Below are 144,179 nucleotides of genomic sequence, written 5' to 3' on the forward strand. Positions count from 1 at the left end.
TGAAGACTGTTGATTGAGATGGCCTAGATTAATTACACGCAGTAGTCATCATCAGTATGTATAAAAATAAGTGTTTTTTTAAGTAAGTGATTATAGCAAATACAGAATGTCACTGGTTGAAATCATGAGTCAGTTGAAGCTAGACTACCATGAAAAACCTGGAACTACTGGACGGCCGTTTCATCTCATTATGGGACTGCCCAACAGTGAACATCCATGATCTCTCTCGCTGAACTCGAACCCGGGACTTTCGATCTCATGTGAAAACGCTTAACCTCTAGACCACTAAACCGGTATCCAACGGTGTTAATGTCTAACTTCAACCAATCCACGAAATAGCGCAACCGTCCACCGTTAGGTACTGGCCTAGTGATCTACAGGTTTAGCGTTTACGTGCGTAAATAGAAGGTCCTGGGTTCGAGTCCTGTGAGCGAGATCGTAGATGTGAACTGCTGAGGAGTTTCCCACTGGGATGAAACGGCCATCGAATTCTTTCAGGTTTTCCATGGTGGTCTAGCTTTAATCGACTAATGAATTTAACTACTAAAATACAGAATTAGTAAATATGTTTTATGAATCAATAGATTTGATGAGGATATATTCACTCGAAGTTTGAGTAAGATCTTATGACCTTTAAATCAATGAGTATTAGTTTTGTCAACTAATTTATCAACCGATTAGGTTATTTTTATGCGTAGACTCAAAAATTCCTAAATATACTGCTCATATTTGCTTCTATTGTTAGCCTCAGTGAGTCACTATGAAAGAAAAGAATGTAAATTTAACACCTAACATCCGAAAATGGTTGGTATTTGTTTCATATCCGCAATATATATAATTCTTCAAAAGATCTACAACATCACTTCGATTAACTGTAAGAAGTGAGGAGATTGCGCCTACAGGCTACTTTGTTAATTTAAGTTACTCATCAACCCTATACTAGCAAGTTGCAATAACATTACTGTAATGAGGCCAAAAGCTTGCTTATTTATTACCAACTTGAAACCCGGTAAGACACGCTTATCGACTGAACAAACAGTAAATATATCATACAGCACTCTACCCTGATACTTTACGATTGTCAGATATCGTCAGTAAGGAAATACATTGTATTAATTACAGTGATTTAGTCATTAAAGCACTGATCATTAGTAATGATGAAACTCCGTTTCAACCAATGAAGTTATAATTTCCAGATATAAAGACTTAATGGTGCGAATGAATGAATTATTGGTCATTTAAACAATTCACATTCAATGACTAGTCACTTCAAATGTTTTGTCCTTACACAGTTTAGCTGGAAATATTTGTATTTCTTCTTAATGATATTAAATATGGTGTAATCAATGCTTACTGTTGTATTCAGTTCACTTGCCTGGATAACTCTAGACGTTCTATACATGTAGTTGTTATCCTATGTAAAATATCCAAATAGTAATGCAGAAGAAAAGAAATTATTTAAATTCACTTGGTATTGTTTACTTGAATCGTCCTATTGATGTTTAGGACTACAATTGATCAGTCTCTTATTGGAATGTGTATATATTGTACGGATTGCTTCGATAATGCCTTAATTAGCAAATATTATAAGCAAAGATGGATGGTGGTTAGCAGTGGAATCCAGGACGCGCGTTTCGTCCTATTTGAGACTCGTCAGCTGGATGTACCTGTATCCCAGAGTGGGTTTTCACTTGAGGATAACTCGATGGTACTTTTAGCGAACGGTACTGGGTTCGAGTTCCGGAGTGAACATCAACTTTAGGATGCTGGTACATCCAGCTAACGAGTCCAAAATAGGATGAGGCGCACGTCCCGGATTCCGTTGCTAGCCACTATCTATCTTTGCTTATAAAGAAATTATTTCTTAACAAACACATATAACATCTTGAAAAAGATTTATGTGTCCCTTTGAATGAATTTAAACCTAATATAATTAATTTCCTACATAAAATACTACCACATCATTACAGTGATTGATACTAAATTATTTTGGAGCCATAACAATTACTAGCTAAATCTAGTGTTTTATAACGGACAATAAAAACTTCTGATGATTAACACTACGTTTCTATGCGAATGTGTCAACAGTAACATTACTGGCAATCAATCTTTTGAAGATTCTTACGTAAGTACCTGTAATTTTCACCTACATCATAATGACATTTAATAAAAATATTTATCCTTGCACTTACAACTGGTCAATCACTGAGTAGTGACTAATATGACGCATATCAAGTCCCTCTTTGTACTGATCGAAATCTATGGATTCAGTTGCAGTGCTAGGACTTGTTAAAGTGACTCAACATCATGTGCACTGTCTGGAGATGTGAAGCTGGGTGAATTCGTCAGAAAGCATCTGTTCCCTCAAGATAACAGAGTATCTAGTTGAAGAATGTCAAATATAACAAAACTCGAATCCAGTGTTTCCTATCGACCACATCCAACCACCATCTTAAATCATAATAGTAAGTGATAAGTTATCTAATTACTCTGAAATCTTGAATATATACATAACAAATGAAACTGATTTTATTTAGTGTCTCAGATAGGATTTTATATAGTTTGAGGTGAATTTCACCATCACTTAGCAAATTGATCCAAACAAGATATAACTGAACAAATGTCCTCTCCTACTGTTTCACTATAGTGATACAGATACTTAACTTCAGTTAGTTTGTGATATAATGTTATCTTTTCAATATATAACTATTTCGACGAATTAACCAACATCAAATATCACCTGAATAAAAATCCTTCAACCCTCAGGGCAAAGTTTAAATGGTTTAAATTGTTTATTCTAGTTAACGTTTTTTAGCAAGGTCGTTTTCTACGGGATGTGATTGCTGACCCCATACCCAATTTTCCTCTTTTACCAGGGGCTTGGGACTGGCAGTAACCATACAAGAGCTACATATGGAGGTGGATCGGACATAAATGACGGAAATCACCAAACTGCATCACAATGTAAGAGCTAACTTGAAATCCTGAAGGGAAACAACAAAGAGGAAGACCAAACAGTATACTGAGTCGAGAATTAGAAGCAGACATAAAAAGGATGAATAGCATTTGGAAACAACTGGAAAGGATTACTCAGAACAAAGTTCGATAAAGAATCTCGGTGAACGGTCTATGCTACTTCATGAAGGATAATAGGCATAAGTAATTCAGTAAGTAAATATCAACTATTTCCGCTAAAATGTCAAAAAATCTATAAAACTAACCATAGACGGATACAGTGATTACTAATAGTTTTCAATTCAGTGATTTTGTGTAGATTCTGTGTTATTTTCAAGTAATAAATATACTAGGATAAGTTAAATTTAACTAATATTAAATTCACTTGGTAACGTTTACTTCAATCTTCCCATTGATGTTTAGGACTGTAATTGATCAATCTCTTATTGGCATATATGCATCCTATGCTCATTGCCCCAATATTGCCTTAAATCACAAGCATTATAAACAAAGACAGAGGGTGGATAACAATAGAATCCAGAACACGCATTTCATCCTACTTGAAACTCATCAGCTGGATGTGCCCACATCTCAGATTTGTTATTCACACCAAGTGATGAGTATCAAATTAAGACGAAACACACGTCCTGAATTCCACTATTAGTCACTATCCATCTTTGCTTAGTAACCAAAATTAATTTTCTTTTTCTTTTTATAAAATATATTTATTTCTTTAAACGAAATGAAAGATAAATCAAAATGAAAATGAATTAAATAACACATGAATCATTCATTAGAAAGTGAATAAAATATTTTTCTTTTCATTTTGTTCATTCATTAAAACAAAACAAACCAAAATATTAACCATGAAAACAATTGTTGAATACATTATTTAAATTGTATTTATACCGTCTTATTATTTCTTATTATGTTGATCACGTCACTATTTGTAGTACAGATATTCATACTAGTACTAGTGCTACTACTACTACTACTATTATTATTATTATTATGAGTAGTAGTAGTAGTAATAGTATTCATGTCATTTATAGGAATAATATTAGCTGTTGTATAAATCAATCTAGTCGAATGATTATCATTGAATTTTGTACCGGTTTCATCTTTTTTAATTGGATGGTTTGAACGTTTATGATTTTCTAATGAACGTGATTGACAAAAGCCTCGATGACATATTGAACATGAAAATGGTTTTGATGTTAAATGAGTGTAGCTAAATAATAATAATTTAAAAAAAACAATGACAAAAAGTAAAATAAAATAAAATAATTTTTCATTATGAGGTTGTGGAGATTAATTATGTTTTTTTTTTAAATTGAAATCATGAACCGAATAGTGTTAGATCACCATTGAACACCTAAAAGCACAAGACGGCGGTTTCGTCCTATTGTGGGACTCCTCACCAGTGTGCATCCATGATCCCACCTCGTGGAATTCGAACCCAAGGCCTTCAGCCTTGCACTCGAGCACTTAACTACTAGACCATTGAGTCGGCATCCAACAGTGTTAATGTCTAACCTTAACCAATCCGCGAAGTTGCGCGTCCATCTCACGTTGTGACTAGTAACTAGTGTCTAGCTTCGGGAGGGAATTCTCGGAGTTCCAGTGAAAAGCCGTGATCAGTGGAGCTAATCCTTGTGGGGTAGAGACAGGTATCTACCTCAGTACAATAAAAGATGGTCGCACAAATTCGTGGGTTGATTGAAGTTAGACATTAACACCGTTGGATGCCTGCTCACTGGTCTGAGGTTTAAGCATTCGTGCGCGAGACTGGAGGCCCTATGTTTGAATCCCGCGAGCTGGATCTTGGATATGCAGTTCTGAGGAGCCCCACAACAGAACGAAACGGCCATCCAGTGCTTTCAGATTTTCAGTGATGGTCTCACATCAATCGGTTCACGATCTCAATCAAAAATTATTTTTTTAAAAAGAATTACAATAACTGACATTAAAACGACTATGATTCTTATTCTCTACCTCAAATGATAAATTTCAAGGGTATAATAATAATTACTTGAAAAGAATAGTGACTATTTTAAGTGCTATCCGAATGTGCTCTCAATTTGTCTAGATATAAGTAGTCTTTCGCTAAAAACAAAATTATCTCCAGCCAAAATCATGTACAAACTTGGCTCTAAACTAATAGTACCAAGGTTACTTAAGTTCATTGTTATTAAAGAACATATTATAGACTTTAATATGTACCTTAAAACACTAACAATAATAGCGATAATAATAATAATAATAATCAAGAGAATAGTTTGGGCTCAAAATGGAAGAGTGTAGAGAATTCCTCATTGATAAGGGGGCTAGGTGTGAACGATAACTTTAAAGCACAAACGTTTTGATGTTAGCTTGAATGAAAGTACATTTGTTCTGATCAAAACATGAAAACAATTGTCATTTATTTCACTTGGTATAGTTTGGCTTGTATCTTCCCATTGAGGTTTAAGACCGCAGTTGATCAATCTGTTATTGGCATATGAGCATACTGTGCGTATGCCTCGATATTGTCTTAATTCACAAGCTTTTCGTAAGCAATTATGGATAGTGGCCAGCAGTGGAATCCAGGATGCTCGTTTCGTCCAGTTTGGGACTCGTCAGCTGGATGTGCTTGCATCTCAGAGTTGATATTCACTCTAAGATGCAGGCACATCCAGCTGACGAGTCCCAAATCGCACGAAACGAGCATCCTGGATTCCACTGCTGGCTAATATCCATCATTGATTACAAAAATTGTCATTTATGTTTGTTAAAATAGAGCAAGTATATAGCTCAGACATTCTTTTTTATATGTTAATTGTCGTTTTTTCAAAATTCGCTAATTATATTCAATAATAATCCATTGAGTAACCAGTATCGAGTACTTATACCTGTTACTCCTCGTGGAAGAGCATAGGCCACCCACCAGCGCTCTTCATCCAACCCTGTTCTGGGCAATCCTTCCTAGTTGAATCGATTACTATTCAGTTAAATTCTATTCATTAACTAATAACCAATATTATATCGGTTAAACCTAAAAAATTCTGTGTATTACGACAGTTTTGATGGATTACCGTTGGGAATTAAGATCTCTATACCTGTTGTCTTTTTCTTCACTATTTCCATTGAATCACATAAGTCTATGGTTATTTCTATGATGAAAAGAGATAGTGTTACGATTTGTACAGTGGAAACCTAGTACCACATACGGTCGTAGTATAATAACAGTAGAAATAAATAAGATAACAGTTTACTTGTTGGCCTATTTGTAGATAACATGCCCATAAATATTTTGCCAGATTTTATGAGAAGTATATCATGTAAATATCTTTGACAGTTTTATACTACGGAATATTAACTTGGCCACTTTTGACATTACAGAAAAGTCACTTGACTTCTGTCAAGACACTAAGGCCCTAGGTTTGAATCCCGCGAGCGGAACCATGAATGCTCACTGCTGAGGAGTCCCACAGTAGGACGAAATGGCCGTCCAATGCTTCCAGATTTTCAATGGTGGTCTGACATCAATCGGTTCATGATCTCAATCAAAAACATAGTAATCTCCACAACCTCATGCGGATAATTTAAAATCTAAATTAAACATGAATAATTCATCTACTAAATAAAAACTATCCACCATGTTTTATATTCATGTTTGTATTGACTTATTTTTATATAGATTGGAGTGTTATCATAGAAACCCACTTGAAAATAAGGCGATCAGTATGTCATTATTATTTATGGTTTATTCTTAACAATTTCACAGCTCTATCAGCTATTCATTTCGTAAAATGATCCTCATAGAATAGAAAGGAAGAAATCAGAAAACTTACATGTAGTCAATCTACACAACTATTAAACATATAAGATAACTGACTATACCTTTAACACTGTTCAAAACAATTATTTTAGCATAGTGAACCATTTCTACAATCATAACTATGATAAGACTTGCAGTTAACTTAAAGATTTGGAGCGATCAACAGGTTGAAAGTATACACTGTTGCATAATATTCAATGTCAAGGATGTATTCTACCAGTCGAGTAGAAAATGTAGTCATTAGGCCTTACTGTTGTACCATACTGGTATTGAAGAAAAAGTGTGACGAATCTCTGGACTTATTTTTTTTTATGTCTCTTGACTATCATCTTTACTTTTTGTACATAATGTTGATGAACGAGTTGTCTAGTGAACAATGTAAGACTATGTCAGTAAGAAATTATACATGTTTACTAAGTGGTTAGGAACAAGTTATATGATTTAATCCAGTATCCGACATTTGGTCAAACTACTACTATTCTTTATGGTACTAGTTATTACAGGAAGAATTGATATAGTTCTTGACTATGATATTAAGTTATATGACCACTTCTATTGAATTTCTATATGCCTCTTTTTTAATGTGGTTCAGTAGATGAAAAATATAGACTTACTGGTGGATCCTATGATTTATTCTTTGAAGAAGTTCAGCTTCCTACTCAATAGAATAAAACAAATGTATTTTTTATTTTCGAGATTACCGACCATTGATTCAATGCTTAGTTTATTTCAGTGCTTGAAGTCACTAACTTCTAGTCTTAGCCATGTTGGTAGATGCATACTACTTGGTTGGAGACTCTGATTGACATGGCCCAGAGTCGATCACAATGGCGTCGGTGTATACACTACCTATCTTCCTTTAAACTATGTGATTAAAATCGCTTCATGTCTTTCTTTCTACGAACTAATTCTTTCTTCCTGTACTATATCCTTATATGCAATCTTTCTTTTATACATTACTACCATTTAAGTGACTACTTCTATGAACTTGGTGTTCATCTTGTTGTGCTAATGAGGTATGGCAACTTGGACCGCTTCATATATATGCCTGGTCCTACGCTGTAACTCACTGAGTTATTTTAGACTATTAATTCAAAGCTTGATAGTTATATATACATAAACTGATGAGTGACTATAATCAGTCGTTCTAAAAAAACACGTACGCAAGAATTCATGCATATTCAAAATAAGTTCTTATCCAAGCTAGAGATTTGACAGACCAATATTTTAACATGACTCTAATAACTATCATTTCCAGAATAAAAGTATATGAATTATTCAATTACCTGTGATCTCTTAAATGATCTTTTCGTCTGAATCGTCTTGAACAAACATCACAACCGAATGGACGTTCATCTGTATGAGTACGTTCATGTATTGTTCTATTATATGCTTTACTGAATCCTCGACCACAATGTGAACATTTATAAATTGATTTTTTAATATTCATTGATAATGTTGTTGATATGGGTTCAGTTTTCGATCTAAAATAACAACATGTAATTCCTTTTTTAAGCAGAAAAATTTTGTTTAAACAGAAGTTAGACATTAATACCGTTGAGTACCAGCTCAGTAGTCTAGAGGTTAAGCGTTCGCGTGAGAGACCGATTGATCCTAGGTTCGAGTCCCGTGAGCGGGACTATACTACAGAGATTATAAACATTTAGTATGGTTAATGAAAGTGTTATGCTTATGTACAGATATCTTCATCTAAAGCCTAACAAAACGATATATGAACTAGTCCAAATGACTACATAGTACGGAAAGTTAGAAACATTAAAAGTGCTTTAACCAAGCCCACATTCCCTTCATGTTGTCTATATATAATCCTGACAATTGGTCAACTAAATGTATCTTGAGAATGACAGTTTGATGATTACATCCAAAGCCGAAAAAAGCTTTCTATGCATTAATCATCCATGTGTCAAGATATTCCAGGTATAACAGTTCTCTTCATCATGGATGTAAGTGTCTACTTTTTATAGTGATATGTCCCAAATATCAATGATCTATTATGGTTATAAAGCACATCACTTACAAACTCCTTTTTAACATTTTCATCACTTAGCGTAATTGAGTCAGTCAGTCAGTCAGCTACAACGTAGGACCAGGCACATATATGCATCGGTCAAAGTTGCCATACCTCATTAACACAACAAGATGGACACCGGATTCATATAAGTGGTTAATTCAGAGGTGGTAATATATAAAAGAAAGATTGCAATAAGGATATAGTACAGGAAGAAAGAATTAGTTCGTAGAAAGAAAGACATGAAGCGATTTTAATCTCTTAGTTTAGGAGAAGACAGAGAGTGTATATACTGACGCCACTGTGACCGATTCTGAGCCATGTCACCAAGAGTCTCCAACCATTGGTTACGATAGTCACGCGGACCCCAACCAAGTAGTCTGCATCTACCAACATGGCTCAGACTAGAAGTTAATAACTTCAAGCACTGATGCCAGGTTTTGGTTTGGCCGCCCCTAACCCTCTTCCAACCATCTCCAACACCGGTTAGCATAATTGAACGATGAAACCATTCTGGCAAGTTTGAAAAACAAATCACTTACCAATTTTAATAGCTGGGATCATGAGTCAATTGAAGCTAGATCACCATGGAAAACCTAGAGGCACTGGATGGCCATTTCGTCCTACCGTGGGACTCCTCAACAGTTCGTATCCACGATACCGCTTAGCAAGATTCGAACCTAGGTTATTTCGGTCTCGCACGTGAACGCTTAACCATTAAACCACAGAGCCGGCATCCAACAGTGTTAATGTCTAACTTCAACTAATCAACGAAATTGAGCGACACATCCACCATTGTCATCAGTGAATTATTATCTCACAACAGACCCGGTTGAACTCCACTGGAAAAATGTTTCAACCTTCTTTTCTTTTTTTACTTACCTTGTGAAAATATTCTTGTTTTCATTGATCATTTCATATGCTTGAACTGAACTTTTTATTCTATGTGATTGCGTAATTAACACTTTTTGAGTATTGCTAAAATGTAGTCCATTCGGTGAATGATTAATAGGAGTATTAATAGTAGATGTAGTAGTAGTAGTAGTAGTATTAGTAGTATTAATAGTCACACTTGTAGTAGAGATAGTAGTGTTATAGTCTGATGAATTCAATTTCATAGCAAGATTTAATGGTGTTGTTTGAATTGATGTAACATTTTGATCGGGTACATATGAGAAATCCATTAAATGATCCCAATTACATAAATATACTGAATTGAAATTATTCACATTATTTACTGGTATTGTCATAGGAGTATGAGTTGATAAAAAGTAAGGTAAAGAAAACATTGATGTAGCATCATCATCAAACTGTTTATGACCATTTTCATTTAACATTAAATATCTTAAAAGAGTTCTCCATAGACGCCAATTAATAGTTGCCTGATTAAAATTTGTCATTTGAGATGGATTGATCAATGAAGCTGAAGAGGAAGTATAAAAACTATTTGAAGATAGACAATAAGTGATATTCAAACAGTATCTACTATACGTCTTTTATAATAAAAAGAATCATTGAAAAGCAATGAAAACGATGTGACTGTTTGAAGTAGTTGTGAATCTACCATCAATTTTTTTTAGATTAAAAGTAAGAGTTTTGAATAATATCAAGTTTCCATCAAAGTTATAATCTATTCAGTGAGTGTATTCGACTTCCATATGTTAAACTGTTACCACAAAACCTGAAGGTCCTGGGCCTAGTACCCAGAAAATACTCATTACTGAGTTGTCTTAAACTAAAACAAAGCAGTAATTCAGTGCTTCTCGATTTTTACACTGATTACCCAACTAATTAAGGTTAGTCCATGATGTAGACTATGTCAATTCAACAATCTCCACAAGCCCTTCATACAAATTATATAAGAACTAAACAGTTGGGTACTCTTCACAATACTATTTACTGAACCAAGTCACTAAACAGAAAATGGTATATATTGTTAATTGTTTTGTTTGGTTAAAAGTTTTATAATTATGTTTATAGTGATGATGGATAAGTGATTCGACTAAATGCCAGGAAAAGCAAAGAAGACAGATGAAGATCTGTCATACGCTTAAAACAAATTAAAATAATGATCCAGAATACTTGTATTGATACGGTGTATTTAAATTGTTGAGTGGTCAGATATTGTATAAATTCAATCGAGCAGCACATTACAGTGATTAATCCATAACTGATTGTATGAAAATTGTAAGATATTAGTATGATCTCTCTCTCTTAACACATTCCTCATTTTAGATTCAATATAGATAAATAATTTGTCCACGGTAAATCACCTTGAGTAGCAGCCATCCTTCTTTATAACATTAATATTTTAAGAAAGTTTATAAGTTATGTTCATATACAGATAGAGTGTGAGGATCGAAACGGGAAGCAAAACCTGACTCACACATCCACGTCGTGCCTACTAGATAGTGGGATGGATGACCCATGAACTAACGTGAGCAGTGATACGGGTGGTAGAGATCGGGCTAATTACCCACTCGACCGATACCATCAAACCGATTACAAAATCCACAAAGGATCACAGCACAATAAATCTTGGATGGAAAAACGACAAAAAGATTATTGACAAAAGTGGTGATGTAATGTACGGGGTTGCTCCTTACGAAGCAAACTCCAACTGGTTGCAAAAACAGCTATTTCAGCCCGTGTCGTGTTTCGATGTGGCCTGTTTCTCTTCAAAATGGCCTACTAGGCTTTACCAACTTGTTTGGCTGGAAAGGGGTGGATCGAAACACTGTCTTTTTTCTGAAGAACGGTGAGCCTATTGAAACTTTTCTATGAACCAAACAAAAGCATATAAAAACCTCCAGTTTTTCTTTTGAAGCTAAAAGAGATGGAATGAATCTACAAAATTATTCAAATACTGAGATCTCATATAATTACATTATAACTTGAGAATACCCAATATTTCAGAAGATATGATATATCCTTATATTTCTTATCTTACAGAGTGACGTATTTTTCAGGACGAAACAAAACGTTGTCAAGTTCAGAACCAACTACTTGTCAGATGACTACCAACTTTTTTCATTCAATTATCAACATCTGAAATTATATATTTCTACTCGTATATCCAGAACTTAAACAAACCGACAACCATTATGTTTAACAGACTGAACTCAATTTATTCATTATAGATTTATGTTTCACATTAAATAATCGTTTAAGTGGGACAACATGGTTGTTGTTTTCATTTAGGATTCTTATCACACTCTATCAGTTTCATAATCAATTAGACTTGTATAGCGAATGAAGACTTGTTTTAAAAAATACTGATCAAACTCAATACAATGTTATACAATTCAATAAATAAACATTCATTTCAAACTGATGTCCATTGAACAGTTATTAGGTACTTGATGACATTGCGTACAAATTGCTTAGGATTACATATATTTGATTTCAGTCTGAATAAAACATACAACATTTAACTTTATTATGCAGACTGAATACTGTTCAACAGTTCTACTGAATGGGGCGGAAACGTGGAGAACTACAAAAGCCATCATCAAGAAAATATAGTGTTTATTATCAATTGTCTACGCAAAATACTTCGGATCCGTTGGTCAGGCACTATCAGCAACAACCTACTTTGGGAGAGAACAAACCAGATTCTAGTGGTGGAAGAAATCAGGAAGAAGTGCTGGAAGTCGATAGGACACATATTGAGGAAAGTACCCAACTGCGTCACAAGGCGAGTCCTCATTTGGAATCCTCAAGGCCAAAGGAAAAAATGAAGACCAAAGAACACATTACACCGAGAAATGTAGACAAACATGAGAATGAACAAAAATTAGATAGAACTAGAAAGGAAGGCTCAGAACAGAGTGAGCTGGAGAATGTTGGTCGGCGACCTATGTTCCATTGAGAGTAACAGGCATACATAATGGAACATAAACAGAATTTCTCATTTGAAAAAAAGCAAAACAAGCTAAAACCCTTAATAAAGTCTATATTAGTCAATCACAAAAATTGTTTTTTGTTTATCATAACTTACATGAATACATATTAAAAATATTATTTAAATATGGTAGCCAGAATAATGAAATATCTGATGAATTGAAATTGTTAAAAAAATAATCTTCTATTATTGAATTTTGATTAGTGGTTTTTGTTAAGTGTACAGTTGATGTTGTTGTTGTGGCTACTTCTGTCTTTGACGATGATGATGACGATGACAAAACTTGGCCGATTTCATCTTGTAAATTGATTTGAGGATAGATGACGTTTTCATTAGGGAAGTTACTAAGTTTATCAATGAAATGCGTTGTTGATGTATTTGTTTCGCTTTCAGTAATATTATTATTATTAGTAGTAATAGTATGGGTAGTAATAGTAGTACTAGTAGCGGTATTAGAAATAATCGAATCATCTGAACTAGATTGGAATGAATTCAATGAAGGTTTATTTAAAATTTCATCAATATCATATTTGTTTATAATAGGAGAGGTAGATGAAGAATATGTTGGTCTAATAGAGAAATCATCCGTTCTATTCAAATGAAAATTGATCGGTGTAGATGTATATTGGCTTGCAGTTGATAACGCTATATCATGAGTTAATGGGGTACTAAATTTTTGAAGAAAGGTGAAGAGTAAAAAGGTTCCATTACAATCAGATTGAGTTATTTTAAGACTCATATTAAAATATTCCCTTTAACTGATTGATTATTTAGGTTCCAGACCGTTGTTGCTACCTTGACGTGGTGGTCGGGCTTGCCTATTGTGATGAACCAATCGAGCTATACTGACTGGAGCAACCATTCCTCAACGTTCTACCATGCCAGGCAGGTCGGTCTAAGAGCGGTAAAACTAAAAGCAACAAACCTAAGGTCTGAGGGCGAAGTCACACCACTGATTGTACAGAGGTGTCACAGAAGTAAGGTGTTTCCTTCAGACAACCAGCATAACAGCGATACTGCCTTCCCACAAGGAGGGGTGGGGTTAGAAAAGGTCGACCCTAAAAATGCACACCTCGCTTTATCCCACGGATATCCGTCTCCGGCGGTTAGGTCTCAACAAGTACGGAGGTAATACGAAGACTACTGACAAAAATGTCATGTGTGATCGACCTCACACAGTTGTCCCTTGGGCACTGCGGTCACGCTCTCAGGTTACTAAGACCACCTCTTACCCAGTTTCCTTTTCAGGTACCTCCAGAAGAAGCCTTCCACAGTGTGGGCAACCGGGAAGTGATAATCGACCTCATTACTCTAACATCACTCAATACCACTGTATTCATAATCAACCTCCTTGCACAAATATTGTCATTAGATGTAAGAATTAAGAATCTATAACGTTTAAAGCAAGCAATGAATATGGAATTATTACCAAAGACTTCTAACAAGCATCATTTACAGGTTTCTATTTTATGGGTCAACTTATAAATCTAATAGTTTATATGCAGAATCAATACTTAAATCTTTAAAATAATAATCAATAATCAATGAATTAGTGATTATAACTGATCGTTATTGTAATACATATAATTGAATTTATAGTAAATTTCATTGTATTGCTTGGTTAAATAAATAGAAGAATTTCAGGAATCTTGTGTAAACTCTTCATTATCACATAATTTATCTATCTCTGAACTTCACTCAATTATTACATCACCCATTCCTCATGTAGTTTTGATTCTAACAATAAATGACCTCCGACCTGTTCTTGAATATACATAACCTTTGCCATTTCAATTCCTTTGATTCAATCATGTCAATTGTTTGACATTATATCTTACCTCAATGTAAACTTTCAATACATATTTAGTTGTTTGCAGCTAATGAGAAACCACGAAATATAATGAATTCATATTTGTTTTGGCTTTATTTAAATAGAAACATTTGGAGTAGGGTTAGAATCGTCATTTCACTATTTAAAGACTGATTGTACTCTAACATAACATTTATTCTAATAAAACATTGGGGATAACCTTATTCAAAACAGTTAGTAAACATTCAACTGACTTACATACTGATGAATATTTAGAAACATCCTGTAAACTATCTGTATCCATTTTGTGTTGAAGAAAAGATGTATAAAATACAACAGAGTTAATACTTAACCAACTTTAATCTTAACTTAATTGTTGACTACAAATATTATTATTATCATTATGAGCAAAGATGGATAGTGGCTATCAGTGGAATCCAGGACGTGCGTTTCGTCCTATTTGGGACTTGTCAGCTGGATACAAAATAAATTTCAACTTCACCTCATAAGCTAGTGGCTATCTGAACTCAGTAGCCAGGTGGATAACTTGATGGCATTTAGACTGAATGGTAATGGGTTCGAGTCCGGAAGTGAACATCAACTCTGGGATATAGGTACACCCATCTGACGAGTCTCAAATAAGATAAGACACATGTCCTGGATTCCACAGCTAGCCACTATCCATCGTTGTTCATACTTGTGAATTAAGGCAATATCAAGGTAATCCGCACACGACCCACATATACCAACAAAAGACTGATCGATTGTAGTCCTGAACATCAATGGGAAGATTCACGTAAACAATCTCAAGTGAAATATTATTATTAATTGAAAATCAAATTTGAAATAAACTTTTACTACTTCTACCACTATAGTATTTGAATCGAAAATTGTATATCTGTGCTAATGCGGCATGGCAACTTGAACTGACGTACGTACGTATCATGTTCTACGTTATTGCTGACTGATGGTTGAATTTGAACAATAGGCTAACTAATGTATAAATAGCTGTACAATGTTATATATATATATACAATGAGTTGTACAAGAATTCACAATAATCTCTAATTAACTTACCTATTTTGGTCTGAAAAACTTTTTAGTTGTGGATTGAAACAATATGAGTTATAATTTAGTGTACTATTATTAATATTATCACGAATAGTATTATTATTCTGAGTGTTAAACGTTGATTGAAATAACATTGTCTCAAGTAAATATTGAAAAGATAAATGCAACTGAAAATTCTCCACCGGTTACACCATCTCCTTATATATATATGTACTCCTCTTCATATAAACAGTTCAAGTTACTATGGTTCCCTTATTCACTCACTGACTTGTTGATAGTGACCATCATGGGATATGAACTTATATATGCAAATACTTCTTTTTTGTTGTTGTTGTTGTTGTTGTTCCCCCACTTCTTTCAACAGTGTAGAAATGATCATATATGCATTTATATGCAATTGTTTAATACTACACTTTGATTGTATCTAATTATTCAGGTTCCAATTCACATTCATCCCATCCCTATAATCATTTTTTGTCTCTTCACCATTATTTACATGATTATACTGTCGAATAAAACCCCAAAAACTCGTTAATAAATATTCTACTATGCTATCCACTAGATGATTGTCATTCTTCAAAATTCTAGCAATCTTTGAATATGTATACATTCAAGAATAAGAACCCATTCAATAATATTCACCCCCTCTCTATTCGAATTGCACTTTAAAACATTCAATAGATTTGGATAAAGAAAACAAAAATGGTGATCACTCTCCTCTATTCTATTCAATGCTAATAACTTACTCTATCTGTTACCCATATTAATTGTTTCATACTTATACTGAAAGTAATCAATTTGGTCTTTGTTAACAAATAAATTGTAGAATAGTTCATTATTATGCATATATAAGCGTGTGATTGTGTGTATGTGTATGTGTTTGTGTACAGATTGCATCACCGCATAAAGGAACTGAAAACCCAGCTGAGGAGTAAAATACCAACAACAAAAAAATGACAACATAGGATAATGACAGTGATAATAAAAAGAAAAAACATTGGATTAAGGATACTGTATTTTCAGTAAAATTACACTAATGTGACAAGGTTCATGTGATGAATAGTTAGTTCATAAATTTATTCATGTCAGAAGGGTTTTTAAGGATATTATAGTAATTTCAATGGTTGACATCATGAGTCAATTGAAGTTAGACCACCATGGAAAACCTGGAAGCACTGAACGGCTGTTTCGTCCTGTTGTGGAACTCTTCAGCATTATACAAACTGACTTACCGTTGGGTGACGTCTCAGTGGTCTAGAGATTAAGCGCTCGCGCGCGAGACCGATATGTCCTGGGTTTGAATCTCGCGAGATAGGATCATGGATGCGCACTGTTGAAGAGTTTCATATCACAACAAAACGACCTTCTAGTGCTTCCAGGTTTTCCATAGTGGTTTAACTTCAATTGACTCATGATTTCAACCATTGAAATTACCATAAATTTATTGTAAAAACGATAGGAATAAAGTGGAAAAAAGGCTGTTTACTTTCAATACTGTATTATCTTTCATTCAAAGATAAGAGGATAGTCTTCAGATGGAAATCTTTCTTCATCAACCTCCCCCCCCCATCTATATAAAAACATCATTTGCATTATCATACTTAAGGTCAATCCATTTATTATACAAACCAAAGAACTAAATGGATCTTAATGATTAATAGTTTTATGTATAAACTGAATATATTTAGGTGATTATCAAACTTTTAATTCATAATAATAAATGAGTATTTCATTTCAAATTCTTTGATTGTTTTCATGTACTGAAAGTTAACGGATTTAGTAAATCTTTTGATTAGTTCAACTAAATTATATTTCCAAAAAACGAGAAAAAAAATTAGAATTGTAAATTGGGAAATATGAGGTTACATAACTCTGATATGAAATGAAATAAATATTATTGTAATTTCAATAGTTACGATCATGAATCAATTGAAACCAGATTACCACTATGGAAAACCTAAAAGCACTGGATGGTCGTTTCGTCCTATTGTGGGACTTCTCAGCAGTTCGCATCCACGACTCTTCCTCGTGAGATTCGAACCCAGGACCTATCAGTCTCACGTGCGAGCGCTCATTGTAATGCGTTCTATTGATGTTAATAGATATAAGTGGTATGTATCGTCATTCGAAAGTGAAATATCTAGTGGTAGAAAGCTAAGAAGATCGAGGAAAAAAGAACAAGAACAGAAGATGATTTGGTGCGGAAACGAAGGAACAATGAAGTCTGAGACAATTGATTAACATTTTGCAAATGAAGTATTTACTATATGTTTCTCAGATTTTACTAATGTATTCTGTAATTTTGTGTTTAAATACTTCCGGTTGTCCCCACTTGTGTTCTCGTTCACTACATTATCTTTAATTTAAGGATAACGTGTTGGATGGTATTTTTATGGATAAAACACCTCTGGTTCAAAAAGGGATAAAAATTGAAGTTATCCGAAGAAGACTTATATGGAGAAGAAGTAGATAAATAGTTCACTGATGTCTATACTTTGGCGGCATACTTGAATATCTAGGCTACCTGTTTCTGACGTCAACATATATCAACAAGTTAACTATTTTTTGTTTGCTTTAATACATCACTATGACCTTTATTTACATAACCTATTTAGTCGTGTTTATGAAAAGTTTACAATCTTTCATCGTACAACATACCAAAAAGTACAATCAGAGACATTGTGTTGGATGTCAATATGCATTGAAAAGAATGACCATTGTTCAGATTTCGATTCCTTAACTGCTAGCATCTAAGTGGTGAGAGGAAACTTAATGAAATACTTTGTGCTGGGAATTTTATATTGTGCCAAAAATATGATAAAGTCAGTATTAATAATAATAATAATGTATAAAAGCCCAACTTATCCCGTATTCACTCAAGGCGTTTAACACATTACTTTACAATAAAGACTGACTTTAATGTACTTAAGGAACGCAAAAACTAAGGATCGTTTGCCTTTATGAATTATATAAAATAAAATTCTGTTTCACACACAAATTCGGGTCATAATAATGTGTCACATAGTTCGTCAGTTCAAGACTGGGTAAAGGGATTTGTAATTTACTCTGTCTCCCATTATCACACCTGAGGGTTAGTGACCCTACTTATATCCTTGATACATACTTTATGTGATTCGAATCTCCAACTTTGTGACATAAAGTTGAGTGTTTAAACCACTAGATTTTCAATCTACAAGTAGTCCAGGTGATTTTCCAAATACAGACTTAGATATCATGCATCGCACACTTTGTGACAAAGATATGGGGATACTAATGAATTATCCGAACCGAATTCAGTCGAGTGAGCTTAGAATAAAGTTGTTTCATGATAATCAGAGCCTGACAAACAGTGTAACAATTAAAAAAACGACCATAAATCCAACAACCTAACAAAGTGATGATACTGCCACTTACTGTAATTACAAAACAAAGACTGTTATTGCTCGACGCAAGTAGTAAAAACTAAGTGTTTTATTATACGTGAACCATAAATCCACAACTAATCACAATGACATCAGAAAATTACAACGCGATAGGTGATTTTGAATATCCAGCCGTTAGATAGATTTGAATACTTCGAACCAGTAGTAAGTGATATTAATTAATCAACGAGTTGGTAATGTCTACTTATCAATATCAATAAATTAAGCGCCCAAACTGAGAAATGTAACTCAATACTGAATGACATATTTGTTTTCTTATTAACGGTAGGATTGAATGGCTGTTTTTTCAAACCAGTTCTTTTCATTCACAGAATTGTTTGACGGTCTATAGACCCAAAGTGACATCCTGAAAGCGATTAATGATAACCGTTTAGTTTATTTCATTGTAGAATTAAGACTATGGAAGAAGAGGTTGTATCAATCTATTTTGCACACACAATTCTGGTTTTTCCAAATGTATGGCTATTGCTAGGGCAATGCAAAGATGATGCAATTTGTCCTTGAAAGACACCTACTTACCTTGTAGATGACTTTGAACGCAGAGTCAGTCTTGATTGAGTGAACTGTGTTCATAAGGTTTTCGATTATTGAACTTCTTATTGAGCCGTTTCCTCCTCATTTTAGCCACGTCATTTCATTCTGTTTATCCTCTTCTCATCTCATCCATTATTTATGTATCGCTTTATACTACTTATCAATATTCAGTAACCAGTTCTATATCTAATAATTTCTGAACGTATGGTGCAACATTCTTTTATTACCACTTAGTATTTTGAAGTATTTATATGAACTAATAGCATTTCCTGTATTTATCATTTTAATCAACATCCCTCAACCTTTGTAGCAGTTATATCCATTTTTTAATTCCTTAAATCTATACTTAAATGCGACCTCATCCATATTAGTCGTTGATCAGTTGTTGTTAACATTAGACATAGTTATCAGTTGTCATCTACGTTAACATGTTATGATTACTCTTTGTATCAACATTACAAGAAGATTTCATCTTTCCAGACATGCAGTCACCCTGTTTGTCACAAATAACTTACGAGTTAAGATTTGTAACAAATTTATGTATATTCCTTAATAATAGAACTGTTCTTTAGACAAATCGTTATTTTTTGAACTTTGTTTTCATGCGTATCTTAGTCATGCAGTTGGAAGCTTCGATAGATCGACCATTATTATTTCTCCTTACATTAATTGCTTACTCTTGTTACGTTGGTAGAGGAGTATAAGCCGCCTATTAGGATTCTACAACCACGATACTCCAATTAAATCGCGAGCAACCCTTTCTAGTTTTTCCCAATTGATATTCATTCTTTTGATGTCTGCCTTCAATTTTTGACACAAAGTGTTTTTTTTGGGTTTTATCCTCTCCTTTTACCTTCAAAATTCCCACCTCATGATCTACTTTGATGACTTTCGCAAATTATGTCCTACCTACCACCGGTGTCTTCGCCTAGTTTCTACTCCAGATGTAAGTTAGTTTGTTCTCTGCACCAATAGGTTGTTATATCAGTTTTTCAAGTTTCAGCTCCATATTGCAGAATTATTTATAAGTATGTATAAAATTCACTAGGGTGAGTATGAAACGAGCTATAACAATACTACTTGATAGGATTTTAAATCTTTTACATCTATGTATTCACTATATGCAAGGATGGATGAGTCTCAAACAGAGCAAAACGCGCGTCAAACTGGATTCCACTGCTAGCCACTATCCATCCTACCTCATAATGCTTGTGAATTAAGACAATATCAAGTCAATCAGCACACGATGCACGTATGCCAATGGGAGACTAATCAATTACAGTTCTAAATAACAATGAAAAGATACAAGCAAACAATACCAAGTGGATTTATACTACTGTTTCTATATTGTAAACATCTAAGGAAATAGATGAATCCATGTTATTCTGTTACTACTTTTATTCTATCTTTATTCAAACTTGAAAAATTGTTTAGAAATGATCTAAAAAATAGAAAATTTATGTTGACCTAATTTAATTGTGAATACAATTGTTAGTAAACATCCGAGTATGTTAAACATATTCAGTTCTTATATTTTTCCTCAAAAAGTAGCCATAAATTCGAAGTGCTTATTTCTAATGGTATTTAGTTTTGAAAAATCAGATGAGGGTGGCTTATGAAAAATTAGTTTTAAACTATGCTCACAAGGCAAGCCCTCACATGGAATCCTCGAGGCCAAAGGAAAAGAGGAAGATTAAAGAACACATTACACCGAAAAATGGAGACAAACATGAGAAGGATGAACAACAATTGAGTAGAACTAGAAAAGAAGAACAGGGTGTGTTGGAAAATGCTGATCGGCGGCCTATGCTCCACTGGAAGTAACAGGCGTAAGTAAGTAATTTGAATCGAACAATTAAGACTTTATATACAGGACCAATTGGTAATACTCAGTGATCAGTCAATACAATTAGTTTACACCTACATAAAACCAGTCAATAGTTGATTAGCACAAAACGTAAGCTCAAGTTTCTTATTGCTTAAATTCAACTAAATATCATTCAAACATAATGTATGGAATACCCAGCCGATTAGACTATTGGTCATACTTCAAAATGGTTGATAAAATTTAGTCGGTACAACGAACTAATTACGAATCGATGATTAACCAATGCAAATATCAAGTACTACCTGGTTTCTAATAGTTATCTAGTCTATGTCAATCCGTGATAAAAATTCCTTTCAAACAAATCTACTCAAAGCACTTATCGAAACAACTTAGATGTTTTATTACATAACTATCTGGGAAAAAGTCAAATTGATATAAGTTTCTATCAAATATAATAACAAACAGTTGATCATTATCAATTCACTCTAATACACATTAAAATTGTACATTTTAGAACATTATACATAAATCTTTAAATGTTAGATGATTTATTCAATCGTAATCAGATAAACTTCCGAATTACTCTGCATTAATAAGTAGGTCAAAATTAATTTCTTCGTATTAGCACAGACAGACAACTTTAGTCTAAAAGTATGTTAAATCATATGATCAGTACCATTCTATTTTTATTTATTTATTTTAACACATAGATATTGGTACAAGGAGGCACCAAATACATATGCGTCACACAGGTCTCATTTGATTTGTGAGAGGGCTGTGATACTGTCTAGGTACCCAAACCGAAAAGAGTAGTTTTCTTAGGAGGCCACACCCGAGGCCTTCGACATGAAGGGCTGATCCACAAGGCAGTGAAGCATCGTAAGGAGATGCAGTCCCAATGAAGCCGATCACCAACGATTGGTTCATACGCCATTTGTTCCTTCAGGGTATTGTAGCCCATGTGCACCATTGGTTTGGAATCAAGGTTTCCCAACTCCCCTAGGTGGACTCTCTGTGTCCACCAATCCGGTTAAAGCGCCGGACATTCGCTTTTCGTCCTCTCATTTTCGTAGACAACACCCCCGCCACGAGAAGGCAGTGAGTAGGATTTCTCTGGCAGTGGCTGTATACGCGTGACCATGTGGGAGCATTTCGAGAGGAAGAGCGGACTCTGCCCACTCTCGGCCGTAACAGGGAATTCGGCAGCTCAGTACCATTCAGACTGCAATTTCTTGAATTAACACATTTTCAAAAGAATAATTTTGATCAGAGAAGAATTTTGTGGAGATTTAACAATTGAACTCATGAGTCAATTAAAGCTAGACTACCATGGAAAAGTTGGAAGCACTGGACGGCCGTTATGTCCTAGTATGGAACTCCACAACAGTGCGCATCCACGCTCCCGCCTCATGAGATTCAGACCCACGACCTATCAGTTTCGCACGAGAACGCTTAACCTCTAGACCATTGAGCCGGCCGACATCCAACGGTATTAATGTCTAACTTTAACCAATCCACGAAATCGTGCCACCGTCCACTATTGTCTTCAGTGAGTTACTATCTCACAACAGACCCAATTGAAATCCACTGGTCACTGCTTCTTACTAGAACTTCAGGAAATAACTCTTGGAGACAGTCACTAGTGAGCATATGATGATTATCATCAGAGAGAAGTTTTGTGGAGATAATTGAGATCATGAGTCAATTAAAGCTATACTACTAGTACTTTCAAGTTTTTCATGATAGTCTAGCTTCAATTATTTCATGAATTCAAGAATAATCTTGATTTAGACTTATTGATCATTACAACTATATAGTCATGTTCTTGTTTTATTATTTCTCATCGATGAAAAGACAAGAAAACCATATATAATAATAACAACCATATTAACAATACAATTACGCATATGGATAATACAGTTTGTTTTGTTGAAAAGAAAACCTAAATTGAACTAATCAAACGTATAATCCAAAATAAATAAAAAACAAACAAACAAACCAACAAAAAACAACAACAACAACATTCAAACAAAACTGATTGACAGACATAATAAACAAATAAACTTCCATTAATTTTTGTTTAAACCATTTGAATTGAATATGAATAAACAAATAAATGCATTACCATTAGAGCTCGAGTTCAAAGATGAATTTTTTTATTCTTTTTGAAAGACAAATATATAAAAAAAATCCATTAAAAAAGAAAAGAAAAGAAAAGAGAACAATACTGTCAAATAACCATGAACTGATCTTGAATTCAGCAATACCAATATAATTAGATTAAATCATTAATTATTAAAACAACATAAAAAGGAAACTAAAGAAACAATAGAATATTGATCAATTTAAATTGTACCGCTCTTTTTGGTTTGTTTGAAAATTGAACATTCTGACATGATGCTCCGATAGTTACATAAATTATAACATAAATGATTGAAGAAGAAGAAAAAAGAAAATGATTTGAACAAAAACTATATTAATACTAATTGATTAAAAGGAAAGAATTGAGAACCCTGTCATATGAACTAAAGAAAAAAAAAAGAAATACCAAAACAGAAACTATGGCAACAATTATATATAAATATATATTGATTAAATTTTGAAAAAAATAAGAATACAACTATTATGAATTATGTAATAAATGAGTAAACGATAATATGTAAAAACAGATTTATTGAACAAATTCAATGGAAACAAGTTTATTTACTTGTTATGAATATATGTAAAGCTCTTGTTCTTCTTTTCTTTTAGAAAATATCTAAAATACAATTTATAATTCTATTTGTTTTCTTACTAGAGAAAAACAAAACAAAACAACTGAAGGTTAACAATCGTCATGTATATGTATTATGTGTGCATATGCGTTTTTCTGTTTAAACAAATATTCGATAGTAAATGGTAAAAAAATAAACAAACAATTGACGAGACTATAATTTATGAACGAACCAATAAGGTATAACAATAAAAAGTTTTAGATTTTGGCATGAAAACTGTAAATCGAATCCCAAACCTTAACCATCAAATGTAAATCATAATTCTAATTCTACACATTGAATTATAGCCATCATTTGGTCCTAGTTATTAGGGGAACACTCTCTCAAAGTCACTTTAGCATTACTCCAGCGTTGTCCATCAATCATAGTCTCATTATCAAACAATTAAAACTTTCATTCCTTTTTTATATTTGAATAATTTTCTTCGTGTATTTCTTTTTGTTGTTGTTATTGTCAAAATGTAGAAAAAAATGTATATCATGTATGAAATGGTAGATCTACACAATACAACAATACAATCAAACAATATTGTAAAGAAGAAAATACGAGAGAGAGAAAAAAAAGGGAAAAGAAAAGTGAAAAATAAACCATCAATTTATATCAATTAAATTTTGAGCTAAATTGTGCCAATTAATACAAAACCAATTAGAATCAATGAAAAAAATCACTATGAATCTGTGAATTACTTTCCTGAGAATAAGTTTCTATGAAAGATAAAACAAATTTACTTTTCTTTTTCAATAATCATTTTTATCTATTTTGATAGATATGATCAAATGCAATAGATTGAGATCGTTTTATAGATTTACAAGTGTTATCAATATGATTTAATGATAATGATGGTAATGAAATACCATGAGATGATATTATTTATTTGTCAATAAATCATCAGAAAATTGATGATTTATACAATGATTTGTATTCATATTCAATGTATTATTTGTCATAGTAACAGAAGGATTTATTTTTTTATTGTATTCATCATTAGAATTAGATTTATTGAATGTTTTATATTGTGTTAAATATAAATATAAATGATAATCTATTTGTGTTTTTTCATTCAATGGAATATCAATTAATGAATATGTATCAGATTTTATAGAATTTATGAAATGATGAGGATGATGATTTTGTTCACGTTTATGTATATTTCCTTTATGTAAACGATGTACACAATTTTGTAATCGTTCTATAGTACTAATTCTTCGGATATTAGGCAATGAAGTAGTCTGTATATTTAAATGATTTGATTGTTCTATACATTCTATATCATTGTCATATTTTTCGACTTTATTTATATGATTATTAATCTATTCGAAGTAAAAATACAATAGAGAAATACAAATTGGCTCATGATTTCAACTTGTGAAATTTCTAAAAATCTCCACAAAACCCATTCTGATAATAATAATAATAATAATCACCTGCTCACTGGTGACTGACTTCAGGAGACACTCCTGGAGTCCTAGTGAGAAGTCGTTACCAGTGGAGTTCAACCAGGTCTGTTGTGAGATAGGAACTCACTGAAGACAATGGTGTACGGTGGCGCAACTTCGTGGATTGGTTGAAGTTAGACATTAACACCGTTGGATGCCGGCCGGCTCAGTGGTCTAGTTGTTAAGTGCTCACGCGCGAAGCCAGTAGGTCCTGGGTTCGAATCCCGCGGGGGCGGGTTTGTGGATGCGCACTGCTGAGGAGTCCCGTACTAGGACGAAACGGCCGTCCAGTGCTTCCAGGTTTTCCATGGTGGTCTAGCTTCAATTGGCTCATGATTTCTACTTGTGAAATACAAATAAATTAAATTTAATAAGTTTGAGTAATTCCTATGTAGATCGATGGTCACATGAGAAGTAGGTACACAGAAAAGCTCGGCAGAAAAATTAATGTATTCGAGATATATATATATATATATATATATATATATACCTGGTTTCCATTCACCATGTATCGATTTGACAAACATAATTACAAATAAGTCACACACATTATAAGCAAAGACGGATGTTGGTTTAGCAGTGGAATCCAAAACGCGCGTTTTCACCTATCTTAGGACTTGTCTACCAAGTGTACCTGTATTCGAGTTTATGTTCACTACGGGACTCGAACCCAGTATCGTTCGCTAAACACGCCATCGCATTATTCTGGAATGAACATCAACTTTGGAATGTAAGTGCATCTGATTGATGAGTCATAAAGTAAGACGAAACGTACGTCCTGGATTCCACTGCTAGCCACTATTCATCTTTGCTTATAATGCTTGTGACTTAAGGCAATATCGAGGCAATCTGCACAGTATGCACATATTCCAATAAGAGACTGATCAATTGCAGTCCCAAACATCAATGGGAAGATTCAAACAAATAATACAAACTAATTACAAAGAAACTCGAATCCTACTTATTAATACAACAATGTAAGAAACACATTGTTTTATAAAGGAAGACTTAAAGAATAATTTAGTGAAGAAACTCTTCGTTTTGATGCTGTTGTTTACTTGAGCTGTACAATCACATTTATAGTTAACTAAAAAGAAAACAACAACAACATAGTACTCTATGATAAAATAGAAGTCTATTGAGTCATTCAAAACGGTTACCATGATTAAAATATTATAGTATCATAAGTTGTTTAAAATGTCAAATGGAAGTTATGTAAAGAATATGTTTGAATAAAAGTTTATAGACGAGAATGATAGTTGTCCACTGTTACGTCCTTGATCTGTCTACTCACTTTTGGTGCTGAAGATAACTTGTCTAATCTACATTAAAACCTTGACGCGATAGGCTAACCGGCTTAACGTTGAAGCTAGTATGCATGAGTTCGAAGTGGGGTAGAGAGAAAAAACTATTCGATCACCTGGTTGGCTGACAAGCACGCAACTGAGAGAAGACAAATCAACTGGAACACTACTCGATTCATTCTCAATTCTGATCTGGTTCCCGATTTCGGATTATTGTAAAAAGGTACATAAATAAATAGATGACTAACCCGACCACAACGTACAATAATTAGGAAAATACAATTATGTCCAAAGCTGGGAATTAGATTAGAAAATAGAGTACAAAATATTATGTTTAGATTACAATAGCTTTGGAACAGAAAAGGGCTGCAGCAGTGAATCATACATCGAACGAAAACTTATGATATGTAGAATAGACTTGGGACAAAAATAAATGTTACTGTTTTACAACCTTTGAATGAAACGAAACAACGTCCCGAAAAATAGCTTCCGTAATTTGTCAAAGCTTCTTGTTTCTCTGTCCACATCATCCACTAAATGAATATGACGGACAGAATGATCATAAAGGTTGTAATAGCAATTAACTAATAGTTGTTAAAAAAAGTTTTGGAAAGAAGTAAAAAGAAAACTATCGATTATTCAGAATAAAAGATAGACATTGTATTCGTGTATTGATGATAATAATTTACAACGGTTGTTTTGATTAGCTCAGATTTCTTGTTGAACATAGACATAGGATCTTTTATTTGACAAATTAAGCTTTTAAACTGGATTTTGGTTATTTTTGCAATACCTCTTATTCTGGATAATTTTAAACTGAGTAACATCTATTTGATTTACAGACTACTATATTTCATATGTAAATCTTTTGACCACTTTTTATAACTCTATTATAAGTATAAGGTTGTGGATATTGTTGAGATTCATAGAAATTATGAACTAATCAATTTTAAACTAACACTGAAAACCTGGAAGCACTAGACATCCATTTCATCTTAGTATGGAACTTCTCAGAAGTGTGCAAGAAACTGAAAATCGTGAGTTTGATCCTCGTGAGCAGAGTCGTGGATACCCACATCTGGGGAGTCCCATACTTGTAAGAAATACCCGTCTAGCGCTTTCAGGTTTTCACTATTGATCCAACATTGATCGGTTCAGAAATTCAATGAAAACCATCTCTATATTTAATTATAGATTGCTATTTTTTTTCAGAAAAATTAGCTAAATATACGATTGTACAGCAAAAGTAAATAACATTGCCGAAGAGAACATTTCCTTTGTTGAACTGTCTTTCATTTTTTTCCAACAGTATACTTTTGACTTGGCTTACATGTTTCACGTGATCAAATAGTTGAAAAAATGGTACCATGAATACTACTATAATAAAATGTGAAACGATTAATGATACAAAATTTCGCTTGTCATTCAAATCTTGACTATGTTAAGACTTAATTATGAAACACAATTAAGAGAAAATTATGAATTGGATTTTTGCATGCTTTATGTTATTATCCATACCACAAACAATTGTCAAGCAAATATTCCAATTAAATTTCCTAATAGTATGATCAAACGGAAAAGAACACATTGCATTGAGAATTAGAAGTAGACATGAAAAGGATGAATAGCAGCTGGAGACAATTGGAAAGGATTGCACAGGATAGAGTTGGATGTAGAAAGCTAGTGGGCAGCCTATGCTCCTTCATGAGGGGTAACAGGAGTAAGTAAGTAAGTAAGTAAATAATGATAAAACTGTTTCTGAAGAAACGATCTAGCTCAATACCAAAACGTTTGTAATGAAACACAGATAAAATAGGTGATAGGATATCAGTATGATAATCTGTTTGTAAATAATTTTGAATTAAATTTTCTTCCAACTTGAATTATTACTTATATGTAAGCTAAACAATGTTGAATAATGATATGAATTGACAATTAAATAAATGAAATTTTACCTGTTGATGTGGTTTCAACCATTCAACTGGTAGTGTACGTTCAATAAATGGAAGTTTGGAACCAATTGTAGCCAATCGATTTATCCATTTAGGCAAAGATCGACCACAAAGTAACTGAAGAAAGCAAATATCAAGGTATTTATTCAGTATATAAAAAAAAATTATTAACCCAGATAGGTTTAATAATATTATTCATACGTTTCATAATTTCATTTAATTAGTACGATTCTATTGTTTAAATCGACATGCTAACTTCCTTTTGTAAATACATATGCTACACTGATTATTGTTCAATATAATACATGTGATACTCATCGCACTCAGAGTTCTCTGTCTCACAATGGTCATTAATAAACCAGATTCTGACAAAACTGTTCATACGTATTTATTATTAGCAGTATTATTGGCTTTATTCAATGTTATATTTTTGGTACAACATGGAATACCTAGCACGAAGTATTTCAAAAAGTTACTTTTACAAAAAAAGCAAACAAACTGAGCTCATGTGCACCATTGGTTTGGAATCAAGGTTTTCCAACTTCTCTAGTTGGACCCTTTGTGTCCACCAACCCGGTTAAAGCGCTGGACATTCGCTTTTCGCACTCTCAATTTCGTAGACAAAATCCCCGCCTCCAAAAGGCAGTGAGTAGGACTTCTCTGGCAGTGACTGCATACGCGTGCCGATGTGAGAACATTTCAAGAGGGAGAGCAGACTCTCCCCACCCTCGACTGTACCAGGGCACTTAAAGGGTTACATATATTCCCACACCATTAATAAAAACGAAGTCTAAATGATCATTCAAACGAGTGAGAAAATTTACTACATTTTGGTGATCTAGTGAGGAAAGAAAGCTACAGTCACACGAGTAACATCACCATATACAATTGAAAGTGAACCATTGAAGGGGGTAATAGCAAATCCAGTGAATTAATCAACGAAAACAGATAGTGCAGATGATATGCAGTCTGAAGTCACGTAGATGTTGTTAACATAAACATAATTGATGTGTTTTAGACATCTTAAAGTTGAACAGTTGACAAAGTCGTTTGTAAACTTAAGACATGCAAAATCAAATCGACACCAGTTCACATTTACAAATGTGGCTACACCGTCACTACACTCTTTTATTGCATGATCGATCATGATGATAAAAACTGAAACCTTATAGTGATACTAAACAATCGTCTTGTAAGTCATCTAACCAGGATTTTTGGGTTGTGATTATCCCATAATTACGATATATGTTTAGACTTAGCAAGAAATGAAGATAGTCCGCCTTGCTAATTAGTGATCGGCAGTTAGAAGTTAGCATTTGAGAAATCGACATGTGATTAATGTTCATTCTTTTCAACGCATATATATTATCAACCACCACGATATCTCTGATTGTACATTTTTATACCTTGTATAGTGATAGGTCGTAAACTTTTCATATACGCACTTGCATAGGTTATGCGATTAATAGACGTAGTAATGTGTTAAAACAAACGAAAATGTAACGTGCTGAAATATCTAAATGGTAGGCACAGGAAGCCTTGATATTCAAACAACCCACATTCGTTAGTAGTAGCTGCTCTCAGTATTTCTCGGGCTGACTCTTCATTGTAATATCTGTATATTTATATAAACTTACTCCCTTACTTACGCCTGTTACCCCATCTGGAGGAGCATAGGCCATCCACCAACACTCTCCATCCAACCCTGTCCTGGGTAATCCTTTTCAGTTGCTATCCATCCGTCTCATGTCTGCTTCCAATTCCCGATGTAGTGTGTTCTTCGACCTTCCTCTTTCTGTTTCCCTTCAGCATTACAAGTTAGAACTTGCAGTTTAGTGATTTCTGTAATGTATATCCTATCCACTTCCAACGTCTTCTAATTTCCTCTTCATCTGGAAGCCGCTTTGTTCTATCCCATAGTAAGTTGTTGCTGATAGTACACGACCAACGGACATCCAGTATCTTGCGTAGACAACTGTTTATAAATACTTGTACATTTTTAATGGTTGTAGCAGTTCTCTACGTTTCAGCTCCGTACAGTAGGACTGCCTTGACGTTCGTATCGAAGATTTTGACTTTGATATTGGTTGACAGTTGTCTTGAGTTCCATATGTTCTTTAATTGTAGGAATGCGGACCTTGCTTTGTCAACCCTTGCCTTTACGTCTGCATCGGGTCCTCCTTGTTCATCGATGATGATGCACATGTACTTGAAAGATTCCACCTGTTCCTGAACTTCTCCGTCAAGCGTGATTTGGTTGGTGTTCTCTATGTTGTATTTGAGGGTCTTGCTTTTTCCCTCCTGTATGTTGAGGCCTATTGATGCAGAGACTGCTGCTACACTAGTCGTCTTCATCCGCATTTGTTGGTGTGCATGGAATAAAAGAGCTAGGTCATCTATAAAGTTCAAATCGTCTAGCTGCATCCACACTGTCCATTGTATTCTGTGCTTTCCCTCAGATGTGGAATTCTTCATAATCCAGTCAATCACCAGAAGAAAGAGAAAGGGGAGTAAGCAGACTTATCTGACACCGCTCCTCATTTGGAATGCATGTCTCCTGTCCTCCACTCACGACTTCGCAGTGTAATCTGTCGCATGAATTCCGTATGATGTAGACAACCTTCTCAAGTACATCATAGTGTTGAAGAAGGTTCCATAAGGTCCTTCTTTCAACTGTGTTAGGAATAATAATTGCCCCACACATAAAATTGTCAAATTATCTTGAATTCACTCGCATAAAAGGACATTTATTACTTGTGAGCAACCAACTTTGTAATAGTTCTTCATTTCTTTTCTACATTGTTTATTGACTGTTAATATTCATTTACATAAATGCTTCTCATAAGTTTTGTAATAAATTCAAAGACTTGTACTTTTGACCCACCACTAATTGAATGTAGAAATATTCGACAACCAGATTATATTCTTTATATATAAATTCAATACATTCACACAAGCTGATCACTGATGAACTTAATTATATGTATTTGAAAACCAGTGCAATGTAAGGCGGTATATACTAAGCCAAAAAATACTCCAAAGCAATCATACGTCCTAGGTATCCTAAAATAAGCAAAATATTTCTCCATTTGATATTATATTAGTAAACAGAAGTCTTCGAATAGTCACTGTTATACTGGTTTGTTGATGATGAATTAAATATCCTCGAAGTTTGCACATATAACACATGATATTAGAAAACAAGAAGTAGAAAATGTTTTCTTAATGAACAAAATAAATCAATAACATAGAAATACAATGTAAAACCAACCTGAACAAATGTATCAGAGAAATGATTACAGTTTTTATTCAATAAATGATATTGATCACCACGATAATCTGTTGTTATACTCTCCAGTAATAAAAGAACGTCGGAAGCTGTAAAATCTGTATATCCCATGGACAATGTGACTCTAAGAAAGATATAACATGAAAGTTAACAATGATTTTCGATAATAATTTCATTTAGTGTATCTTTATACATTAATTCTAACAGCGAAACAGTTGTAACTAGGAAAATTTGGCTCCCTCGGCACAATTGTAACTGGCTAGCCAACTGTTGTATATAGAAAGTCGTAGCTGTTATGTACGTATCGATTCTGTTGAGTCTTTAAACTTACTGCTTATATTGGGAAACGGGAACCCATACAATTCCCATGGCGCAAAGTAAAAACACGAAAGACTGGTGCGATGAAATTTTATTGACTCTCCAAAAACACGTCTCTACACAATTCCCAAAATTACATCATCTTTAGACCATAATTCAATCATTTACATACTGAATTTCATACACGATAATATCACATTGGAGGGAAGTATACAGAGTTACAGTAGAAAAAATAAATATAGTTCAGCTGAATCAATACAGGGAACGAGAGTTCAAACTTGTCATATAGAAAAAAGTTTATACCAAATTGATACAAGAAAATATGGACTTTAAGACGTCAGTGAACAAAGTTTACACCTATCACCATGGCCGAAATTTATAATGAATTTATGCAGAAAATATTAACATAAATAATGTCATCTTATCTCGTCATATCAGAAACATTACTAGACATGATAAAACTAACATAGTAAAACTCAATCTGAATTCGAACCTGTTATAAATTCTTTTATTAAGACCCAGCTATTCTTAATGCTTAGTCATCTTGGACATTACTTCACTAGACAAGTCACCGAATCAGAAAACGGTTGAACAGGAACGTAATTATCCTCCGAATAAACAAATTTGGACGGAAGTGGCAATCACAATAAGAAAAACGTTAGTATATTTATCATCTTTACATAAGAGGATTCTAAAGTCTTTTCCAAGCACCCGTTAGTGCTGATTGATTAAAAATAGCTAATCGGCGTGCCCTAACACAATTCTGCACGGAATATGTTTTAATCCAATCTATATCTCGCTAACAGAACCCATTCCCAAATACTTTTATATAAACAACGGGAAGATTAGTTTTTATAAAAAGTGTGACCAAAAGCTGAGTGAAGAAATCTATACTTGTGAAATGAGTAATATTAAGTGGAATTCAACACATGGACAACAATTAGTTTTCTGGAGTAATTTACAACACCCTCAAGGCAGCGACGTTATATCAATTCAGACATATGTAGAGATATTTGCAGGATAAACTTAATTTGGTGCTCTTAAATAGTTTCAATGACTCTCCAGAAGAAAATACGCAAATGAGATTAGTGGCAATATTTGAAAATACGTTTTACTATTACTAACGAAAAAATATCTATTTACGTCTAAAACTTTATCAAATTGATTTCTTTGAAAAACATAGCTGGTCATCAGTTATAAGCAACGTAGAACCTGATATGTGCGCATCCGTTCAAGTTACCACATCGCCTACTCCTATTTCTATACAAAACAACTTCGCTCGCCAAGGTAGGCGGTGGTAGGGCATGCGTAACATATACTGCAAACACTCCAACTAACAATTCACTACCTCATGAATCGACATGCCAAACAACACTTTCTCCACACCAGACTTTTCTTCCAGAAAATAGACAACAAATATATGTCAGATAAATAAATTATGTGTAGACTTGGACAAATCTAAAAACATAAGATAAGATGGAGAAAGTTTCTTCACGAAATGACAGCCACAGAATTATAGAAATCCGGAGAGCATTAGACACGTAATCCGTATAACGGGTGAATTGTATCACAACGGGTATGTCGAGGCAGTTTATTATTTAGTTGAACACATAAATATTGGTACAAAGGGGCACCGAATGCAAGTGTACCACACAAGTCACTTGCTTTGTGTGTGGGTCGTGATACTGAGCAGGTGCCAAACCGAACCAGGTGGTTTCCTTAAAAGGCCACATCCGTACCCTTTGACCTAAGGGTCTAATCCACAAGTCAGTGGAGCAACTTCGGGAGATGCAGTCCCATGGTAGCCGGTTACCAGTATTTGGTTCATACGCCACTTGTTCCCTCAGGATCCTGGAGCCCATGTGCACCATTGGTTTGGAACCAGGGTTTCCCAACTGCCCTAAGTGAATCCTCCATAATGGTACTCATTCACCAGGTATTTATGTACAAACCATATTTTAAGTGTGAGAGCTAATGATACTACCTAAATATCCAAGAGAAAGTAGACGGAGCGGGGTTCGAACATGAGACCTGATAGATAAACATACAACGCCCTAACCACTAACCCACCGGTTTCACTGTTCTTGCATACTTCTATCTCTAGTGTTATCTTTAGGCACTATAAGATATGTCAACCCGTATTGAAAGACTTGTATCATAGTGTAGTGAACGAGAACAACGAAATGGATCTTAATACATTACAGAATGTCTTGGTAAAATCTGAGAACCGTACAGTAAATACTTCATTTGCAAAATATACATCAATTGTCTCAGACCTTGTTGTTTCTTCGTTCTTATACCAATTAATCTCTCTTCTCGTTCTCTTCTCTTCGATTTCCTCAACGTTCTGCCGCCAGGAATTCCACCTTCGATTGGTGATACATGCTACTTATTTCTGTCGACATCAATAGCATATACCACAATAGTACGTAAATACTGAGTTTCATAAACCACGAATAGTAAGGGTTTAAGTTATCCCGTTGTTGATATTCATGATTAGACTTTGATCGGTGTTTGTTGGGATACGTGTATTACATGCAAAGTGCCTCGATATAGCCGTCATGTCAAAATTGAGAACAAATCGATAACGTATTAAATGTTTGAAGACAAATGTACAGGATTCAATATAAACTGGACCAAACAATAAAAATGATTTTCTAAAGAAATACATGAATGTGCAAGAAGGACAGGTAGTAATTATTAGTTACAAAGGTTCATTCATGAAGTGTTGTTAAAACTGAGATTTGAATCTAAGCAATGTCCTTTCGAAAATGGATATACTTTGAACGTATGCTTTGATGTTGTATAACAGTGAAATTCAGGAGGCGCAATTAGTTGTGTCTGAGACTTATAAATTGCACATACCAGTAATTAATCTGGTGTTAATCTCCACACTGAGACTTGAAACTAGTATCTACTACCTTAAATATCAGTTATTCACTGGAACAGTGAACACCTAATAACTTGGTTAAAGGATATGATATTTAATATTAATTGTACAGATTTGTATTTTTCTCTTGTTGATATTCGGGAGTGAATTTGATCATTTTCTAATTGGTAAATGGACTTTGAAAAACTTTACAATAAATAATTAATATCATGCTTGTTAAACGAATCAGCAGTCTAGTGAATAACACTTCGGTAAGCTTTGAGCGGTAGGACGTCAGTTCCAGCCTTAACATGAATATTGTTGAGTGCCGCCCTCAAGTCTCTTCAGAGGCTCAGGAAAATTTAAGAATACTTCATCCACTTAAGATTCAACGGGAACTTCCCAAATAGTTCTGGAGAAGCGGTAATTTACGTACCACATTGTAGATGAATAATTAATTTTGTTACTAAACTTATACTAGTTTCCAAAAAAATCCTAGAGTATCAAGTCCACGAATAAACCTATAAATATTTTCGTAAAACTTTCTAGGTTACCAGCTTTTTGTCTCCTGTTAAGGATTCAAGTGTAAGAGATTTCTGAGGTACTAAACAGTGATTAGAAATCAGGGTTAAGGATTCAAGTACCAAACTTAACAAATATCAACACAAGGACCAAACACGCGTTACAGATTTCAATGATAATCATCATAAAATATATGAACAAGAGTGCCATGTATTCATTACTTGATTTAAACAAAATTCAGCCTTAGCGTAAATATTCTTCTATGATGATTAATTAGATCGCCTGGATGTTAATGAAGACGGATAAGATGTACAGAGTGTTCCTTGATTTTCAAAATGGTTGTCTTTCCAGATGATAACTTTAAACTACATGAATATGACTAATTTTTAAATAATCACTCTCTGTAATGGTGGAGAAGATTTATAACTCAAGTGGATTATTTTGAACAAAACTCCACCAAAATCATTGTCATAGACACTGTGAGTACAAAATGCAAAGTGCATATGATCATATGTAAATAATGAAACAAATATTCTGAATAAATCAACATTTAGAGACAAAGAGAAATAATACTAACTTGTACGAATAATTTTCGCCTAAATAAGCAGAATCTCTTGGTAACATAGAGAATACTCCAGAGTTGGTTAATGGATGTCCACCATATGAATATTCTATGATGACAAAATAATAATAAAGTACATTTAGCGATAGTGTAATTCTAATCAATAATACTACTGAAATTGCCAACATAACTAATTTGCAATTTTGCACCCAAGAAATTTCATTTACAAAACAATGGCTCTCTAAACACGAATTCTTCATTAAATTTAAACAAACTACAGCTGAATGGGTGATAAACAATTATAATACATTATAACCTCGAAGTAGAACGAACTACTGTAAATAGGCGTTTCACAGGATAGGAAAAAATAGGTTTATTTTCCCCTGGTTACGATAATGAAATAATAATTTGGTTAGATTATCTATCATCAGTTTTACATGACACTAATAATCTAATTTTTTAATCAACGATTGACTAATATCTATATCTATTATAAGGTCGTGTTTTAATCATATCTTAATACTGGAAATGACATTTTTAATTAAAAGCCAGTCTTCTCAAATCATCCATAGCTATCAATTGGACTACTGAATCGTAATGGTTACATTTAGTACGAACACTTGTTAAGAAATACTACAGCTCATCTTTTATCATTCAATCAGTCATTATCAACAAACAGTCTAGTGACAGATGTGGATTGGCAGAAACTGTTATATCATATCAGCACAATGAGATGAGATTAACAAAATGAGTGGTAAAAGCAGTTTAAAAAGAGATAGATAGTGGATAGCAGTGGAATCCAGGACACGCGATTCGTCATACTTTGACTGGTTTGTTGAATGTACCTGCATCCCACAACTTATGTTCAATCCCGGACTCGAACCATGTACCATTCCCTTCAAAGCCATCATGTTATCCAATTAGCTACCAAGTCCAGATAATCACTGGCTTCTGTAGTGGGGTGAATTTGAGGCGTACGTTACTGTGTTAGAGTCCTGCGGTGAACATCAACTTTGGGATGCAGGTACTTTCAACTGGAGAGCCCCAAATGGGACGAAATGCGCGTCTTCGATCCCAGTAATAAGCACCATCCATATTGCTTAAAATACTTGTGACTTAACTGCAATATCGAGGACATCCAAACAGAATCCAAATATGTCAAAAGAGACCGAACGATTATACTCCTAAACATCAATAGGATGATCCAAACAACCAATATATATATATACGAATAGCAAAAGTGATAGAAAATAATGTCTCAGAAATGATAGTGAGAAGGAACAAGCACTGGGAATCTTGTTTAAAAAGATATGGTTTATAGGTATGTATGACGGAATGCTGAGATTCCATATTGAGGAAATAAAGTGTGAATGCATCTACGCCATTGTCTGAGCCATGTCATCCAAAATCTTCAGCGATCGATTACAATTATCACGCGAACCCCAACCAGGTGATCGGCATGCACCTACATAGCTCAGGACAAGAGTCAGTGACTTCATGGACTGAGTTCATATTTTAATTTAGCCACCTCTAACTTTCATTCAACTTACCTCTACACCAAAAAATGTCGTTCGTCGAAGTAGACAGCGGTTATGCATGGATAACACATGTCCTGACCACTTGTACCAATGAATATGTACAAGCTCATCAAGCGATTTTGCGTCTCACCCAGAAAATATTCCACCCCTAACCTCAATGTTGCTCACTCAGTCGAGGTTAACTACAAGGTACTAGGAAAAGATATCAAACCAGTCGACTAAGTTATAAATGTTCATAAAACTAGGTGGTTAAGACATGTGTTAAGTATGTGTAACCACCTGTCGCTATGCGAGCACTGAGTCAGAAATTCAGGAACTAAGTCCTCTTTCGCATGGAATGCTTTATTTTACGATTTTAAAGGTTTAGAAAGGGTTAAATTTTAAAATCACATAGATGCAAGAACATGTTTCCATAACGAGCATAATGGTATGCAGGAAAAAAAATATAAAAGTGTTTAAATGAGATATACTGACTATGTTGAATTATACAATGGAAAAGCATTGAAATTTCACAGGTCATTTAAATTCAGATTTAGTATTCTTAGATCATTTCTCTCACAAATATAAATGTCTTTAATTATCGCTTGTATGACTAAGAAATGTGGTAGTTTCAGTGGTTTTATTTTGTTTTTTTGATCACATCCTCAGTTGTATTTACTAGTTTATTTCAGTTTATATAATCCTACAAATATGAACTGAATAAACATTGCAAATTATAAGTAAATGGAAAACAAAGATGTTAACACTTACCAATTCCATGAACTACAACTCCTGTATGATAAACTCCAATACCAAGAGAACTGACGTAATCATTTATCCACAACTATAAATTAAATATGATTATAAAGCATTTATTAAACAACAAATCAATATCCATTAGGGGAGAAGAACAAAAAGTTATGTAACAGTCTACAATTGGTTATGTAACCTAATCACAAAACAATCAGTAAAAAAAAACTTAAAAAACGATAGAAGATAAGGCCTTGATATAAGTGATAATGATAACCCGAAAATAGAATAGGGTTTATTTCACTGAAGGATAACATGCTTACAGTATATACTGAAGAGCATAAAACTTATAGTCCTTACAAATTATCCTGGAGATATGCTGAATATGTCGAGTAAATGACTCATTATAAACTATGCAAAGTCCAGATTCGACTATGAAAAATATATATGTAACTCAATTAAGTACTATGACAGACAAGAAAACAAATTTTAAGAATAAATAACATAACAATTTAATGTCTATCAAAAAATAATTGGAACGAATCAAGATATTTAGTATCAATTTATTATAGGAAGGAGGGTTTTATCGAGATTGTAGTAATTTCAATAGTTGAATTCATGAGTTAATTAAAGCTAAACCAACATAGAGAACTTGGAAGCACTGGATGATCGTTTCGTCTAGTATGGGACTTTTCAGCAGTGCACATCTACGATTCTAGGTTTTCAATGATGGTCTAGCTTCAATTGACTCATGAATTTAATTATTAAATTACTAAAATCTCTACAATATACCCTCTTCTGATAATAATCATCATCTGATCACTAGTGACTGGCTTCAAAAGGTATTTCTCGGAGTTCTCAGTCAGTCAGCTACAAAGTAGGACCAGGTACATATGTGCATCGGTTCAAGTTGCCATAACCTTATTAGCACAACAAGATGAACACCGGATCCATAGAAATAGTTAATTCAACAGTGGTAATATATAAAAGAAAGATTGCATATAAGGAAGAAAGTAGCTGGTAGAAAGAAAAATATGAAGCGAATTTAATCTCATATTTTAGAGGAACACAAAGAGTGTATACACCTACACTATTGTGATCAATTCTGAGCCATGTCAATCAGTCTCCAACCAGTGGTGACGATAGTCTGCATCTATCAACATGGCTCAGACCAGAAGTTAGTGACTTCAAGCACTGATGTCACGTTTTGGTTTGGCCGCCCCTAGCTTTCTTCCAACCACTCCCAACACTGGTCAGCATTGCGCGTCGTGGTAATCAGTATTCAGGCATACGTAACACGTGACCCAACCATTTCAGTCTATGAAGATTCACAACCTCATCACCTGATTTACCATCATTCCCTAATAACCTGCGTCTAACCTCACTATTACTTACCCGATGATCCCGGCAAATGCGAGCAATATTTCTAAAGCATCTGTGGTCAAATACTAGTAATTTTCGAATATCTTCTACTCTTAATAGCCACGTTTCGCAGCCGTAAAGTAGAACAGAACGAACTGCCGCACAGTATACTCATCCCTTTATTCATAGACGGATATCTCACCTTCGCCATAGGTGACGTAAGTTGACAAAAGCCAAGCGAGCTTTTCGAATCCGTGCTGAGATTTCTTCAGACACCAACTTATTAGGGCTGACCAGACTTCCAAGATAAGTGAAGTTGTCAACGCGTCCCGGAATCCTAGTAAGTCATGACCAGTTGAGTTCAATAAGGTCTGTAGTGAGACAGTAACTAACTGAAGACAATGATGGAAGGTGGCGCGATCTTGCGGATTGATTGAAGCTGAACATTAACACCGTTGGATGCCTGCTCAGTGGTCTAGAGGTTAAGCGTTCACAAGAGAGACCGGTAGGTCCTGGGTTCGAATCCCGCGGACAGGATCGTGAATGCGCACTGCTGAAGAGTCCCATACTAGGACAAAACGGTCATTCAGTGCTTCCATGTTGGTCTGACTTTAATTGAATCATAAATTCAACCAATTTATTTATTGAAACTTTAAATTTCAAGACAAATGATTCAATTCATTTACTGAATATGAAATAACATACACGATCAAAATGAAATTGATCATCATTGTTCAATTAGTAAACTTAAATGATCAACCCACGGTAGATAAATCGAATTATATCAAGGTTTAAAATGTCACAAAACATATAAAAAGATAAACAATAAAGAAATTAGATCAATTAAGTTTGATTATAAAAGTAAATAGGATGAAACAATAGTCTACTGTAAAGTCATTTTAGTTGTGTTTACTTCATTGCTTCTAATGTAAACTAGAAAAGAATAGGCATTATACACACCCTTAATTTCTCGCAAGTTGACGATCGATTCGATATAAGTGACATGATATAGTGAATTTTTCATTTTAAAAAAATCGAGAAACACACTGAACAGATGCTTCTTTTAAGTTAAAGAATCTTTAATAGTGAAGATCTACCGAAGTAAACTCAGAATTTATGAAGTATAATATTATCTAATGTTAGGTTAATGAATTGAAATTCGATAGTTTATTTTAAATGAGGAATTGTGCTAATATTACAGATTAACTGATGTAGGAAAACAAAACATATATCAGGTTCAATGAAACATGATGACCCAAGAGTAGGTGGAGTATGCATTATGAAAAGGATCTAAGCTAAGATAAAACAATCATTCAACTGATAGGTCCTGGATTCGAATCCCGCGGACAGGATCGTGGATGCGCACTGCTGAGGATTCCCACAATAGGACGAAACGGTCATTCAGTGCTTCCAGGTTTTCCATGGCGGTCTAGCTTCAATTAACTCATGATCTCAACTATTGGAATTATTACAATCTCCACAAAACCCCATCGGATACTTATCATTTAAATGCTTGATTCTTGTTTTTTTTAATTACTCCCCTTCAAGTGGTGCTAGTTGATAATAAAAACTAATTGAAAACTATTTATAATTATTGAAAAAACCCTCACTTAACCTGAATAGATTGATTTTAATTTGCTTCAATAATCTAAATAATATAAACTAACTGTCATAAATTTCATATACAAGTGGGGTTGTTTTGTTCATTATACGGAAATAGAAGTGTACAAGCTATCTTTTCCAAAGATTATCTATAAAAATTGATGACTAGGCTAAGATATACAGAAGGAAACAAACGGAAGCATGAGGGTAATATATATATATATATATATATATATATATATATATAAAGAAAGTCACAATATTTTGCTTAATTTCAAGAAAACACTGATATCGTCATTAAGATGATGAACAGTGTGACCTCCACATTTAATGATTGAAAGTTACACGAATATTACTATGTAAATAAACCTAGTTATCATTGTTTTTATTATCATTATTATTATTATTATTATTATCATTATCATTATTGCCTGACCCATGGTAGAAGAATTAAACGATACAAAATATGAATCATTTAATTTACACCGTTACTATTGTCACAGAGTTGAAAGGGTATGGTAAGAAAAGCCAAAAGCAGTTACTTTGTTTTTAAAAACCAACTAAAATACAAATACTGGGTTGTAGGTTGACTCGGTATTATTTAATTGAATCTTTCCATCAATATTTAGGACTGCGATTGATCAGTATCTTATTGGAATATGTGCATCCTGTGCGGATTGCTTTAATTCACAAGTACTATAAGCAAAGATGGACAGTGGCTAGCAGTGGAATCCAGGACGCGCGTCTCGTCTTATTTGGAATTCGTCAGCTGGATGTACTTGCATGGGAAAATTCAATTACACAATACCAAGTAAATTTCAACTTCACCCCATTACCCAAGCAGGAGGCTATCAGGACTCAGTAGCTAAGTGGATAACGCGATGGCGTTTGAAGCGAACGGCACTGGGTTTGAGTTCCGGAGTGAACGCCAGCTCTGGGATGCAGGTACATCCAGCTGACGAGTTCCAAATAGGACGAGACGCGCGTCCTGGATTCCGCTACTAGCCATTATGCATCTTTGCTTACTGGATTGTGGTCCCTAACTCCGTTCCATCTAATTCAGCTTGAACAGCCAAATAATACAATCGAGCCTATAAACGCGGTGTTACTTTAAGCCTGGTACATCAGAAACTGTACTTAATTATTTCAAGTTACTTAATAAAAGAAACTAGAAAATTCATGTGATAATAACTATAATATGAGACAACTTTACGTGTTACGTGCTTAAAAATGCCATATTGTAGAAACTTTCGTTATTTATTAAATTCAGACTAAAATCATTCTACTATACTATTCAAGTAATAACTGAACCAAACATTCAATATAGAATGATGTATATAATCAATGACAAAAACCCGTCCCTACACTAGGTGTATACAAATTACGGACCTATCAATGTCCAACTAGATCTGCGAATCAAATAAGATGACTTCTAGTTGATAGTCTGACTAGTGTTGAAATGTCTTGACCTTGTCCGAGTACAATAAACACAAACTCTGAGGTTGCAGTTTGATCCTAACCAACAAGACAAAACGATAGTCGTCAACCAAAAGCATAGCTTCTGTTACACAGTTAAGTGGTTTTTGTCTACATACGTAACACCACTCATATTTTCAGATTAAGATAAACACTTGCTGTAAGCGAATGTGATTTTTCTGACAAGCGAAAAATGGGATTGAATGATGGTATTTGATACACATTACATGTTGGCATTTTAATGAACTAAAGAGGTCATATATAAAATGTTCAGACTACTTGATTGACTGATTTAAATCTTCTCTAACATACCATTGATGAAACCACATCTAGTGTATTAAAGCAGTTTGTTACAGTTTCAAATTATTTTTAACAAGGCTGTATGAAGCTAATGACAGATATGCACAACATCTTACGGGTAGATTAGGTTGTTTCAGTGTAGATATAGACATCCTGGTTACAATGCTAAAATTAATCATAATATGTGGACACATTGAGCACAGAATGTTTCTTATCTTTCTCTTAATTTTAAGCTTAGTATTATCCACTTTTTATAATATTTAGCTTCCCACTATAATTAATATGATTCCAGCTTACTTGTTTCCGATCATGTTAAGTTGATCGATTTGCTGAATTAGATGTGCCAACTTTAAACAGATAGACTAGTGTTAGGTCCTACATTATCAATACTAAACTGATAGACATCTGACTACCAAAGTAAATCAGTAGTATTGTCAAGGCTTGTTATATATACTCACAATATGATTAGTGTTGGTAATTTAAGAAAATAAACCAATATGATCAACCTTTGATTTTTATTATCATTATTTTAATATCGAAAGTAACACGTTAGGTAACTTCAGGTACATTTATGTACAGTTAAGAGTTGTGTAATATACAATATCAAAGTGAAATAATCTGTTATTAACGATATCAATACATGTTATTTTATATATACTCGAAAATCTGTACTGATGTAATTCAATGAATAGACGCACTATGAGGATGTATTCAAGAGCAAGCATTACATACATCATGTATTCCGTGTTGAATGGGTTTGATGTAGTAAAGTTTAAAAACACAGTAGAATTAGACAATAAAAGCTTTGTAACCAAGGTACTTAACATGATCAAAATAATCAGTTTACTAGACAAAAGAGCGATGCTGAGTTATTTATTTAGTGATCCTTAAAATTCAACTGATAGTTTGTACCCATATTATTCGCATCAGTGATTTCCATCAAGCTAACTCTTTGAACAGGTTCCCGTATTTCCGTATATGACAATACAACATTTATGGATGACTTGTTAATATTTAATCTCCGACTCTAATTTTTCCATTATAAATGTCTTGATGCCAAGTTTTGCATCAACAACACACGTAGACAAATAGAAATAATTCAGTTTTGCATAATTATTTTCAGTCAAAAACTGTATGAGTTAAAAACTACAAGCTTGACTAGGATGAATTAACTTCCCATTTTTTTAAGTATTAACTGTAAACATTTTGTATATTACTGACTGATTCTATAGGCTTCAAAGGCTAATCATATTTCATGTAAGACTAAATTAATTGGACATAACTGTTTGTTTAAAATTAAACAGGTCATTCCAACTAAATGTGTTTTAAATGAGACAATTAAACCGCTTACATTTAAGCGGATTCTGAAGTTAATTATACCAGGAAATTATCAAGACACACCCACTTAATTAACCTATGAGGAGATAAGCTAAGGGCGAGTTTGTGAGCATAAGATGAAGAATTTATACATCAACTGAAAAAATAATCTTTAAAATTCGAATGCCCAATTAAAAATGTGTGCAGAATATAACAGTGAATTCTCAAATGCACTCTTAAAAATAAAGAACAGAAAAACTTGGATCTAGTACACAACTCTACTGTATATAATCAAAGAGGGATTTTGTGGATGTTACAATAATTTAATAGTTGAATTCATGAGCTAATTGAAGCTAGACCACTATGGATCGTCAACGCGCACTGCTGAAGAGTTTCATACTAGGACAAAACGATCATCCACTGCTTCGAGGTTTTCCATAGTGGTTTAGCTTTAATTGACTCATGAATTCAACGATTAGATTTCTAAAATACTTGCGCTTGCATTTAGAAAAGTCACTAGTCTCAATTCCCTTGGGAATCTATATTGATTTTCAACTATTACATAAACTAATCCTTTTTACTAAATAATTGTGTTTGGAATGATTATCAATAAATTGGCATATTGATTTTATTTGGATTTCATTGATTAATTTTCAATGAATTTTCATTGATATTGATTTAATTAATATGAGATGTGTCATTTGATTCGAATATTTTTCTAATACACTGTAATTTCGTGTTCAACTAATGATTGCTTATTTAGATAAATTTCATAACTCGTATTAATTAAACACTAACAACCTACGAATATTAAGAACAGTAGATATTAGTGTGCCCCCAAATGCCCTGGTACGGGCGAGAGTGAAGACAGTCCGCTCTCCCTCTCGAAATGCTCTCACATGGCCACGTGAATACAACCACTGCCAGGAAAGTTCTACTCACTGCCTTCTCGCGGCATTACTATTGTTTACGAAATTGGGAGGACGCTTTAACCGAGTTGATGGACACAGAGAGTCCACCTAAGTTAGTTGGAAAACCCTGATTCTGAACCAGTGGTGCACATGAACTTCAATATATCGAGGGAACAAATGGTATATGAACCAATCGTTGGTCATCGGTTACCATGGGACTGCATCTCCTTACGTTGCTCCATTGCCTTGTGGATCAGACCTTTAGGTCCAAGGCTCCGGATGTGGCCCCCTAAGAAAGCCACCCGCTTTGGTTTGGGCACCCAGGCAGTATCATAGCCCTCATACAAATCAAATGAGATTTGAGTGGCGCATATGTATCTGGCTCCCTCCTTGCCAGTATTGGTGTTCAAATAAATAAATAAGATCATAGATGATTTCAAAGCTAATGGGAAAGGTTAAAAATAATTTGGGATAGCCAAAAAAAGGTGTAGCATCATTTTGTGAAATTGTTGCCTGTTGGTCTGAGCCACATAGGTAAGTTCAAACGACTTAGTTGGTGTCCAGATGATTATTGTAACCAAAAGTTGCAGATGTTAGACGATGTGGATTACAATCATTTGTAGTGGCGCAGACAGATTCATTCTGCATTTTATCTTAGATCCTGTGTCCTGAAAATCCCCTTTAAGTTGTTGTTCTTTTTTTATACCTAATCTTTTCTAATGTTACTGAGAATTTCACTACTTTTACCATCCCAGAATGTGACCTGATAATTTCACTTCTCTGTGCTAACGTTATGTGGTAACTTGGATTAATAAACACGTAATATGTTCTACACTGCATAAGACTGACTGAATCATTGAATAATAGAAATATAATTGAATTAGGTTGAATGTAAATCGATTCTAGTCTTTATTAGAAAAAGCGTGTGGTATATATGTATCTGGTGCCCTTCTGTACTAATGTTTATATGCTCAAACAAATAAATATTAAAGAAAGCTCCTAGAAAAACCTGGACATTTTTACTCTAGTTAGCAGCAAGGAGACGATAGAAGCTATCTGGTCCATCGTACTGAAGTTGGAGTTGAAAATAGTTAGCTCGGTGCACAGAAGTACTACAATGATTCCATAACTAACTTTTATTATGCGACAATCAACTTAATTTTAATGCATTTTGATTCTGAAACCGTATGTGTACTCTTAATGTGTCTGAAAACCAAGAGATGGTTCAAAATTTTAAAAGTACTTAACTTACGATTACTAAGCCGCAGATTTGAAACTGAATCGACATTTTCTCATCCGAGCAATCAACAAACCTTAATAAAACAATCTTTAAGAGTTAAATGTGCAAACCAGTATTTGGCTAACGAATGGCACTAAACTTTTAAGAATTTTTTTGTATAAAGTTACGTGCTTTTCTACTGATTTTCTGAATAGAGATACACCAACTGTATCTCATAAGACGTAAGAAACGTTTCTTTTGCTTTGACATGATATTAAACACTTGCAGCTAGGGAAATAAAACTGAAGACGGAAGCATACTTAGTTTTAAAATCGAAAGAAGCTCTATTTCTCTAGCAAGATGGTGGAACATCGGCAAAACCTATTACTGTATACTATTTGTCTTCGAAGAGATAACCTGTTTCTTAAACAAGGGTGGATGAACTTGAGCAACCAATGGTATAAGAGATCAAATACAGGCAGTGTTGATGATTTCTCGGCCAGTATGTGGTCTGATTAGTGTAGTTTTAAGTCAAACTGGCGATAAGAATATTTATCTTACGGCGATTTCAAAAAATTAACTAGGCAGCGGAATAGATTTTGTAGCAGATTATATCGGACAAAACCCATAAAAAGAGGTCTGAGATCATTTAATCAAAGATTCGGAATGGTTTCTTGAAATACATTAATTACAATTTTCGGATGTCTAAAATCTATTGATTATCATTTACTAAAATATGAGTATATCCACTTATTGAAGTAAAATGTTTGTATAAAAACTGTCTCCTTTCATGACTTCTGGAAACATAAATCTATCGTCTTCTTTACTAAATAAACATTACACATTTGTATCTGTCACAAAATAATATTATGACTTTGTCAGTTGACTGTACACTTAAGTAATACAACCACAAAACTACCAATGAAGGGATAATAAATATGGGAATCAACAGATATATTTCTCTTACCATATCATAGACATTCACGGTCACTGGCGTTGCAACGGAATTATTTGTCGAATGAGTTGCAGTACAGTTAGGTGTAGTTGTGTTGGTTTCTGTTTTATGATTCTCTGATGTTGATGTTTGAGTTGATGAAACACGATCTAATTTCATCCGCAATTTCTCCCAGAATCCCATCACTGGATTCATTTTTTCCACTTATTCATCTTTTTGGAAAACTATCCAAACAGTAAAACCTAAAATGATTTCGTATCAACCAATGCATATCACTAAAGAACACTTTCTCCGTAATAAATAATAAATCTGAAGGTTCCTGAAGTCCTTACTAATTCTATAGTTCAGAAATCAGAAACTCTGATTAATGTGAAAAAAGCGATCTTACTAGGGTCAAACTTGCTACCGATTTTATACACAATTTTATCAGTAGAGATGTGTGACGAAAACAGATTTTGACAAATATGATAAAGGTGCTATTTAACATTTAAAGCATTACAACCTCCTTTGAAAAGCATTATCTGAACGAATGGGTTCATTGGTTCCAATGCACATTGTCTAAAACGTAAACTCCGCTAGGCAGAACTAGCGAATTATTTGTTTCTTGAGATCTGCCGCTGGGTAACGAGCGCATTCTTGGCTACAAAAATGTATAATTCTTGCTATATTCTTTCTAGAAACTGAGGGACAAAACAACCCAATTAATAATAGTGATTGAGGAGCAACACTTGAAGTAATCATCCTTAGCATTTATGGAACTAAACTAATCGTCAGTCCTCCATTTGAAAGATTAGGTAGAGAGTGATATCACTATAGCTTCAATCAATGATCCGAACCGCGAAAATTTAGGATGATAGGTCTATCGAACAAAACTGTCACCAAAGTGGACGGATGGTTAAGATATTTTTGCGGTTTTACAAGGCAATTATTCAATTGTGACCCACTAACCAAGTAGAGAGCAGGCTTATGAGAACCACTGAACCTATTGTAAAAAAGTTTTGTCTTAATGATGGTACAACTGTCACACGCATATGGCGATGATCTTGACATTAATGTTTTTTCTCCTTTTCACTCGAGAATAATCATTTGAGGGGATATTCTAAGAAAGCTTAAAAACCGAGATCAAATAGTTTACACCTAGAGTTCCGTTTCTCGAACTAAATAGGGAATGACCGGAATTCTCTACCACAACACGTAATATCAGCATCCTCTGTGGACACGCTCAAAGCAAGGCCCGATCTTGACAGTACTACAGGCTGAAAAGATTAATACGGATCGACTGACCTATCCTGACAAGTAGAGATTGAAGTATTAGCTAATTAGCACATATAATGTTAGAGTAAGACCTGCATGTCCCTTTGATATTCCCAGATAAGCAAAGTTTTCGAACCCAAAACGACTTAGGAAAAATAAACAGAAGATCCCATGCGTGGAAAAAGATCTGCACCATAATCATGAGAAAAGCAACACAAAAAGCTATAGACGCGGATATCCGTCAGTTTCCAGTAGTCTACACAATCTTTAATGTTTACAGTATGTGAAAACTGCTTTTTGATACCATTTTTACTGATCAGAGAGATGTAAATGTTAAGGAAAAATGGGAATAATAGGACAATATAAAAATTATGTGATGCTGCCCAAGCTGCCAGCTTTGGGGAAATTTTTGCGTAGTCATGACTACGCTCTTTACTAGTTTCAGTGTCACAGGCCTTCAGTTGTACACCATCATTTTTGTCATTTTCGTTAATAAACACTTTTTTCCCATTTGATTGTGGAAAATCATAAGATTCTTAATATTAAGTAATGTGCACATTGGCATACAATGAGATATTTTCCAGAGCACTAACTAAAGTAGCTATTTACCGGAACCTGTTTTTCAAGAGTTTCTTTGAGAATTTGAAGTCTACTTACACACTAATTGGCTGCTTCGACGAAGTCGAGAAATATTTTATTTACTGGACGGAATCTTGTTCCATCCTCAAGGTCATCGGGGATTCAAATGTCGCGCAGAATCTGGAGTGTTACGGCAACTCAAATCTGTCAAATGGTTGTGGACGGAATAGAACCAGCTTTCGCTTTATGGGGGCTTCCGTGTCTAGTGACAGTGGATCACCAATACCTCCAACCAGGAACCTACGTATATTAACGACAATAGGGGGAAAAGATATTGGTAAATCATAATAAGATATCATTAAACCTTAAAAATAGGTCAAGTTTCCTCTTAAATAACTCCCGAGAAGTTGCTTGGACTAGTTCAGTCGACAGCAAATTCCAGCATTTGGCAACTCTTAAGGCGAAGAAACTGTATCTACAGTCCGTTCTGCTGTGTTGTATCGCCAATTTCTGGATGTTACCCCTTGGGTTAGTGTTGGAGCTAAGCATAGATAGGTTTTTAAAGGGATGTCCAGAAATGTTAAGGATGCTGTAAGCTATTAGAAGGTCACCTGTAAGACGCCTGTACTTTAATGTGTAATGGTTAAGTGATTGGGGGCGCTCTTCATAAGGTTTGAATTCGAGTCCCCGAAATGATTTCGTGGCTTGCCGTTGGATACGTTCCAGAGTGTTATTATCCCTTTGGAGTGAGGGAGGAAATACTATGTTTCCGTACTCTAGGTGGGGACGAAAATGACTGTTGAAGGGTATGTGGAAAGTTCTTCCGTCAAACTGGCCAAAAATGCGCCTAAACTTTACCAGGGCAAGGTTTGCTAGAAAGGCATTTTTGTCACGTGAGACTTAAAAGCGTAGGCTGCCAGCACTCCTATATCTTTTTCAACTTGAAACACTTCTATAGAGAAGTCGCCTAGGTTGTAGCTGTAGTCTGCAGCATGTCTCAGATGGACTACTTTACACTTTGAAATGTTAAAGGTAAGTTCGTTATCGTCTGCCCAACTTTGAAGTCGAATCAAATCCAGCCAGTATACCCTTTTGGTTGCGTATCTCTCTCAAAAGTTTCACATCATTAGCAAAGAGTAATGCCATACGATACCTGTTGTGGAAGACATTCCATAGATCCAGTGGTCCTCTTTCAAAGTTAATCAAAGAACTTAAGCAGAGCATTTATAAAATGTGAACGGGCTATCACACATTAAGTGTGTTTATGACGAGATAGTTTAGACCGAATGATTTCTCTGGCCATTGATCTCAATATTACCGAAGTGCACTATCCTCAACTAATTCGACAGTTGTTTGTGGAACAGCAGTATTCACGTTACCAGGTAGGGAATGGTTCAATTGCATTACGGATATTGTAAAATTCAAGATGTGGGGTAGATTCGAGGGACTGAATGACAAAGAAAAGTTAGTAATTTAATTAGACAACAAAATAAGTAAACAAATGTGCAAGGACGAAGAAACAACGAAAATTCGAAACTGGTGAAAGGGATAGGATAGATAGATAATAATAATAGTGCCAGGAATAATAATAATATTTTGTTGCGATGGTCAAGCTAGATAAGTTATAAGACATGCAGCAAGTTTAAGAACAAGTTCCAAATCGTTTTTCTATGTTACAGGATTCAACTAGCAGCTGTTTCACTGGTAAGATGGTGAATAGGGAGTGAGTAACTGATGATGGAGCTGTCTTTTAAAAACACTAACCGATGGGGCGATAGACACGTTAGCAGAGAGAGTAAATAAGATAGGACAGACACATGATAAGGAAGAGTTGGAATTCACCCAGGTGGTTGCTGTTTGATGTGCAGCTCATAGCCAGTGGCTTCGTGGCGCATAGTGGTAGGCGTCAAGTAATGACCTGGGGTGCCCTAATTTGTGTACTTCTCAGGTGGCTTGCTTTTCTTATATATTCTAGCTACAATAGTTTCAAGTGGTGGTCACTCCTGGTATTATCCATCGCTTGACCTGATCACGTTTTTTATTGAGATCATGAACCTATTGATGTCAGACCACTGTTGGAAACCTGGAAGCACTAGGACTCCTCAGAAATGCGAATCCACGTCCCCGCTCTCGAGGTTCAAACCCAGGAACTTCAATCTCGCGCGTGAACGCTTAACCCGGTGGACCACAAAGCCGGCATGTCAGATTTGATGGAAAACAAAAAGTATGAGGTAATGATATACAAGGAGGTACCTCGGAGTACTCTTGCTCTCAACCTTTCAAGCTTTTTAGCGATTCAGTTCATCAAGTTCCGTATCCCCCTGTTTGAGTCATTACGTCGTGTCGTTTACAAGTGAGACAATTTCAGTATATCGTACATACAAGCGTCACCTCAAATGACCACATATATTCATCCTATAAATAAAATATATATCGTCTATTGACACCAGTTTGTTCGCAACTATCTGGTTCAGAAACGAGAAATAATGTGTACGTCAATCAGTTCATATAAGCTGCGGTGCATACACTTAATACTGCTTTCAGCTTTAAAGCAGTGAAGTCTAGGACCCACTTTCGTCCTTTCAGAAGCTCATCATCTGGAAGCACATGCGTCCAGAGTTGATATTCATTCTAGGAGGGGTTCATCCAGCCGACGAGTCTCAAATAGGATGAAGTGTGCGTCCTGGATTTTATTAATAGCCATCTCTGATTTAAATGCTCATGACTTGCCGTAAATATCGAGGTGATACACAGAGGATGCACATATGTCAAAAACAGACTGATTAGTTGGAGTCGTAAAAATCCATTAAAACATCCAACCAACCAATATATTTGAATTAAAGTGAAAACCAAGAGATTTTCTGCCGCGGTCTTTACTAACAGGAAGACCGATTTCCGTGTCATCTACCAAGTGATTATTTTCATCATAAATTTAACTAGTCAAACCATCTAGATAATATAAGGCGAATCCACTAGACACTGATATAAAGGCCCACATGCTTCTTCTTCTTATATAGCTCATTAAGTTAGGATTAAAGTCGGCAAATTATATGGTACGAACTGGTACAACAATTATACGATTAGTTTAGCTGCATTTAAGAGAAATGTGACAACATTTGATACACCTGTAGTGGCATTGGACAATAGCCACACAATCCACAAAGCTGTGAACACGAGACTACTCAGAAAATAGATATTCAATATTTAACGCGGAGAAATACCTAACAATGAAGAAGGCGCGAACAATGAATTGAATGGACTGGAGTTGATCGAGTGGCATGGCTCGGCCATGCAGGCGTGGTCTCTGCTGAATGTTACCTTATATCTTCTATTCATATTAAATATATTGTTCTTTCTCTAGCCTAACCTTGTTCTACATCATGTATTGGTAATTGATACGATACAGTGAGTTGGTGTAGTCGATGGTGTGACTTCCACGTAAGATCTTATAGATTAGGCAGTTATATCATGACAAATCTACAAATTTAGGATTAGGTCTATTATTAGAGCAGTACTAATATCATAGTAGACCATAATTCTACACACCTTCAATCGTAGGTGACTTGTAGTGAACAAGAACACAAGTGGGGACAATCGAACATGTTTTAATACGACATTACAGAATATCTCAGTAAAATCTGAGAACCATACAATAAAGACTTCATTTGCAAAGTGTTCATTAGTTGTCTCAGACTTCATCGTTCCCGCATTTCCATACCGATTGTTTTCTGTTCTCGTTCTTTCCCTTTCGATCTTCTCGACCTTCTGCTGCTGGACATTTTATTCCTGACCAGTGCTATATACTACTTATGTCGATATAAGTGGCACATACCGCAGATTATTTGCTACGGTCTATCAAGGATGTCACGTTTCTTTTCAATATATAGAAGACAAATGCAAAGCCGGATAACCCCACATCCTCTTTTGTAGACTTGAGAATAAACCTGAAATTAGGTAGTTATATCCGAGCGAAGATTAAATCACGAGTAACTTCTGAGACATATTAATTGACTAATATTATCTATACATTTTTATGGTATAACTATTCAATAATTAGATTATGTATATTTATATTCCTTTTATCATAAGCTTTATTTTTACTTATAATTTATTATTGCATGATTTACTGTTCTTAAGCTATGTTCAGTTTATTGACTACTGCCTCCCACGTTCACAGTCACTTTTTGGCTTTATTGTGTACAAATCTTATTTCCTATTTTATGGTGCGTTGAGGTCTGTTTGGATGATATATAAACCCAGTATGTCTGAAATAAATGATTCTATTCGATTCGCATATTGGGAGCTGGTATTGTTGTTCTGGACTCAAATGGACGGGCTAGGCGGACATAAGACCAATAAGGACGTTAGACTGCTCATACCGGTCGAACGTCATTGGTTTGGCACAGTGCAAAGATTGTGTAAGTCGTATTTGATTGGTGGATAAATCATGTGATAAAAAGCTGGACATAAAGTCACAAGAGATATGAGGTCACGTTAGGGAGTTGTGAAACCACGTAACTCGGTCGTTCATACTTTGAAGAATTCTAATGAAAACAGAACTTGAAATAAGTCGTGAGATTCAACCCTGAGACAAAAGTAAATAAATTTCCTCATAAAATTAAGCTACTGTCAGAACTTTAAGCTGATAATGTCAAAATTCAGAGAATCTAGTGTAGATACTCACACCATAAGTTAAGCTTAAGTAATCTGAGTCCTGACTCACAGAGGATCTGTTGAAACTGGTGAGACACGACCTTAAACCGTGACTCGCTTGTGTTTGTTTGTGACTTATGACTTTAAATGTCAATAAGAGCTTAGATGAACATTTAACGATTTGAAAACATCTAATGTATCGTCTATTTTTCTTCCAACTATGGTAGAATTACTCAGGGGACTCAAAGTACTAGCCTCTGTGACTTCTCACCTAGAAATCTACTCTTGGAACCAATTTGTTCATAAAGTCAACAAATTTAGTTTGCAGCAGATAAAACACCTGTGAAAACTTACTGCAAAATGATTGACACAGCCTTCCATCTTCGGCTTGTAGGCCTTTATCCGAGTGGAAATTTCATCTTACAAAGAAATCCGCCCCCGATTGTCCCTTTAGAACAAAACCTCAAGCTTGTAACCTCAGAGAGATTGGTTATCAGTTCAAATTATACAAGGGATACAGCCAAGGTGAACGTAACTCTCCACTTTCGCGAAGGCCGTCCCAAGAACAGTCCGATTTTATTAGAAGGGGTAAGATCTCTTCCGGAACGACAACCGCTCATACACTTTCTACCGATTCGATTCTCCGAACAAACTTTGCCCTCTGATTGGTTGTCATACTTTTTTAGTTTACTAAATCGCTACATGCTCGGTCGTATTTTGCTACTATAGTAACGACTTTTGTACCAATGTCGTTTGAGCTACTTTTCCATCAAGTTACCTGCAATTCTGTCTTCTTGTCTTAGCCGTTAAGGTTTGATATATTGAGCATATTTGACTCTTGTCAGTTAAGAAAAGAACCAATCATGTTAGAGAAGCTCAGTTGTTTTCGGTCACAATTCCGCATTATCGGAGGCCGTACTGAACTCCAATAAGATGACACAACAACTTTATGCGAGGACAACGTGGAGCAACCGCCCTAATATTGCTCATTACAGTGTTTGTAACGCATGTACGGCCAGTACTTGAAGTGCATAGTCGTTGCACCCCGTATCTTCAAAAGTGATATAAATCTCTTAGCCTGAGTACAGAGACGGGAAATCGAGTGGATGATGGGTCTAAAGCATAAATCTCACGAGGACAGGCTCTAACACCTGGAATTATTTCTGTCGAGCTACAGTTGAATAAGATGTGACGTGATGATGTCGTACAGCTTATTAAGTACATATAATATTTGCATTATTTGAATTGTGGTATGAACTAGGAATCCCAGAAATAACGCAGTTGAATTAAGAAGTAAGACACAAGCACGAACGAATGTATTGTATTTGGAATTCGAAATCGAGCATTCAGCAAGTACATAGGTATCATTGGTTAATTCAAACACCACAGTACACCAAACCACCAAAACCTGGGTATATTACTAGAACACCATCACCATGTAACTAACGCAGCCTCTGAATGATTGCGCACTTAAGAGCAAAGACAGAGTTACTCTATTGATTTTTCTTACTAGGATTTGCCCCGATATAGAATGCCTCCCAGCCGAAGTGAGCACAGGCCTGCCAGTGCATAGCTTTAAGAGATTTGACCAACACGTACTCACCGAGAAGCACCGTCCCTCTCTTGGACCGTCTGTGTCTGATTCATGTCCCATAAGTCACAGTAGCTGTCACTAATGCATAACCAATGACTACGTCACACTTCTCTTTACTATGCTCTCCGCTCCGTTGTCCTTCCAATACGTCATCTTATGCATTACTAATCGAGTTAATGGCCTATTTATCCGGGAAACAATCTTCTCTCGGGATTCGAACCATCACTATATCATTTTTCATACTGCAACCGACCAATATCCTGTCTCATGATGTGGTAGCGACTGGCGTCCAGTTTTAGAGCGTGTTATTCCTCTTGTATGTAGACGACCTTCCTCATCTCCTATCATAATCGATTTTGCTATATGCTGACGATGTTAAGATATGGGGAGTGACAAAACGTAAGGGTGATATCTTGGAGCTTGGAAATGACCTACAGAAATTATTTGGTTAGTCTCAAACTTGGCAGTTACCGATAATTACTTTCATGTGCATTGTGATGCATACTGGTCATCAAGGTGCAGATACATACACGATTAATAGCATTGAGCTACCTGTTGTTCAGACACACAATGACTCATTAATCATCGTTAGTCAAGACTCACAAACTACTGCATACCGTCATGCAATAACCGCCAAAGGCTTTAGAACTATATGAATAATACGTAGGGCCTTTAGCCATGTCGACGCTAAATTTTTGTGGCTTTGTGTACAGTATTCAGTCACTCTAAACTAGAGTTCTGCATTCAATCAGTTAGCTCTTGCTTAAAAAAGACAGTGAGCTTTTGGAGGAGGCTCAGAGAACAATAACTAAGCTGATCCATAGAACAGAGAAGCTCCCGTGTGATGCTCGACTGGTTAAACTAAACAATTCCCATTGTCACATTGAAGAACCAGAAGTGACTTAATTACAGTTTTCAAACAACTTAGTGATAAGTTTGCTTCTGATACGCCCTCAATTTTCTTGTCTTCCGAAACAGAGAATTTACGAGGACACTCCAAAAAGTTCACAACCACAGAACAAAATTTCAGCTGACTGTCGACTTTCCTATCGATTCATTAACGGGCGTAATTAATCACCTCAACATGTGATTGAAGTTCCATCTGTCGACTCTTTCAAAAGAAAGTTGGATCAACTGAGAGACCATAATTGCCTAGGCTAACACAAGCCATTCAGTCTGCTATCCTTTAAAACTGAAACTAGAAGGTTTAAAAATGAGGTTGACCTTGAGCTTGTGGAGACTATTTCCCAGTCGGGTTTATTTAGTGCCAGTGAGTTTCCCCCTGCAATTATCTACACGCGCTTTAGATTTGATTTCATATATATACCAATGCAAATAAATGGATACTTCAATCTTACTATTTTGGGGGAACTTTGGGGAATTTTAGCTAAATCTTGAGGCTTTAGCCCCAAGGAAATTTTACTTAAAGTCGTGAAAAGTTTAGTAGTTTTCCCAAATGTTTCCCCAAAATTCGGGGAAAAAATCAGCGTTATAAGATTCTGGTGAAATATTGGAGTAAACCCGAGATTTCTACAAACATTTCGGAGATTTCTCCAAAACATTGGGATATTTTCCCAGATCTAGGGAGATTTTGGGTTTTTGGTGCTATTTACCCCAACTTTTCTATCGCGGCTTCCCTAAGACAGGTCAGATTTTCCCCAAAATTGGGAGATTGGGCCAACAATAAATTCTTGCTTAAAATATTACAGGCATACATCTGTTTCAGTTTTCACTAGTATGTATGGGTTACAAATATTTTATACTGGTTTGGATAGTCACAAGTGCCATCTAGAAGTGCTTCTTTGAGGCCTAAAATGGTCTTAATGTTTGTCGACTGACGGAGATATTTCGAACCTATCATAGTTTTATGTATATTTTTCGGTCTATATAGAAGTTCTAAGTTCAAGACACCTATTGGGCTCTTATTTTATTTTAAAAATGTCGTATGAACTCTTCCTTATACTTCAGCACGGCAACATTCTGATTGTTTGCGAGCTAACAAAGATTAGGCGCTAAATTGACTGATGAGGAACTAATCTCATGAATTAAAGCCTTTTATGTCAAACAGAAAGTTAGAGTCACAACTTCACTGTCTTCAGGGGTATCGTAAATAACACACTATATACTCCTTTAATTTATTAAAAACCACATCTATTTCTTTTTTGGGTTCAATGTTTTATAATCATGCTAAACAAACTTGAAGTCGCGAGTTAGATTCCATCACTAACGGACTGTTCCTATAGATTTTTATAGTTTTAAATACTCTCAAAACTTGGAGACAGGTGATAGAGTTCTGTGATAAAAACTGCCATCTTTTTGTCTTTACAGAATATTTGTAAGATATTATAATTTCCTTGAATACTTATATGCTAGGATGTTGGAAAGTTGATTTGTGTATTTGAAGCATGGACTTTAATTGTACGTGGTGTTAGAAACTCATCATTGCTTTTTATTCAACGGGTGTAAATGTAAAATAATAAATTTAACCTGTTTTTGCGTAGTTATGTGGCCTTGTGGCGAATATCATACCTGTTAGAATTTATAAAACAATAGTACACGGAGACTAGTGACTGATGTCGTTTTACCAGTTTGTATGTAACAAGTTACGGCTACCGGATGGAGTTGATATCAAACTCTTTCATTGCATTTGCCACAACCTCAAGTAAACAGTAATTTGATTTAAAGTAATACGGTCCTCAACTTTCCATTTTCAGTCTTTTGGAATACATGGGAATATCAGAACTTTGTCTAGTACTACTAATGTGATTACAAATGCTAATTTGGATGCTCCCGCTGGATCAAAGCACTTTTTAGGCCTAGGGTTTCATAAAGAACTCCCAAAGGCTTGTTATGGCGGCCGCCATACTGTTGCAATGCTTCTCGGGGATGGTGTAGGACCCGAACTTCTATCATACGTCAAAGAAGTTTTCCAAGTTATTGGAGCTCCAATAGATTTTGAGGAAGTTGCCGTAAATCAAGAATCTGAAGATGTTACATTTACTGATGCTCTACTTGCTATGAAACGCAATGGTGTTGGAATCAAAGGAAATTTTGCCACAGAACCAGGTATTACAAAGTTTTGTATGTAGATCTTTCCATATCATTGTTTTAAAAAAGATTCGTTTACTAATCAGTCTGTTGATCACCAACTGCTTTGTTTGGTGGATTTTACTTTGATAATACTCCATTTCAAGTTACTGTTCATCTTTAGTTACACGGATAAAATCAGAGTACATTTTATGGGTCGCTAAACGGGCTTATCAACGGATTAAGACCTGGAGGCTAATTCTAAGAATAAAATAATGCTAAGAAATGTTGGTTTTGAGAGGTAATCTTTGTTCTGTAGAGAAGTAATTTGTGAAAAGCAGAATAAGCACTTAATAACTTAAAATCAGAAATCGGACTAAATTTTTTTACTTGGTAAGATTCCAACTGAAGAATGTCAATAGATGTAAACGTTTCAACATACTTAAGGACCAGAAAACAAGGTTTTATGTTAAAGTAAACTTATTATGAGTCCACAAACTCAACAGTTTATCCCACTCTCTTTTATATTATAATATAAAAAGTAGATTAGTGGTCCTGAATCTCTCACATGGTTACACTTATTGGAAGACTCAATCGGTACGATGCAATAAAACCGACGAAAGTATAGTATCATCTGTAGGACAGCTAATTTTCTGTTTCTCTAGAACATGATCATTGAGGATCAGTTTCATCTTCACTTTGTAATTAAGGGAATTCATCGTTTTAGTCTTATCTATTTATTTAGTTTTGTTTCGTTTCCTACGGATAATCATGGAGGATAAGCTGGTTTACATTTTCTCTGTTTTACAATAGTTACTGATTTGGGCTAACTAGATTCATATATCATAGTTGCAAACTATTAGGTATAGTGTTCCGAAAGAGTATGGTTATTTTCTTTCTTGAGTGTATGTTAGATTACAGATTGGATTAAAGCAGGTTCCGTGCAGGATTGTGTTGGGGCCATTTCTTACCCAATCAGCGCTACTGGATACTTGGATAAAACTCTAGAATCTTATCATATAAAAACTATAAATATACTAACGTTTTTCTTATTGCGATTGCTACTCCCATCTACCCTTGTTATTTGGATTATAATTTCGTTCCTGTTCAACGTGTTATGATTTGGTGACTTGCCTAGTGAAGTAATGTCCAAGATTACTAAGCAATAGGAGTAGCTGGGTCGTAATAAGAGAAATTATAACGACGTAACACTTGTTTAATATAGATAAGCAGTTTCTTAACATGCGTGCTACTATCAAAATTAACAGTAACATAAACCTTTGACGTTTTATATGATTACCAGTGATAAAATACATCCCATCAACTCCGTTATTCAGAAATAAAAGTTTAGGGACATTCCAATCATTTCATCATTACAAGAAATCATTCAAAATATAAAGTCTGCACGTGGTTATTAAATTGTGCTTCACTTTATTCTTACAAAAAATTTGTATAGATAATACCGTCGTTCTTAGGAGCATGGTCTTACTTGTGACTAGAATTTAAAATACAAGAATATACTGATTTTTAGTGCAAAAAGTAATCTAAAACGAGATATGTTAGTGTGGACTTATATGATATTCAAAGTAGTGATAAAGTATGGATGAGATGTATATACACTGCTCCCTACGATTTGGAGCCACATTACTAGAAAGTATAGTCCTTTACATCCTACAAATCCATAGACAACAAAACTAAGCTTTTATTCAAAATTTAACTTTTCCAGGTCAATCGTCAAGAAATGTAGCTCTCCGTTTAAACTTGAATTTATATGCCTTTGTCCAACGATGTCGAAACTTTCCAGGTGTGGTTACACGTCATCAAAATGTCGATATCGTTATAATACGTGAGAATACAGAGGGTGAATATAGTCGGGTAAATAAATAAATGTACTATTTTTAATGACTTTGTTCATGTTATTTTCTGCAGCTGTCTGACCAGCTACAGATATATATGCCTCCCATACTCAATCTCAAACTGGTACCGGATTTAGAATTCCAAGAATAAATAGGAAGCTGTAATCGCTGACCAAAAATAATGTACATATATCACTGGTATATATGTAGGTATGTGATCTACAGGACCTGGGACCCCCAGGACCTTGACAAAGGAGATAATCATAGTGTGCTTTATCTAATCGTCTCTTGACTTTGAGATGCATGTGAAATATCTGATTTCACCCAGCCTATCACTGCTGTATGTAGGATATAGTCGAGTAATTATAACTTAGCTGTTCTTGTATCAGTGCTATTTTACATTTGGTTTTACCAAGAATTGAAAATATGAGACGGTGTCAAAACTTTCCTTCCAATTAAAGTATGTCACAATTGTAGTCCCTGATTGATTCTTGTATTTGAAACGAGGATCTTCAGATGTACTTACAATCACATTACTTTTAGATAATCATAAAAATCAAGTTATTACAGTAAACAAACCACACAAAATAGCTGTGTGCTTTGACCCAAATTCTGCTTCCTTTAGTAACCAACTTTGTTAAACTCAGATTTCCATACAGTTTACATTCTTTCATCTAATGTTCCATTCTCTACATATTCCTGACTTTAATTGGGTTTTCATATACACTTCTTGTTTTGATATCGCCTTCATTTAAATTAGTTGGAGCACGAAAATGTTCCTGGAGTGGTAGAATCTTTGAAGATTATAACTAGAGAAAAATCCACTAGGTTAGTGTCTTTATGCTTAAAAATATTTAATGTCATTTTAATATCAGATTTGAATTTACGTTGATTTCAGTTGCTGAGTTTTAACGGCTCCTGACATATCTGAAAGTGAAGAGTAAGGGTAATCATAAGATGAGCTTATTTATAAAAAGAATCAGGATAATGTAATACTAATGATATTGACAGTGGACATTATTGGATGTTGTTAAGTTCGCGATAAACAGTGAGAACCAGAAAGAACTGCACAACCGTTTTATCGTAGTTTGGGACTTTCCAACAGTGCTCATTTCTGAACCTTCTGGAGATCAAGCTGGGGACATCTGGTCTCACATAGAGCTGGTGTGATAATAATGACAATAATTATTTTCCTTATTCAGTATTATATTTTCGGCGAAATGTATAGAATTCGCAGCACAAAGTATTTGCCAAAGTTCCCGTTTGTCATTTCTTGGTCGATCCTGACGATAAAAATTGGGTGATCGCCAGTTAGATGTTAGCAGTTCACGAGTCGACATCTGGATGATGTTCATTCTTTTCAATGCATAATACCAGCCACCACGATGTCTCTGATTATACTTTTTTGCAACTTCTATAGCGAAAGGTTGTGTACTTTTCATAAACCCGTCCGAATAAGTTATTCGTTTAATGGATATTATGATGTGTTAAAAAAACATAGTTTGTTGAAATATCTAGATGACAAGAACAGGTAGCCCAGATATTCTCTCAGGCCGCCTGTTAAATAATGTCTAGACAGACTAAAGGTTCTAAGTCCAATCCCCCAGTGGGGCTTTGGATGCACATTTCTGAGTAGTTTCGTATTAGGACAGAACAGATATCCATTACTTCAAGGTTTTCGGTGATTATCTTACTAAGTCGGTTCGTGATTTCTATGATAAGATATTAGTCTTACGAATGATTATCCTGACTTTCAAAATGCATATTCTTCATGAGAACTTCCATAGAAACTTGGATTTACAATATTACTGAGTACACAGTATTGTTTAAGTTGAGTACTTTGTTTATGATTGCTACTAAGGACACACTACATACCACTAATTTGTAAAATACTGATATTTACACTAGTTCAGACTTCTCCATTTTTGTTGCTTTTATGCTTCAAGTTTCTAAGCATTAGTGAAACAACGTCACCAACTACTTATTGAGGCTCTTTGCTTGCCGAAAAATGGGTCCATTAGTAAGACATAGTATTTCATATTATCAATGTGTCTATGCATAGTAAGTCGGATGACATTCTTACTTGTTAGTGAGAAAGTTAAAGCTTTCTTTCATTTATTCTATAGTCATCGGTTCAGTTATGGTGTTATTTTTGTGTTGGCTGTGAATCATTCTTTAGGTTTGTACCATATATTCATTACTGACAATCAATAATTTTCTCCTCTCTTCTCGCATAGACTTCCTTAAGATCTTCTGTTTTGTCATAAATAAAATAATGCGAGTTTATTGTTCTCCTTTATGTTATTAAAAAAAAATAGAATTGCCCAATTTGCATTTGATTATGCCGTTCGACATAACCGAAAAAAAGTCACAGCAGTACACAAAGCCAATATCATGAAATTGGGCGATGGTCTATTTTTAGAAGTATGCTCTTCAATGGCCAAAAATTATCCACAGGTTAGTGGTAACCTCCAATAACTTCATTAATATGCAATTTTTCTTATTATACAAATCAAGTATTGTTTTCAGTGAGCGTATAACGTTACGATAAAAGCTGTGACTCAGTGGTTCGGATACAATCAGGTGCAAATCCCACCTTAATTTGTTTGTGGCACCCTCCGATCACTAACACTTGCAAAAATAGTCTTAGTTATAGCGCAGCACATAAAAACCTCTATTTGGTAATCAAGTTACACTAGGAAAAGGCAAGTGTTATAACGCCAAAAATGAATTGAACAAAAACTTGCGGTTATTTTCATTCTAACAAGTGAGAAAACACAAAGAAATTAAACAACTATGTAAATTTCGTTGTTTGAATCACGAGATGATCCTAGTTAGACCATCATTGGGAACATGAAAGTAATGGAGGGCTGTTTCGTCCTAGTATGGAACTCCTCAACAGTGCACATTAACGACCTGGATTCCAGAAATCGACCCCGGAACCTTTCATCTCACGTACAAACTTTAGACTAATAGGCAGGTATTCAGTAGTGTTAATGTTTAACTTCAATTAGTTTGTGATATTGTGAAAGTCTCGTACATTGCCTGTTTCACACGTAAAATGGATGAAACCAACTGATCATGGCTTTTCGCTAGAACTTCAGAAGTTACATTTTGAAGCTAATCACCAGCCTGTACATTATTCTTATTAGTATCGGGGGATTTGTGAAACGTAGAATTTCCATAGTGGTCCAGCTAAGATCAGTTTGTAACTTGAACTACTGGAAATTCTACAATTTTTACAAATCCTATCAGACTAATGATTAACGATAATCGTTAATTATATTTGACAAATGTTCAGAGAAAGTTAATAAATGCTCCTTATGATTATTATTCCGTAACTGTTGGGTCTATTAACGATTCCGAGATTATCGTATATATATTCTTGTGCAAATAAATTATTTGTTTAATTTATTCATTAATTCTAGACAGTTTTACGATTACGAGATGGTGGAAGTGAGCGGATTTGTTGGAGTTTCGTTTTATGAACTGGGTGGTTAGATTGTGGAGCCTTCATTGTTCTCTTGAACAACATCATCAGCAAAAATTTGAAATAGAGGTGAAATACTCGAATTCCTCTAAATATGACTAATAGCATCTCCTGTATACCTCAATCCTGGCTAATCATTGTTGATGTTTAAGTTGTCGAGGTGTGTTAGTATTGTTCAGAACAATGAAAACTCCATACTCAAACCATTCGAGTTAGAAAATCAAACTTCATTAAATTTTCAGGATTTACAAGTTTTATTATGAACACCTAATTGTCATATCAATCTTAGTAATTCTTTTCTTTTCTTTATAATCTTATTGTGGAAGCATAGATTGAATTCAATCATATGATTATTGATAATACATGTATGCAGTTAGTTAGTAAACCGCAACAATTCGATGTGATTGTTTTACCAAATTTATACGGAAATATAGTCGGTAATGTGGCAGCTGGTTTAGTCGGTGGAGCTGGTCTAACAACAGGTATAAATTTAGGCCCACAAAATGCCTTGTTTGAAATGGGCACACGGAATTCTGGACGTTCCTTAGCTGGGAAAAATATTGCTAATCCATGTGGTATGTTATTGACATCAGCAGATATGTTAGAATATTTAGGTAAGTTAATTAATTTTCTTCTAAATTTTGACAATCTATTACTGAATCATATTTAACAAGTAATTAGTTAGGGATTATTTCATATTACTGTTTTCAACTTACAATACTAGTCTCCAAGTGAATGTATTGAATTCGCTGAAGACATTTAAGAAAAATTGGACTTGTAAAAACTTATATATTAAATAAGCCAAGAAAGGTTCTGAAAACACTGAGAAGTATCTTATCCAATCAGCGTTCAGTAGAAGCTTTGCCAGAAACATCTAGAAATTGAAAAGTCACATTCCGAGTTTCTGATTGTATGATTACTATAGTGCTACTAGGTTTAGTAGCATTCCAGTATTTTCGGGAAACCCAGGTACATTTAAAACACTATAAAAATCCTATATTTTCTGTACATAAATGAACATTTGGAGTAAAGTGTTTCCTACGTATTTCGGGACTTTTCTCTTGTGTTCAAGTCACTGTGCAGTTCTAGCATGACGGCGGGGGTTACTAGAAGAGCTTAGGAAATAAATCTAGTGTTTAATAAGCAAGACTTATCAGTATATATTATAGATTATCATTTTCAATCATAAATCTGTTAAATTTATTATGATGGTTTTCTCTACTTTTTCAAGGTCATATCAAAGAAGCTAAACTTATTCGTGATTCAGTTGTGAATGTTGTTGGAGAACAAAAAATACGTACAGCTGATTTGGGTGGTAGTTATAAAACTAGTAAAGTGATTGAAGCAGTCTTGAAAAGTTTAAGAAGTCAACTTGCATCGTGGTGATAGTGAAAGGAATGACGAAATTGGGAACTATTGTGTTTGCACTTAGCATATATATTTAAAGTATCCGTATAGCTTTCAGCACTATTCGTTGTAATTTGGTCTTGGCTTCTGCCCTATCTTCAGGTTAACACATTTAGTGAAACAACAGATTCATACCCACGTTATCGTATACGTTTGCTATGAAATATGTAAAATATGCTTTAAATATATATTTCAAGAATAGTAGAGTGCACCTCTCTTCTAGTCGATGAATGTTGTAAGCTGATAACTGATTATAAACCACGTTGCCTACCACTTATACAAGTAAAAAACCCACATTCTCCACTTCTCTCAAATCGACTCAGTTTGTGAATTGGCGGGATATATACAACCAACCACCTTGATGCTGCCTTCATAACAGCGCTTTTTTTAGCTACTACTGTAAATTACTTAGGATTGTGATTGGTCATCTTTCTAAGAGAAGTAATCACCACAAACCACTTAACAGAGCAATAATCGTCAGTATAGGGGTTGTGGAGATTATTAAGTTTTTGATTGAGATCATGAACCGATTGATGTTAGACCACCGTTGGAAACCTGGAAGCACTGGACGGCCGTTTCGTCCAAATGTGGAGCTAATCCGTGTCGGGTAGAGACAGGTATCTACCTCAGTAAAATGGAAGATGGTCACGCAATTTCGTGGATTGGTTGATGTTAGACACTAACACCATTGGATGCCGGCTCAGTGGTCCAGTAGGTTAAACGTTCGCGCGCGAGACTGGGGGCCTTGGGTTCGAATTCCACGAACGGGGTCGTGGGTGCGCATCGCCTAGAAATCTCACAATAGAACGAGACGGCCGTCCGATGCTTCCAGGTTTTATTGTGGCCTAACATCAATCGGTTCATGATCTCAGTCAAAAAGAGCAAGAATCACATTTTTCTCATCAATGATAATAATAAATACACGGGTAGAAATTCTATAAATACTAGAAGTAGAGTTGATTGAAAAAAATAAAAGTTAACTTTAAAGTCGGTGTTAAAAAATTCACATCCAGAGTAAACCACTAAGAAACAAATGTGAACTACGTCATCATATTTAGGTAGCTAAATGTGACATGTGAATTTCTAATGTATTATACAGATCAAAGAGTTGGTGGGAAAAAGTCCAATTTATTGTTTAATTTAAAACAACAGGGTTCTTTTAGTAAAAAGTGAAAACCGTACATTAAATACTTTATTTGTAAATCTTCCATCACTTGTCCTTTACATCCTGTATGACTTTTCCGATTCTTTATTTCAATCTTCTCAACGTTCCTTTGACAAGCATTCCACTCCAAATTGATGTTACATACTACTTATTTCGTTCGACATAAGTAGCATACACCACAATGTGCTCAGATTCGTACATCATACACCTGTTTTTTCAGCGATAGTAAATACAACATACTCATCGGTGGAGTTTTTTTTAATTTGGACTAAACAACCCTGTTCAAACTAATATTATTCGGTAAGATAAATACTACTTACTGTCCTACGTTAGGACAACTTTTGTTTGCCAATAATAAAAGTTGTTTCTTCACAAATATTGCTTAAGAATAGAAATTTCATGTGATCATAAAGATCAAGGATATTGGTAATATGGTACTTATACTTGTAGCCTTAAGCAAAGTTAAAAATGAGATTGAAATCTCAGTGTTTTTTTGTCAACAAAGAGTCTTTCGCCAAAACAACTTAATGAGAAAATAATATGAATCTTCATTATCATAAATATCAATGTCTGAGCTTCAAAAATGTATTCATTTTTATGGTTTTTAAAATTTGAATTGATATTAATAGCTTTATTCATTACTATACACTTTGTTACAGTAAGGAATTCTTAGCATCATTTGTACAACACTATTACAAATCTTTATTACGTAGCTTATCTTCGATGACGAAGGTTTACCATCAATTCGAGAGACATAACCATTTTTCTGAATCATCAGATATCGACTACATAAATTCCAAATATACCCGTCTGTTTATCTTTAAGGGTTAGATAAGAAAGAGAATATTTCAACAAATGCAGTGCCCCTTGTTAGATATTTTCGATATTTATCATTATGGTAGGTTGTAAACCTTTCATAATCCCTTGTGAGGATACACAGTTGGAAAATAAGTAGCCCAAGCGTTTGAGCAGACGTCAGCGTTTTTGAATTTCGTACAAAAAACTATATGACATATTGTAACTTAATCCTAAATAGATTAGGAGTAAAATGTAATTCTGTTAGTATGTTTATTGTAATTCTAGAAGAATCTCTAAAAATAAAACCCCCCTTTATTTCCTAATCAAAATTACTGTATTTGTATTAACAAAAAAAAAACAAAGGAGATAAACATCAGAGAAATAAATTATCTCGAAATAACATACAAAATTAGTTAAGGAATAGCGTATTTAATCATTATCATTGATAAGAGGGATGATTTATACAATATGTATATAAAGCGGGATAAAAAGATAGAAAATTCTAATTATTTCTTTTAATCATATTTACAACGATGACCACAACCAGTTGGACATTCTGATCTTTTCATAAGCCAAGCCTAGAATTGTAGATGATATAATAGATGGACAGAGAGAGAGAAAAGTGATTCGAATGTTTACTAAAAATTCTCATGAAATTACATAACAATAATGTGTAGAAGATGAATGGATGTATGTAATTCAACTGATGATTGTCAAGGTTTGTTTTATTCGAAATGGAAGTGAACAACTTATACACAACGGAGGATATTACCATCCATTAGTATAAGTCTAACCTTTGTGTAAAAAAAGACAGTTTGTTTAGACCCTCATTCTTCCATGACTACCCTAACCTCCCTTTCTATCTTCCATAATCTATCGTTTTTATTTATCTTAACATTTCTACTCCTTTCCAATTATTTTCACCATATTAATTAGGAACTACTAATAATTCTATTCTTAAGAGCTATCAAATGGACAAATATTTCAATTTACCACTGTTTCACTAGCCGATTATATTCAATAACTTCCTTTCAAGTATTCACAACATGCCACTCTTAATTAATTAGCACCTTTCTATTATACTATAGAACACTATTTTAGCAAATAGAACTGGCTATTAAATGTAATTGTACAGCCAAAGTAAATGAAATCGTCTAAAAAAATTTCCCTTCGCTGCATTGCCTATCTTACTCATCAAGTGACATGAATTGAAGATAGTTGATATGACAGACTAGATTTGGATTCTAATATAACAGTTTAAAGGTAATGTGGTTGCTTCAAAACTTGAACGTTTTAAGATCAACTTTTGGGTTTATACTGTTGAAACAACTGTCTAGTGCTACCTAGTTTCCAATAGTTTTTTACCTAAAGTATGTCTCAGTAGCGTAAACAATTACTGCAAAGTCCCCAATCCTAGTAATTAGAAAAGTTTATGCGACTTAAGTCAGACTCCAGAACAAGTTGAATCATACATTGAGAAATGTCACATTTAATAACAACAAAATGTCTTGGTGATTATATCTACTTAAAAAGACTGGAATTGAATTAGGTAAAAAGTGATAGTATACAGTAGATGCAACTACAGTATAACGATGTAGTGATTCTGCGGATGTCTAAAAATCATTACCATTCTAAATAAAATCTTAATACCAAGTGTTATAAGAGTGGTCATCAACTCTGCGATACATTTACATCCAGTTGAGGAGGCCCGAATAAGCGTCTTGGGTTTCACTGTGAGCCGCCATCCATCTCCGCTTATAACGCTTGTGATTTAAGGTAATAAAGCAATCCACACAGGATGCATATATTCCAACAAGAGACTGACCAATTACGGTCCTAAACAGTAATCGAAAGATTGAAACAACCAGTACAAATGAATTAAGAAATAATTTATGTTGCTTAAATATTGGATATTGAGCTGACAGACACTGCTACTTAAATTTGCTTCAAAAGAAATAGTAACCAAGTCTCTATAATCTGAAAATTTGTAGTGTATATGACCATTCAACAGAATGATTTTAAGATGTGATTAAAATGAACACTTGTTTTAGAGTATTTCGAGGAGTAAATAAACTATTGGTATATGAGTCATTCAGTTATACTACAAGAGACGGAAATTTACACTACATAGAAGTATCCATCTTACCTGCATATGATCCAAATGACCACCATGACTACAACCTCTACAACAAACAAATAAACCACGAACAACTAGATGACATAATGCACAAGTTATGGTAGCTGGATCAAATGATGTTGCATGACGTGAACAAGCCCAACCAGAATGTCCAGTTAATTGTTGAGTTGTTTCACTGGCACACAATGGTTTTGTGCATAAACCACATCGTATTGATAATGTTGTTGAAGCTTGATTTAAGGCTGCTACACCCGGTGCTAATGCCAAAGACATGTTATTTAAACGTGAAACAAATGGATTGTCAATACATGTTAAACCACCACTTTTCCAACGAGTTCGTGTATTTACATCCGATCGAGTATCCCCAGTATTTCCAGAAGTTTTTGATTCACATTCTATGGGAAATTTGAACAAGTGAAAAAAATGTAGACAGATAAAAGTGAATTAGCGTTAGTATAATTATTTACTACCACAAACACTACAGTTTGACGAAAATGTAACTTAATGGTCAGTGGACAATATCTTAAAAATTATGTAGTGCTTGAATCTTTTCTATCTGATGATACAGTATATAAAATGTAATTAACTATTTGGAACACAATTCTTTAAGCAATCACACATTGAGTTATATTTTTTAAATGCATAGAAATTATCATTTCTGAAATGGTGGAGAAAATTTGTAGCTCAGGTGGATGATTTTGGTGGAGTTTTGTTCTCTGAGCTGGATGATTTGGTCAACCAAACTAGAGAACAAAAACCCCACCAAAATAATCATTTATATTCAAACCATAGAATGACAATTTTGACAAGTTATCATCGATAGTCATATTATTATTGATAATAATAATCTAAAATACAACTTGTAGTTAGTTTTGAATTTCCTACCAACCTGTTTATCATCGGTGCATTCGCAGTTATGTGGAGCACATAGTATAATGACCTAAAACGATGAATGTCCACAGTTTCATCAGGTGATTCATTACTCCTACCTGGTTATCTATCCCTAATTTAAGTACCAATTACTCCGTAATTCTGTTGTACGTGGATGATGCTTCGAAAACCTATGATCGAATCTTATCAAGAAATGCATGTCACTAACGTACAAAAACTATACTACAGTATTTAAATAGCAATAGGATTGAATTACCATTTACAAATGATCGATAATCACAGCTTATTGTGTTTTCGTATACCTTGCTGTGTCATGAACCCAATAGAACTAACTAAAAGAAGCTATCTACTGAACCGTTCAGTTACAGATCAATCTTTTTTTCGTAACAAGAATTAACCGTCACTAATGGGTTGTATTAAGTTTCTAAACTTAACATACAGAGACTAACAGGTTAATATTCACTGACTAACTGTATTAACAGATGCCTGGTTGAGGAATAATAGAGAGTGGTTGTTAACTAACAAACATGGTTGTTTACATTCACAAAGACAGTGATGTCAGAAAAAGTAACCTTGTTATTACCTGGTTGTTTCATGACAATCAGTCTGAAAACATAGTGGTGATTAATACTTCTAAGACGTTCCCGTAAATATAATTGATTATCGGCACCAGCAAAAGGATTACCGCATTGCTTTATGATACGTGCACACACAGTCCATAATCGGAAACGAGATAATAATTCTATGTGGTGGGAAAACGAAATTTGGAACTGATTAAGTTTTAGAAGAAATACATCGTTGACTTTTAATTCAATTATATAGAAATTAGAAAAGTAAATAAAAAGTCTTCGGCATCGACTAAATGAGTCACCAAACCACCTCCAACCTTAACGAGCGATGGTGGACAGTGTATATTGGCAAGAAGCTAGTCCAAACTATGACGTAGCATCAGTTCGTGATATCACTGACAGCTGGACTGAGCCAAGTAAGTAGATGCAGACTGTCTGGTTGTGGTTCGTGCGATTATCCTTATCAATGGTTAGAGACTTTAGATGACACAGCTCAGAATTATTTCTAATGGAGTAAGTGTATTTACTCTTAGTCTGCCCTTAGATCCTGAGTTTCGAAATGTTCTTTCCCCTGGTTTTCTTCTTTTCTATACCTAATGTCTCATTCAAATGCATATCTAAATTATATTTATTGTATTTCGAATGAATATTTTTAACATGAAAATGAACAATAAACAGACAATAACAGTTAAATTATTCAATAACTTATTCTTATTATAAAACGATAAAGCATCTGATTGCGATTACCTTGTGATATTACTCTTTAGTCTTGAATAATCTATCTGTTTTCTTCGTAGTTGGATTCATGGGTTGTTTTATCCTAGCGCTTCCAGAATTACAATGGTGGTCTAACTTAGATCAACTCATGAATTCAACTGTGAAAATACTACAATCTCCACAAATCCTGTTAGCGGGACATAGACTGGATTAAAGCATGCTCAATGCACGATTGCTTTGATGCACGCTGATTAGCTCATTCTTATCCAATCGGCGTTAGCCAATACTTAGTAAACACTAGAAATCTTCTCATGTGAAAAACTATAAATATACTAGCGTTTTCCCTATTGCACTACATACTTGCTTCTTGCTTCCATCTAACCTTGTTATTTGGAATATAATCTCTTTCCTGTTCAACCGTGTTTTGATTTGAGGTCTTGTCGAGTGAATCGGTGTCCGAGAATACTAAGCAATAGGAATAGCTGGGTCATATCGTAGGAAAGAGATTATAACAAATCCCCAAACTGATAATCTATTTGTGTGATTAGATAAGTAGCTCTTTTATTTATAATATCTTACATAAATGTTTGATATAAAAATAACAGTTAGTTGACAAGGTATTCTATGTTTTTAAACTACAATTATAGGTTCTGTGAGTAATTGATTTATTTAGCTGCAACAGTTATTCCAGGAATTACAAGGCACAGATTTACGAAGTCGTCTATTTTTTTGCCAAACTGTGACAGCTAGTGATATTCTTCATCTACGCACACACACACACACACACACACAAGGTGAAATCGATTTTGAATCCGTAATCTACTTGTGGTCGGAAGTTACCATTCCCATGTATCAATCAATTTTCACTTCATATAAACTATTTGAGTAAAATACACACATTAGATACAATACAACAAAATAAAGTAAATTTACCTAAATATGAGATAAACCAATGTTCTAAAATAGACTCGCTAATCCATTCGCTTAGACGTAAACGTTCCGGACCCAAAGCCAATAATGCTGTACATACAGTTTGAACATGCCCAGATTCAACCTAAACAACAAGTGAACATTATGAATTCAACTATCACTTAAGCGATGCACAATAGACAATTCGATTATTTATGTGACTATATTGTTTAAAGCATTAAATGAATATAATCATAATCTAGTTCCATCATCTGGCCAAAAAACACCCCAAAAAGGTTTAAACATTTCACCAAAATCAAACACAATTAACGTCGTGATTTTAGATACAAAGTATAGTGCTAAAAAATGAACGCTTCTCACGTTGCGAACAGGAGATTAAACACAGTCAGTTATTGGTTGAGAACAACCAAAGAAAGTGGAGAATGAGTTCTTAAATACATGAAATTCTTTTTGATTAGTTATACAATTTTAAGGTCGTAGGAACAAATGTACCAAGGCATTGCAGGATACTGAAAATTTACTAGTATAACAAATAGTGGAAATGCTTAATTTCACCATACTATGAAATACTTCGATAGCTTACAGACATGTTCAATTCACAGGAATTGAAAGGCACTAAATATAATTTGAAAAACATATCTACAGTTATCGAGAAAATTACAGAAAAAAACATTAACAACCAAACAATGAACTCTTTGGATAACAATTAGTTGTTTTTTAATGCTTCTTTAATAAAGACTACGGATTATGCATGTGAATTGTTTATTCAGAACATAAAATAAAGATAGATCTACCATTAAAAATCCTACATGAGCTACTTTGATGTACAATGAATATACACTTTTTGTTAAACGAAAAAATCTACCATCAAATAGAAATTCCAGTGAACTCTCCATTGGGGCACTTCTTGATTGATATGTATATAGAAACGGTTCATTGCATAACATAATAAATAAGTCGGTTTCTATTATAGAAAGACGGATGACATAGGCTTCAGTCTGTTTATTTCTTTGAAACGTTTAACACTCTATATCCATGAATAGAATTCGCTTGTTAACTAGAAAAGGGTGGATTTATTTTATTGTTTAGTGTTTTACTGTCAAAAAGAACAGAGTGAAGTTTCAGGACTACAATTTTCCATAAAATATCATGGGCTTACTAGCATACTTGTTTTCGCTCTTTTGTTCCATCCTTTAAAGGAATCTCATCATCAGTTTAATATTTTCAGCCAGAAACATTTGCATTGAACATGCTGTCTTTGAGGGGCGGTGTTAAACTTGTTTTACATTGTTCTTACTCGCTTCTCTTCCACTCTTTTGCGTATTGTTTTATACTACTTATTTACATTCAGTTAATAAGTGTATACCTAGCAATTTTTAAACTTATGTTGTAACGCAAGTTGTCTTGTAATATTCCGAAATATAAAATTTATTGTATTTATCGTTATGATTACTTTACCTCAATCACTGTAGCAGCTATCTACAGTTTTGTGCATTTGTTTAAACGCAACAGTTTCTATATTGTTTTGCTTTTGGTTCTGGTTTTGCTTGTTAATAAACTGTTACCAAGTTTAGGCACAGCTATCAGCTGTCTTTTGCTCTATCGTGTGTTGTAATTATTCTTTAAGTAACTGTTACAGGGAGCCTTTTTTTAATCCATGCAAAAATACGCGTTAAACGCTACAGACACTTTACTAGTTGCGGTTTGTAACTAATTTTTGTGTATTATTGAATATAAAAAACGATATTTTAGACAAATTGTTGTTTTGCAAACTTCGGTTTTGCGAGTATATCACTTAGGTGACATGGACGCTTCGATAGACTTAACACTATTTCTATATTTAGAAGTAAAAAATAATTACTCAGTCATTTTAACTTCGATCATGATATTGCGTTAGTGACAAGAGTCAGTCAGTCAGCTACAACGTAGGACCAGGCACATATATGCATCGGTCCAAGTTGCCATATAGTGACAAGAACAACTAACATGAAAACATATTGGTGAGTAACGAAGGATTTACGAAGTACAAGTTCGGCAACTACAACACAGATTCAAATTAATGTTTGAAAATATCTATAACTGCAATTCACTAGCAATCTGAACGTTTATGCACTACGCTATAAGCAACAGCGTTTGTTTAAGGAATAGTTTTACTTTACTGCTATCCAAACAGGATGTGATAAAATGACGCTTGAAAATGAACCTCTTTGATTGAAAATAAAATGACTTAAACATTGAGCCCTTGATCTATAGCAAAACATTTGTAGCTCAAAAAGAGTAATCCGAAACGTTTTTCAAACTAGTTATACGGGTCAAAACTAAAATGTTAAACATTCATATTATGTAAGATTATTATCTTAGTTACAAAGAAGTTATAAGTCCACTTACCAACTTTATAAGCCATTTACAAATTATAGAATTGATATCTCCAGATATTGGAGACAAAGAGCCAACAGAATTCACAGTATACCCATTTAATAACATTGATGATTCTCTACTGAAACCAGATAATGATTTACTATGATGTGGTGGGGCTAAGAGTTGAACAGATTTTTTACAAGTCCCGAGCAATTTTTGTTTTGCTAAGGACGAGGTATTTGACTGTGACGGTGAAGATGATAATAAGGATTGAGAGATAAGAGGACAATTATATTCGTCATGTTCATCATCACCATCATTCTTTACCAAGGTTTCATCAGAACACTTTTTTATTTCTTGGTTAATAGCATCATTTGAATGAAATGATGGAATGAGAGGTGTACTATAAGAAAATAATAAAAGAGCAAGATAAAAAAGTAAGAAGCTAGTGCATATCGTAACACAGTAAAGTGAGATGACAAAAACCAACGTCTGATAATGACCTATTAGAATAATGTAAAACAAATAGAAAATAAACATGAGAATAACCTAAATAATCTTAGCACATAATTAATGTATCAATAGTAATAGACTATATGTATGTTCATTTACTTACTTACGACTGTTACTCCCAATGAAGCATAGTTCGCCGATTAGCATTCTCCAACGCACTCCGTCCTGGGCCTCCCTTTCTAGTTCTATCCAATTTTTGTTCATATTTATCATGTCTCTCTCCATTTCTCGACGTAATGTGTTCTTTGGTCTTCCTCTTTTCCCTTGGCCTTGAGGATCCCAGGTGAGGGCTTGCCTTGTGACGCAGTTGGGTGCTTCCCTCAATATGTGTCCTATCGACTTCCAGCACTTCTTCCTGATTTCTTCCACCACTAGAATCTGGTTTGTTCTCTCCCAAAGTAGGTTGTTGCTGATAGTGCCTGACCAACGGATCCGAAGTATTTTGCGCCGACAATTGTTAATAAATACTATATTTTCTTGATGATGGCTTTTGTAGTTCTCCACGTTTCCACCCCATACAGTAGAACTGACTTGAAATTTGTATTGAAAATCCTGACCTTGGTGTTGGTTGACAGTTGCTTAGACTTACAGATGACCTTCAGTTGCCTTGCGAATTCGCGCTTTCACATCTGCATCAGATCAGCCGTCTTCATCAATGATGCTGCCCATATATGTAAAGGTTTTTACATCTTCCAAAGCTTCTCCTTCAAGTGTGATTTGATTGGTGCATGCTGTGTTGTGTAGGAGAATCTTGCTTTTTGTTTTGTGTGCATTGAAACCTATTTCTGCTACACTGGTCGTCTTCTCCTGCATGTACGATAGAAGAGACAGATCATCTGCGAAATCTAGATCGTCCAGCTGCATCCTAGTTTTTCACTGTATCCCGTGCTCCCCCCCCCTAGATGGTGACGTTTTCATACTCCAGTTCGTAAGAACTAATAAACGAAAAAGTATAATGTGGTTTGATTTTGTCCTCTACGTTCAACGTAGAACCTTGAACATACGCGCATCAGCCTTAGTTCCCATATCATATCATGTTAGCACAGTGAGACAAAATTATTAAAATAAATCTAATAGTAGTAGAAGTGGTAACATCATCAGTAGAAGTAGAAAAAATTAGATATAGAAATGAGAAAAAAGTTACAGCATTTTGCAGATCAGAATTTGAAGGGAGATGATTTCACAGACTGATTCCATATGGTGGTTACGCCCCCTAACCGTTTTCAGCCTAATCCTTACGCCAAACTACAGTTGAAGATAGAAGATGCAAATAGTAATTTACAAGACAATAGATAACGTACGATACAATATGTAAACATTTTTTATATTATTTCGTGAATACCTACTACATTAATTTTTACTACTGTTATTATTCTAAGGATCGCGTTTCGACAAACAGCTTTAAGGTAAGATATCATGAAATGCTGTCGAATCTGTAGTTTAGTTTTAGATAAAGAAGATAAAGTTAAATTCTGTTTTCTCTTATGATATACGTTGAGTCAAAAACAGTTGAAGTGTTTTAATTGTACAGTAGTAGCAGTGGTATAACATTCAAGTCTCTACATACTGAAGATTGAATATTTCAACACATTAACCTAATTAGATTATGCTACTTAATACCTGATGTCTCTTAGACTATTGCTATTATGACTCAGTGAATTTTAGGTTAGATTTTTCGTAACACGTAGGTCAGTACATTGAACAGACACCAAAATGTAACAACTTAATATTGATCGAAATCTCTTAGAAGTCGATTTACTCACCAAACAACATTATTTAATGGGACAGTTGTAGCAATAGTGCTAGAAGCAGTATATAAACCAGGAAAACTTGATGCTGATAAAATTTGGCTGTTTTGCCGGTCAATTAATGATAAATCATGACAATTAGAAGCTAATAATTTACTACAATCCATTGATTTTCGTTGAAGTTTTGAAGATGAATGATTTTTTCTAGATACTGGTATATCAACACAACATGATACAACTTTACAATTATCATTAGCATTAGTTGTAATTGAAGTCGATTGCCGCTGATCATTTTTTGTACTACATTCAACTGTATTTTGTTTCATTAATTGACGTTTTTGATTATGAATTAAACATGATTCTTTTTGTTTATACTGTAATTGGTTAGAATTTTGAAAAATTTCGGGAGTAATATTGACAGCCGTCGTAGTATTCGTATTAGTGACAAATGCTTCATCGGGTAGATAATCTGTTTCCATGATTACAGGATCGTCATGTGAACCGATCACTAAACAAATAAACACACTTAGAACATTAGAAGAAAACAAATAAACTATAAACATATCATTTAGCGATAATACCAAGAGTGAAAAAAAGGAACTAAGTTACTGAAACTAGTTCTAAATAACAACTCAGTGCCACAGATAAGTTACTGCTACGTTTTCAAAATAAAATTACAATAATAAGACGTTTATTAAGTGAGTTCTGAGGATCTAGCATCCCAAAAATACTAATTTTTCTTAAGCAGTTCGATTTCGTCTCTTATAAGTGATCGAGGCTATAGAGATTCAAGCTGACAATTCAAGTCTTTGTATTCACAAGAAATTTTCAACACCTTTATATCTTCCTTGGTCGAATTAGCTCTAATAAACGATTTTATTTATTGTTATTTTCTATACTATTTGTTTGCTTATTTTTCTACATCCCACTTCGGACTGCATCTCTCCCAATGTTTGATCCACTGCCTTGTGAACTAGACCTCTTGTCAAAGGCTTGGGGAGTGACCTTCTATGAAAACCACTTGCTTCGGTTTGGGCAACTGGGGAGTATCCAAACCCATACATAAATTCAATGATTTGTGTAGCTCATACATATTTTGGTGCGCCTTTCGTACAAAAGTTTATGTTTTTAAATAATTTAACTAATTAACTCTACTCATAAGTTAACGAAATAAAATTATAAAAATGGGACGTCTATCAAGTGACGTCTGGGGATCTAACATCCTCAACATTTACAGTCAGTATATCCCAGTAGTAACGTTTGTAACGATAACTATGGGTTGGAACCATAAATGGTAGCAACAGTATCCTCAAGAATGCAAGTATTTAATTTTGATGTGTGATAACAATTACAAAGTCTACGTTCAAAACAATCTATTATATGCATAGTGAGTAAAAAATTAAAATGTATTTGCGTGATTTTTTGTGAAAACTAAAGCAGTGATCTACGAAATCTAGGTATCGATGCGTTTCATAATCGAAGATAGATAGAGAAATAATACAAAAAGAAGACTGACTACAAATGTTAAGTATAAAAAACATTTAACTTTACAAATGCACAATCTACAATACCGATTTAATTAAGGTTAATTTAAAACACTTATAAAGTATAATATAAAATTATTACACATTTATTATTATAATAGTTACCTTCAATAAGATCTAATTGATGATCTGGCCTTCTGGAAAAAAAAACAATAAAAAAAAGTAGTAATGTCACTGATAAAATGTACAGAGAGACATATAACAAATGGTTAAGAAGGATGTGAAATTTGCTCAGACTGTAAACATCATCCCAAAACCCCGTACAATTTAGTAAGTAACTACTTACTATACAACCATTGGTGATAATAATGAATTATTTTAATTTATTCATAGACACTTCGTAATTTATGTGTGCTTTGCTCGCTAATAGGTGTATGCAGTAAGCGGTTCCTATATATAATATTGATTAGGACCCTAAGGAAAAACGTTTATGTCAACTGTTATATTCTTTTAGTTTTGAAGATTTTCTCACGATACGCATTCGATATTTTAATACGACCGAAGATAATTTTTCCTTATTAATTGGTTACCATTTCACAGTATATCTAATTTCAACTTAAGACAAAAGAGTACTATTGCTCCCAAATGCCGAGGGTGTGGAGGGTTGGTCTCCCTCTCGAAATGCTCTCACATGACCACACGTATACAGCCACTGCTAGGGATGTCCTACTCACTGCCTCTTAGAGACGGGGTTGTTGTTTACAAAATTCAGAGAATGAAAAGTGAATGTCCGACGCCTTAAACGTGTTGGTGGATACGGAGGGCCCACCAAGGGGAGTTGGAAAACCCTGATTCTAAACCAGTGGTGCACATGGGCCCCAGCATCCTAAAGAAACAAGTGGCGTATGAACCAATTATTGGTCGCCGGCTACCATGGGACTGCATCTCCTGACGTTTCTCCACTGCCTTGTGGATCAGACCTTTAGGTCGAAGGCTCCGAGTGTGGTCCCCTAAGGAAATCACCTGTTTCAGTTTGGGCACCCGGGCAGTATCACAACCCACACACAAATCAAGTGACTTGTGTGGTGCATATGCATTCGATGCCCAATTGTACTAATATTTGTGTTCAAATAAATAAATAATAGATAAAACTATCGTTTTGTTAAAATCGATGTTAATTTATTTAATAAATCTTCTAAGAAAAATTTATGAATATGTAAAACAAATAGAATAATTAAAAATCAACTGTATACCTTTTAACTGGATCATTTTCAATGAAAGGACTAGGCTCTAACGGTTCCTGAGGACTTGTAGTATGAAATAAATAGTCAATATCTTCATGATAACCATGAAATAGTAATCCATTATTTAAGATATCATCTTCAAGGCTTTTTAAAATAAACTGTGAAGGTTGACTAATTGGCGGCGATGCTGATGATGATAAGGATGGAATTAATTGATCATTGTCAATTACCAATGGTTTATGTAGGCTATCATAATTCATATTTAAAGATATTGGTTTAGTTGAACGAAATAATAAATCATTTGTCAATGTGGAACAGTCATTGTTGTATGGATTAGCTATAGATGGTATGTTAGAGAATACGCAATCAGTTGGATCATTGTTTGCTGAACTAGAACATGACAGAAACTTTTGTACAGGTGGAAGAGTATCGATAAATTGTTTAGAAGCACCATGGTGTTGAACTCGAACATTACCGGATGAATGCCTTCCTAGAGAAAAAAAACACCCAGCAGATAGTGTAATGTTAAAATATATTGTCGGTCATATTCTAACAAAGAACTTAGCACATGTGTATCAGGTCAATTTGCTAAACGATATGAAGAACAAAAATATTCATATACACAACTTAAAAATAATTACAATAAATAACATTCTGATCAATAAAATTTCTAACCTTAGATGTAAGAAACTAAGCACTTACAAACACAAATCAAACTTACGTTAAATAGGCATTAATGAAAAATACTATTCTTATTGCTACAGTGTATAGAGCGAATAATTGGAAGTCTTTTATAGCACAAGAAAATACTATTTTCTTAAGCCCAGTGAATATGATTACTATCTGAGTTAAAGAAGAACTTTCTTATAATCAAAACGTTAAGTCAGAGATGTTTAGGTTATCTAAACTAGATAGATTGTGGCAAACAGAAAAATCCAGGATGGCCGTTTCGTTCGATTCAGAATTCGTCAGCCAAACGTACGTCCACCCCAGTATTGACCTTCGAAACTATCAATCATATGCAAAACAGGACCTGGAACATTTGTGCATCAGTTTGAATTTTCACATCAGGTTAGTATAGTGAGACGAAATTATTAAAACGAATCTCACAGTAGTAGAAGTGGTAACATTATCAGTAGAAGTAGAAAAGATTAAGTAGAAAAAGGAGAAAAAATTAATAATATTTCGAAACTCAGTATTTAGAAGATCAAAAATGAATGCATCTGTAACATTGTGAACGATCCAAAGCCAAGTCTCATGGAGTATTTAGTCGTTAGTAACGATGATCATAAGGACTCGAATAAAATTGTGTGCACCGACCTGTTCGAGTCAGTTTACCTTCAAGAACTTGATAGACTGATGCCACATTTTAATAAGTATTTTTACAGGGAAAGAAAGAAGAGTTACCATAATCTCCGGGTGTTAAGACCAGAGATAGAGTAAACTGCAAGGTAGGATTCATGTTGATGAAAAAGCTATTAGATAGTATCTTAATATATATCAAAAAGTTATTCAGTCAACACGTTCGATGGATAGAAGTTTTAATTTTAGAACAGTGTTTACGCATAATATCTCCAGACATTAGATTGTAAAAGTTCAAGTTTGTTGAATAATTTATGTTTTCTTGTGGAAAACTAAGTTGAGTAAGATAAGTTGATAAGATCAGCTACAAATGTCAAGTGAATGTATAGTCTGGGATGGTAATTGGAAAAAGACATGACTATATGAGATGACGTAGAATGTTAAAAGTATATTATCAATTAGTAGTTCTTAATATATTTCGCAATATCCCAGAAACTGCGAAAACACATGTATTATTGAGTAAATAAGTTGAAAGGATTAAATATTAGTTAAACTTACTATAATCCATATTCACATTAGTTTTCGTCTTTTCAGTTAATTGTGCAGATTCTCGACTTCGAATACCTAACGATTCTAAAATCCTTGATAATTTAATGCCAGTAGTGTCATTTGTTTCCGTGTCACGTTTTTTACGTCTTAATGCACCAGAATTACGGAAACATTTCAAAGTTTTATTCTCCGGAATATGAACACGTGATGAATCAGTAGGCGGAACAAACTTCTCATTAATCAGTGACGATTGAATATGTTTGGAATATTGATTGTCTAAATCTGAAAAATTATGTAATTGCTGATGTTGATGCGATGGTGTTGATGGTTGAGTCTGCGTTGCATGTTGTTGAGATGATGTACGTTTGTGTGAATCAGAACTAAGACTACCATAAATTGAACGTAACAATAGCCAGAATCGTACTAACTAAATAAAAATCAATAACGTAGTGACCACAAGATAAACAATGACCAATGGTTTTATGTTCTTAAATGTAAATTATTAAATTGTAGTCATTTTACTCACTACAGAACCATATATAATTGAATATTTTCAGACTTTAAGGCTGTTTTCGACTTGATTAAAACTACGGTAGTTTTATCCAGGATAAATTGATGATCTCTTCATTCGAGATCTCCACACTACAGCTTCTAAATACTTTCAGTGTCTGGTTTTGTTCAATTAAAGTGGCTCGTGACTCTACGTAATGATCCGCTTTAAACTTAAGAACATGTTCCCACGATTAAGACAGTGGAAAAGTATCATAACTTATATAGTATGAACAATTTATAAACCAGCGCGTGATCTACGTCCAGATACATTAAAACAGCTTGATTATTTAAGAATTGTGTAACACCACGATTTATAAATAAATACTACACAAATAAACACCCTAAAATACTTTGTTAAATGAACCGGGTTCTATTATTGAATACATAATATTACACCCAAATGAATCGATGTATCAAATTATAAGCAAACATGGATGGTGGGCAGCAGTGGAATTCAGGATGCGCGTCTCGTCCTATTTGGGACTTGTTTGCTGGATGTACGTGAATCCGAGTTGATGTCCACTCCGGGAATCAGACCCAGTACTGTTCGTTTCAAACGTCATCGTGTTAACCACTTATATACTGAGTTCAAATAGCCACTAGCTTGTGTAATGGGATACAATGGCGTTTGAAGCGAACGGTACTGGGTTTGAATCCCGGAGTGAACATCAATTCCCGGATGTAAGTACATCCAGTTGACAAGTCGCAAATTGGAAGAACTGCACATTTTAGATTCTACTGCCAATCACCATCCATTTCTGCTTTCAAAACTTGTGACTCGAGGCAATCCGCACAGGATAAACATATACCGAAAAGAGACTGATCAATTAGTCTTAAACATCAATGGGAAGATTCAAACAAACAACGCAAGAATGATATATTATACATTTTTACCTAATAACTTCAAGTACATAAACAACATTGTTCTGTTTAATGAAATCAGAAAATGAGTGAGGTTTAGTTCTTTAAAACTTGTCTGGATCAGTGGTTAGTTTGAACACGGGAAGCAAACCTTAACGCATTGAAAACTTCGGATATTATATCGAATCCATCATTTTGAAGGCTTAGAAAAACTAAGTATGGATATAAAAAAGTTTGTTAGACTTCTTTTACTTTGCCTTACTTGTGATATAAGGGTTATGTATGCTACATAGACTAGCATGAGAACACGTTTAGAAAAAGACTAATAGCAGCCGTACATGAAGTAACTCAATGATATTATTAACTATATGTTTAAGGAATTTAGGTACGTGCAGACTACCTTGTTGTGCTCATCGAGACAATAATAATTTGGCGTTGAAGACCATACGTAATATAGCTTAAAGTATGTTAGCAATTATCCCGATGAATTATTTATGAACCAATCTCCGAATTTTCAGTTTTGTTTTATCATAGACTTTTCATCACGCATTCTAACAAACTTTCTATTGGATTATATTTCGTACACTTACTTTCCCACCACTACTGACATTAATTTGACTCTATGGTTTCATTATTTCTCAATTATGTTGCTATTAGTGAAATGTTGGAAGTTGCACCAATAAACATTTGTCCCAGATCTGGTTAATGTATCTATTGTTTCTCATTGATATAGTAATATCTTTCACTATACTACATATTAATAACCTGTGAAAAGATTGTTTTATACATCTAGTTCATAGTACTACAAAAAATGAGTAGAAACAAAGAATTTATTTTTGAAAAACAACAGACTTACAAACGGTTGACCAAATCGTAAACAGACACTGGCATTATATTCACAAATCATATCCACATTAGTTCCAATAAACTTATAATTTTTGGCCAATAAAATAATTAGATCAGGTAGTAGAGCATTGGTGAAATCAAAATAGTTAGGTTGGAAAATTGTCTAAAATAATTGGAAATATGTGGTATATATACTGTAATAAAAGGATTTGGGGAGATAGTAGAATTTTCGGGTTTAAACCATGAACTGATCTTAGCTAGGTCACGAGTGAAAACCTGGAAGCAATAGATGACCCTATCGTCCTATCGCCATCACATTCACCAACAGAACCGAGAAGTTTTCATTTGGCGCGCGAACACCTTCAGACCATTGAGCTGGCATGCAATAGTATATTTATTTAACTTCAATCAACTCAAGTTATTGAGCGACTATTTTCGATTACCTGTAGTGGATAACTATCTCATATTTGACATAGTGGAACTCCATTGGTCATGACTCTCTAGAACTGAAGCAGTTATATCTTGAAGCTAGTTGCCAATGAGAACATGATTATAAGTGTTATGGGGGATTTGTGGGGATTGTCGTGGACGGGCAATGCTGAGGAGTTACATGCTAGGGTGAAAAGGTTATCCAGTAACTTCAGGTTATTAACGGTGGTCAAGCTATGATCAGTTCGTGATTTGAACTAAAAAAACATTTCATAATCTTTAATAATAAACCTATCACTAATTTTACCACATAGAGTATAAGTTATACGAGTACGGAAGTCACTATGAAAGCAATAATTCAGTGAAAATATATGTATAACAGACACAAAATTCGGTATATTAAGACATAGAAAACATGCAACACAACGAAAAGTAATAACGCAACGTAGACAAACAAATGAGCGAAAGGTTGCACACAGACGAACATACCATTGAGGAACTTTATATGATGTCGTTATGCGATAAGAGCAACCCTTGATAGACAATGAGTATCGAACATACAATTACCAGACATATCCCGATCAGGGAGACTAAGTTTTGTTTATTAATTTAAACACATAAACATTGGTACAATGGGGCACCAAACACATATGCACCACATAAATCATTTGATTTGGGTGAGGGCTGTGATACTTCCCGGATGTCCAAACCGAACCAGGTGGTTTCCTTCAAAGGCCACATCCGTACCCTTTGACCTAGGGGTCTAATCCACAAGTCAGTAGAGCAACTTCGGGAGATGCAGTCCCGTGGTAGCCGTTGTCCAACAATAGGTTCATACGCTAATTGTTTCCTCAGGATCCTAGAGCCCATGTGCACCATTGGTTTGGAATCAGAGTTTTCCGACTTCCCTAAGTGGATCCACTGTATACACCGATCCGGTTAAAGCGTCGGTCATTCACTTTTCATCCTCTGAATTTTGTAAACAACAACCCCTCCGCGAGAAGGCAGTGAGTATAACTTCCCTGACAGTAGTTGTGTTCATGTGTTCATATGGGAGAATTTTGAAAGGGAGAGCTGACTCTCCCCACTCTCGGCCATACCAGGGCGTTTGAGACAGTTTTAGAAGCTTACATCATAACAACCTTTATTAGCACACAGCATATGCGACATTTTGTAAACAAATTAACGTCACAACGGTGGCAAAGGTGGTTTCGATTGGTACTACCACCTCTGACTTCTCCATATAACAATTTATCTCATTTACCAAACTACAACGGGCACTCAGCTATCCATATAGCTTAGTAAACAAAAAGCTTGCGGCCAAATGTTTAATCGTTGACTAAACACTATCAATATGAAAACTACAGCAACATCACCGTATTTAATAAGAAGCTAAATAAATTTTCAACCTCAATATTTTATACCGTCTAAGCAGTAAAGCTGAGCACTGCTGATGTATCATCACAGTCATAGTTAATAAACAACGCGGTATATTTGTTAAGTCACATTTGCTAAGTCATATCAATATCGGGGGGGGGGGGCAACAAGATAAATAGTAAAGGAGCTGAAATTATAATAGCAATATTAAATGCATTACGAAAAACCAAAACAGTGAAGAAAATCGACCATAAATAAGGTGTAAATTGGAGAATAAAAAGTCTGAAATAATATTAAAGCTCAGAAGGGTGAATTTATCTGCGCTACTGTGATTGTTTCTCAGCCATATTACTCAACTTTTCTAACCACTTGTTGCGGTTATCGTAAGAAATTCAACTAAGTATCCTGAGCCTAGCAACATGGGCCAGTTCAATGGTAAATGACTTCATGGATTGATGCCACGTCTCGGTTAAAGCCCCCTTAGTTTTCTTTCACACAATTCATACTCCAAAGAAGATCTTTCAAAAACCAATAAAACCTATTCACTTTTGGACATTATCATTTATAATACAAACAGATATAACACACAACAATTCGTCATTGGAAATCACCGTACTCGAACACAATACACAGTAGTAGCTGTGAATCTTCGTGAGTATTTAACTTACGTGTTTGATTAGTTGAAAAAGAAGTAGTTATGCTACAATAAGCAGCAGTAATAGTAAATGTAACTCTTTCGTTAGAAAAATCAACATCATATTCGTGCCGTATGATGATATAGAAAATTCGTGATTACAACCATTAGTAAGTTATCAGTATATGGTTGTTGATATTGTTGGGTTTCTATTGAGATCGTGAACCATTCAATGTTAAACTATCATTGAAGACTTCGAAGCCCTGAATGGCTATTCCGTCCTAGTATGAAACTCGTCAGCAGTACTCGTCCACGATTCTGTACACAGGAATCGGACCATTCGATTTCCATTGCATGCCGGCTCAGTAATCTAGAGGTTAAAAGTTTGAGCGAGATCGAAGACCCTCGGTTCGAATCTTTCGTGCGAGATCTCTGATGAGGAGTCTCATACTAGCGAGAAACGACAGTCTAGTGCTTTCAGGTTTTTAACGACAGTCTTACACTGATCGGTTCATGATGTCAATAGGTAAATTGATAAACGAAATAAATAAAGATGATTAAAATACATACAAAAATAATGTAAGGGATCCAACAAACTGCGGCTAGACATGAATCCACTTAATACTATAAAATATAGTATTGTTTTAGGATATTGGCAGTTAAAAAGAAACGATCGTCGAATAGTAATGTAAAGCAAAGCTAGAAAAGGTACAGGGTTCAACTCCTGGAGAGATCGTTGGTGTATACTGCTGAGGAGCCCAACACTAAAAACAAATCAGTTGTCCAGTAATCCTTAATTTCTAACAGTTGTCTAATTAAAACCAATCCATAATATGAAACATCGAAGAAAGAAATGATCGCATAAAATAAGACAATTTTGCTACTACTTTTCATATTAATCATAATAAAAACAGAAAACAGAAAATTTTTCATACCTCTAAACAAGGTTTATAATGAAATAAAAGACTATGAGCTTGTGATACGAATAATTGTGCTGACTTTAAAGATCCCATTTGAGGTAGGTCGGGTGAGGAAGGAGGTGACGCAATTGTCAATGATGTTGTTGTGATTGTTGTACACTCATTAGTAGTGGAATTAGTAAATATAGTAGAGGTAACAGGATTGATGGCAGTTGTACCGATAGTATTAATGTTACTACTAGGTATATTGACAGTTGACTCAGAAAGAATTAAAGTATTGGTAACAATTTGAGTTCCTAATTCATCAGCATTACCAGATGTAGCTACTACGGTAGGATGTTCAAAATCTTTATTACTTAAAAGAGTATCGCCAGCATTACTGTTATTAATAGTAGTAGTATTAGTAGATGTAGTATTAGTAGTAATAGTAGCAGTTGATAATGTCGATGTAGGATATGACGGACCATAGTAACTTAATGAGCATCCATTCCCATTGGAATGTTGAACAGAGGTTGGTTGATTTTTCGTAGCTATTTACAAGATAATTAGAAAAATATTGAGAAAAAAGAAATACTACAAAATCAAATGATATATCGATATAGAATCATCTAATTAACCACACAAAAAACCATATTCATTAAATTGTAATATATTTTTGATAATACATTACTCAACTGTAACCCATCCAACACAAACTCGTTTAATAAACAAAACATAATAACAACAAGATAAATAAACGCAGGCTGAACAAACACAAGTAGAACTGTTTACTGTATTCAGCAAAAAGAACTGATTTTAAGGTTAAACGTCAGTTAATCAGTACTCTAGTTTATATAACTAGGTAAATGATCTCTAGAAATAATACTTTTCAAGTACATATTATCGCTATCTAGGAATACTGAACATGTTATAGTAATCATTGGTAAATTGTCACTAGTATAGCATCAAATTATATTATGGAATGTTTAAAACTAATCAATATTAATATTAGAGAATAGTTCTAAAGACCATAGAAAAGAAACAAATTGGTTTGTCTTCCGGCTATTGAACAATATTTTTAATTTTCAGACTAATACAAACCGATGGCAAAAATATTTTCCCGACAATTCAACTTGGCATTATAAGCGGAAAAAGAGAGATGATCAGGAAATCTAAAAAGGAAGTCATTTTGAGGAGTACACTTAAACAAGTTTAAGTTACGCCACTACCTTGATAAACTGTTCGTTCGACGTTGTAAACCTTCGGCGTAACGTGCATTCTACGAACATACATTACTGTATGATGGGTTACAATATACAGTTAGTTCTCCTCACGGACTTATATCACAGCTGAAGAACTATCTAATGCCATGGATTACTGAACGTTGCAGTTTAAGACACCTTTGGAATGAGCACCCACGAACGCATACTGAATCGATCTGTTCAAGACCAAGCCGAACAAATGACCTTTAGGTCAATGAGTTGAACTCCAGTGATCTAAATCTCTAGCCCCCAATGCCCTAGTACGGTCGAGGGTGTGAAGAGTCGGCTCTCCCTTTCAAAATTCTCCCATATGAACACATGAACACAACTACTGTCAGGGAAGTTATACTCACTGCCTTCTCGCGGAGGGGTTGTTGTTTACAAAATTCAGAGGATGAAAAGTGAATGACCGACGCTTTAACCGGATCGGTGTATACAGTGGATCCACTTAGGGAAGTCGGAAAACTCTGATTCCAAACCAATGGTGCACATGGGCTCTAGGATCCTGAGGAAACAATTAGCGTATGAACCTATTGTTGGACAACGGCTACCACGGGACTGCATCTCCCGAAGTTGCTCTACTGACTTGTGGATTAGACCCCTAGGTCAAAGGGTACGGATGTGGCCTTTGAAGGAAACCACCTGGTTCGGTTTGGACATCCGGGAAGTATCACAGCCCTCACACAAACCACTGACAACTACTACCGCCCACATTGATATTGTGTGCCGCATATGTGTTTGGTGCTCCCTTGTACCAATGTTTATGTGTTCAAACAAATAATAGATAAATTAGCCTCGATCAATTTGCAACAGATAACAACGTCCATGCACTGTGGTCTACGATACCTGTCTCATTCTTGATATAGTTGAAAATTACCAAGTAAGACATCTCACTGGGATATTAGAAGTTTATTTCAAAGCTAGTCACTGCTGTGTGTATATGGCTATTTTTAAAGTAATAGATTTGTAGAGAATATTCAATTTGCAATTAATATTCATCACAAACTGATTTTACAGCTGGAAATCTGTGGAAAATCTGGAATCGTTGAAAATCCCATCTTAATCCAGACCTATTGTTATGTTTAGTTATCTAATTGTACTTTTCATGCTTGGAACCGATTCATTTCTCATTTAAGTGGTTCATCAAAAGCTATATAGTATTATGTAACAAAGATAGTAAGAAATCATTAGAAAGTATCAAAATGTCACGCAAGCAAATAAATAAAAGTATAATTGTAATTCAATCGATAGAACTATCTAGAAATTTTAATGTATGAACCAGCATTCTTTTGACAAGAGTACTGCGTATGAAGACAAATAAACATATATTTCATGAATGCTTATGAAAAACACTAACTTACTTATAGGATATGACACTTTACTGTTTTCTTCCACTGTTGACAACTTATTATTAATTTCAACATGATCTTTACGAACAGCATGTAGTAAATGTCCATATGGACTAAAAGATAAAGCCACGGGTGGCGCATTCTCTATTGGTTGAACACCATCTTCTACACTATGACGAATAAGTAAACCATCACGACCGACAGTATAAAAATTATTCGTTTCAGCAGGACACCAAGATATGCCTAAGAAAAGAAAAATAAACCAAAATTAGTATTAAGTCTAAAATGATTACTGTTATAATGAATTTGGAAATTTCAAATAAACACAATAATCACTAGATCGTTATTTATTTGAAATACGTGATTCCTAGGTAAAACAACGCAGGTTATATTTACCGAATGCATAAATAACTGCCAAAGAACACATTAAACGTTGAATCAGGCCACAATAAAAATAGGTCTTGATGACTTTACTTTAGTAACACCAAGTGAACTGTCAGAGAAATTGAATTACTTCGGGTCCCATGAAAGGCTTTGGATGAGTACAGTTAAGGTTTTAGAATGAAACAATTCTTCTCAATAATCTTTTATTACTTGAAGAAAAAAACCAACTTGTTGGCATACCTCTCTACAATAATGTTCTTGCACAGACATCATATTGTTAACTACCAACTACAAGAAAGATGCACCATATTCTACAGTGATTGAGAAACTAACAATTCATAGGTAAAATAGTACATTCATTTTTTTCTTAATTATCTCTGTATCATTGTGGTACGCCTATGCACCAAGCTAACAATTTCCAAATTCGACTTCAGTGACTATGAACGAAACATTCACTAAACAACTTGAGTATTTATGATAAATAACTGGCGTCGTTATAGTCAAAGACTGGTAGATAAGATAATTTAAAATCTCAAGGGTATGAACTGGAATGAAGGACAAACAAAAATGAGTTACGCAACATGATTACTTAGTTCATCTACGAATCATTCAACACTCTAGGTTAGTTTTTTCTTCATTATAATATACATCTGTTATGATAATATTGAAGAATAATTATAGAAGTTGTAAAACAAGCAATAATGTTCTGGAATCGTAATTTCTGTAGATGCAACAAACTGGAGATCAAAAAAGCGAATTCAGATATTTGTAACTACTTATCCGAGATCATTGCATTAAACATACAAGGTGCTGGGTCAAATGAATAATACTATTATTTTAGATAGTATCCAGTGGTAACATCCAGAGTGTGCGTTTCATTTTAATTGAAACTCATCAGTCGGAAGTACCTGAGACCCAATGTCGAGTTCAATACTGATACTCAGACCAAGAATCAAATAATGTAAACATTAAAATATTATCCATTAGGTTAATGAGATATGGTAGTCCCAAACTTATTCTATGAGCATAGTATTCATTATCAATCGCAATCATTTGGTATTCTCCCGCTGTTAGCATTCCAAGTTATATTTCACTACACTCTCTCTTTGTTGATGTAAAAGTTCTGAATAGAATAAAACAAAGGTCCTGGACTTCATTGTTAACTAGTATTCAATAGTATAATCGACTTTTAAATGCACACGACATCGAGGCATATGTTTGAAAGACTGATCAAATTCGATGCACTGATTAGTAAATATTATTTAGTTTTACAAATCCATATTAAAATTATTGAAAACTAATTTTCTCATAATCTCGATATTCGTTCTACTCGGTTCCAAAAAAAAAGAAATTTATCAGAATATATGTCCGTCGATTGAATATTGAAAGATTCCTTGACGAAACCCTTTTGTAGTCATTCAATTTCCATATGGAAAAAGTTTGTAACTACAACAACACGTTATCGAAGTAGGATAAGAGTAGGGTTCAAACCTTCGACCTACAGGCTAAAAATTAAATAGGCTTTAAACACTAAGCCAATATTTTGACTACATAAAAGTGGTTCTTATTTAAGTGTGCTACGATTTTGAAGTTAGTGTATACCGTTACAATTTCAAAAGGTTAACTCTGAACAATGATATAGTACAGTATTCAGTTTATTAACTCATGAAATAGTCTATAGATAATTCCTCATTAAAAATAAGTATAGGATTTTATCATTGATGTAAGGACGTAAATGATAAAGATATAAGTATGGGTCTTGTTATATCCCGACGAGAATAATGACAGGTAACTGTTGAGACCTATTTATGGACTAATATTATACGTATATTCTTATTGTATAGCTATTAAGTGACTATAATACATGTATATTCATATTTCTTTTATTATAAGCTTCCATTTCACCTATTGACTATTATCATACGATTTAATATTTTTGAGATATTCCCAAGTTATTAGTAACACTCTCTCACAATCATAGCCACTTTCGGCTTGAACTTGTACAAATGCTATTTTCTATTTTAAGGTGTGATGTGGTCTGATTCGTTTGTATGTAAACGATGTCTGAAATATATATGAAATATGTGTCGCGGAGGCTGACATTGGTGTTCTGGAGTTAACAGGCATGGATAGGCGGAAAAAGCACCAATGGAGACTCTAGGCTGCCCGTACTCGTGTATGAGTCATTGGTTTGGTCGTATAAGTCAGCATATCTAAATTGACAAACGAATTTCACGACATTGTATAGCTAAGATCATAACAGGTCTGCCTAAATACTTTTTTTCTGAATAGTGATCCTATAAAAAACTTCGTATTGAATGCCTAAGATATATGATAGGATAAAAAAACATATGAATATTCATTACAAACTTACATGTTACAAGATCTTTATGCTCTTCAAATGATACATATGGAATGAATGGTCGTTGTAAATCCCAAATATGTACACTAAGATCGATTGTAAGGTTACAACTAGAGACAAGTTGAGTCATCTGGTCAATGATAAAATTTTATGAGAAAAAAAACAGTTCTCAAAGTAACTACCAATTGAAAACACATTCAGTAGACTTTAAGTCGAGTTAAACAAAAATAAAACTGAGTGTAACAATTGATATCTTTAGAAGTGATAACGACATTCGTTTAGTTTGATAAAATTTAATTCATCTGCTGATATAAATCTAGTCGTGAAGCTGGAGAGAACTTCAAGAACCCGTTACCCAATACTGGAATGTATTCAACTGTTTAAACACATGAACATCTGTTTTGACCAACTTATTAATACAGAATTAGTTCTTAATTGAAAATTATACAGACTGAAAAGTTAACGGAAATCAAAGAACGGTGGAAGTTATCTACAACTGTCTCCTGTAGATATATCCAAACATGGTGTAGCCAGATATTCTGGATCAAAACGCAAATACAATGAAAGTCAGAGCTTCATATGAGGTGTAATTAAAATTATACTCTAATATGCAGTGCTCATCCGCTAAATGAACAGAAAAGTGATTGACAGTCCTAGGTAAGAAAAATTTATTAAGCATGAAAACGCTGTCGACTGCTTAACGTGTATATTGATTATTTATGGTAATTGAATTAAAAATCTTAAGATTTCGAGGTGAAAACTTTAATAGTGTTCTATTTATTTGCCATTTAGTATATGATTTCCCTCTAGAATTTTGAAAATCTAACCCCCAAGTCATATCATCAGTTGATATATATCACCGGATTTCTATTAACTACATAACAAACCCATAAACATATATATTTAAAATTACACATTAAAGAATTAAAATACATACGTACAAAAGTAGGTCTCCAACGAACACGATTTACATTGGAAGTACGTACAGTATATAAAACACTAGGACAAGTAACAGAACTTTGCCCGCTGGGACTATTTAAATTCCACACTTTGATTAAATGATCTCTAGCACCAGCAGTTGCTAACCAGTTACAACTGTTTTTTAAATTAAAAAAAGAAAATGAAATTATTCGACATTGTACAGGCTAAATATTTATGTTCTAATGAGAAACCATGACCAGTGGAGCTAAGACGATGGAAGATGGTCACGCAATGTAATGGATTGATTACAGCTAGTCATTTACACTGTTGGACGGCGGCTCATTGGTTTAGAAATCAAGTAATTGCATGCGAAACAGATTATAATGCATCAGATTCCCGTGTGTGGGATTGTAGACTGCTGAAGAGTCTCATGCTAGGACGAAACGGCCATGTACAGCTTTCTTTCATACCACAACACCATGTTATACACTGACTACCTCTCCGCTTTTCCCAACCAGTCCCAGCGTCGGCAAATAATGCACGACGTGGAATTCTCTGGAACGACATTCGTAGGACATGTCCAAGCCACCGAAGTCGATGTTTCAAGATAGAAACATTAATTTAAATATCGTCGCCGTGCCCGAATACACAGTGCTGAACCTCGGCATTACTAACATGGTGTTGTCACTGGATGTTAGCAATCATTCGGAGACAACGATGATTAAAACACGGAGAGTCGTCTAACATTCTCTACTCGGAGAGGCAAGGTTTCACAAGCATAAAACAAAACTGCCCTCACTGACATGTTGTAGATCCGAACTTTGACAGCCAGATTAACGTCACGAAGGTGCCAAAGATGGTACAGATTGGAATAAACCGCTCTAGCTTTCACTACACGTGAATTGACTTCGTCACTCACGCAGCCACTTCTATCTGCTCACTACCCGAGGTGAGTGCAGAATCAGGGTCCTGCCAGTCTTGCAAAAGTACTTTGCACTTCGAAGGTGCAAAACACATACCATATCTACGGACACTAATTGCCAACTGATTAAGTACGGATTACATGGCTTGGGTATTATAGCACAGTAAGACAATATCATCCGCATACTCAAGGTCGAAAAGCTTTTCTCTAGATCCACATCATCATTACCTGCATCCATCAGAGCTGTTTCCAGAACTTCATCGATAGCAAAGTCATTTAACAATTTTTAGTCTCTCTCGTCATTATTGATACTATTGATCTTGTTAATTTCATATCGCGGTGTTGTGTTGTGGTAACTATGGTTGATAAATATTTGTTTCACGACGTTTGTTGATTATGAGTGACTAATACAGAATTTATTAGCAATGGCAATAACCATAAACTGGAAAACTATGCTTGCTCACGTTGTTACGTTCCAACTTGGATGCCAATCCAGTGTGGCTATTGAACATGAATGACCTTGGAAAGCACGAAAGGGACGTGAACCTTTTCTCGTATCCCATATACTGATAACACCATTTTCCTGAGCAGCTGCAATCAAGAATCCTTGCTTAGGACAAAATGATACATCTCTCACGGGAGATGGTGAAGCAGTTCTTTGGAAGAATATTTGACATGAAGAAATTGGATTCGGGTCACGAATATCCTTTAAAAAATAGAATAATAACTAAACAGTTGAACTTATTACTCATTTACTTGTGGTCATAGTTCATATTTAACAACATACTTAGCGACTGATATTTATTTTAGAAAAAAAGAGAACATAGACAACTAATGATTGGTACAGATTGAATTCACTAAAGCAGTGTCATTTAAATATGATACTTTCTCCTAAAACCATGGATTAATCAGCCTATCAATGGGCAATATAACGTACTAAGCAACTATCTATATTCAATACAGAAATTTTCGGTGTTTGAGAGGCGGATCAAAGATTCTAGGATCAAACTCAGCTTTATCCAGCTTGGTCAGAGCAGAAAAGAAATATTGAATCTGGCCTCTATACAATGAATGTGGTCTGTATCCAAGAAAACAAACTGGTACATGGGATCCTGAATTATTAAACTATTGATTAATGTCGAATAGAAATTCTGTTTAGAAACACTCATTTACTAGGCACACATTGGTGTACTTGGCTTTAAGTTACACTGGTAAGAGTTAGTGAGAATACGCAGATGCCCAAACCACGATAGGTCAAGTCGAGTTGGAACCCAAAATTAGTGGTTGGAAGTCGAACCAAAGTGGAATTATTACACGTCTTAAAATTCTTTCCTCATCACGAAGATTACCACGATTCAAGGTGAAACTAAAATCGTATTACCAAACGATGGTATACTAACTTGACTAGAAAACCCTACTGTTCGAATTTCAATATATTTATCACGAATAGGCATTTTTCATGGGAATAATCTACAGACAATTGTAATGCATGATTTATCCTTTGCCGATGATGCACTGATTGTTAATTTAACTCATTAAAAACTATGTACATGTTTGACTGTAAGTTCCACGAGATAACACGGCTAACCAAACAGCAAGTTATACTTCAGGTGAATTAAACTATTAACTTGAAAAATAAGCTCTTTTTGCAGAAAAACAAACAAACAAGATGAAATGACGCAAAACCTACATCCCATTAACATTGTAATATAATTTAGAATGATTTTGTGGATTGGTTGAGGTTAGACATCAACGCCGTTGGATGCCGAGTCAGTGGTCTAGTGGGTTAAGCGTTCACGTGCACCCTGAGTTCGAATCCCGCGAGCGGGATCGTGGATGCGCACTGTTGAGAAGTCCCACAATAGGACGAAACGGCCGTACAGTGCTTCCAAGTTTTCAATGGTGGTCTAACATCAATCGGTTCAAGATCTCAACCAATAACTTAGTAATCTCCACTACCCTATACTGTTATTTTGAATGATTTTCAAACAAACATTCAAAGTAAACAAGCACTTAATCAAAATAAATCATCGCTTAAAAATTGAAAGATTGTAATAAGTGTAAAAAGGACATTAACATATGATTAATGTCTTATCAACTGACTTAAAAAAACAATACTCTAATTGTAACTCCAAATATAAAAAATATAGTTATATCATGTAAAATTCATTGCCCAGTGATGTGATCAGTTAACATCGAACAGAAGAGTCGATTACAGGTGTAACCATTTTATAAGTATATGGATATATCAATTTCAATCAAGTAATTAATAATTATAATAATTCATTATGATTATACTGCTTGTATAGTTATAAAGATAGAATTATTCGACGTACTATTGAAAATTTAACTGATCTACTGTCACGGTATTTCGTTATTAGATAATACAAGAACGTATAGGGATAGTTGGCCTCCCACATATATTAGATTGATGGATGAATCTGGAGAATCTTTATCTTGTTATGACTCAAAATGAGCAATCACTGACATGAATACTAGTAAGTCAATAACAGGAATTTAATAACCCTGAATAATAGTTGTTTAATAAAACAAACTTACAAACAGCTTTAATTTACCATCTTGTGATGCTGTTACTAGTTCCGTGCTAATGGTTGGGTTGAAATGAATGCAATGTATTGATCGGTTATGTCCAGAAAAACAGGCAGCTTTAATAAAATAAAATACCGAAGAGCGTATATATATATATATATATATATATATATATATATATATATATATGCTTGCTAGTAATAGGAATTTGTAAACTTTAAATTAAAGCAGTGAATTTATCAGAACACGGAGTGGTTGAATTGAGGAACTACTTTGAAGTAGTTGAACAAATAACCAAGTATGTATAATCTGGACGACCATATTAGAATTACAACGGCTCCCAAGTCCGGGTAAAGGAAGAGGGTTGGGTATGGGGTTAGCAACTCCACCCCGTAGACAACCTTGCTAGAGAAAACACTAAACAGAATAAACAATTTAAACCATTTAAACTCTGCCATGGAAGTTGAAATGTCTTCATTCAGAATAATTATGACACCTCGTGGTGAAAGCCGAGTCGCGAGGCCGACGTTTCTTCTAACAACCAGAGCAAAAATTAACATATCTACATGGAATGTCAGGACAATGTATGAGACTGGAAAGACTAATCAAAGAGCAACGGAAATGAGGAGATACCACTTGGCTTTGCTTGGAATAAGTGAAATCCATTGGACCCAGGCTGGAAGAGAATGTTAGATTAGAGAGAAATGCTGCTGTACTCTGGTCGCGAAGATCAAAGTGCCTTTCATTCACAAAAAGTTGGTCTGATGCTATTCAAAGAAGCACGTGATGCATTTATAGGATGGGAATCTCATGGATCCAGAATCATCAAAGCATCCGTCAAAACAAAGAAGGAGAGGATCACAATGAATGTTATCCAATGCTATGCACCCATCAATTATAGCAACGACGACAACAAACATCAGTTATATGAGAGGCTACAATCAATCACAGAGAAGTGCACAAGAAAGGATCTCACCATACTGATGGGAGACCTAAACGTCAAAGTTGGAATGCACAACACCTGATAAAAAGATAGCATGGGACAACATGGAATGGGAGAGAGAACCGAAAATGAGGAGAAATTTGCAAACCTATGTGCATCCAACAAATTAGTTATAAGCGGGACAATATTCCCACACATGCACACACACAAAGCTACATGAGTCTCTCCGCATCACAACACGAAGAACCAGATAGATCACATTTGGATCAGTGGAAAATTCACAACGTCAAGGCAAGATTTGAGAACCAGGAGAGAAGCTACAAAACATTCAGATTATTTCTTAATTTGAACACATAAACATTGGTACAAGAGGGCACCAAATACATATGCGCCACACAAAACAATGAGAATTTGAAGAGAAGGAAAAAAAGTAAGGAGCGTAAAAAAACAATAACGTACAGATTAGTGTAAGGTTGTATAATAATAATAATGAGGGAAACGAAAAGGTACAATCAGAAGAAATCTTTCAGTTAAGGAAGAAGCAACCACTTTTTATGGAGAAAGTAAAAGAAGGTTACAACAGGATCGCCACTGGCTTCTATTCTGAGCAATATCTGGTAACGTCTCTAGCCACTGTGTCGCACCATCTCTAGGACCCCGACCAGGGAGTCGTGAAGGGCCAACAAAAGCCAGCCCTTTGCAGTTTTCTTTCATCCCACGACACCATGTCATATACTGACCATCTCTCCGCTTCTTCCAATCAGTCCCAGCGTCGGCAAATAATGCACGACGTGGAATTCTCTGGGACGACATTCGTAGGACATGTCTAAGCCACCGAAGTCGGTGTTTCAAAATGGTGACACCAATTGCATTATCGTCTCTGTGCCCGAACACACGATGCCGAACCTCTGCATTACTAACATGGTGTCGCCACTGGATGTCAGCAATCTTTAGGAGACAGCGATAATCGAACACAAAGAGTCGTCTAACATCCTCAACTCGGAGAGGCCAGGTTTCACAAGCATAGAGCAAAACTGCTCTCACCGACGCGGAGGTGTTCGTATATAGGGCCTTTAGGATGCTAATAAACTTCTCAGGCACACCCTCCTTCAATAGACAGTCCCAGAGAATAGACCTGTCCAACGAATCGAAGGCAGCCCTGATGTCAAGAAACACTACGATTGTTGGCCTTTGATAAGTATGACGGTGTTCTAACATTTGGCGGAGGGTGAAGATATGATCGATACATCCTCAACCGGAACGAAAACCAGCCTGCTCCTCGCGAGTCAATCTTTCTCGGGTCTTGAACAACCTACGAAGTACAACGGAAGCTGTAAAATTTGATCGATAAACAAACTCACCAATAGTGAAGTGAAACGTTCACCACCATACTAACTTTTCTTGACCTTGTATGAATATGTCTTATTTATTCACCAATCACGATTCGATGTTTATTATAAAACAATATTTGCTCTGTTGACTCATTTTTCCTACTCTCTAGCTACTGTTCGGTACGTTATTTATGTCTCTGTTTTTCCCTGCGTTTATAGACTGTACTGTTTGTTTTGTACACTAACGGTGTTAGTTTACGTTTTAGAAACAGACAAAGTTTATCGAGCCAAATTGCTTACTTGTTCTGACTTTGGCTGAACCAAGACTCTGTTCGACAGTCTAGGGATTTGTTGTGAACAGGGAAATAAGAAGCCCAGACAAACTACGAAAGCTATTTCTTGGGACGTTATTTCATTTTATTCAAACCTTGTAAAACACATATCTATTTTTGTCCCTATTTTATTCTACCGAACATGAGCTTTCGTTCGATGTATCATTCATTGCCATACTGTTATGTTTGAAACTTCACGAGTTCACTTAAACTGCGAACGAGAACAATACTCAGTGACCAAAGACCAGTGATCTAACTATTGACGCGTCCCAGCCCCGCTATCTAGAAGAAGAAGTCCAGGCTTGGTATGGAAAATATATTCTGCAACAGCCAGAAGCGAGCAAGCAAGCAGCACAATTTAAAACATATATATATATATATATATATATATCGATATTGTCATAGAAATTTTTTAAACACTACTCAATGAGTTCATAAATTGACCTGTTTGCACATCTAATTGATAGATTCAACAACTGACTGCTATTCAACCATTTAATCGATCAGTTCATCAATTGACCCCAATACAAATATTTAAACATTTAATCAATAAGTTGATCGATGCGATAAAATTTAAAAGTATGAGTTTGGGGATCTATCGTCCCCAACACTACTCCCCTTTTTAATAGCGGGCTTTCCTGGGGTCAACCTGCATCTTGACTGTAGCTCGCCGTTCTCTTATGGGCCACCGTCTGGGACGTGTTTCAGCTTGTTGTTGAGGTTTTTCTTGTGGTGAGGTTGCCGGTAAGTTGAAAGTATCAAGCAAGATGTCAAGGGGAGATTTACTCCTGTTGATGGGTGGTCTGGGGCTATCAGCTTACGTAGTTGATTTCGGTGTCTAGTCCACGTGTCTCTTCCCACCTTTACCTTGTACATAACTTCGCCTAGTCTTCCAACCACACGTGCTTCGATCGAAGGACCATGATTTGCTCTGTAGTCTCGAGCGAACACAGGGCATCCAACCTCGTACGCTGGAAGCTTCTGAGATTTGGTCTGAGATGGTGGTGATGTGGTTCTTGGGCACATGAGACTGTGGACCGTCCTCAATTTCCTTCCCATCAGGATCTCTGCCGGGGACTTCTGCTGTGGTAGCATATCACTAGGTGTTGTTCGGTGAACAAACAAGAAATTCTGCAGTGTTTCTACTGGCGTCCCCTCCCCTTTCGACTTCATTAGAGCTCTCTTGAATGTATCCACAAATCTTTCTGCCTGGCCATTTGACTGTGGGTGGTAAGGTGGAGAGCGGAAATGCTTGATCGATAGGCGTTTGCAAAATTCTTGAAATTGACTTGAGGTGAATTGCGAACCATTATCGGAAACGATTATATCCGGTAATCCGTTGCGAGAGAACATCTCTGTCAAAAGTTGCATCATTTAGGTTGTCGTTGGTGGCGTGACAGGAACGATTTCTGGCCATTTCGAAAAGGCGTCAACAACGACTAGATAGGTGATTCCATTAATTGGGCCTGCGAAATTGACATGTATCCTGGACCAGGGATACTCAGGCTGTGGCCATGGGACCGGTAGTAGTTTCGCGTTACATTTGGCTGCTTGCTGACACTGTGCGTGGTCCTCTGTCAATAGGGAGGTAATAACTGCATCTTTGCCGGTCGTATGGTGTTCGCTGGTTGACAACTCCGTCATTAGGTTCCTCGTATATACTTCCAAGTCATATGGTTGTTGTCGTAGTTGGGGTTGTGATACCCGGTTGCATATGGTATTCAACGGGACATCAGCTAAATTTAAGTGATCGAACCAATCTAAACCGAGCAAATTTAGATCAGCTGGCGTTATGTAGCATACCCCGACAAATGTAAAATTACGGAAAGTAACTGTACATTCGATTTGTCCTAGAAGGTGAAGGTAATTACCACACGCAGTACGAGGCTTTTGCGTTGTACGCTGCAAGTTTGGGCTGCCCATTTTGGTCCAAGTCTTACGAGAGAGGATATTGACATCTGATGCCGTATCTATTTGCAATCTAGATGAATGCCCATTAATATTAAGGGTAATAAATTTCCTCTCAACTGGGGTTGAGTTCTCACAGCTTGCTATTAAACTCAACGAATTCGTGTTGGATCTAAGCGTAGGTTTTCTGGTACCTCTGGAGCTGCTCGGCTTCTTTTTTCGACAAAAACCATCTTTATGACCCACCGCATTACATTTCCTGCACCGATGTTGCTTATATGGACAGTATCGAACAAAATGCCATGCACCAGTGCCAGCATGGAGCAGGAGGATTTGTTTTTGTCTGTCGACCCGAACTAGATGTCGCTGGGTTCTAGAATAGTTCTCTCTCTACCCCATCTCGAACTCACGCGTACTAGCCTCAAGGTTAAACCGCTCAGCCTATTGCGCCAAGGCCATAGTCTAGACTAGACAGATCAAGGTCATAACAACTGGCGACGGAGATTTTTTTCTTTTCTATATTGATTGATCCAGAACAAAATGTCTGTATCATTGGATGACCTTAAAGCTATTCTACAAATGCAGCAAGTACAAAATGATGCAAATCAAATGAAGCTTTTGGATGCACTGGCGCGAATGCTCTCATTACATTCGTCCTCAACTTGTCAATCAGATAAGTATGAAAGCATCGTAAATTCTATTTCTGAATTCCATTATGATCCCGAAGCTGGTGTCATTTTCAATTCGTGGCTTCATCGTTGTGAAGACATTTTCCGCGTCGAATGCTCACATCTTGACGACGCAGCTAAAGTCCGCTTACTGTTAAGAAGACTTGGAACACAGGAATACAATAAATATATGAATTTTATCTAACCACACAATCCACGAGATGTATCATTCAAAGGCACAGTCCAGATTCTATCTGATATTTTCGACGAACAGTCCTCACTATTTAATACTCGTTATAAATGTTTCCAAATAACGAAATCTCCAGAGGACGATTACCTCACGTATGCTGGGAAGGTAAATCGAGAGTGCGAACGTTTCAAAATAAACGACATCACAGCGGACCAATTTAAATGCTTGATCTTTATATGTGGTCTAAGGAATGCAGATATCTGTACCAGGATGTTGGCACGCATTGAACAAGAACCGAATATGACATTACAAATGGTCACAACTGAATGTCAGCGGTTACTAAATCTCAAGCATGATACTGCGATGGTGCAACAGAAGGTTAAACCGTCAATGTCTTCGCATTGGCCACAGAGAAGGTCGTTGTTCATCAAATAAACGCAAGTCTAAACATCGTAGTGAAAATTCGAAGCAACGACCACACAGTCGAATTATAAGCACGTTTGCAACCTTCTTTGTGGCCAATGCGAAGACATTGACGGTTTAACCTTCTGTTGCACCATCGCAGTATCATGCTTGAGATTTAGTAACCGCTGACATTCAGTTGTGACCATTTGTAATGTCATATTCGGTTCTTGTTCAATGCGTGCCAACATCCTGGTACAGATATCTGCATTCCTTAGACCACATATAAAGATCAAGCATTTAAATTGGTCCGCTGTGATGTCGTTTATTTTGAAACGTTCGCACTCTCGATTTACCTTCCCAGCATACGTGAGGTAATCGTCCTCTGGAGATTTCGTTATTTGGAAACATTTATAACGAGTATTAAATAGTGAGGACTGTTCGTCGAAAATATCAGATAGAATCTGGACTGTGCCTTTGAATGATACATCTCGTGGATTGTGTGGTTAGATAAAATTCATATATTTATTGTATTCCTGTGTTCCAAGTCTTCTTAACAGTAAGCGGACTTTAGCTGCGTCGTCAAGATGTGAGCATTCGACGCGGAAAATGTCTTCACAACGATGAAGCCACGAATTGAAAATGACACCAGCTTCGGGATCATAATGGAATTCAGAAATAGAATTTACGATGCTTTCATACTTATCTGATTGACAAGTTGAGGACGAATGTAATGAGAGCATTCGCGCCAGTGCATCCAAAAGCTTCATTTGATTTGCATCATTTTGTACTTGCTGCATTTGTAGAATAGCTTTAAGGTCATCCAATGATACAGACATTTTGTTCTGGATCAATCAATATAGAAAAGAAAAAAATCTCCGTCGCCAGTTGTTATGACCTTGATCTGTCTAGTCTAGACTATGGCCTTGGCGCAATAGGCTGAGCGGTTTAACCTTGAGGCTAGTACGCGTGAGTTCGAGATGGGGTAGAGAGAGAACTATTCTAGAACCTGATTGGCTGGCAAGCATGCAAGTGAGAGAAGACAATACAGTTGGGTGCCGGCTCAGTGGTTCAGTTGGTTAAGCAATCGCGCGCGAGACCGAAGGCCCCGGGTTCGAATCCCGCGAGCGGGATCGTGGATGCGCACTGCTGAGGAGTCCCACAATAGGACGAAACGGCCTTTCAGTGCTTCCAGGTTTCCAATTGTGGTGGTTTGACATCAATCGGTTCATGATCTTAATCAAAAACAGTTGGAACACGCTGAAATCTCTGGATTCGGATTAGTGCAAAAAGGTACATGAATAAATAAGTGAATATCCCGACCACAACGTACGATAATTTGAGAAAATACAATTATGTCCAAAACTGGGAATTAGGGTAGAAAATAAGGTGCAAAATATTATGTTTAAATTACAATAGTTTCGGAACAAAAAGGGGTATGTGTTGGGGACGATAGATCCCCAAACTCATACTTTTAAATTTTATCGCATCGATCAACTTATTGATTAAATGTTTAAATATTTGTATTGGGGTCAATTGATGAACTGATCGATTAAATGGTTGAATAGCAGTCAGTTGTTGAATCTATCAATTAGATGTGCAAACAGGTCAATTTATGAACTCATTGAGTAGTGTTTAAAAAAATTTCTATGACAATATCGATTATATATATATATATATATATATGTTTTAAATTGTGCTGCTTGCTTGCTCGCTTCTGGCTGTTGCAGAATATATTTTCCATACCAAGCCTGGACTTCTTCTTCTAGATAGCGGGGCTGGGACGCGTCAATAGTTAGATCACTGGTCTTTGGTCACTGAGTATTGTTCTCGTTCGCAGTTTAAGTGAACTCGTGAAGTTTCAAACATAACAATTTGGCGACGGTGATTTCGGAAACATGGATCCTTCTAAACTTGAATTATTACTCGGGCAGCAGATGAAACTTATTCAAATGCTAGCAGACGCAAAGCTTACGTCTAATACCCAACCAAGCAGTTCTAATCCTACTACTACTGCACCATCAGTTGATGGTATCGCTAACAGTACTTCCGAGTTTCATTACGATCCAGAATCCAATGTCACGTTTGATATGTGGTTTCGACGTTACGAAGACTTATTCAAATTCGAGTTTGCTAATCAGGATGATGCTTGGAAGGTCCGCTTGCTGCTTCGAAAGTTGGGTCCTAGTGAACTAGACAAGTATTGCAACCTAATCCTGCCTTTAAACCCATGCGATCGTTCATTCTCCGACACTGTCCAGTCATTGAGCCAACAATTCGGAGACAACTCCTCATTATTCAATGCGCGTTACCGATGTTCGAAGCTCACTATGAACGAAGATGATGATTTTCTCACACATGTGGGTATCGTCAACCGAGAATGTGAACGCTTCCGGCTGAAGTCGCTTACTGAAGACCAATTTAAAGCACTCATTCTCATCTGCAGCCTTCAATCGCAGAAGTTCGGTGATATTAGAAGACGTTTGCTAAGTTGATTGGACCAAGACCCAAAACTAACTCTTAATGATATTGCAAACGAATATCAACGTCTAATCAATCTACAGCGTGATACTACAATGGTCCAGCGTGGTGGTTCAGATCGTACCGAAATTCATGTAGTCCAACAACCATGCAACTCGCATAAATCTGCCCCAGCGACATCTAGTTCGGGTCGACAGACAAAAACAAATCCTCCTGCTCCATGCTGGCACTGGTGCATGGCATTTTGTTCAATACTGTCCATATAAGCAACATCGGTGCAGGAAATGTAATGCGGTGGGTCATAAAGATGGTTTTTGTCGAAAAAAGAAGCTGAGCAGCTCCAGAGGTACCAGAAAACCTACGCCTAGATCCAACACGATTTCGTTGAGTTTAATAGCAAGCTGTGAGAACTCAACCCCAGTTGAGAGGAAATTTATTACCCTTAATATTAATGGGCATTCATCTAGATTGCAAATAGATACGGCATCAGATGTCAATATCCTCTCTCGTAAGACTTGGACCAAAATGGGCAGCCCAAACTTGCAGCGTACAACGCAAAAGCCTCGTACTGCGTGTGGTAATTACCTTCACCTTCTAGGACAAATCGAATGTACAGTTACTTTCCGTAATTTTACATTTGTCGGGGTATGCTACATAACGCCAGCTGATCTAAATTTGCTCGGTTTAGATTGGTTCGATCACTTAAATTTAGCTGATGTCCCGTTGAATACCATATGCAACCGGGTATCACAACCCCAACTACGACAACAACCATATGACTTGGAAGTATATACGAGGAACCTAATGACGGAGTTGTCAACCAGCGAACACCATACGACCGGCAAAGATGCAGTTATTACCTCCCTATTGACAGAGGACCACGCACAGTGTCAGCAAGCAGCCAAATGTAACGCGAAACTACTACCGGTCCCATGGCCACAGCCTGAGTATCCCTGGTCCAGGATACATGTCAATTTCGCAGGCCCAATTAATGGAATCACCTATCTAGTCGTTGTTGACGCCTTTTCGAAATGGCCAGAAATCGTTCCTGTCACGCCACCAACGACAACCTAAATGATGCAACTTTTGACAGAGATGTTCTCTCGCAACGGATTACCGGATATAATCGTTTCCGATAATGGTTCGCAATTCACCTCAAGTCAATTTCAAGAATTTTGCAAACGCCTATCGATCAAGCATTTCCGCTCTCCACCTTACCACCCACAGTCAAATGGCCAGGCAGAAAGATTTGTGGATACATTCAAGAGAGCTCTAATGAAGTCGAAAGGGGAGGGGACGCCAGTAGAAACACTGCAGAATTTCTTGTTTGTTCACCGAACAACACCTAGTGATATGCTACCACAGCAGAAGTCCCCGGCAGAGATCCTGATGGGAAGGAAATTGAGGACGGTCCACAGTCTCATGTGCCCAAGAACCACATCACCACCATCTCAGACCAAATCTCAGAAGCTTCCAGCGTACGAGGTTGGATGCCCTGTGTTCGCTCGAGACTACAGAGCAAATCATGGTCCTTCGATCGAAGCACGTGTGGTTGGAAGACTAGGCGAAGTTATGTACAAGGTAAAGGTGGGAAGAGACACGTGGACTAGACACCGAAATCAACTACGTAAGCTGATAGCCCCAGACCACCCATCAACAGGAGTAAATCTCCCCTTGACATCTTGCTTGATACTTTCAACTTACCGGCAACCTCACCACAAGAAAAACCTCAACAACAAGCTGAAACACGTCCCAGACGGTGGCCCATAAGAGAACGGCGAGCTACAGTCAAGATGCAGGTTGACCCCAGGAAAGCCCGCTATTAAAAAGGGGAGTAGTGTTGGGGACGATAGATCCCCAAACTCATACTTTTAAATTTTATCGCATCGATCAACTTATTGATTAAATGTTTAAATATTTGTATTGGGGTCAATTGATGAACTGATCGATTAAATGGTTGAATAGCAGTCAGTTGTTGAATCTATCAATTAGATGTGCAAACAGGTCAATTTATGAACTCATTGAGTAGTGTTTAAAAAAATTTCTATGACAATATCGATTATATATATATATATATATATATATATATATATGTTTTAAATTGTGCTGCTTGCTTGCTCGCTTCTGGCTGTTGCAGAATATATTTTCCATACCAAGCCTGGACTTCTTCTTCTAGATAGCGGGGCTGGGACGCGTCAATAGTTAGATCACTGGTCTTTGGTCACTGAGTATTGTTCTCGTTCGCAGTTTAAGTGAACTCGTGAAGTTTCAAACATAACAGTATGGCAATGAATGATACATCGAACGAAAGCTCATGTTCGGTAGAATAAAATAGGGACAAAAATAGATATGTGTTTTACAAGGTTTGAATAAAATGAAATAACGTCCCAAGAAATAGCTTTCGTAGTTTGTCTGGGCTTCTTATTTCCCTGTTCACAACAAATCCCTAGACTGTCGAACAGAGTCTTGGTTCAGCCAAAGTCAGAACAAGTAAGCAATTTGGCTCGATAAACTTTGTCTGTTTCTAAAACGTAAACTAACACCGTTAGTGTACAAAACAAACAGTACAGTCTATAAACGCAGGGAAAAACAGAGACATAAATAACGTACCGAACAGTAGCTAGAGAGTAGGAAAAATGAGTCAACAGAGCAAATATTGTTTTATAATAAACATCGAATCGTGATTGGTGAATAAATAAGACATATTCATACAAGGTCAAGAAAAGTTAGTATGGTGGTGAACGTTTCACTTCACTATTGGTGAGTTTGTTTATCGATCAAATTTTACAGCTTCCGTTGTACTTCGTAGGTTGTTCAAGACCCGAGAAAGATTGACTCGCGAGGAGCAGGCTGGTTTTCGTTCCGGTTGAGGATGTATCGATCATATCTTCACCCTCCGCCAAATGTTAGAACACCGTCATACTTATCAAAGGCCAACAATCGTAGTGTTTCTTGACATCAGGGCTGCCTTCGATTCGTTGGACAGGTCTATTCTCTGGGACTGTCTATTGAAGGAGGGTGTGCCTGAGAAGTTTATTAGCATCCTAAAGGCCCTATATACGAACACCTCCGCGTCGGTGAGAGCAGTTTTGCTCTATGCTTGTGAAACCTGGCCTCTCCGAGTTGAGGATGTTAGACGACTCTTTGTGTTCGATTATCGCTGTCTCCTAAAGATTGCTGACATCCAGTGGCGACACCATGTTAGTAATGCAGAGGTTCGGCATCGTGTGTTCGGGCACAGAGACGATAATGCAATTGGTGTCACCATTTTGAAACACCGACTTCGGTGGCTTAGACATGTCCTACGAATGTCGTCCCAGAGAATTCCACGTCGTGCATTATTTGCCGACGCTGGGACTGATTGGAAGAAGCGGAGAGATGGTCAGTATATGACATGGTGTCGTGGGATGAAAGAAAACTGCAAAGGGCTGGCTTTTGTTGGCCCTTCACGACTCCCTGGTCGGGGTCCTAGAGATGGTGCGACACAGTGGCTAGAGACGTTACCAGATATTGCTCAGAATAGAAGCCAGTGGCGATCCTGTTGTAACCTTCTTTTACTTTCTCCATAAAAAGTGGTTGCTTCTTCCTTAACTGAAAGATTTCTTCTGATTGTACCTTTTCGTTTCCCTCATTATTATTATTATACAACCTTACACTAATCTGTACGTTATTGTTTTTTTACGCTCCTTACTTTTTTTCCTTCTCTTCAAATTCTCATTGTTTTGTGTGGCGCATATGTATTTGGTGCCCTCTTGTACCAATATTTATGTGTTCAAATAAATAAGTAGAATAAATATGAAGGAAAGGAGATCGCAACAAGTTTGAGAACTATAGAGGCATCATATTACTGTCAGTACCAGGACAGGTTCTCAACAGTGTTGCTGAACTGTATGGAAGATTCAGTAGACGTCCAGCTTCAGGGTCAACAGACCGGATTCCGTAAGGAAAGGTCGTGCACAGAACAAATCGTGACATTGCCAATCATCATCGAACATGTTGAGTGGAACTCGTCAGTGCACACCAACTTCTTTGTCTTTGAGAACGCGTTTCACAGAGTGGATAGAACATTATGGAACCCTCTTCAACACTATAATGTACATAAGGAGATTGTCTACATCATACGAAATTCACAAGACAGACTACACTGCGAAGTCGTCAGTGGAAGACAACTGACAAATGCATTCAAGTAAGCACCGGTGTCAGACAAGGCTGCTTACTCTCGTTTCTCTCCCTTCTGCTGGTTGACTGGATTATCAAGACCACACCTGAGGAAAGCACGAAGTAAAATGGACAGCTCGAAATCAATCAAAAGATCTGGACTTCGCAGATAACCTTGCTCTTTTATCCTATACACACCAACAAATGCCGATGAAGACAATTATGTAGGAAAACAAGTACACGCAAACTGGTTTTAAAAGGCTTCAATCAATACACCTTGACAGTTACGCGCAAAATAATAACTTACTCTGAGTCATTCCTCTGCCAACATCCCATAACATCACATCTCCACTTGTTGATGCAGTTGCAAGGATATCTAAGGTAAAAAATATATATATGAAGTGTAAGAGCTTTATGACAAAATTAGGGAAACTTGTTTAGAAAAGTCCTAAACGAATAAATGAATTTATGATCACAGTCAAACAAGCCAAATAAAAACATATTCAATTTCGGTAGGTGACCTAGACAAAAAAATTTTTAATGATCTTGCATTATTAAACAATGATCAGTAAGATGTATCTAAATCTGAAATTGAGTATCCAAACAAATATTTGAATTTGCACTGTTCACCACCATGCAGAATGTCTTAATTCAGGTCAAACAATATCATGGTTCCCACTAAAAAGGAAGACACTAACTACGAAATACAATAACCATATCACGAAACTAGGTATCAAAAAACTATGACCTGAATACTACTAACTAATATAAATGGCTAACACTTCCCCGAGCTAACCTTGTTATCGAAGCCTTTTAATCTATTTGTCTATAGACAATCTATTTTAGTGACTAATAAACCTTTTAACGAACGTTGTTAGTATACTTTAGGTAACAGAGCTCCTATTTGGCTCAAAAGACAACTACTTGTAAAGACAGGAAAGATTTATTGTGAAGATAACAATGCATAAGAACGTGTCATTTGATTGAAAACTAATCAGAAGATATACACATAGTTTAGATTTCCTCTGTATATTACTTACTAAAATCTCTAAGATTTAAAAAATATTTGATCTTTCAACTAATATAATATTCGAGTAGAACGTTTTAATAGCAGTTAATACAAGTAGCAAGAAAACCTGAATTTAGCAACCCAACAGATAACATTTGGAAGTATGGAGTGACCAGTGATAGTTTTCAGTAGAAATGTAAACATCTACAAGAAAATAGGAGCATTGAATAAGTTCGAGATAAAAAAAAAAGTAGCCACTACCTCAGATTTCAACGCAAACTACCAATGAAAAACTGTGTATTTAGGAATAAATGTTCAAATAGTTATTTAACAGCTAAATCAATGGACAGAAGGAATTAAAGATTCATTTCATACTTGCTCAGAATCACCACCAAAATGGATCTGTAACAGGGTTACAGCTGTAACACCAAGTGACTACAATACTGAGTAACGGATCTGAGTCCCTTAGACTAAGAACTTCCTTGTTGTTGGAGATATGTTTTGGCGAAAATCACGCGCGTGAAACCTGGTTTATGTGTTTTAACAGCTATCTAAAATATAACGGAATCTTAAACCGTCTAGTTTATCGAAAAGGATGAGAAACGAACTGATAAAATTCGGTTATTATTGTAGACTAGAAAGGATGACGTTGCACTAACTCCAGTAACTAGTTAGTGACTGTTAATGTTGAGTAGTATATATGAGAAAGTTTTACACAGTAATCAGGATAAAGTACTGTATAGATTTCAAAAACAGCAATTTACTTCATTATATGTGAAAATTATGTTTGAAATAATCTCAGCGATTGAAATTTAAATAATTTCAACGTTTCGTCCAGCTAAATTGTCTGGACTTCTTCAGGGTAATAATCAAAATCAAAATCATTAAAGAAATATAAAGCTTTTAACAATCAAAATTATACGTTGTTAAATCAATCAAATTTGGATGTTGATTTTTGTAAAATAGGATAAAATGGGTCACTTAAATACATATCATGTGAAAAATCCATGTATTTAAATTTTATTTCAAATATAATTTTCACATATAATGACTTCGCTATACTCGGTGTCTAATTTCTGTCAAACTAATCGTTCTAATCTTGACGAATATTCGTATAAAGCAATTTACTTCGTTGTTAAAAGATCTGTTAAAAACAACCGCACGTAGAAATAGGTGAAAAAGTACATAGGTTTAAAAAACAATATCAACAGACACAATCATTTGTGACACTAAAATCAGATCTTTGAAACACTGCGATAGATTAGTTGCATGTTATTTGAATCAATACTTCTGAAACGAAAGACCAGAGCACATGAAATAGAAGTGTAGTATGCTCGAGTATCGAATTTAAGAATACATGTACCAAGATAAGGTTAACCATCATTCGTAAAACTTACCACCTACATTTGACCAGCTTACATCTGTAACGCTGTGAGAACGAGGTTGATTTATAGCTGATTGTATCACAGGGCTATGTCGAGCAGGTATCGGTTCTGTTGCAGTAACAATAGTTCCATGAGTTGGATTCGGGCCACATTCTGTCCCAATGGAATCAATTACGGATGTCTTTGATTTTGGAATATCAGACACAACCAAACGCGAGGGCGTTTTAACACGATGTAGCTATATAACGTAGTTCAAAAGCAAAGCAATAATAAGACTTTTCGGAGCATTTTCAATATTGACCGTTACTGTAGTCTGTTCCCGAACTGTTTAATATACATAAGCTTTTTAATAATCTACATTGAACGGGTGAATTCTCGATTTGATGCAGGTATTTTGGATAGTTTATATTAAAATTTTACATTCATCGCCCTCAGAAGAGACATGTTAACATAGTAGAGGTATTTTACTTGAACACACGATCAATTAGTGGATTACTGAGCTATCGTGCTAGGCAACTACGTGAACTGATCTTCCAGAAATTCCCGTTTCCAATACAATAAGGTTTTTTGCAAATGACATTCAGCTCCCAAATTTTTATATACTGACTATTTACAGACTGAACAGACTCAGAGTAAGCATAAGAAAAATAGATGAAGAAACGGAAGAAAACTCCGCACATATTTAAATGGGAATTTTCGGAATACATAGCATATCGCACGCCGAAAATTACTAAACGTCGGTTATATATATATATATATATATATATATATATATATATGTTACATAATTCAACATTAAGTAGTGAAAGTCAATGCATTAAGCATTTCAGTTGCCTGCTTATTTAACACATAAACATTGGTACAGGGAAGTACCAAATGGATATACGCGAAATCTATTCACCCATTTTGCTAAATAGAGTCTTGGCATTATAGTTGATGTCAGTTCGTGATGAAAACCCTTAATCTAATTCCTAACCCCAACCATCAAATGTAAATCATAATCCTTATTCTTCAAACTGCTTCATAATTCTCATTTGGTTCTAGTTATTAGGTGGGCACTGTTAAGGTCATACTTGCGTCGCTCAAAGCTCGTCCATAAATTATAGTCTCTATCCGGTGACCAACAATTGGTTCATACGCCATTTGTTACCTTAGAACCCTGGAGCCCACGTGCATTATTGGTTTGGAATCAGGGTTTTCCGACACCCTTAGGTGGATCCTCCGTATCCACCAACATGGCCAAAGCGCTGGACATTTGCTTCTCACTCTCAATTTTGTAAACAACGTTCCCGCAGCGAAAAAGCAGGAGTACGACTTTCCTGGTAGTGACTGCATGTGTGGTTAATTAGGAGTTCTTAGTAGGGATCTATTTAAGTGGTTATTAATAAAGTCATTCTAGTTAGTGTAGCTTACGCAAATGAATTAACTAGTCATGTCACCGAACAAGTTATTTCCGAGATCTTAATGTCATTTTGCAGTTATGATTACATCTGCATGAACGACCATTTGCCATCATTTGCTGAGTGGTCACAGATATTATTCAACCTTAAGGTTGTCAACAGAGGTTAATAGATATTCATACATGAACGAAAATCCGTTTTTCGTTCTGAAATAGTAAAGTGAGATCTATGAACGTCAGGAATAACTATAACGGACCAAGCCTATAAAAGTTCCATCCAAACGAATACCTAATAAGGTTATAAAGTTCAGTTTTGAGCATTAGGGCCGAAAGCACTATTCATACAATCAAAGTGAAATTTTATCTCCATAGTATTAAAAGTGGCAAGGGCTAATATAGGTCGACTGACCTATTTTTACTACTGAAGCCTAAAGAAACGTACCGAAATGAATTTGTCTTCATGCACACTGAATACTTGAAAGAGGTTTCTACCGGCAACTGCTACCATTTCAGCTTTAGAACTGACAGCCATGCACATTAGTGGGCTTTCTGTTGTGTAAATAATTGTTTTTTTTCCACAGACATTTTCCTTCCCTTCATATGTATCGCTCATTTGTAACTCAAATCAATCTGACAAAAATAAACAAACATAAACTTTTCTGTTTTTATCCATATAACTTGTTTTACACTTACTGGATCCTGGTTAGTGTCTAACTAGTGAGAGTCACAAATAACGGGACCATTGAACGTAAGCTCAACGGTAGCATTGTTAACGAATGTCCACCTCTCCCAATGTCCAATATCATTTGACTGAGCTAGTATTAGTAAGTTCAACAGCAATTTTTGAGTTGATACACTGACAGTTTAAATATATACAATAAACCTAAGACGAAGAGATTTTGTAAACTAGCATTCATCACATTACCAAGTAGAAATTGATTATTAACACTGAAAATTGTGAAACTGTAACACAAAACAATAAAGACGATAAAAGAACCAAGTGACATGAATAAATTAGCTGATCGAACCAATAAATGAATGAAACTGTAAGGACTTCGAGCAAACAGAGATGAGAACTGCATAACTGAGTATGAAAGGTTAAAAGACATCCAGAAGACAGGACAAACAAATGCATAAACGTTTTCCCATATCAAAAGTCGTTTTTCAAGTTTAAATTGCGGATATGTTTGGGGATCGCTATAAAAACGTGAGATAGGGTCACAATTTCTGCTCGACAGTAGATAACGCCACACTAAAATCTGCCTAAGCATCAGCGAGTTATAGTGTCTTCATTTCATCTCCACTGTATAGTCGGTGATTGAGGCTACCATTACTTGCACATCCGTTTCCTCATCGTTTAACCCTAAGTTCATGTCTAAATAACTGTTATCTAGCTTCACCAATCGGCTCTCTGTGGTACCGGAATACTGTTGAGCTAGTGATCTTATTGTTTGGCCAACATCTGTGCAGTCTTTGAAATTTTCCACGAACTTCGCCACAATTTTCAGTTTCCTAAATGTTTATATTTACTTACTATGTTATAAACGTTATTATCCAGCTGAACGCCCGGTCAGTTTTCAGCACAAATAACAATAATGTTATTGAACTATGATACCGTCACATACAACCGAACAAGTAAAGTCACTCAGAACAAGCTCCACAGCCTGTGGGAATGGTTAGAATATACTTATTTTGTAGTTGGTTTTTGTTATTATTCGCATTTCTTTCACTGATTCTCATAATTTGTACTGCTACTATTCTTGACCATATAATTTTTGTTTTGACATTGGATCTTCCGTTTTCGAATAGCCCGTAGCATGAAAAACTGATCGTCGCTCACAAACATGTAAAGTTATTAATCCCTAACCACGCAGTTCTTGAAGTTGAACACATACTTACCGAGAAGACCGACATTCAACAGTTAACACGAAGAGAAGGTCAAAAATTATAAGCGCGGAACAGTTCGATAGGATGTCATAGTTTAGCCTTGAGTGCGTGGTCATTCCTATGTAGATTAACTCTTTTATTCATATTAAATATATTGTTCTATCTCCAGTCGAAATGTGTTGTTTAGAAACGCCAAACCTCATATTGCTGATTTTACTATACGGCGAGTCAGAATTGAAAATGACATGACTTCCAAGTAAGATTTACATATGAGGTTTCTACATCATGACAAATTTATAACTTTAGGATTATGTCTATTATTATAGCCATACTAATAAAGATCTGGATCATAATTCCACAAATATACTGCTTCGTGTTTCTAATAACCTGCTATTATGATAACAGAACTCTGATTTGTTTGCTGTATACGTTTGCAAATCACAGTGGATATACATCTCGGGTTATAACAATTATAGTTGGAATAACTAACTACTTATAGTTATGGATTGTCAAACCAAAATAAACTCCAACGCGCTAATTCCTGACAATTGAAGTAACGTCCTGTATATTTTTCATGTGTGTATACTTTACATTTGGTATACTAACACACTAATTTTTGACGTAGTAACATTATTACTATCTTTGGAATTGATATATTTTTGGTCCTTCAAAAGCCTAACATCAAGTAAACAGCCATTCCGTCGTACGTCTGCTACAATCAAACCAGGAAATTCATTGCAAAGTTCTGATTCAGCGCCTTTATCGTATGTGGACAAATCCAGAGATGTAGATGGTTCGAGGCATTTGTGGAGCCGGCTGATTCCTAAATATTCTAACGGTAAGCATACATAAAAAAAGGTCAGATTATAACTTATCACCGCTGTTTAGCACTGTATACATGTTGTTATTACAAAATATGATCAGAGCATCTGAAAAAGAACCAAAAGGAATTCCCTTGGTAGGCTGATATATATATATATATATAACTATGCGATTGATGAAGTATCACCTCCTCGTTTTTATCATGCATAAGTCAAATACTTTCTTCTTAAGTGAACCGATTAACTGCTACGTGCAAGTTACATTTTACGTCCGATGATACAATTGTTTGTAGGATTTGTGAAGATGGCCCACCGGTGAACTCGAATAAGTTCTAATAAGTTCAGAAAGATCCGAAGACATTCCATCTAATCATCTTTCAGAAAAATATACCAGAATCCCTACGTGTAGCTTCCCTATTGAACAAATGCTAATAACTCCCTGTATGCTGATTGGAGGATTATAATGACGATTTCGTTTTTACTAAAAACTATAAATACCTGACAGTTTTGTATCATAAATGATACTTTCGGAATGGCATTTCTTTCGCTTATCTTCTGTCTTCTTATTTGCGACTTGGGAGGGTTCTAGCGTTCGAGTGCTCTGGTTGTACGTGGTATACTGTGTAACTAAGCTCTAGATATAACAGTTGGCGACAGTTCTGACTTATTACGATGTCAAGTATACTTCGTATACTTGTCATGAAACTATTTGGCGAACACTTAAGTATCTCATTGGCTAACGAAAAACCACTAAATTAATCAGAGGCCAGCTCAGCGCCTTCCTGTGAAATTACTAACGTTGACTTCAATTTACTGAATATTTCTATGACAATTAGCGCACAGAAACACACTTACACTGATGGATTGGGTGGTATTCCAGCTAGCATGCTAAAAAGTGGAGGTGTGGATCTGTGTGTTATACACCTCGACCTATTCAAAGTATCACTCTCTACAGCATATTACCCCGCTGCCTAGAAAACTACATAAACCATTCGCAAAATTAAGACAGGACCTGAAGCGAACACTGAAAATTACCTGCCCACAAACATTGCCTTAGCGGTATCTTGAGTGATGGAAAAAGTAGTTAAGGTGGTGGTAGTTCGACATCTACTTACTGATCTGCCTTCAAGCTCGTTCTGATACCTAGGAGGACGAGAGGTAAGGCCTCGTACCAACTGTCGTTTTCGTGTACTTGAAGAGCACTTTTAAGTTGGCGATGAAACCGTTCAACCAGATCATTTGATGCTGGGTGGTAGGCGGTGGTGCGTATACGTTCCATACCAAGCAGCTGTGTTAGTGAGGAGAATAATGCGAACTCGAATTGTTGTCCTCGGTCAGTCGTGACAGTCAACGGACAACCGTATAGTGCTATCCATCGTTCTACGAAGCGGTGAGCAACTGTCTCCGTCGTAATAGACGTGATGGGAATAGCTTCGGGCCATCTTGTAAGACGATCAATGCACGTGAGTATGTGGTCAGGATGAGCAAGGAGTATGACTTGAGACAGAGTCGTTTTGATCGCTGAAAATGCAGTACGTGTGGCATCGTTCAATTCTAATTTGCGTGGATTACCGTGAAGTAAATCGGTCAATGGTCGTAACCGTTCTGCCGCGTGTAGGATGAGACGTCGGTATAGGTTAACCAGACCGAGAAATGCCTTCAATTCCTTGAGTGTGGAAGGTACGGTGCACTCCCTTATTGCACGTACGTTGTCCTTGCAAGTTAAAATAGCCTCTTGCTTAATGATATGACCTGAGAACATTATTTCCGATTTGCCCAGTTCACACTTGTCCGGGTTGATTACTATTCCATTATCCGAAAGGCGTTGGAATAAGAGTGCAAGATGTTGATAATAATAATATATTTCTGCATGAGCAGGTACACGCCATTTTTACAGGCATGATCTAAAATTACAACATTTGTTGACTTACAGCATGCTTCTCAACTTATTAAGTTTATAGTTGTTATAAAGTAGACTTGTAGAGTGCTTTCTGTAAACTATAACATTGAGGAGACGCATATGTCAAGTTTGTTCCGGACGTCAGAAGTTCCATAGCTGTGCACTCAGGGCGAGATTCGGAAGAAAAAAGAGAAACAGAAGAGCAGCAGGGCACTTGGGTATGAACGCTAAGCGCTGCTTAACATTTTGTGGTAGAACAGACAGAGGTATAATAAATTAGACCAAATTCATATTATCTCTTGTTAGAGTGAAATGAAGCCAGAGATGCCATATTAGAGAATGTGCTAATAAAGAACAATGAGTTGTGATGTTTAACAAGTTGGAGTAAACTCACATGAAGGAAGGGAAGTCAAGGTTGGTACAAGAGAATCTGTTTATTAGAAGGGAGTGTGCATATAGGAGATGAAGTGTTAAGAATACTAATAACTATATCTTTTATTGTCTAATTTTTTTCTTTCTTTTTTTTGTCCGTGCGATGCCAGCCACACAATCCTAGCGTAAAAGTCCGAGTTAGCATGTTATAGATTGTCTTTGTAGAATAGCTAATCCAGCATAAAATTGGAAACATGAGTCTGAGTGGTGAGAAGACAATCTATATCACAGATTGACTTATTCTCAATCATAAAGAGCCTGATACATACAAAATGTTCTGCTCCACAGACATGGGTGTTTTGAAGTCATCGTCCTCAGCATCAATGCTTGCTGGTCAGTAACTCCACCCCCCTCCTTTTGTGATGTTAGGCTCATTTAAGCTTATTTTTGGATATATGTCATACCTCACACAATGCTCTATGTTTCACATCCTGTTGAAAAACGTTATTTCTATAAGCACCATGTTACAAGCTTATCAGGCTTACAAATTATGGACTGTGGGTAAGGCATCGATACAGTGCTTTAATTGACTGTAGTATAAAGTATAGTTTGCCAGCCAGAATATAAGCATTAAGAAGGGTATAATGTAGGATAGTTGTTTAGTAAAGCAGGCGGAAAGGTATAGTAGTATATGGGTTGTAGATAAGGTAACATGTGGAGAAATAATATTAATTGCTAGTCAATATAGTGTACAGAAGAGTAAAAAGCTAACAAAGAATAAACAGGAAGAAACACTAACTTGGCGCTAGTGTTATTTTGTGTTGTTCTAACCAGTTGTTGGGTAACTGGCTCCATAGATGCAAGACCACTGGTAGTAGGCAATCGATTGTGCGGTTCTCTCGACTCTTTTGGGTGGTAGTGAGCGTCCCTTAGCGACCGAGTTTAGTTGAACAGTATCAATAGGTCAGGTGAGTTACCTGTCTAATTCAAGAGAAGAAACAGGGTGGAAAAAGTAAGTATTAAACTGCAAAGTAGGGAAAATAAGGCAAACCGAACTTGAAGTCCATTTTGGTCTAGACATGGAGAGAGCCTATGATGTTTGAGTGGGGCGCAGATGTGTTCGTACGTGCTAGATCAGTGCCAGTGAGGTCTTGATCAAGCAGTTTTACAAAAGTATGTAATTCATCTACCATGCGTATTTCGGAGGGAAGACTGTTTCATATCATTGCATACTTGATGAGGAAGAAGTTTTCCCGAGCTTTTGATCTGTATTTCTCAACTTTGACCGTAGATGCTTAGTTTCAAAGTTCGTATGCATGTGAATCTCGGGCCATAACTATATTATATGTTGAAAAAGTAAGGTTCTCTGTGTTGAGCTCTAACCTCCACAATTTGCACCAGTCGTCTACCATGTTGAGTTCGTGTTGGATTGCCTGCATAGTACTACGTACATCGCAAATATCAGTTTTATAGATGACTTTTAAGTCATCGGCACAGAGATAGGTCTTACCTGTGCTAAAACACTTGCATATATTGTTGATGTGGATTATAAAGAGCAATGGACACAAGACACTACCCTGCACAACACCACTGGTTATTGACCGAGGTGTAGATGTTGTCGGGTTAATCTTGGCTATTTGGTATCTATTCGTAAGAAAAGACTTGATCCATTGCAAAAGGGGATTTATAATTCCAACCCACTTATGTCTGTTGATTAGAAGATTATGAGGTACTTTATCAAAGGCTGTGTTGTGACACTTTTTCCATTATGCGTGGTATGACTGGAGTGGTATTTATGGGTCTGTAGTTTACGACCAGGTTTCTCGGTCCGGATTTGTGTTTGAGAAGAACACACGTTACATTCCAGCTTCCCGGATATGTACCTGTCTCTAAAAATAATGTGTATATTTTGAGTAATAGCGTCTGTATGTCCGGTCCTGACATTTTATAAACGATTGAAGGGATGTCATCGGCACCAGAACTCGCATTTGGCTTAAGGGTTTTAATGGCGGTATGTATACTCCTAATGTCGAAGTTTGTGGTACTAAGATAACTTTTGCTGATGCACTTTATGTTGATATCTGGGGCATGAGATTTATTCCCATTTTGGGAAAACCATTCACTTAATAGTTCACATATGACAGTTTGGTCATTATACGTCACTCCATCGTTCAGTAAGGAGTGAATGTTGTGATCTGGGTTCTTTCTTATGGTTTTTGCGTGGAGACGACATAAGGCTTGAGCTTTAGATGCAGCAGTGAGCGCAGTACGTTCATCTGCCTGTTTATGTTTGTTGTGCTGACCGTGCACTCCGTCAAGTACATAGTATATCTGGTTCAGGGCACTGAAGTCTTTTGATATATAGTACGTCCTTTTCAGTTTTTGCAGCTTAGACCTAGTCTTTCTGTTTATATAGGGAGTAGATGTTTTAAAAGCAATTTTAGAGGGTATAGTAGTGCCTAGTGCAGATATGGCGGTGGTATTGAATATTTCTAATGTTTCTAAGAGGTTGTCACTGGTAAAGAAACTGTTCCAGTCAGAGTGCTTTATAAGAAATTGAAAGTCTTCCCAGCAAGCATTTGTATAATCTCTATATTGGGAACGCGTATTTAGTGTCTTTAATTTGTTGCTTATGTCAAGAATCGGAAGGGTGCAGAGGACTATTTTATGATCGCTGTTGTGAAACTTTTCGCCAACCACCAGTGATGGTGGTGTGACATTATGATAGAATACCAAGTCAAGAATGTTGTGATTTTGTATAGGCGGGTGTACATGTTCTTGCCAACCGTGTATGTCTAAGGACCTGAGTATGCTGTCAAAGCACAATGGGCCAGAATGTGTCGTCCATTTGGTGGTTGGAAGATTGAAATAACCACATACAATCTTGTAACTGAATTCAAGCGAGGCAGCCTGAGCAAATGACTCACTTATAATAGTGTCAGTTGAACTAGGAGTGTTAGGAGCTCAATATATACGTCTGATTAGTATTTTACATTCATGAATGTGCCATATCGAATGAAGAAGTTTTCTGAGGACATGGTCACTATAGGTTTCCGCTCTCAAATTTTCTGATACTTAAACATATTGTTGGGAATATGGTATTCGATTATCGGGCATCGAACACTTGTTTATTTCATAATTTTTTCGCTATGTAACGGGATACTTTGTATCGATATTTTTGACTAAATAGCACAGGTTTTACGGTTTGGGTATTTTTGCTATGATATATTTTCTTTCTTAAATGAGAGTTGATTTAATTTAACCCCGGTTTTGTGTTTTGATATGATTTAATACAAATCACTCAATATCTATATGTACGTTATGTAGAAAAACGTATTTTGGTCTTATAAAATAAACGTTTGTTCGTTAGCTACTAGTTCTGTCCAACAGAGTGAATAAATTACTAACCGATCAATTCAATGTAAAAACGTTCGAACGAAGTGGAAGAGAGTGTTTTAACAAATGCGTTCGGTATCCGAACCACATTATATTACAACTTTAGACACAAGCTTTAAAATGCAATTTCGGTGAACAAAATGTATAACATCGTGACCGCCTGATTTCAACATAAATGACTCTCAACTAAATAAGCAGCTTCCAAAAGTTTCTTAACACACTTTTCAGATAATTAAAGACTCCCGCCTTACTCAAGAAACAAAACAGTTTCTTATAATGGAATGCGAGTGAATATTCTGTTTTTCATAAACCTCGGACTTCTTACAAGAACAGTCCCTAACTCTTCAGATAAGTGGATAGCTGAAAAGCACTTTTTGCCCGTCTTTTGCCATTAGATTCCATCTTTTATGTGGTAGACTTCATTTTCTTGGTTCATATCAGTATCGTCATCCATGTTACCTTAAGTGTGTAAGGGTTAAGCATATAAAAACTTTGTCTGGCCATTTACTTAAAAAAATTGAATGATTGTGGGGTCAGTATAATCTGAATTGTACAGACGAATGTGCCTCTTGTCGTCTACTACCTCATGAAGAATCGCTTTACTCAATGAAATAATTAAATACAAACACAGGCAACCTCCATTCATTTATTAACGGTAGTGCGGAGTCATTTTCTTCTAAAAGAAGTTGGATATTGCATCATGACGATGTCCGTGTACAACCTAAAAGTAGTACGACCATTGGCTACCAATTTGATAGCGACTAAGATTTCTGAAGTCATTCATTTCTCTCTGTGCTAATCCTTCTGACATTATCTTGATTAAAGATATGGTTTTAAAATTCTCCAAAGTCGTGGGAGGTCAAACTGCTCAACCAGTACACTTAGGACTAAAGGGAGGGTCTGTCTTCATTAAGTGTGGACTAATTATAAGTGGTATAAGAGATACTGCGAATAATGTGTTAGATATGCTGGTTGAAAAAGTGGTAATAATCCCAGCTGAGCCTTCCGGTTGGTCTACTTCCACTATGAATCCATTAAGGGCGGATGGAAAAACACAGAGTTTGTGGCGACTACCTCCTGATACTGAATTTCTGGCTATTAAGACGGAATTATACCATCGAAGAGGCTGAATATATCCTACAAAAATTAATAAAGCCAACGTGTTCTTCTAAAATCGACCTGGAAAATGTGTATAAGGAAATTTCGTCGGATGAAATGTTAAGTGAACCAACTAATATCAACACAGCATTCGGGCTTTTCGGATAGAAGTCCTTGCCGCGTGGATTAAATGTTTCCCCTAAGATATTACAGAATGTTATAAATCAGATTATCGACAACCTTGATGAGGTGAAATCGTGTCAGAATGATATCGTAGTTCATGCTAGGAATATTAAGTTGAACTAGTGTTGCCATGAACCTATACAAGTGTTAGTTTCAACTTCATTCTATCAACTGCCTAGGCTAAATTATAGATGCTAAGGATTTTGAACCTGCTGTTAGTTACGTAGTCTCACTGATTGAAGTGACGTTAATTACGAATATCTCAGTAAATGGATCATTGATTTCTTTTCTTTGTTATATCATAAGGAAGAATAGATTGTGGGTAACTTTTAGGAACTAGTTATATACTAATAATGTATATATACACTCTTATCGTATAACCGTGACGTAACTTAATTGCGTATACTTATATTCCATTTATCATAAGTTTTTATTTGACCTATGCCTAAAATATATGATTCGTATAGTGGAGGCTGATATTTGCATTTTGGACTCAACAGACAGGGTTAAGCAAAATAGGACCAATAAGGATGTTAAATTGCTCATAACTGTCAATACATCATTGTGATGACACAGTGTTAAAATTGTTTAAGTCGTGTGACCTCAACAAACATTTGAGATTATTCAGAACTGTGGAGTTAAAAACCCGATGACGCCATCACAGCTACTATGAATCTTCACAAAGAACGTCCAATTATCAACCTCTCTATACTGGCTTTTCTAGGAAAGCGTTCAATCAATGAAAGCCTTCTGTTTTATTGAGAACACAGAGCTGAGACGTACTATTAACGACAAGCGTTGGAGTTTCATATGTTTGTACGCATCAGTTTTATGGGGCAGTCTATAAAGTGTGCACCCTCAACTCGACATGGATGGTATCCGTAGTCCCCTACTACCACTCCTGAATAAAAAACTTCGTGGTCGTAGTGGAAGAATGAACAACCTTCTTCGATAGTAACGGAAAGGTTGAGGTGATTTACTTTTGCTTGTGAAAACCTTTTGTTAAGGTCGATCATATGTATCTTATCAACAAGCTAAAACTGTTAGGGATCAAGCAGTCATCAATGGACCGGCTTACCTCAAAACTGAATAATCTACATTTAGGGTCAGGGTGAACCTCACCCTTTTTCAAGCTACAGAATGTCTTGGTGCGGTTTCTCTGGGATCAGTGCTAGGACCCGTTCACTTTACACACCAAAAGAACGACCTGTTTCGCCAAGTGTCATTTGAGCCATCACTCTTCGCTGACCATATCAAACTTTGGAGGGAAGTATGCAACCAAGATGATAAACTGGCACTTCTGGAGGATCTTACTCGACTTCACAGTTGTGCGGATAACAATCAACTTTCTTTCAAAACTTCAAAGTGTTAAATAGTTCATTTGAGACATGTTGCACACTACACGTACAACGTGGGTAATTTTCCTCTAGAGATGTCTGAAGTTGTAGGAGACCTAAGAGTCTAGGTATTCTATAAGATAAAGTCTTACGCCAAATGTGACAAAAGTGTTTTTGAGCAAATATCGCACTGGTGGTGTCAGAGAGTACGTTTGTTCAGTTTGATAATAGAACGTTTCAGCTAGTATTTAAGTTTTATTAAGCTCCATTTAAAATGTGTAACTATGATATATTCTCCGTCACTCCAAAGATATAAAAAACACTGAAATGTATGCGAGCGTTAGCCACGTAATCACTTTGAGGACGCAACTTGTAATTTCGTGTATAGTGCTTCAGATCTTCGGTTTACAGGCGCCCAAGTGGTGACCTAACGACTTATATCATCCTAAACACTCCTGACCACTCCTTCAAATACTTATCTATGCTCATTCCTAACACATGCCTCAAGGAAAATGCTAAGAAATGGGGGGAATGGCATAGTATATTGAATCATGGGAATACTTTATACTCTTTAAATATAGTCAAAATCTGGAATACGTCAGGTGCTGAGGTGATCTATGGAGCTTCTCGCCAGTCATTCAAGATGGAAATTGACATATCATTAAGAACCGAGGGTGTTGTTCCATCAAAATTTACTGACACTCATCTTTTATTTGATAAATATACCTAGGTTATTAACTGGAGGTGTTGGTGATTCACTATCAATAGATTCGAAAGCCAGTTGAGTGGAAGCTTCTTTTGTTCTGTCAACAACCACTCGAACCGTCTAAATCGACCTGCTATGTAATATAAGGATGTTATATTACTTTACAGGTCAATAATTGCTTCGGTTTGTATCTAGTTCGTTGTTATTTCATTGATTTTTGAAGTTTTGTTTTACCAGTTCGCGTTATCGAATTAGGTTCGTTGGACACGCCTTTGAACTTAGTATCCACTGTAAACATTTTGGATCACAGGGATTGCTACAGTAGCATTTTTCTGAGGAATTAGTCATAATTTCTTACTTTCTTTGAGATAATGATTATGAAACGTGTTTTCAAATGAAATATCAAAACGGTTTGAAGTCGTTTCGACGTGTTTTGTAAAGTCCGTATCTTAAAGTTTTTAACAAACACTAGTTTTAATGACCGCGGTTGGTCATATTTCGAAAGGTGGTTGCAACACTATTGAAAAAAAATATCAAAGTCTCACAGGCGTGCCACATAGTTGTGTTTTTACGAATTATTTGGACGTTTGTTGGACTAAGCCGGATTCCGTTCTATGTGCTCTGAACAAAACAGAAAATGCCTTAAATGCTTTGTTGTCCAGTGGAGATTTATGCATTGACATTTGCTCGTGTATTTCTAACAATATTGAGCATCTCATCAGTGCCTTAGTCTTTTCTTTGTCATCGGAAGACATTTTATGTCGTCGTTCAGCTACCCAGAACCTGCGACTTATTTTGCGTGTGGCTTTGTTTTGTTTGAAGCTTCCAATTTTAGATGCCTGTATTGATTCTCTAGTACGTCACGGTCTGTCTTCTAGCCATTCTAGCGTCAGATTGTCGCTTTGTTCAGTGCTTCCCCAAATATTTACTCCAGATTTATTCCATTCCTATGATCGAAAAGACATTGCCTGTCATTTTGAGCCCATTTTTTTCAATTTGATTGACTGTTTTGTATCATCGTTTGGGAACAAATCTGTCTATAAGAATGCATTCGTTTCGTTACTCAGATTGTTTGGCAATGAGCTTTATGATTTTCTTCGTGATACCTGGAAATGTCGTAATGCTGATGGGATGTTATCTGACGTCCACTTGAAATTGTTTCACCGATGGTCAGACGGGGTCTTAATGACATATCAGAGAAATGAATATCGTCAGAAATGTGCTCAGCATTCTTACTCCTACCCGGACAAAACTTATCTACAGATATTTCAGACCCCTAACTTTAAGACTGTCTCACCTGATAGGACGGATTCGGACTATGATTCTATTGTAACGGGTTGTACTTGCATTTGTTATAAAGATGTAGATCATCTCATGTCACACTCTACATTTAATCATTTGGTATCTCATTTAAAAAAGACTGGTTACAAACCTAATGAAGATGGCTACGGTATTCATAAAGTTACGGAAGAAATCCGCAAATTTGTGATTTCAGGCATAAATACCCCATCAGGGAGAAGAATCCTTTTCGGATTTTCTGGTTCGGAAAACTTTGGTAACTGTACGACGTCTGGACAGTTATCTCAGTGTCGGTCTCTTTTGTGTCTCATGGAGTTACTGAAAATATTTGTTCGTGATTCTGACCTTAATGCAACCCTGTGTTCACTAGAAATAGCCACATTACTCACCCAACCATTTCAATCCAGGATCAGCGTAAATTTTGGCAAATCACCATGCAGAAACGTTGATGGTTTAAGTGCTGATAATGCAGATTGGTTTGCACATCAACTCCTGGATATGATTTATTTTGCTCTGAGTGATAGTAGATTAGATGTTCGGATTGCTGGTACCAAGCTTTCTCTAGCAGTTGCAAGTTTGCCATCTTGTGCTATGATAGTTGTTCGTGAAGTGGGAGGTCGAGTACTTACTCACTATTCTGAATACGATACAAAAAAATCTGATCATGAAGAGGAATGCGCATATTTCAAGCTTTCTACCGACAGAATACATCGACTGCACCAAGAATCTGTTGATCTTGTTACCTCACTACTTTTAACGCTTCCTAGTTTGGAGTTCGACTTGACTAACGTTTGTAGACTGGTTGTTCTCCCAGGATTAACTGACCTTAAGTTACTGGTGAGTTGACCTGTTTCTGTTAAATATTAATTAAGAAATCTTATACTGCTTAGATCATGCTAATTTTTTCGCAGAAATGGAATAGCATTAAGAACTCAAATTACAGGTTATGAAATATATCTTATTTCAGAACATCAATACTTAAGACCTTGTGTTGGCATTTCGATCCTTTCCGCTTCGTTCTAAATCTTACCATATAGGTATCACGTCTACCTGTTGCAGACAAAAAATTAGTTTTAAACTGCCAACCGAGTAATAACATCTAGGCGACGTTTTGTGCTAATTCCTTCTACATGTATTTTCTTGGTGTTAACAGCTCGACACAACCTTTAGCGTGATATCCATCCAACTGTTCAAAATTTTAATAAATGTCTTTATTTCGAAACCTTTTGTCTGCTTTTGTTATCTCTAGGTTGCTAGTTGCTTAGTTTTTGTGTAATAACTGACTTTTATATTTTGTTTCATGAAATGAATTTCTGCAGCCCTTTCAACCTATTTGTTCGTCGTTTACGCTTATTCTATTTTTCGTGAATTCACGATTTGTCACATCAAATCAACACAATTTCACGATTTGGTAGGTATGCTAATTTTATCAATTTTATCAGCGTATGGATTTGTAGCTTGTGAATATATGCGGAGCTTTTAAGGTTTGATTGTAAAAAAATATGACGTATCACAAATGAACTAGTGATCGGGACATTCATTATGTATGGCCACCGACTACCTCGACGCGCGATGTTAGTTTGCGTAGTAATAGGTTTGAAGAAAGGTAGGGCAAACCAATACTTGGCATCAGTCCATGCAGTCATCAGTTGTTGGACTGAGAAATGTTGATTGGTGTAGACTACCTGTTCAGAGTCTGTGCCATAACTGCGATCAGTGGTTGGAGACGTTGGATGACATGGCCCGGGATCATTTCCAATGGCCCAGGTACATTCACTCCTTGTCTTTCTATTGTATCTTAAGTTTCTTCATTACCTCAAATTTTGTTCATTTCAAGAATCTGTATTTACCCGAACGACATCTTGAATCTTTTCTACTATCGCTAATACTATATTTAATCATACTGTTCTGAAACCTCGCCTTACTGATGTGATATAGAAACGAACCGATCCATGCATTACCCGGTTTCTACACTACGTATGACAGGGTCACTAAAACAAAGAGAAAAGGTATGTAACATATTATACTACTACAACATTTCATTGATGACTTGTTCATGTCAACAAACAAGTCATGTATTTGTTTGCGAAAAATATATATATAAGTTAATAACGGTAAAAATCAATCATTATCGAATAAAATGAACGTTGATATAAAAACTTCTTTGAAACAATATTTAAACATAGTTTACTCTATAAAATTCATAGGTGCTTTAAGTACCAAGCAAGTATTTTTCAAATTTTCAACTTGTATTTAGTCCTTGATGATTTTTAACATGATAATGTTAGTCCTCCAAATAGTCCTTCCGGTAAAAGACTTTCATATAAGTTCTTCAAATTGTTCATATGACTTTCAAGTCTTTCTCATTGGTCTACATTTTATTCTCTCACGTTCACATTCTGTTGCTGTAAATCCTGTACTCCTCAGATTTCTCGGCTCATTTAGTCTTATCCCAATATAAATTGGAACCTTACGCCAGTGCCTTAACTTGGTAGTAGTTAGGAATAACTTACAGTTGAAGCCAGACGGAATTGTAAAAATTGGTGGTTCGTTGTCGGGATCCTTTGTGATAGTTAAGTACCTTTAGTTAGAATAAATAAAATGTTAATTAAGAAATTGAGAATAAGATATTTTCCTTGTACATCATCCGTTTTTTTTCGAGTCGAGTATAAAGTACGAAAATTCCAAGTTTCTAAAATCTAATAGCTTACTGGTTTTCAGTGGCTAGATATAAGTTCAGGGTATTAGGGAATGGTGGTAAATAAGCCTATGAGGTTGTGAATTCTCATCGCCTAAGATGGTCGGGCCACGTGCTACGTATGTCTGAACATCGATTACCGCGACACGCAATGCTGACTAGTGTTGAGGATGGTTGGAAGAAGGTGAGGAGCGGCCAAACCAAAACGTGGCATCAGTCCTTGAAGTCGCCAACTTCTAGTCTGAGCCATGTTGGTAGATGCAGACTACTTGGTTGGGGTCCGCGTGACTGTCGTAACCCATGGTTGGAGACTCTGTGTGACATGGCTTAAGATTGATCACAATGGCGTCGGTCTGTAAACTCTTTGTCTTCTCTTAAGCAGTGAGGTTAAAATTACGTTATACCTTTCTTCTTTCCTGTACTATATCCTTATACACAATCTTTGTTTTATACATTACTACCATTGAAGTAACCACATTTCTCTGAATTTAATGTTCATCTTGTTGTGCTAATGAAGTATAGCAACTTGGATCGATGTATGTATGTGCCTGGTCCTACGTTATATCTGAATGACTGACTGTAAGTTCAAAAACACCAATCTTGTGCAAACTAAGCATGAATAGCGACATATTGACAAGGAAGATATGTGTAACTCATGAATTTTTGTAGAAATGGTACTAACTTGCAGCTCATAACGGCCTTTTTTATTAACTTGAAAGTAATATCTAAATAATTCGTGGCAAAGTCTTATATTAAATGTTTCGAAAGCTTTTATTTGGGAATTTGTAGATTTGATGTGGCAGATGACCTAGCAGTCACCATCATCCACACGAATTAGTATTCCTTGGTGAGTGCACTGTAGAGCTGTCAACTGCATTACTATACAGTTGTCATAGTTTATAAGGAGGGTATACGTACATATGTGTATGGTGAAATCATCGAGCTTACTGTGATGTAGATTTCGTAGTAAAGAAGTCATCAGTTTATGAGGACACGAACTTACATTGACCAAGCTAATTAAGACATTTTAAGGATGCTAAATCATTCCCTAGAAAAACATGTGATACTTACTATTGCAAGTGTGAATAAAAAAAGCCTCATATTTTTCCTAGATCAGAACGTAAAAATAATAAAGTTGTTGACCTTTGGTTTGAACAATGAAAGAGGGTTTATGTATCCCAGCTGAGACTGCGAGAATATTAAGAAAAAAGCAACAATAGAAGTCATGATGATAGCTGTAAGTCAGTCATAGTAGATCAAATGCGCACTTTTTATTCATCATGCTTTCACCACTTTAATACTGTTTCTTTTGCGTGCTCATGTTATTCTTAGTCCTCATTAATATCTCCTTCCTTTTATAGATTTAATCTTAATCTTCTGTTTTGAATTACGGGAACTTGGGCTTATCTACTTTGTTTTGAGATTTTACGTCGCAACCATCTCTTTTGTTTAATTATTTTTACTGTATACTTTATGTTCTTTATCGATATTTCTGCTTTTTGTGAAGTGAAATGATCTTCAACTCCCGCCCTACAATCTTATTTGAGTTTCTTCTCGAAAACTTATAAACATGATCCTTATTACCATTGTTTTTATAATTGTATTGTAGTGTAAATAAGCTGTGCTTGATGCTTTTGTGGAATCCGTCTGATATAAGCAGTAATGCATTTAACTAGTTTGATGAGTTCTTCTATTATGTTGCGAGTCCCGCTTTCCATTGAACTGTCTGTAACACTTCTTAAGTTCTTTGGACTCCGTCGGTCAATTCAGGTTCTAATTGGTCACCCAAATGTCATAAACGTAGTTAAATCATTAAATCCTAATTAAATATGCTAAAATTCTGTGACAGTCATTTAAGTTATATTTATCTAAGCTTTTGATAGTACAGTCATAACAGGGAGTTTCATCTGTTCGAGAGCGTCAGACTACCTCCTTTATTAAATGATTTGTTTCCTGATAAGGAGTGTTTGGAAATAACTTAATTTTTCAAGATATTCAACTTCTCAATTTGTTTAGTGTTGTAGTGTAGGCAAATCCGTCACTACTGATATTCTTTGATTGCTCTTTTGCAAAGTTGTAAATTTAAAACTGCCTAAAGATTAAATGAGATGCACATTGAATATTTTTGTTTTTGATGACTTATCATCCTGGTTTATATTATTTTTAAGTCGTTGGCTGGCCTTAACCTCCTACTCAAATAAGGGCTTTAGCGCCAAGTTCAGATTACATGTTAACAGTTCAGTTTTTTTAAATTAGTTGTCTGTATCACATTTGTAATACATTTTTCCTGCTAATAGGTTACGCTACTTGACATATGATTTCTTTTTCAACGTTTGCTAAATCACTTTTTCCCACTGTAAATATGTATATATGTCCAATTGTTCTACAAGAGCTTCATGGGGCCACTGAATAGAGAATCAAATACTGTGGGACATTTTAGAGGACTAGATGCTAAACATTAATGTTGTTGAAATTCACGGTAAAATCTAGAGCGACCTGTATAATTCAATGTGAGTTATGTCACAGCGACTTCTATCGTTTGATACTATTTATGTTCATAATATTTTCCATAACGGTTTATTTCCAGTTGAGACAATATTGAGTAAAATAAATGCACTTACAATTGAGATTCTAACTTAAAAATAAAGTTGATACAATGATATAAACATTACATTCAATGTTTAGAATGGTTCGATATCGATAATCCTAATTTCTGCAATTGTTATTCATCGATAAGATAAAACTGTTATTCATGTGTCATGTTCATTTAGGATATCGAAAACTCTTCGTGTCTTATCTCTAGTAGCATGTGGGTTTTCAATGATAAATTTCTGTTGTGTTTTATCTTCAAATTTATCTAGTTTGCTTTGATCGCGCTCATATTAAAAGCTTCTGTTAATCGCTCATACATTTGTAATAATAAAATATCTTCTCAAGTCACAACAGGTTATAAATGGGTGTTGTTGAAGAGTCCTGCACCAAGATGAAATAGGTGTTTGGTGCTTCTTGGCTTTCATTAGCTATCCAATTAAATTTAGTCGGTTTCGTAAAGCTACAATATACAATTATGTATGCGTTTGAATAGATAAACGATCGATAATGATGACAAAGCTATCTGTTTAGATTTTATTCTTTTCCTAACTTTCGTTAGTTCATAATTAGAATTCAACCTATTTGACCATTCAAGTTATCTTAATGAGAACATTCATTACAAAATTTTCAACTAAGGCTATACTTCATTCAGATCAATAAAATTTTCTTGTTAATATCGTCCGTTAAATATATACGTCTTAATAATATAATAAATATATTAGTCACTAAATTAGTCTGAATTACATCATATTATGATACTACAATTAATTTGATAAAGTATTGAGATGATTAAAGTGGTTAAATGTATAGGCAGTCAGTCAGTCGATTGACTATAATTTACTTGGTAATTATAAATGTGAATATACAAGGATGGGAATTAAATTCAATGAACAATCAATGCTTATTCATTTATGATATTATAATTGATAACATTAGGTATGGGAATGTATTTTGATATTTTCCTCTTAGATAGTTATTATGCTTGTCAACTTTCATCTGTGTAATCTTAATCATTTATCCAACGCAAAAACACTGAACTATCGTTATAAAGTTAACTTCTTATTTCTTATTGTTAGCACTTTACTTTATACTGCTAACATTTTTTTTTCTAAAGATGAAGTACTTTTCAAGTCAAACAAAACAATAAATATTATTAATTACTAAGTTTGTATTATCTTCGGGTCATATTTGGGTCACTGATGTTTTATTCTACCAGCATTTTTCATAAAATGAAATAATACTTCTATCTGAATTATTTTATATTAACAGTTTGTTTGTTTTTTTTTGCCAAGGTGCATATTAATAATACCCTATTATCGATAGTACACGTTTGTAATTTTTCATTACAATGTAAATCTGTTACATTTTTTTAAACACTTAAATCGTTAAACTAAAGTTTATTGGATAGCCATCTAGATTATCAATAAAGATTTTATAACAAAGGATCTATCTTTTTCATCAGTATTCACTTTCAGAATAGCTATTATCAAAGTGTTACTTAGTGGTTCTTCCTTTTCTATTCACCCTTGAACTTGAGAAATTCTGTTTGATTATCGGATACTGAATGCATAAGTGCATTGAAAACTATTTCTTCATCTGAAATATCAAATTAGGTTTGTTGATACCTTAATCTTTTATATCCTCATAATGGTTTACTGTTTTGTGTGATTAATTTTTTGTCTTTGCTAACAATAATTATAATAATCATGAGGAATGCTCGTCTACCTATCCACGTATCTTAGCTGTTTGTGATGATGATTGACCAAAAGAATTGACTGCCCTATTTACCTACCGAGTTGCTAGAATCCAAAATATTTTTTTGAAATGTGCTAACATCACTTGTAGTCCCCATATTTTTATTTTGTGTGTATGGATTAATTCCTATTAAGGATTTGATTAGACCTTGGATGATAAATTTAATGGAAAGGGAATGTGCTGTTTGATTCAAATAGTATATTTATACAAAATTTAAATCTAGTCTGTAACTTGTGCACTTATCCACATTTATTGAAGTTTATAATTATTCACTTTAGTCTAAGCAAAACGGGTTACATAATGTTTAAAGCAATTTGTTTAACTTGTTTCAAACGTTGGTCTTCTCAGTTTCTGAAATATTAACCTTCATTATCATTTAACACCTAAGCGCAGCTTGAAAACAGCATACGCGGGAAGATCCGATCCGGTTCCAAGCATAAATTTAGATGTTTCGACCACATTCTTACTCTTCAGGAGGTTTTAGAAAATTGTGAGTCATACGAAACCTGAATTTAATTATATTCCTCAATCTGAATGTTTGGATTCTACCTCGCCGATTGGAAGGTTTTGTGACAGTTTCTTATTAAAGAGTGTCTCGTGAATGCGTAAATCTTTTAAAGGGTATTTGTTGAAGTACTGGTGGTTGTGTTAGGGCTTATGACGGTTATTCGCTGGCAGAAGCAAATATAACCACTAGAGTAGAGTTTTCTGGTGCAGTACTAGTAGTCGGACTACTTTTCGGAATTCTTCATCTAGGTCGTTTTAGATATTATCTTGTGTTGTACTATTTTCTCAAAAAGTTTTTGAGATCAGGTTATCATCTGTTGTGGGCCTGAGTGATCTAGAAGGGATTAAGATAATTAGTCCTTGTCATTAATTGTATTTATTAAGTCTCGCGTTTCGTTCACATTCATTGTAAAACTAATGCTGGGAATGGAATGTTTTGCTTTTATTCCTATTACACTTTCACAGTTTATTTAAACTGGTTAACATTAGACAAATCAGACGTTTTCTCCTTTCTTACTTTCTTATTAGTTTTTTTTTGTTGGTTGGAAGAGGCCACGTTAATTAACGCTTAAACTGTCTCATTTTTCCTCATAACAGAAAACAAATAAATTAGTTTTTAATGATTGGTGAAATAATTGTATTTGACATAATGATCTAATTAATTCTCTTCTTAACATACGTCAATTAACAGGAGATAAAGCTCTGTAGTCTACTTGTCATTGTTATACATTGTGTTAAGTCGATTATTTTAATCATAGTTCTATTGTTTGCTGATCATGAATTACTATTCTGCTTCATTCTCATCCCCTCAACTTTTTGTACTTTGTACAGATTTATATGATCCATTTTCATTGTTATGTACACTAGAACACTGGGTGTACAACATAATCCTCATTGAAATGTATTACATATTTCACAAATAATTGAAAGGTATATTTGTATGTGTATATTTATATATATGTGTGTATGTATGTACAACTTGTATATGTTTGTTCGTCTATCTTTTCTCAGCTAAATAACCTTGAAGTAGAATAAAATTTTATGGGTTAATTCCGGTCAGTATTTACTTGGGATTATTCTGTGAAAGAAGTATGATAATTTTCTGTGAAGTTTTCAACTGAATACTTTTTGTTCTTTGTGGAATAAAGTTTTACTCTTACAGTTTTTTTTGTTTGTTTAATTATTCGTTGGAGATTAACGCAGTCATTGTGAGTAATTGATAATTTGTTATCAATGATTTATTTTACCATGAAAATATATTTAAAATGATTGGTGTTAGAGATACAGTGAATTAGTTTTTTTTTTTATTATTGTATAATGTACAATGTACAATAGTTCGTGGGTATATTGTTCTAGATAGAAATGTCTTATTATATTAACATGGATTAATCTTTTTGGTAGATGATAATGTAATCCAGACTGGTTTTTTTTTAAAAAAAAATGATTTTTGGTACACGGTACAATCACTTAATAAGTTCTGATGAATGCCAAATTTGTAATCATTATTGAATATGATCATTGTTTAAGTAATAAAAATTTGGATCACATTTTCATTTTGTCAAAATAAATTCAGTAATATTGTTTTGACATTTCTTTCTTTTTGAATGAGATCATGAATGAATCAATGTTAGACCACCATTGAAAACCTTGAAGCACTAGACGGCCGTTTCGTCCTAGTATGGGACTCGTTAGTAGTTTTTTGTCCACTCACAATTATAATAATTTCCTATACGTGTAGTTGAATCTATTGATTAACTTAAAGGATAAAGGTTTTATGATCATGTTTTTTTTAAAAACTTTAAACTGCTTACCAAGTCTAGAATAAGAGTTAAGAGCATTGATTACTGATATCGATGTCTTTGTCTGGGATTCGTAAAATGTTTTTTCTCCTGAAATCTCTGGCAGATTTTATCTGTTGATGTATGCTAAACAAATTAACTTGTTTAAATTTGACCAATTCATTTGATGACCCCCTTCTTTTACCTGTAAATATAACAGCTAACTTTGTTATTACTCGTTTGATAATACCACCGTTTGATTTAATCTAATGATGATCTTGAGTTAGTTACAAATATTAAATATTACGTCATCATCATTCCGCTACCGCTCCATATTATCTTGTTACTTGTAGAATAAGTAAAACTGTCATAATTTTCTATTAAAAAGATGTATTTGCACTCTTCTAGATACTTAAGCTAATATCCATCATCTATCTGAAGATATATATATATATATATTTTTTCAATAGTATCTGTGTATTATTCTCAAATGAAAAAATATCATACTTTCGATTAAACATTACCTAACAGACCATGTTGATATATTTTTTTCTTTACTGATTTGTTCCGTTTTTGCTTCTTATCATTTTGTACTATTGAATTATTCAAGTGTATTTTATCTCCAAAAAAGTTACAATTATTTTTATACTTATTTCATCTGTTTCACTGTGGTTCGCAACAGCATGAAATTTTTTTTTTTGATTGAATACATAAGAGAGCACAAATTGCAATCTGATTAAAAAAATAATATTAGGATGGAATTTTGTTCTCTGAACTGGATGGTTTGGTTGTGTAGCTTTCATCAATCTTCTGAACGTCATCACCAACACAAACTTCAGGTAGACTTCTACGACCAAACCATCCAGCTAAGAGAACAATACTCCATCAAACCCATCCATCTCGAAATTATATTGTGAATTTTGTTGTAATTTTTAATTTTACGATACTTGGTGAGAATATAATTAGATAATATAATTTAACTTTTTGATGGTGTTTTCGGGTAAAGCTAGTTAATTCTCATGCCTATTGAAGTTATAACTTAGGGAATATGAAATACATCATCATAGAAGTTTGTAGATCTTTATAGATACTAAAAAGCACTAAATGATGTGTAAAAACTTGTGATTTAGTGAACGGGCTATAATTTCCTTTCATTTTTTCACCCATTCCTGCTGGCTGGTATCATAAAACCTGGTATGCATTTCAATGAATTGAGGGTGTAATAATTTAATTCATTAATTCTTTAGCCATCACTTCGTAACCTCCAGCTGAGCTCTTCCTAATTCAGTTTTGGCAAAGCGATGGTATCAGTAGCTCTTAAGCAAAATATGTGTCTCAAAGTCTCGTAAATAAACATCCCCATTTTTTTATAATTCGATGTATTAATATGTTCGTGATCACTGGTTTATAACTTAATAGTGATCTACGGGACTTGTCATTTAACACTTACACATTCAGAGGATCATTTTATTGTAGCTGTGTACAGTGTGGAGTTATTTCTGTGTTTTTTTAAATCTACGATAACAATAAAATGTTGCTGTTTTTTTTATAGTATATATCTTCAGGTCTCCATGTTACAATACTTGGTTATAAGATAGGACCTTGTAGAATAAAGACTACTATTTCATCTTTCCAAACTTTTCGAAATAGTATACAAAATGAATGTTAGGTAAACACACTAACGACATCTTGTTTTTGTCTCAGTTACCGGGCATTAGTTCAACTGATTGACTGGAATATTTAGGAAATTACACATTAGAATTATGTAAAATAATACTAACGCATTTGAATTTAAGCAGTATCTTAAGTGACAATTATGTTTACGTTCTATATATTGCATGTTTCATTTCTATATTATTTTTTCTTTTTATTTCTAAGGTAAATACAATAATTTTCCTATTTCATTTAGCTCGTCCATTTTTCACGTTGATTGGACTAATCAGTCATTTATTTATTAATCAATGGAAGGACACTTATTATAAAATCTCAGCTATTTCGCCAATCATTATTTGAGAACAGTTATTTCTGATAAATATATTTTGGGTTAGTATTTGTCACCTATTGACTTTCATAAAGATACCACTAAAAGTTAACAAGCACTAAACGGCTGCCTTGTATTGGTATGAGACTCTTCGGCAGTGAATAAAATCAACCCTGTCAGCGATCAAACTTAGGGCCTATACGTCTGGAGATGACGGCCTGATTGATAGAACCATTGGTTTAGAATTCAGTGGTACATGTTCCAAACTTCAATCAACTCATGTTACAACACAAAGACCATTAAATACCGTTGTTTATGTGTCTGAAATCCAGCGTTCACTAATTCTCACTATAATTTGGGAAACTCATTTCAAATTAAGTCACTGATGAACAGGTTTATGATATATCATGTATTAATTGAGGTTCGTAATGTGTACCATCTAGTGATTAAGCGTTCCCCGAAAACTCTTCACATCCGGCATTCGGTTTCTGGGATGTGTGTGCTGTGGTTGTGCATTGCTGATAAGTCTTTTATTAAAATGGGACAGATATCCAATACTCTTTGGTGTTCATTTGCACCCCGATTGAAGTCAATATTTGTCAGATAAGCCTACAAATAAAACCATTCTCCACAAAATCCGTTCATGGATATATTTTGAACTTCCACAGTTTAATGAATGAATAACTTATTGTCTTTAAGTATTATCCTTGCTTTTTTTCTGAGTTTTATAATCTCGTCATTGCGTGAAAAACGTGATATCAAACATACTTTATGTGAATTTGTCTTGGTTATAAACAAGTTATACGGTTTTTTATAGAGCATTTAACTGCTGCTCTAAGTGTATACATTTAGTTATTTGGGATTCATGAGACTTGGGCTACTATTATTATTATTATTACTATTAATTATATTGGACTGGGATTAACTATTAAAATGATAGCTAAGATATAAGTCTGATAATTAGTTAGTCAATGACATAAAACTTTTTTATTGTACAATCAATTACATTTCAGGTTTTTTTTATTATGCTTATTAGTGACCGAATTGTGTTTTATTTTGCTAGGAGAAGCAACTTTCTTTGCTGTTCAGTTTGTTATTCATTCATTGACAAAGGGGCTATTCGTCAATAATTTGCTTTTCATGTATCATTATCATCACTTAAACAAACTATTCACATTTTCTCAGGTGATCAGTCACATTGGGACATAATTATAAAATTTTCTATCTGTTATGAAAAAAGTACAGTTGACAGTCATTGCCTATTATATTGTTATTTTTCGATTGAGATCATGAGTCAGTCAGTCAGTGTTAGGCCACTAGTGATTGATTCATGATCTCAAATAAAAACTCAACAATCGCCACACCCTCATACTGATATATTGCTATTGTTATAACCTGGAACTAGTTCTATAGTTGGAAGCAACAAAAAGGCATTAGTAAATGTAACACTAAATAATAACTCTTAACCTAGTCCCAAGTTATTGGAAAGACAAGAAGCTGACAGAAGATTATTCTTTCAAGCACATATGAACATTTGAAGAATGGTTTGGATATATATATATATATAGATCAACCATTGAGAATGGATCTTTCGTAATGCCGAATTCAATTCGTGACTTAGGAATTTAAAAGTGAAGATTTAAAAAAAAACAACTTATAAACAATTACTTTTCCTGAAAATAAAATGACTGAGGGATAATACTATAAAATGTTGTCATTGTAGATTCATAGATTTTTACATAGAGAAAATGAATGATGCATATAGTTTCTAATCACAGATTTGTTTTGGTTTAAAAAAAAAATAAAAGTCTAACTAATCATAATAAGTTTGTAATTCTCCAATTTTTCTTAGTATGTATAGATGCAATAGCAAGTTCTATTATTTTGATTAAAATATAACAAAACATGAAAATTACTTTTTTCTATGAAGTTTACTGAACTAAATGCATAATCTAGTTATTAATGAAATTGGAGGTATCATTACCAAGGTTTGACTTGACAATTTTGAATACACTGAACATTGAATAATATATTTATAATATCTCAAATGTGAGTAGAAAGATTTAATTAATTTCTTCTCTGAAGAAGTGGCTTATATTAAGTAGCGAAATGTCAGGAAATCTAATTTTTCTACTTATTTTAGGATATTACAAATATATTATCTTTATTTATAGAATTGCATAATCCTTTAACGCTCGTATATCCTGGGACCATCGAGTAAGTAACTCAGTTGTTAGGAAATGGGTACTATGTAAGGATGGCAAGTTAATTGATGAAGTAGTGAAACTTCATCAGTTGAGATGGCTGGGACACGTGTTACGTATGCCCAACGACCGACTGCCTCGACGTGCGATGTTCAGTGGTATAAGAGTAGGTTGGAAGAAACGTAGGGGTGGCCAGACAAAAACATGGCACAAGTCCATGAAATCACTGACAAGTGAGGTGAGCCATGTTGGTAGGTGTAGACTACCTGGTTGGGGACCTCGAGATGATAGCAACCGATGGTTAGAGACCCTGAATGACATGGCTCAAAATCGTTTGCAATGGCGCAGGTGCATCCACTCTTTGTGCTCTCCCAACTTTTAATCTCCTGATTCTTCCTTATTTCGTTTTTCTCTTCCCAAATTCATTTCACTGTATTATACTCCTTGAATAACACCTCCGAACCCTAATCTTCCCGATTACTGCTCATACTCTTATTACCTCTACCACTATGGGATTTGAATCGACAACTGCATCTCTGTCCTAATGTGGTGTGGTAACTCGATCTGATGTACGTACATACGAAGTTCTACGTTGTTACTGACTGACTGACTGATAATCATTTAACTTCTAGATTATTTTTAGATGTACAATATTTAGGACAAGTAAATAGGGCAATGATAATGTTATATTTATGGATTTTTGTTGGTTTATATATCTTTGAACAATTAACAATGGAATAATCTATTGAAATTATACTATATCTCCTGCAAAGTTTATTCATTAAGTAAAATAATCTATTAAACAGTTCGCCAAAAATTGATTAACACATATTTTGTACCTATCTATTCTTGAAAACTGATTTAAATTAAGTAATCAATCTGTGATAGACGTACAATGTTGTACATTTGTAATATGTCTCATTTGATTGATCTCATTGGATTTGTTATAAATCAAATAAAAAACATTTGCATAAAGTTTATTTAGTACTCATCGTTTTTATAATGTGAAAAGTCGTCAAGGGAACCAGATATATAATAATTTATGTTTGTTTGTCTTATTTAATGAGACATATCAATTGATGGAAGATATGTTTTGGTTCAAATTACTATACGTTACATCGGCACAGTGAAAGAGATTAATAAGACAAAAAGCAGTAGTGTAGTAAAATCATACAATGTAAAAGCAATTATGAGACAATTTGAGAGAAACAAATTAGTTTGTGTAATAAAGTGTAATCACTATTAATACTGGGACTAAGACTGATAGAAAGATAATGTGTGCAACCGCATCACTACAGTTATAAATATCAGGTTATCAATAAACATCTCCGATTATATAATTTGACTATTCTACTGTTCTTGATTTGAAGATCTGGATCGAATAGCACTTTATAGATCTAATATTAGTGACTTTGTTGATTGGTGTCATGTCTTTATTTTTCAACAAACACCGATGCTAGCCACCATCGTTCGTCGGTGATAGCTAAATATGGGTAACACATCTCCCAACCAGCGTAAATGATCAAAGTTTCCAGTTGGATCAATTGACTTCCCATTTACCTAATCTAGTAGCCAATTCTTGCCCCTAATATTGCTCGTTCGTGGTTTGAAACGTACAAATTATTTTGCGGATTATAGTTTTCCAATTTCTGTCACTACGTATGTGTACCTATTTGAACCTTAGTTAGTTTAATTTTATATCTGATGAAACAATTTACTTTTTCATATTTATTTTGAAAAAAACTGTCATAACGTTTCAATAAAATTCAATTCCATTCTGATTTTATTTTCCAAATTCTTTTTTTATCCTTTCAAGATCGTAGTGTACTACTCTTAACATTGAAGTTGATTTTATATTCACACTTGTTTGATTATCTTCTGTCTCCTCTTGATTGTGTTATGTGTTTCTATTATAATTTTAGTTATCTGCCTATCTAACAGTCGTCATAGTTACCCTATTTTTGTGTGTTTATCCATTTGTGATGATTATATTTTATTTTGAGTATACGTGTCCATTCATAGAAATGAAAATTGAAATTACTCGATATTATCATCTTTTCGTAATTCAGTTTTTGTCTTTGCAATTTTAGATTATTTCATATTAATATATATAAGGCGAGACCATAATTTATGGACGAACCAAGCAGATATAAGGTAAAAGGTCTCGGATTTTGGCGCGAATTATACTCATCCATTTGGCTAAGTAAAGTCTGGGCATTATAGCTGATGTCAGTTCATGATGAAAACCCTAAATCTAATTCCTAACCCTAACCATCAACCATAAATCATGATTTGAACTCCTCACACAAGTTTATAACCCTCATTTGGTCCTAGTAATTAGGTATGCACTCTCAAGATCTGTTTAGCGTTGCTCAAAGGCCGTCCATAAATTATAGTCTCACCCTCAATAATTGTTCTGTTTAACTTCGTACCCTTCAGTTTGTCATCATTTTCGAGGTTATTTACATTTATCTTTCTAAACTACTTCTATATTTTATAAGTAGTTACTTCATCGCTAAAATTCTGGTTTTTGTTTTAGTCGATTTAGGTTTATTTAATGCACATCATTGTTGATTATAATAATGCGGTAAAAGTAGTATGAAAAATTAATCTGATGTATTATCATATTTGAATGACGGAGGCACATAATAAGATTGAAGTCATTTTCGGAATAGGGAAATTATTGATTATAACAACTAATGAATTTTCAATTGAAGAATCTAAAGGATAATGACTTACAGGAAGAGATGAACACTATAGCTGTCATTAAAACTCATTCATGGATCCTCTGCTGCCGTGCTTTTTAACTAGTTTAGTGAAGAGTTATACTTTTAAGCCAATACGACTTAAATTTTACAGATTTTATCGTAGAAGTAGTGATGACAAGCCCAAAATGGTGGGGTTGGTCGTTGAGGTTATCGACCTGCAATAGTTAAGATGACTATTATTTCCTTTGCACATACTCAGTTGTATTAGTGAGTGTAAACGTAGCGTTAAATAAGTTTATTATCATTCAAACCCATAGGTTTTACCAATGTTGTTGTCGACTAATGGTAATTTGTAAAATGTGTACTAGTCCAATCTGGATTTCTGCAAATCCAGTTTGAAATAAACTGAACAGATTTGATTAGACATCATTGTCATTGTACAGACGTAATCACTTCATTTGTCTTAAAAGGAAGGGCCGTAGTTGTTGGTATTCTGGTTTTTTGTAGTTAGTTTTTTCGGTAACATTAACACTTTTAGCTATCAAATCACTATCTACCAGATTCCGATCTGTCACGGTCTGTTAACTGAACGGTGATACTTCCAAATTTGGAATACGTTTAACTACCTAACCGTGTTGCATATGGTATACGGAACTAGAAAATTGTTTAAAATAGCTGTTGAATTTCTTATCCTTTTTATGTTTCACAACTGTCTTTCTCTTAAAACTTGTAAATTGTCTTATATTTGTCATAAATAGACTCTGTTTATACTATATCCTTACTGTTTATTTGTTTACAATTAAAAAATCGATTATACAAACCAGTTTTCTAAGAAAAGCACCTCTATTGAAATCGGTTTTTCTATTCTCAAGTTTCTTATGTTTATCTCTATATGTATACTTTATTTCCACCATAATTTGACCTTGGTAACTATTAGATACTAGGTTTAAACAATTATTACTACAATGTTAATTAGAATACAATTTCGATAGTTTTTTTTCTGATCATGTTAGGTTTGTTTTTCTCACTTTATTCTGTATTTTACCTTCACTTAATCCTCCGTAGCAGTTTTCATCAGTATTATTATTTATGTAAAGAAGTGATTTTGAATGAAATCATTCAGCCTTTTGTTTTGTAGAAGTTATTTAATATATTATGGCTAATATATGACAGTTAAATGAACAGTGTAAGGTAAGTATCCTTATTATTTCACTACAAGGTTATAACATATGATCAATATTTTTAATATGATATTTTGAGGGACTAGCTTTTCAATTTGAAGATTGAGATTGCTATTATTGTCAATTTT

The 144,179-nt window shown here is 35.1% G+C and overlaps 5 protein-coding genes across 8 annotated transcripts in view; 2 read left to right on the forward strand and 3 right to left on the reverse strand.

The window, feature by feature from the left end:
• Nucleotides 1–3,733: 3,733 nt before the first annotated feature.
• On the reverse strand, nt 3,734–16,340 carry MS3_00001587 (uncharacterized protein; the record flags this gene model as incomplete). Of its 2 annotated transcripts, XM_051209053.1 has the most annotated exons (6): nt 15,596–16,340; nt 12,805–13,376; nt 9,687–10,227; nt 8,062–8,259; nt 7,390–7,430; nt 3,734–4,186 (listed from the first exon to the last, which is right to left on the reverse strand). In XM_051209053.1, the coding sequence occupies exons 1-5, from the start codon at nt 15,721–15,723 to the stop codon at nt 7,406–7,408; spliced, it is 1,464 nt and encodes a 487-aa protein (XP_051073035.1). In that variant the 5' UTR covers nt 15,724–16,340. The 2 variants fall into 2 exon arrangements, with proteins under 2 accessions (XP_051073035.1, XP_012797891.2); XM_012942437.3 differs by lacking the exon at nt 7,390–7,430 and having other exon boundaries at nt 3,859–4,186.
• Nucleotides 16,341–16,390: 50 nt separating this feature from the next.
• DESI2_1 (Desumoylating isopeptidase 2) lies at nt 16,391–49,833 on the reverse strand (the record flags this gene model as incomplete). 2 transcript variants are annotated; one of them, XM_051209063.1, is made up of 9 exons in its annotated part: nt 49,741–49,833; nt 48,218–48,509; nt 47,842–48,166; nt 38,709–38,781; nt 36,436–36,529; nt 32,132–32,273; nt 28,864–28,977; nt 23,298–24,665; nt 16,391–16,513 (listed from the first exon to the last, which is right to left on the reverse strand). In XM_051209063.1, exons 3-8 carry the CDS (start codon nt 48,022–48,024, stop codon nt 24,573–24,575), a joined length of 699 nt encoding a protein of 232 aa, XP_051073036.1. In that variant the 5' UTR covers nt 48,025–48,166; nt 48,218–48,509; nt 49,741–49,833. The 2 variants fall into 2 exon arrangements, with proteins under 2 accessions (XP_051073036.1, XP_012797890.1); XM_012942436.3 differs by lacking the exons at nt 16,391–16,513; nt 23,298–24,665; nt 48,218–48,509 and adding an exon at nt 25,035–25,478 and having other exon boundaries at nt 47,842–48,071.
• A 6,798-nt stretch (nt 49,834–56,631) lies between these two features.
• Nucleotides 56,632–72,645, forward strand: IDH3G_1 (Isocitrate dehydrogenase [NAD] subunit gamma 1, mitochondrial). 2 transcript variants are annotated; one of them, XM_051209077.1, is made up of 10 exons: nt 56,632–57,179; nt 57,217–58,244; nt 58,283–58,371; nt 58,411–58,571; nt 58,624–58,975; nt 60,663–60,811; nt 61,553–61,620; nt 63,111–63,249; nt 64,614–64,896; nt 65,514–67,154. In XM_051209077.1, the coding sequence occupies exons 5-10, from the start codon at nt 58,783–58,785 to the stop codon at nt 65,666–65,668; spliced, it is 987 nt and encodes a 328-aa protein (XP_051073037.1). In that variant the 5' UTR covers nt 56,632–57,179; nt 57,217–58,244; nt 58,283–58,371; nt 58,411–58,571; nt 58,624–58,782; the 3' UTR covers nt 65,669–67,154. The 2 variants fall into 2 exon arrangements, with proteins under 2 accessions (XP_051073037.1, XP_035589296.2); XM_035730012.2 differs by lacking the exons at nt 57,217–58,244; nt 58,283–58,371; nt 58,411–58,571 and adding an exon at nt 72,614–72,645.
• On the reverse strand, nt 68,092–114,430 carry WDR24 (WD repeat-containing protein 24). The gene is made up of 20 exons (XM_051209089.1): nt 114,342–114,430; nt 114,091–114,307; nt 112,262–112,487; nt 110,163–110,231; nt 97,452–97,558; nt 95,357–95,598; nt 93,991–94,144; nt 93,062–93,179; nt 90,316–90,546; nt 87,729–88,243; nt 84,364–84,516; nt 82,104–82,521; nt 80,253–80,733; nt 79,165–79,196; nt 77,531–78,023; nt 75,285–75,657; nt 72,900–73,020; nt 71,264–71,422; nt 69,799–70,184; nt 68,092–68,230 (listed from the first exon to the last, which is right to left on the reverse strand). The coding sequence occupies exons 2-20, from the start codon at nt 114,259–114,261 to the stop codon at nt 68,168–68,170; spliced, it is 4,512 nt and encodes a 1,503-aa protein (XP_051073038.1). The 5' UTR covers nt 114,262–114,307; nt 114,342–114,430; the 3' UTR covers nt 68,092–68,167.
• A 12,292-nt stretch (nt 114,431–126,722) lies between these two features.
• Nucleotides 126,723–144,179, forward strand: part of MS3_00010037 (uncharacterized protein) — a gene marked incomplete at both ends in the record, with an annotated part of 95,794 nt that continues 78,337 nt past the window's right edge. Inside the window, one exon of the mRNA XM_051218374.1 lies at nt 126,723–127,484. Within this exon, the coding sequence (XP_051073039.1) occupies nt 126,723–127,484 (762 nt within the window). The remainder of the gene's footprint in view (nt 127,485–144,179) is intronic.

This window comes from Schistosoma haematobium, chromosome 1 (assembly GCF_000699445.3).
Source record: "Schistosoma haematobium chromosome 1, whole genome shotgun sequence".
NCBI classification, from domain to species: Eukaryota; Metazoa; Platyhelminthes; class Trematoda; order Strigeidida; family Schistosomatidae; genus Schistosoma; species Schistosoma haematobium.

Coding starts and splice junctions, on each gene's coding strand:
- IDH3G_1 (XM_035730012.2), top strand. CDS start 57,123: ATGAGGTTGACCTTGAGCTTGTGGAGACTATTTCCCAGTCGGGTTTAT. Junction 61,621..63,110: donor ACTAGAGAAAAATCCACTAG/GTTAGTGTCTTT, acceptor AAAAAAAAATAG/AATTGCCCAATTTGCATTTG. Junction 63,250..64,613: donor TGGCCAAAAATTATCCACAG/GTTAGTGGTAAC, acceptor GTGGAAGCATAG/ATTGAATTCAATCATATGAT.
- WDR24 (XM_051209089.1), bottom strand. CDS start 114,261: ATGAGCGATACATATGAAGGGAAGGAAAATGTCTGTGGAAAAAAAACA. Junction 112,488..114,090: donor ATGAAGACAAATTCATTTCG/GTACGTTTCTTT, acceptor TACGTTATATAG/CTACATCGTGTTAAAACGCC. Junction 70,185..71,263: donor GATTGTCATGAAACAACCAG/GTAATAACAAGG, acceptor AATTTCCCATAG/AATGTGAATCAAAAACTTCT.